The sequence below is a fragment of the Ambystoma mexicanum genome, chromosome 13, assembly GCF_040938575.1.
Source record: "Ambystoma mexicanum isolate Mex_15411 chromosome 13, UKY_AmexF1_1, whole genome shotgun sequence".
NCBI lineage: Eukaryota > Metazoa > Chordata > Amphibia > Caudata > Ambystomatidae > Ambystoma > Ambystoma mexicanum.
In genome coordinates this window covers 76,650,516-76,794,694 of record NC_090938.1, presented here as the reverse complement: position 1 = coordinate 76,794,694, position 144,179 = coordinate 76,650,516, and the positions used below count along the sequence as shown (strand labels likewise).

Below are 144,179 nucleotides of genomic sequence, written 5' to 3'. Positions count from 1 at the left end.
ATCCCCAGAGACGAGCGGCTGAGACACCATCTGGTTTCTCATATACCGTTTCCATATTCGATGTAGCCACATCTGTTTCACAGGGAAACTGAGGAAGGAATTCGACATTCCCCTGGTCTTTACCTTTTTGGCATTCCACAGTGAAACAGCAGGGTTGTAGGTCCAAGAATCATCGCATGACTTGCGGTTTAGAGTCCTTTCTTGACTTATCCATACTAAAGGAGAATGGTTGGTGACAAGTGTCAACTTCTTTCCTAGAAGATAGTATCTTAGAGGGGTGATTACCCACTTGATGGCAAGAGCCTCTAATTCCAACACAGAGTAGTTATTTTCATGTGGGAAGTGTTTTTGACTAGGGAATAGGATAGGGTGTTCTAATCCATCACTAATCTGCGATAAAACTGCTCCTAACCATGTGAGAAAGGCATCAGTTTGCAACACAAATTCTTTTGCAAAGTCTACTACTTTTAGGATTGTAATTCAAGGTTTGTTTTAAATTGTAACACACGTCGTCCTCCTCAGTCCAATTCATCTTCTGGCGTTCAGTGTTCTTTAATTTGCCTGTCAACCTAGCTGTCCTATCTGAGAAATTTGGAATAAACCTATGGTAATAACCAATCAATCCTAGGGATGCCCTACGATCTCTCTTGGTCTATTGCATGGGGGTATCTAGGAGAGCTTTCACTTTAACATTTTGGGGCTGGACACAACCATTTCCTACAAAGAAGCCAAGGTATTCCTTGGCCGACTGAGCCATCTTACATTTAGATGGATTGCCAGTCAAGCCGGCTTCTCTGAGGGTTCTTAGAATAGTATAAAGTTGAAAAAGAAAGTCTCCTGTGGTCTGAAAACAAATGACTATATTATCAATATAGGCCCCACAGAAATCGGAATAGGGTTGTAATATCCTGTCCATAAGCCGTTGGAAAGTGGCTGGGGCCCCATGTAGGCCCAAAAGGAGGACTTCGAACTGGAATAGTCCTAGGGGTGTCGAGAAAGCTGTCTTTTCCTTATCCGGTCCGTGAACTGGGATCTGGCAATATCCCTTTGTAAAATCTAGGGTTCATAGGAATGTGGCAGTTCTGAGTTTATCTATTAACTCATCGATGCATGGCATAGGATAAGCAGCGAAGGCAGAAATGAATTGACATGTCTGAAATACATGCAAAACCTCCAAGAATGATCAGGTTTAGTTACTAACACAAGAGGAGAAGACCATGGGATTGGATAGGGCTCGATAATGTTTGCCTTCAGCCTTTTTTACACTTCCTCAATCACTATTTGTTTCCAGGCTTCAGGGAGTCTAGAAGGTTTTAAAAGGACCACTTTTCCCTTTGGATCTCTGATATAATGATAAGTGCCATCTACTCTCCCTGGTTTCTTGCAGAATACATTGGGGAATGCCATAACTAGGTTGTTTAAATCTTCTTGCTGCCGTCTAGATAGTTCTTGGGGAATAAGCTCACAATGGTCTATCTCCTCCGATACCAGACAAGACAATATTGAGGCAGAGGCAGCAGAAGGATTTTCTTTCCACTCCTTTAAGAGATTTATGTGATGAAGGTGGGTCTTTTGCTTCCTGTCAGGTTGGACTATTTTATAAGTACAGGTCCCTGATTGCTCTAGTACCTCGTATGGCCCATGCCACTTGAGACAAGTTTATTTTCAGAGGTAGGTAAGACGACTAATACCTATTGTCCTACTTAAAAGAATCTTCCATTTACCTTTTTGTCATAGGGGGACTTCTGATGGGCCTGGGTTTTTTCCATATGAGTGTAGATCAGATTTCAAACAAGTTTCATATGATCTGGTAATCGGGTAGCTGTTTGTGACAGGGGAATAGGTGCCTCCTCCTTCTCTTCCCAGGTCTTCCAGAGCATGTCTAAGACATCACTTGGTCCCATACTGTAAAGAAGTTCGAAAGGAGAGAAGCCAGTGGATGCCAGAGGGGTCTTTCCCACTGCAAATAGCGCCCAGGGGATGAAGCCATCCCAATCCTTTGCATCCTCATCCACCAGTTTCCTCAGAATCATCTTAAGGGTTTTGTGAAATCTCTCTACCAATCCGTCCATTTGGGGGTGGTAAACTGAGGTCTTAAGGTGGACATATTTTGTAATTCTTGACTTCTGCCCTGAGTATGCTCATAAAATTGGATACCTGATCCGTTAGAAATTCCTTGGGGAAAACAACCCTAGAAAAGAATGATATTAGGTGTTTTAAGATTTGCTGGGTTGTACTGTTCTGCATGGGGAACGCCTCCGGGTATCGGGTAGCGTAATCAACGATCATGAGAATATATTTATTACCCAGTCTAAAGATTTCTAACGGTCCAACGATATCCATCACTATTCGGGGCAGAGGATTTCTATCATCAGTAAGGGGTTTAGAGGGGCAGGTAAGGAAATATGTGCGCTTGTTTTCTGGCATATTACACATGTCTGAATGAAGTTCTTTATGTCAGCATGGATACCTGGCCAGTAGAACTTCCCACTGATGTGAACTTGGGTTTTAGACTGTCCTAAATATCCTTCTGTCAAATGAGAATGTGCAATCTCTAGTAAGATCTTACAATGGGTTTTGGGAATTACTAATTGAGTTTTACTTAGGCCTTCTCTGGTGGTTTCCTTTCTATATCGCAATCCCTGTTTCAGAAAGAAAAAGGGTCTACTCTTTTCTACTTCTTCTCCGTCATGAATCACTTGCAAGAAAGCCTTTTCGAGTGCTGGATCATTTCGCTGGACGAAAGCTAGATCGGGAATGATGGTAGGTTGTTCTTCCCTCTTTGCCTCAGTGATAGGTGGTTCATCAGCCTCTCCAAATCCTAAGCTACCTCTCTCAGTTCTTCTGGTTCAGTCTCTTCCTTACAATGGGGAAATACAGCCCTCTCAAGAATTTCCTTTGCAATTTTGTCCCCATTTTGTATTTCAAATGGAGTTTTGCAATGGTTCTGTAGGAGAACCTTCACGTCTCCCCGAAAGTCGGGATCTATGAAGCCTGCTAGGACATCCAGACCAAACTTCCAGGCTAGCGCAGATTTTGGGGCCAGTGTTATATAACAACCTTCAGTGGGGGTATTAAGACCAGGTCCGTGGTCATCATCTCTTTTGTCCCTGGAGGGATAGTAGCTTCCCCACTCCTACAAATATCAAACCCTTTGAATTCATTCATGGCAGTCGAGGGATTTGAGGCTCTGTGACTACGCTTCTGGAATGTTAGGGTCCACAATTTGTCTCAATTGAGCCACATCTGTCATGATCACCTCCAGAGTTGCAGGGTTGGGATCAGGTAATCAGGCCAGAAAGGGTTCTTGGTGCAGATCTGTGGGGGCTAGATGAGTATTAGCATGGCAAACCCGGCATTCTCACATTCCTCAGTACCAAAATAACAGTGAGCTTCCATAGAAATCCATCCTTAAAATGGCACCCCTGCAGGTCACAGACTAAGTAGCAATTGAGAACTAGTAGTTGGGCATGGAAGACTATAAAAGCCCCGCCCCTGCAGTAGCACATGCTTCGCGTTAGTTCATCTGAGAGAGGTGTAACGGTACCGGTGCTCAGCTCACAGACCTGTAAAACTGTAAAGACAACAGAAAAGTCATGTTATGAACTTGTTGAATTAACAGAAAATCCACAGACCTAAGTTGTTCAACGTACCTGACAAGAATTTCTGTAGAAGCAGTCCTCCAACAGATGACTTCTTTCTCTGTAGGTCTGCGGTTCAGTCAGCAATCTTCTTCCTCAGCCGCAGCTTCATCGTAGAATCCTCCGACTTCCGAAAACCTGCAAAGACAAGGTACCATAGTTAAAGAAAGAACATTAAATACATTGTAGCGAGTAAAAATAAAACTGTGTGCTTACGTACCTGAAGCTCTGATGGACTCTTCCAAGCATTCCAAAGCCTAGCCTCACAGAGAAAGTACCATAGCTTGGTAATAAAGGCAGTTGCGCTGCATGCAATTCCCAATTATGCACGCATTCTTACCTCAAGAGAAGACTTCATGTTTTTTCTTCGACGACACCCGTGCACCTCAAGTGAAACCTCTCTCTTCAACAAACCTGAAAAAGAAAGAGAGAGTTGTTAGATTTACATCAAGAGAGAGCTCTCTCCTCAAAACCTTTTTTCTCTCAGAGACTTGAACACCCAACTGACTAAAAACAAAAGATCCCGCCAAGAATCAAGACACTTACCTTCAGAGACCGTTTTAATGTTTTCCATCCTGAGTTCTTCTTGAGCCTCACCACCAACGCACCCCTGCATGAAAGCAGGATGGAGAGCTCCCTAATATCAAAATACAGGTGAGGAGGAGAACGGGGCACATAGAAACTATTGGGCAGTCACCAGGGTGGGAAAATGGGTGAGCCATAGTATAGAGACCACATAATATTAATTCCTATACCCCTCCTATTTTTTCTCTCCTTTATGACAGGGGAAATTCCTGTTTAACCAGTATTGGCAGATCTCAAGGTACCCAGACCATTTACGCTCCTGTAGGGACAAGGTAAGCGTTACAGCATCACACCTCTGACACCACATGTAAGGAAGGAATGATATCAAACAGTGAAGACAGACACAATTGCACACAGTTCAAGGGTGTTTATTGACATTCAATGGGTTGGATAAATGCCTATCTAAACCTAAATCTAAGGATGGGAGCAAGCTTCGACCATCAACTGATAATAACACAGTCCTAATCAAGTCTGTCAAAATAAAAGGGCCTATACCAATAAACCTATTGCCAATCCTTTCTTCTAAATACAAAATGGTGTGGGATAATAGTGTACGAAAAAAGAAAAGTGTTCAAGAAACAATATTTCAGGATAGTACAACAGTTGGCTTCCCTTCCCCACGTTTTCTGCACGGGGCAAGGGGGCACGTTCGGGCTTTACACACACTCTGGCTTCTCTGCCACGAAGATACAATTCAAAGCATAGGTATCAGGGCCTTTTTCCAAAGCCTTCTTTCCAATAACAGTCTCTTTCTGCAGAGGGCCTGTCATAACAAAAAAGCACCAAAGTTCCTTTCTTATCAGGGTTTTTACATGTACAAGTTCTCGGTTCTAATATTCATCATGGGTCTCCCTCTTTCAGGCTTGGACACCTTTTTACCACAATATTCAGATTTTGGTCTTCCTCGTTTGGGCTCAGACCTTTGAATGTGCGATGGGTTTTGCTTAACCATGGCAGGACCCCTTTGATTCCCTTCACACAATGTTCTTACTTTCGTTTTTGCCACCTCTTGGCTCGATACCTTTACAGAGACCTTCAATTGAGCACACACTCGCACTGGACCTCCGTGTCACTGGTATCATATATTTCCTTCTCAAAGTTCAAACATTCATCAGCAATTTAGCCTTGCTCGCATCTTTCATCACACAAGTTTAACAATGTTTTTTTCCAGCACTCGTTATATAATGTTGCTGCTTGCAACCTTGACTTCAACACACACTGGTCTTGTGTCAGCCTCCCCAACTCACTGGCTGTGTTGACCTCTCTCTGGTGCTACTTTGTTCTTGGAGCCAAGGATGATACCATGGTGGTTGCTGCTCCTCCATGACTTTGTCAGCTTTGTGGGAGGGCCTCCGGTATCTCCAACACACAATTCAAGATTCTTTAGCCTGATTTCCTGGCCTCACGCTTTCTGATCTGCATGGTTCTTAAAAGGAATGGTTTCCTGCCAGAAAGGTCAAGGGTTTTTCCCTCCTTGCAAACCCTTCTTGGTTTGCCGTCTTTTTCCCCTCATTCAGCTGCCTTCCCAAAACTGCTGTTCCTTCCTGTGTTTTGCCTCACTCAGTGTGATCTTGTGCCCTGCCTTTCATTTGTGCTGGATGTTTAATGGAAGTCAGCTGTGAATGATTACCATTAATTGCCTGACCTTGCCTGACAAAGTAATGGAACATGTCAGGTACAATACTCGGGTGTGAGTCTGTTTTCACCCAGAGCGGGCTGTTTGTGAGAAAGTATTTGTGAAGGGAAAGGAGAGGGGGTTGAGTTTGTAAATTTCCTATCGTGCTGGATGGGTTAAAGGTTTTACGGGTCGTGGGATACCGCGTCTCGCCATCAGGTGTCTAACTCCCACTCCCCGAAGACCCCTTGCCCAGATGATCCTCCCACACTGGTCCACCCCCATGGTCTGAATCCAAAGGCGATGGCTGTACCGGGCACAGTGACTCACCTAGGCCACCTGGTCGGCATAGGTAAGAAACTACCTCTCAAAGTGAAGATACAAGCTCTGAAAGATTGTGTCGTCCTCATGATACAGACATAGGTAAGAGCCTTTCTAGGTCTCATCGAGTACTACCGGTCATTCATCAACGGTATGGGGCCATTGCCATGCCCCTGAATGATGTAACTTTCAAGAAAATGCTGAAGAAGGTAACTTGGACCCCATCCTGTTAAACCTCCTTTCAGGAGTTGATGGATGGATTGTTCAGGGCACCAGTTCTGAAAGTGCCAGACTATGGTGAGGAGTTCATTATCCAGACTGTCATTTTGGGATTGGAGCAGTATTAACGCAGCTGAACTCTCACGGGGTAGAGCAACCTGTCGCCTACATTAGCAGGGGAGTGAAAAAAGGGAAAGGAACTGGTCTGTCATTGAAAAAGAGGCTTATGCGGTCATGTTAGCAGTACGCCTCTTCAAAGGTTAATGGACATGCAAGGGGAGAACCCTAAGCTTTTGCATTGGGCCATATCCCTAAAGCAAGGTTGTCCAACGTACGGCCCGCGGGCCACAATGCGGCCCGCCAAGCCATTTTATGTGGCCCGCCAGGCCGTATGTTGGATAATGCTTGAGTGTAAAAAAAAAAAAATCTTTTTTTTTTTTTTTTTTTAAATGTGCCTGTGCGCAAAACTACTCTGTGCTCTATTCGGGACACATAAAAGAGCAAGACAAATGAGAATTCTGAGCTACTAGACTGCTATCAGCATCATCAGTCACAATATTTTTGGGGGGAGACTTGGAAACATTGGCACAAAAGGAGCCGCTCTGTGCTGGATCACCATCCTTTCACCAGTAAACCCGATTCAATCACCATAGCCCCCTTACAAATCCCAGCCATGCTGTGATTGACCTGTGGACACATAAATAATCGTATCAATAAACTTTCTCTGCCTTTTTTATGGCGAATGCCAATTTCGCCACATTCTTTTGGGTCAATTTTATTGCTTTTTTTACCACAAAAACCGGTGGCAGAACTCCTGCACCCTCACTTTCTATATACCTTACCCAAAATTACCATCTATATTTTTTTGGTAAAAAAGCGTAAAAAAATGCGGCAAAAAAATGTTTTGTCGAAATTGTCATTCGCCAAAAGTGGGCAATAGCAAATAATCTACACACTCAAGAACAACCTTTCAAAAAATGCTCTCCAGAAATGTATAGAAAGGAAACAAAATCCAAATCCAAATCAATGGGAACCAAAGTTTTCGTTTGTTAGTGGATTGAGTTTGTTCACAAAATGGATCGGAGTACACTTCGAATAGTTGCTGCAGCTCTGGAGAAAATACGAGTGGTATGATAGGTTATTTATAAGGCGCTTAATACCCATGCAGCAGTGATCCCAATCATAAAAGTGAAACAGGCAAGCCCGACAGGTATAACTTATTTTCACTCTTTTGGTAGCGCAGTCTGAGGGCAGCCTATACTTGCCTTTGGCGCTGTGCAGGCTCGGCTGACACAACACGGCATATGGTTACGGCAAAGATGTCAAAACTTCAGCATTGTCATTGAGCAGAACTCTGAGACTCAGGGGTGGTGGAGCGTCGAGGTCCAGGATGATTATGATGGTGTGAATGGGGCCAGCGCTGAGCAGCTACGCTCATGAGGGCCATGGGCCCGTGTGGGGCTGACAGGCCAGTGGGCAGACTGCAACAGGCCTGCTCAAGCCATCCTGCTATTTATACAAATCTCGGGCCGAGCAGCACCTGATGGGAGAAAGGAACTGTGCTACAATCTGCTCTTCTGCTGGGCTCTGCCTGCTGGAGCTTCCCCCTACACGCGGGACAGGCAGCTCTGCAGACGCTCAGAGCTTCCGGGGATTGGGGGGTTGGGGCTGGGTCAGGGCCTGCCTTCTCACCCTCGCTTAGCGGGGCTTCCCAGAACTGACCCAACCCCTGCCCTCTTGCATGCAACTCATACTTAGCTTGCAGAATGTGATCTCAAGGGCAGATCTCCCAGGGTGAGGCTTACCCATTGCACATCGGATTTGCTGACCCCTGCTATGTTCCCAAATGCGGGATACACAACTGCATTATTTCTGGTAGTGGGGGACTGCGTTCGCGCTCTCCCCCCCAATTTATTGGTGAAAGAAAAGGTAAAGTGTGCACTAGGCCTGCTAGGTTGCATACTTTTAGATTGTGCTCACATTGCGTTTCTTCAATTAGGTTCACCTTTGGGTGATCGCTTTTCCACATTTTATCTGTTGAATTGAATTATGCTTTTTTCATCACCACAGAAGTAATGTGTATTACAGAGATAAGCTGCCATATGTATTGGGCACACTGCACATGCTCAGGCAGCATCAATCATGCTTTGTACAGGACAATGCTGGCCTACATTGGGAACAGCCAGCATAGACATGTTGCTACAGAGGCATATTTTGGGTACAACCAGCATGACAATGTGTTACATCAGTGACAGTGCTGTCTTACACTGTGGACACATTGATCATTAAAATGTGTTGTGTTGTAAAATGTTCTTTTCTGCTGTTGGTGACATGGAATTTTCATGTTCCCCTTTAGAACTGATTGTACACTTATGGCTTTTTGGTCACCTTTTCTGCTGTAAAATGCACCATTTCAACCCCATATTTGAAAAAAAATTCTTGGGGGGGAACCCCCCCAAACCCTCCCTAGAACCTTGTAGCTCCCTCGCTACGCTCGGTCGCCCCCACTATTTCAGAACAATATGAACACATAGACACTGAAAGAAATCACAAGCAAATAACCTTTGATCACTGCCCATGACACCAAAAGCTATCCTTGGGACTGCATGGCTATCACTGCCTGTGATGCTATTGTGCCAAAGGTCACACAATATCGCTTTTTAATATACTGCTTTGGGTGAGGTTGTTGACTTTTGGCTCGCCGGCCCTCTGGGTGACAAAAAGTTAATGCTTCGGCCCCACATTCAAAAAGGTTGGACAAGCCTGCCCTAAAGGCTTAGATATGGACATCCAGCACAAGGCAGGCTCCCAGCATGGAAATGCAGATGGCCTCAACCGGTACTTTCACCTTGATGATGAACCAGACCCTGAGAAGTGTGGTCATTCACATGTTGAGGCTGGTGGTGCATGTGAGGAATTTCGACCATCTGCAAGATGGGTGTGCGCTCGCATGTTCTTTTTTGAAATTATAAATGAATTTGAATGATGTTAGATCAACCTCCGGAAAATGTGTAGTGGCTAATCCACACACATTTTCCTATGCTCACAGCACAACAAACTCATAGACCCGTGTACTCTGCGTGGACACAGCCTACAGGCGCAGTCAACTCTGTCATATTTAGTTGGGATATGACAGGAAGAGTACACAATGCATCCCTGTATGAAGGAGAGCCAAGACTTGCCCCTTCCAGGACCAGCCCAATTAACTAACAAAGGCTATATGGGCCGGCCATGCTCTTTTGTTGGAGCCTGCAGCTGGTGGCAGAGATTTGCATACCAATTTTAATTTGGACATGTGTATGGCGCCTATACACAGGTGTTTCCAGGTGCCACAAGACAAGATGGGGGGGCATGGTGGATAATCATAAGACTACAACAAAGTTGTGTTGTGTTGGCCTTGTGACAATCATACTGTGCAAGTGCATGACCAGGTGATAAGTGCAGGGGGTGGGGGGAGAGGGAGAAGTGCAGGAGCGGGCTAGCCCCATGGGTGGGTGGCAGGCAAGTGCTTGTCAGGCCAAGGCTGCAAGTGCCAGGGGAAAGAGAAGTTGCTGGGGGTAGTCTGATTCCTGTATGACTGAAGGAACCAGGCCCCAGTCGCAGTGGCAGGTGGAGGGTATAGCACGGGAGGGGGAGAGGGAAGGAAGAGGAGAAAGGGAAGGTCTTGAGAAGTTTCTGGAACTTAAGAAGATCCAGCTCCAGTCTGAGGATGGGAGGGATGCTGTTCCACAGGGAGGCACCAGCCGAGGAAAGGGATCTACCTCCCACTCTCTGCTTGGCGAAATGTTTGACCTGCAGAGAGTTTGGAGCAAGATAACTGAAGGATTCTGGCTGGGAGGTATTTCAGGAGAGAAAGCTGTATGTAGAGAGGTCCTAGGCCCCATACAGCCATGCACATGATGCACAGGGATTTGAATTTGATCCTTGCATTCACCGGGAGCCAGTGGAGAGATTTTAGGGCTTGAAAGATGCAGTCCCTGGGCTTGAGGCCAAGGATAAGTCTTGCAGTACAATTCTGGATTTGCTCAAGTGGGCGAAGAGAGGAAAGTGGCAGATTGAGGAGGAGGAATTACAGTAGTTCAGCCTGGAGAGAACCCGAGCTCTGGAGACATTGAGCTTCTGCGGCAAGGCTAGTAATGGTAGAATGCCCCTGGGGAGATAGAGCCGAACATTGGACTTCTTCGCGAGGTCTTTGATGTGTTGAGAAAAGGAGAGAGAGGAGTCAAAGATGATCCCAAGGATTTTTGCTTCACAAGTGGGTGAGGGGAGGGGGTCCAAGAAGTCTGGCCAGAGAGAGAAGGGAAACTAGCAGCAAGCGTCCCAATGAGAAAGATCTCAGTCTTGCTGGTGTTCAGACAGATATCATTGGCAGAGCACCATGCCTTAATAGAAGTCACGCAGTGAGGCATAAGGGAGGGAGAGGAGGAGGGGTAGGGAAGGCAGCCAGAAAGAGAGCATTGTGTCATCTGAGTAACACTGGCAATGAGGGGAGTAGGAGCAGATCAGGTGGGCCATATGGGCCAGGTTGATGTTGAAGAGCGTAATTAATCAGATGATAATTCAAAAAGGCACACTTGGGGTCTGGGTGCAGAGGTTAACAAGGGAGACAGGAAACTCCAACAACCTTTCATATGCAACTGTGTCAACCTGAAGCCAGCTCCCGCTCTCAGTATCAATTAATCATGAACTGTCATGTATGGGACTGTGTGTTTACAGTGGTTCACGTAGCAGGGGGACCCCATTCATAAGGTATGAGAATGTGGTTTGCTGGAGTCAAAGAGTCTGGTCTCATTGTAGCTTCAAGGGAGACCTGCTGCTTTAATCAGGAACCACAGAGAGCTCCATTGACAAGAGAGGCCCTTTGATCCACAACAGACAGGACGATGGGTAGGACTTAGAATTACATGTTTTCAACCCTTTACCTTTTCTGTTTCAAAGCACTCTGATTATGACCTCAGGCATATGGGAAATTGTTGGCGGAGACCCAGGATTGGTTTATTAAGGTAGGTTTAGCCTACCCCAATCCCTGTGGTCGATGTGGCTTTAAAAGAGGGCTAAGCTGCTCTTTTGACAGATCATCTGAAGGCTTCCTCAGAAACAGGAGAAAGAACTCATCCTTGGACCATGGCTGAAGTACAGTCTGCCTTACATCTTCCACCAGTGAAGGAAGGCCAGGATTTCCAATGAGGGAAGCAAGATATCACCCCTAAACATCTCCCAGGAAACAGAGGGCGATTCAGAAATGATAGAACCCTCTAGCAGCTCCTGAACCAGTACTCAGCCACCACACAGCATGCCCTGCTAGGCTGTGCAGCAAGTGTCCTGGATAGGGAGTGCCAGAAGGTCTCTGAACCAATAACCAAGGGCAAGGCAGCTGCCTGCAACACATTTCTCAGCTTTGGGCCAACCGCCTTAAAGGACGACACAAGCCCTTTGAAGAAGATGGGAGAAGTGCAGCAATGAGCACCTACCAATGTCTGCCTTAAAGGACATTTTCCAGCCAGTCGAGTTCCTCGAGCTGCAACCATCTACAACACTGACCGATATCAAGCCGCAGTCACTTAAAGAAATCCAAGATATCTCAACCAGTGCTTCAGAACCACCAGCCAGCACTGAGACAACGATTCCTGAGCCACCATATAGGCCATTCTGCAGCTATACATCCAGCTACGCTCACCGAAGTTGTTGCTGCCTGATACCCGCAGTTGTCTCCCATCTTGCACTCTGTCATAGAAGGTGCAAAGCGCCCTGAAGCCAACTCGCCCCTTTCGAGCACCAAGAACATCTACAACACAAGGTACATTTTGGTTCTGTCCCTCTGGTCCTTCCCAGAAGGTCCCTAGAGACATTTTAAGACCCATTGCTCCCTTTGTGCTAAAGCCAAGACACCATAAGATAATGCTGTGGTTCTTAACCATATCTACTCCCCTCCTGTCAGTATCCAGAGTGCATCCATTTTCCTTCTTGGAAACTGTCTGCATTCCTATACAGGGTGGGTTGTATTTAGTAGTGTTGTTAGGCTGTCTGTTGTGGAAATAATACATTAGATATTGTTATACAACCTTGACTGAACAGACCTTTTATCCCTGGGTAATAATTGTATTTTTGCTGTGTTGCAAGTAACTAACGATTGACAACCTTTCAGAGATAAACCTGCCGTGCTATTCACTTTACCGAAATTGGACAAGGAGGTTTGTAATTTGCATGTTATTCCAATCTGTTCAGATCCCTTTTGGTGTGCTAGAGGTGTTCAGCTGGTTGATGGTTGATCCAGATATGTTTTTTTAATCTCTGATTAAAGCACTTATTTAGCTTTTCCACTCAGTTCAATAAGTGCTCAGAAGTCACATGGGTGGGAAGTGCTACATCTAAGAGGTGGCAATCATGTCCCTGCCACACATCAGAAAGGTAGAGATGTGTCATGCACACTACTGTAAATCATGTTGCTCCTATTCGAGGAGGACTTCGTCCATATCTGGAGCTACTGTAGTGAGGGCTAATCCTGTCTCTCCACCTGAAGTCCGGAATTCAGTGCAGGTGAAGCACATGCCTGGCCCTTGATTGTTATAGCAGAACAATGTGAAAGGTATAGTTCATGCAACATCTACATATATAATTAATCTGTGGATGTCTGGGCCCACAGACATCATTGCTGGGAGCTTCCTCAGCCCCTTGAACTGGATAGCCCAGCCCCTTTGATGAGTAACAATTACCCTTGAGATGGATGGGGATGCAGATTTTAATCATACATCAATAATCGAAACGACTCAGGTAGTTTGTCAAAAGGAAATCTGTTTTAATGTCAATTATGTAAAACAGGGAGTACAATGAACATCAGCACTTGTTCGATCCTCTTACTCAACGAATCGTACAAGAAATTGAGGTTATATTAAGCAAAATCGTCATCAGTGGCATGTTGACCTGCGTGATTACCAACGTCATCCACTGTGGCAAACTAAAAAAACCTATTGAGGGAAGTGATTGGCTGTAAGTGAATATCTAAGTATAAGTTCCATATGAGTGTAGAACAGTGTAGGAAAGTGATGGTGTACTTATATCAGGTAGGGCAACTAAGCCCACACCTTAAAATGGCCACTATAAACGTCACTAAATACACAACGCCCCATTGGCTACACAAACTATAGGACCCTTAATTATGCTGTCCTCTACAACTAGTTGGCTTCTAACCCCCGTCACTACTTTTCCACCTACGTCTAGCAGCATGGAGACTGAACATCCAGGTGCTGGTGAGCTCATCTTAACATTAGCTTCCCACCAATTAGCAAATCAATCCATCATCACTTCAATGCTCCAGTGTCAATTAGGGCTTTGAAGCCTGTCCTTGAGTTTGTACTGTGCTCTGAGAAATTGTAAAGAGTGTGGGCACACACTGCCCTCATGCGTAGGTGTGACCACCTCGTTCTTTCAACTTCATTTTTCCACGTGACTGGAGACCATGGAATCAAGCCTTTTAGTGTATTAAAATACTATTTTCTAATAGTCTTCTGACATCTTTTGTTTTGTTCAAACCTTCTGAACAGGAGTTTCTGTTATTTCACATGAATTGTATCCAATGTCAGTTCACTCCAGTTTGATAAGACCTTGGCTTCTTTGGCTCATCCAACTCCTTCTGCTGAGATTCATTGTTTAATTCAATTTGCTTTTTAACTGCGACACACTGAAATGAGGCCTTCTTGCTAATGTCCAGCACTGCTTATAATGCGTAGTGGAAACCTCCATCCGTTACTCGTCCACATGCATATATATATTGGCGCTTGCCGCAATCTATTTACTATAAAGCTAGCCTCAAGAGTACTTCGTCTGCTTGCATTTCTTTTGCATATGTACACATATAAAATAGCTTTAATATCATCATCTGGTTTTATGGCATAAGCTTTTTCACCTTGATCCCAAGATGTCACTTATACTTGATACTTTCTTGATGCCTTATAGAATATCTGCATTCTCTGGTCTCTGCATCTCTTCTACAGACGTCAGTTCGATTCTGTGTGACGTCACCTTTTATCTTTGCAATTTATCTGCTCTGCTTCTTCAGGAATCTCATTCAAATGGCCATCATATTTTCTTGTATGCACGTCCGGTTTTCTCAATGGGTACATAGCCTCCCAGATCTTCTTAGGTATTGGTACTTTCACTGGTACTGCACAGAGTCGATACTCTGCTCTTTGTCTGTTCAACTGTTCCGTGTATGTCTCATACTCTGGTTTCCAACAGACAGGTAATATGAGCGGGGTGGTTGGAGTAGGGGTACTTGGCTCCTCCTCTACACTCCCCCCTCTGGGAGATTCATTGACCACTGTCTCATCATCCTTTACATCCAGGCACCCTCCTCTGAAAAAGAGCTTTTTAGGGACTCATATCTTTATGACTCCTTTCAGGCATCCTGCTGATTTCACATAATCCATGTCGTGAGCATGCATTGTCCACTTGGACTGCAATAGATCCATCTTCCCACATACTTTTAATGGTTTTTTGGATAGAGGAACTTCGTTTCCTCAAGTGCATGAATACTGGCCTTCACAAAGTCTCTGATTTCTTCATCTGTCAGGTCTCTGACTTTCCATCCTGGCTCAACATCGATCATGATCTTCATCCCTATGACTTTCTTTGCTGTCTTCTTGCACTATGAGATTATTATCTTGATCACACAGAATCCAAGCAACACCAACACTATCAGGGCTACAGGAAACTTGAACATGTCTGCCATCCATTGTGGAACCCAAGAAAATAGCGATCCAAACCAGCTATCATCAGCAATGTCTTCCACTTCGCCTATCATCTGGCCATGGAGTTTCATCACCATGTCTATGGACTCTGTCAAGGTTCCATTCTCGTCATCATGAGAAGGTAAAAATGTGCAACATGATTCTCCAATTTTTGCACAAACATCTCCATCCACAGCTGTGATCATGTCCAAGACGTACCTATTCTGGAGAGTCATCAGTCTTATGGCTCTCATCTCTTCTCTGATTGGATGGAATCCCTCTATTGTAGTGTTAATTGTCTGCAGCAATTCACGGATGACAACAAGTCAAGAGTTGCTCCATTATTTTAACAACCAAGAATCAAGAAATCTATGGCTATTTTATTTTAAAATGTTTTCATTTGAATTTATAACATACAATGACCACAACCATAACATAACGTTAACAATAAAACAAAAGAAAGAAAGAAAGGTCTTCAATATACAGTCTTCTCTACGAATCATCTTCTTCTGTGAATCCTTGGGTTTCAGTATGCAAAGCATATTGGGTGACATGGGGGTCTGGAGGTCCCAGCATAACTTCCTCATTGTTGCAAACCTGTTGTTTCCTCTTTGGCTCCGCCTTACACAGACTTGTCTCCCTCATGGGGGTTTGTCGTTTGATGGGTGGAAAATTTCCCAAACCAATGACTTCCAGGCCTTGTACGCAGGGCTATCTTCTTCCCCTGTTTTTGCCACACCTTCACCCCACACCCTTGTCTCGGCCCCCGACCAATGCTCCATTTCATCGTACCATCTAGTGTATTGCGGGCCTCCAGGATTTCCCCATGTCATTGCCATGGCCCTTTTGGCCAGCACACATATCATGTCCATGAATTTAATGAGGAGCCTAAATTTGCTAATTCTCAGATACACACCCAATAAACATACCTTCGGTGTCCACTCATGTCTGGTCTGCCCAGCCCTCCTACATGTTTGCTCAATCTTACCCCAAAAACCTTGTATTGTAAGACATTCCCAAAACATGTGCATCATATTTGTGCCTTCCGATCTACACCAAGGGCACAATGGGTCAGTAGCATTACGGAACTTAGCAATCCTATCTGGTGTCAAATATGTCTTGTAGAGGACATTCAGCTGGATTAGTCGGAACCTAGCGTTTCTGGACACTTTCCGAGGGTATTCTAATGCTCTCTCCCATTCTTTCTCCATCAGAGCCACACCCAGGTCTGCCTCCCATCCTTGTTTTAGCACTTCGCTTCTTGGGTTTGGTCTGTCTGCTAGTTGGCTATAGATTCTAGACACCGGCTTCCACCCATCTCCCACGTTTTGTAGCAATGTTAGTATTGGGGCCACTAGCTTCTGGTTCCTCCGGTCAATTCTTCCAAATGCTCCTAGCTACGCTCCTGAGTCTTTGATACCAAAGAAACTGACCAGTGGGCAGCCCTTCCTTTTCAACCATGGAGTCAAATTCCCTAAAGGACCCCTCCTCATGTAGATTCCCCCCAGGTGTATATGCCATGTCTTTTCCATTGTCTGGCTCTCGCCAGGTTGTTCTTGATACACATGCATCAGCCACTATCATGGTGTCAGGCGACTAAAGATGGTTCCACCCTATCAGCTTCGAGGCCCTGCTCCAGACCTTCCTGCCTAGTTGCACAATCATCGGTGTTGCCCCTAGACACTTTAGCGGGACCCATAGCAATTCTTTTAGGCGTACTGGAGCTACTAGTCGTTTAAGGATTCTCGTTTCCGAGGTAGCTTCATCCGCCAACCACTTGGCCACAAAACTAAGTTGCGCAAACAGGAAATACCTTTCAAAATCTGTTAGCTGAACCCTGCCTACTCTGTACAGCAGCATGTGCATCTACAGTGACAATCTGTGTCTGGTAGCGCCCACAGTAGCTCTCGCAGCAATATGTCTAGTAGGGGAAAAAAAGGAGGCTGGTATGTAATAGTGGACATTGTGAAAATAGTACAAGAACCTTGGTAGTAATATCATTTTGACCACCGCCACCCTTCCCATGACCGATAGTGGCAGCTTGGCCCAGAACTTCGTAGAGTTCCTGAGCCCTTGTATCACTAGCATTGTGTTGCTCCCATGCATCTGTTCAGGCGTGTGCCATATGTTCACACCTAAATATCTAAACATGTGTCATTGCCACCGGATCCCAACCTATGGGAGGTCCTCCTCCGCCCCCCCTTGCCAGCCTTGCCAGTGGGAATATGCACGACTTTTCAGTGCTGAAGTGGATCCCGGATATTCGTGCAAAGTTCTGCAGCACCTCCAAGATCGCTGGTACATTAAGGTGCAGATCTTTTAGGTAGAGCAGCACATTGTCCACATATAGAGACACAACGTGATACCCCCACCCACTCTTATTTCCACGTCAAAAAATTGCTTTCTGATGTATATGGCCAGTGGTCCTAGACGCAGGATATAAAGCATTGGTGACAGCGGACAGCCCTGCCTGGTGCCTCTTTGAATATCCCATAACGCCGACACCACCCTCCCTGTTTTAACTCCGGCCACCGGTGCTGTGTAGAGCAGCCTAATCCATCTTATAAAGTGTTCACCCAGCCTAAAATGTCCCAGAGCGGCAAACAGCCATTCCCAATATATGGTGTCAAACGCCTTAACGGCGTCCAGCGAGATCACCGCACATTGCTCCTGCGTATCTGACCTCTGTGCAATTATGTGCTGTAACCTTCGTAGGTTCCCCGCTGTGCTCCTGCCTGGCACAAACCCATTCTGGTCCTCATGCACTATAGTCCCTATGACCCTCAACAGCCTGTTGGCCAGTATCACCGTATGTATTTTGATGTCGTACTTTAACATGGCCAGCGGCCTGTACAAGCCACATTCGTCTACAGGCTTCTCTGGCTTGGGAATCGGGACCACCAGCGTCTCCCTCATGCTCCTCGGTAGTGTCCCTGTGTCTTACACTTCTTTAAACACTTCATGCAGGACCGGGGCTAGTTCCAGACTATAGGCTTTGTAAAACTCAGGGGGTAACCCATCACTCTCAGGGGTCTTGCAAATGGCCAGCGATTTAATCGCGTCGCTCACATCGTCGACCGTTAGGTCCACACCCAATGCTTCTCGCTGTGTGGCATCCAATGAGGGCAACCCTATCTCCTCTAAAGTGTCTTGTATAGTCCCTGAGGGAACCTTCTCCTCGTGGCAGTATAGCCGGGAATAAAATTCTTTAAACGCATCATTTATCGCCATTTGCGTGGTGCATGTCACCCCTGCATCCTCTTTGATTAACATGATCGGTGCTTTGGATTTTCCTTCTTGCACAGCCACGACAACAGCCTACTAGGCTTATCCCCTTACGCATTGGCCTTGATGGTCTTGGCCACGTAGTCAAATGTTGATAACCTGTCCTAGGCCTTTTGGCATTCTTCTCTGACCTCAGCTAGTTCCAGTTCGGTTTTCCTAGTTCTTTGGGAATGGGCCTCCAGTTGCTGTATCCTATCCTCACCTGTCTCCAATTCGCCCCTAAGCAGCTTCCTAATACCACCCGAACTAGCAATGATTTTACCCCTGACTACCACCTTGATGGCCTCTCAAACTGTATCCCAGCCCTTCACACTCCCAACATTTACACTCATATAATCCTCTATCTTGCCTTTGAGATCTTCCTGGAAAGCCCTGTCTGGGAGAGCGTCCCTTCATTCTCCACTCCATGAGCAGAGGCGAGTGGTCAGAAATCGTTCTGCCTAGGTATATTGAAGACGCTATTTGGGGCAGGTGTATCTTGTCGATTAATAGGTAGTCAATTCTGGTGTATAGCCCGTGGGAGATGAATAGTAGGAAAATAGTAGGAAAACTCCCTGTCATCGGGGTGCAATTCTCTCCATGCCTCAGCGAAGTCTAAATTCTTTATGACTACATTCAGTTTCGATGGGGTCAATATGGGCTTTTGTGGTGGCGGGCTAGACCTGTCTAGTATGGGATCTCGGACACAGTTGAAGTCCCCCCAGCATATGAAAAAGCATCCTCGATGCGGGGCCATGTCCGCACTCATCTTAGTCAGATACGCTGCAGTTCCATAATTAGGGAGGTAACAATTAACTATACACATTTCAGTTTGTTCTATGCTTCCCCTAATAATCAAATACCTCACCTCCGGAACCACCTCTTTTGTTAGGAAGGCACTGTGCCGCCTATCCACCTATATACCCCATGAGCATATTTGGAGTAGGTAGCACCAAACCCTTGCACTCCCCATTGGCCTAACAGTTTACTGTTGCCCTCCGCAGTGAGGTGTGTTTCCTGTAGCAGCGCTATAGAGATCTTCTTTCTCCTCAGGTTGGACTTAACTCTATTTCTGCGCATATAATTTCCCAGCCCCCCAACATTCCACGTCATTACTTTAATGTCAGCCGCCATCTTTTTTTCTGCATTATTCGCCATCCCCTGCCCCTCTCCTCTCTTCCCCAGCCCCTTCCTCCCACAGATTCCCAGTCCCTGCGTCCCAAAGCCCAACCTTCTGAATTTAATGAAGACCTTGTAAGAGTTTAAGAAACAATTCAAACATAACAGTCTGCATCCAACAGCTGCAGCAAACTGGGGACTTTTAACCCAAAACAAGTAACTGCTCTTAGCAGCTGCTACCAATCGCCAGCGCTCAAGCACCCTAGCACCCCCTTGGCCCATCCGGGTCGTCGTGTGCAAGCTGTATGGTGTCAGCAACAGGCCGGCACCTAACTGTTCACAGGGTGGGTCCTTGCCCTTGCCAAGTGACCTGGACCCTCTCCCGTCAAATGTGCTAACTATAGACTTGCTGGTTGACGCATGTTCGACCCTTACCGCAACTGAGAAATCTATGGCTATAACCAACGGTTAAAAACAACCACCAGCGCCTATACTCAACAAGGTTTGCCAACCAACCCTCTCTAAACTCATTTATTGGGAACCTTGGAGTTTGGTTCCCAGACAAACCATGTGTTAGGCTGCAGGTCTTGTTATAGCAACACATTTATCATCGACAAGTTAGCGCAGGGGTCCACTTGTCCTCCAAACTCCATGAAACCATTGTACTACAGAAATAATGGAAAAGTATTAACATCTGTGGTCATTCTTATGTTCCCAACATTCTTGTTGTATTCAGAGCATGGCCCTATCTTAAAAGGAAAATATAGGTTGAAAGATAAAATATTGTTCATTATTGGCAAAACAAATGACAATACCATGTTAGCTAGCTCACAAAAGTAAATGGACCACTTTAGGCCTGGCCTTCCTGGTGCAGGTCAGGCCCCAGATAAATTGCAGGGAACACAGGGGTCTCATCATATGCCTGCCCATACTGGAGTACCCACATTTGAAATGTTTGTGCACGGCATGAGCATTTCTATTCGCTTTTACATCTGCCCCACTGAATTGGGGTGGCAAAGTACAACATGCAAGCAGAATGGCAGGCCTATGAAGGCCACAAAGCACATCCTACACACATATATGCATAGAGGGCTGACCCTTACCTCCCACCCAGCTAGGTGAATGGCAATTCCTTTTCAGTGCACGTGGCACGTAGATATGTAACACAAGGTGTGTGAGCTAATTGCAAACACAACCCGTGTCAGAAAACTGGTTGATTCCTGAGTGCTTTCTATTGCCTGAGATTAGACTTCCCACACCTCTGGAATTAGTGGTATACACATGTGGAGATGCTTCCTAGCAATGCTGTGTTCCTCGTGCCGGATTCCGCCTGCTTCTGATCGTGCTAATAATGGGTGATTTTATTATTCGATTTAATGACCATCATTGTATTGGTCTCCAAAGGAAGAGGAGCTGAGTCGGGCGTGCTGCACTATTCGAATTTGTGAAGCACAGCTTGGCGCATTTTCTGGGGTAATCACAAGCTCCCCACCCCCAGAAAATGTTTAAACAATCATTCTGGTATCTTGGAGCAATTCATTATCTCTTTTGAGGAAACTTTGGGAATATTCTCGACCCATTTCTGAATATGTGTAGGCTAATAATTGACAACCTTTGTGGGACATGTACCATATTAAAGCTAATTATTTTGACTTATTAAATACTTTGATTTTTCTTCCCTTCAGATGTTACATGCATGGACAATTACTGAATTTTGATCCAAAAAACGCTACTTCAGAGGATGAAATGGTCAGCTTTAATATATTTAATTATTTATTAGAATGAAAGCGTTTGATCAAGTGCATAGAAAACTTCTATCAATTAATGCAAGCAATCTCAAGCACAATGCAAAGAATGCATCAAACATAATGCAGATCAACCCATCAATAATGCTTTATTCAACTGTATTGGCCTCTGAGATATGTATGATAGGTTATTTATAATGCGCTTAATACCCAGAGGTATCTAAGCGCGGACCCGGGAACGAACCTGTGTTGCTCTGTGTCGTCTTGCTTCCAAGGCGAGCGCGTTGCCGATGTGCTATCCTCCCGAGAAGGTGATATCAAGGGGCAGCTGGAAAGAAAGAAGCAAGTATACACAAGACAAAATAGCAAAAATAAGGAGGCAGGCTAAAAAGGTAAACCAAGATGGTGAATAGTTAGGATTAGGAACCATGTACAGTAAATTGTACTTATTATACTGCTCTCCAGATGTTTTGGACTTTAGCTTCCATAAGCTTAGCTTCCCTGAAAGCCATCTCCGGTTCCGGAAGCACCTCAAAACCTTTCTCTTTGCTTCTGCTTTTTCTCCTCCTCTCACCTGCTGATTTCCTGGCTGATACTGAAACTTTACTGGTTTACCTGGCCACCCTCTGACCTCGGCCCAGGTCCCCTCTGCTGCCAGTTGCACACCTGCACTGCCCTCTTGACTACCCTCGCACTTGGGACTGTTCTCTGTATCCCTACAGTCCCACTACAAGCACTTGAAACCTGATGCCTGCACTTACCCTCTACCCTTACACTTGCCACCCGCTGGCCATACTTTACCATTGCACTTTGTTATTTTGCTTCCCATGTACTGCACTATCCCCTTCCCCTTTCTCCCTGCACTTTCCCCTTTCCCCCTTCCCATGCACTTGCACGATCTGAATGACACCTGGCCTAGTATGATCGTTGTCCGTCTTCCCTCTGTTCCCCCTCCCTTGCCTCGTCGCACCTTGAAACACTTGTATATACGTGTATAGGCACATTATAAATGCCACATCATGTCATATCATAATCCCTAGCTGTCATCGTCAGTGGTGAAGGAACTTGGGCGTTGTAGTGCAAAACATCTGGAGGGCCATATAATGAGCAACCATGTTCAGATGAGTGGTCTACAACCTGCGGCTCGCCAGATTTGTTGAACTTCGACTGCCATCATCCTGCACCATTGACTATGCTGGCTAGGGCTGATGGGAGTTGTAGTCTAAATCATCTGGAGATCCAAACGTTGCAGACCCATGTACAATCTGGAATCCAAACAAGGGGGTCCATAGGTTAGACTTGAGAGTAACCATGGAAAAAAGCGGAAGCAGAAGACAGGTCTCCTGCAAACATTTGGAAGCAGGGCTCTAAAACTAGTTTCTGTATGTGCCTTAAGGGTCAATTAAGAGCACATATATATATATATATATATATATATATATATATATATATATATATATATATATATATATATATATACATATACATGGGTGAGACCTATGGGTTACTTGTAAGAGGATTCAATTCAACACTACAGCTAAATCAACGCCTAGTCTAGAATACTGAATGAAAACCCTTATTGATATATCTTTATGTCCAGTTCTTGCGTTCTGGATGACTACCCCTATATAACACCCCTCTCTTGGAATCCCCCTGACCCCACTGAGCCAAGAAGCAGTTCTGTTTTGTAAGTTTAAAAGGTTTATTTGATAATTTAAACAATATATATATATATATATCACGCTTTATAATAAATTAATAATTGAATATCACACTGAATCTGAGCAGTAATCAATAATGGATAGTCTGGCACTAGCACACTTGTGAATAGGAACAGAAGAATAAGGTGGTAGAGAATGCTTTATATAAGTTCAGATGGATGTAATGTTGAATGAAAATGCAATACAGAAAAGACTCAATATGATTTCAACAAAACAATGTAATCACTTTTCTCTGGCAATCCCCTCCCCCCTTTATGCAATGCAAGGAAATGGAAGGAAAGCACACAGTTCTCAGAAATGCAATCAAATGTAATTCAGTTCACCCCAGCAAGCTTAGACTACAGAAGTTTGAAACACAGGCCCAAAATGCTTTTATATGTGCTGGCAATGAAGTGAGGAATATGCTGAAAATGGTTTTAATTCCCTTTAGGAGGTTCAGGGTGAGTGAAATATACTTGGGATGAGTTCAGGCTCACTTTAGCAAGGATCTAGGATGGTTCTTAAGAGGCAAACGAATTTTTAGCAAGGAAAGCAAAGAAGCTGCTGTTTTTACACGTGGAGAAATTTGCAAATCGCGGTAAAATTTGCGAATGCGGCAAAAGAATAGGGGGTACGAATGCGGTTCTAGGTTCGTTTAAAAGCCAAGATTCCCAGCTTTCAGAGGAAAGTTACTGCAAGTCTCTAAGACAAACGGTCACGGAGATATGAGCGATATGGTAAAGGTTGTTTTTCAGATTTGAAATTTTAAAAGTTCAAAGTGACAAGTACAGCTTGCAACTAGAAAATGACAGGTGACAGTTAGGAAACAGTTCTGGTTAGATTAAAATAGATTGAATTATATTATTTTAACTAAGAGATTGGTTCTGCACAGTTCTGCTAGGTACTCACAATATATTTTTGAAATAAATGGGCCTCGCCACGGATCTGGTCAGGTTTTCTTCACTCGCCACGGACGGTCTCTGCGCACAGCGTCTGGGTCAGCTCTACTCTGCGGGTCTGGTCTGGGTCTCTGGTTCTGATCAGGTCTGTGGGTCCGGATACAGCGGTCTCCGGTTCAGCTGGTCTCTCTCTGGATACAACACTGCTCTCTGGCAAATGGCAAGGGTTCTTGCAAAGAATTCAAACAACTCGCCTGGCTGTGAATAGTGGCAATGATTTGAGGCCTGCTAAAGAGGGATTTAGCTTGTAGTTGACCTCTCTGCTACAAATTCTGAAGTAAAGTCTTGGTCTTTGAAGGTGGATAGATTGAAGTCTCTATGTTGGCTCTCTGGAGGTTGATGGAGGTAAAGTATGGATTTTCCCGGCAGAGCGTCCCGCAGCAGATGGAATTGAATGTCCCTATCTGTCCTGACTGTCTGCTTTTATGTGTTTTGAAAATGGGTGGAGAGGCCAGCTTTCTAGACCCTACCCCTCTCCACTTGTCATTGGCCACTTCCTCCTCTTCCCCTTGATTGGGGGAATGAAATGAAGTGTCATCATGATGAGGTCTGTTTATGATACAGAGAACCCACCCCTGTCAACTTTACACACAATCTATATTTGATCAAAAAGACATATTTGCACAGGTACACATTTGTTTAAAATTTCATGCACCCATCGCATATCACAGGAGGTATACCCTGTCCAAATCTGCTCTTCCTGGGAGCTTGCATTCAGAAATGGCAACATTTGCACTTTTTAACTGGTTTCGTAATATCGGACATTACCCCAAATTTATACACATGTGCGCAGGGAGTATGGACATTAATTGATGAAGTGTCAGATTTTTAACATGCATATATTTTAAGTAATACCCTCTTAACTGCTAGTTTGCCCCCAGATCATACCACCGGTTCTAAAAACCTCTTAAAATGTGGGCAGAAAAATCACAAGAATTATGGTATCATTTAAATAATTATGACAAGTCCGTACTATGAGTTATTCATCTTTTTCTAAAACCATATTCTGGCTACAGGGGTGTGGTTTCCCCCCAGCACAAGGTTGAATTTCTGGTTTTTCCAGTTCTGCCAAGCCAGCTTGCTCTCACAGGCAGTGCTCCTCCCCTTTCCTTCCAGGAGGAAGCCACTTTTACGGCCCCCATAATAAAACATTTGCCTGAGTCAGGACAGGGCTTTGTTCAATTTCCTGCAGAGCCCAGGTAATTCAATCAGAGAAGTGTCATATCCCTTTTGGTGGGAGCAGCAAAAGGCAGCTCTGCCTGGGAACACAGCTGTTGTGCAAGTCTCATCTCCTGTCGGGGGTAGCTGGTGGGCAGAATTCAGTTCCTTAAGCCAGGCCCCAGCTAATGTCACTTTTAGTTACTTTTTAACTGGTTTCGTAATATCGGACATTACCCCAAATTTATACACATGTGCGCAAGGAGTATGGACATTAATTGATGAAGTGTCAGATTTTTAACATGCATACATTTTAAGTAATACCCTCTTAACTGCTAGTTTGCCCCCAGATCATACCACCGGTTCTAAAAACCTCTTAAAATGTGGGCAGAAAAATCGCAAGAATTATGGTATCATTTAAATAATTATGACAAGTCCGTACTATGAGTTATTCATCTTTTTCTAAAACCATATTCTGGCTACAGGGGTGTGGTTTCCCCCCAGCACAAGGTTGAATTTCTGGTTTTTCCAGTTCTGCCAAGCCAGCTTGCTCTCACAGGCAGTGCTCCTCCCCTTTCCTTCCAGGAGGAAGCCACTTTTACGGCCCCCATAATAAAACATTTGCCTGAGTCAGGACAGGGCTTTGTTCAATTTCCTGCAGAGCCCAGGTAATTCAATCAGAGAAGTGTCATATCCCTTTTGGTGGGAGCAGCAAAAGGCAGCTCTGCCTGGGAACACAGCTGTTGTGCAAGTCTCATCTCCTGTCGGGGGTAGCTGGTGGGCAGAATTCAGTTCCTTAAGCCAGGCCCCAGCTAATGTCACTTTTAGTTACCCAGTTTTCTGCATTCAAATAAAATTAACCATTTTTACATATGCAGCTAGAATGCTGATTCTAAGTTTAAAACTATGACATTTAAACAATTGCAACCTATGTGACACTCAAAAGTAGGTCACTCATTTCTTTTAAACATTTAGATTTTTAGTGTCTTTCAGTCCAAATTTACTTAAACTGCTGAAATCCACAGCTCAGCCAGTCTTGTTATAAACCTTCAAGTAACTTCAGAATATAACTTTACATTGTATCCACCTCTCAGTAAGTCTTTCTTTGGCCTGCTTTGGGTTCATTTATTCAGTTTTACACAAAAAAAAAAATCTGGTGTTGTTTTAAAACGCCAGCTTTCTGATAGTGGTGAGTACTGGTAATGCACCCATTTTGGGGATTTAAGAAAATGAATTCCCCACAATTCTAGGTTGCTTTTGGCAATCAGAATTGCCATTCCCAATGGTTTCAGGCTACTGTGTGGCTAGTCCAATGGTGGTTTTAGGCAGTGCCCTTCTGTGCCCATAACATCGGCAAAATGGGTGGCAGCCTATTCTTCATGCACTTCCCTGGGCATTTTCTGGGAATCTCTGGCCATCATGATGTTTTCAATGCCAGTACTGCACAGTTTTTGAGGTAGGGCTCGGATGCATGGGTAAAAACATCCCACATACTGGTGCGTTATAGAAATTAACATAAATAAATATAAAATAAGAGGGTCCATGCAAAAATGTAAGGTATGGAGTCCAATCCCTGTAAAGGAATACACAAAGGCCCAGACAGAGAGGGTGTGATAGGACACTTGTCAAGCACATTGGGGTGAAGTTCAATGATTTGGAAGCAAAAGAGAGCAGAACGTTCATGGCAACCAGAATGAAGAACAGACATACACACGCTTCAGAGCAGGGTAAACTTGTAGCAAGGATCTAGAAGTAAGCAGCTTCAGGAAGGAGCTGGAAAATAGATAACTTTAGCAACTGTAGTAGCAACTGTAACAAGGGGCATGGTGTAGATAAAAGGAGCAAGCTTCAGAAATGGCCTGGAAAAGAGCGGACTATAGAGCTAGTGTAAAGCAGGGACGCAGGGCCCCAGCTGACCTCGACTGAATGACAAAAGCAGCGAACAGAGGAAAGGAGAAACAGAGGCAGAATTGAGAGGTTAATGATGGAGGCTATAGAAAACCGACAATGCAAAACGAAACAGAGCAGCGAGCAAGGATGGACCCTCTAGGACAAGGACCCGGAACCTGAATATGCAGTGATACAGTTTCAGGAGGTAGAGCAGGAGTCCACAGAGACATAGCATAAGGGGCAGAGGTAAGAGGATGGTCTAGGGGCAGATAGGGAGATAATGTGAGTTGCCGCCAGAGCTGGCAATACATAGAGCAAAATAGACCAAGGGGGAGGAGATAAGCACTGGCCAAGCTCATGGCAGAAGGATTAGCCGCACCCAGATGAAGTATTCAAGAGTTCTGAGGAGTGAGAGGTACAAAACTAATGCAGAAGAATCTGCATATATCAGCATTTCTTGGAGGCAGCCTAGTTAGGTGGCAGTCATAGGAAAGGCCTGTATGTAAACAGACACAGGTTTGGTAAATTGCAATCTTGGGCCCATCTTTGTAGGGAGTAGCCAGTCTTAAGGAGCGCCATGTGTTGAAGAATAGAAATCAAAACGTAGAAGTTGCCAGGGTTTCAGGATTTCTTGCCAGAGAGGGGTTAGGCCAGTGCTCTATAAAATTATAGTCCCTTGATGTATGAATACATTCTTTCATTCTTCTGGAAATATGGTTATGAGCAGGCAAGGATCGGATGCCAGGCATGAATTGGGGAACTCAGTTGCAACAGTCATAGTAGTTTATCATGGTTGAGTCAGTGAGATACTATGGCTTCACCCCCGCTGTGCGGGGTGGACTTGGTTGATAACAGCTGCCTCTCCGAGCCTAGGTTGGGCCGAGTGAAGCCAGGGCCTCAGCACGGGGCGGTGGTCCATTAGTGGCATGTCCGTCCCCCAAAACGGGGGTGAAAGCCATTGGCACCCCAGGGTTTACCCGGGTGCGAATGGTTGAATTTTCTTCCTCAAGTGATTGGTGTTGCTTCCGCAGCCAAATGAAAAAAGATGCCCGCCGCCAAAGGTCCCTTTTCCATCTCGATGGCGGTGGACAGGAGACAGGAGAAAAGCCAGGACCGCAGCACAAAGCTCTGGTCCAGCAGATAAGTGGGGAGGAAGGCAGAGGGTGGAGAAGGGGAATGGAATGTTTTGGGGGTGGGCAGGCAACCGAGAAAGGCTCCCTGTGCATTAAAAAAAAAGATGGTTCCACCCAGGAAAAGCTGTCAAGTGGCTGGAAACAGCAGGTGGAGAATGTGTATTCTCTCCCCCACTGTTTCAGCCTCCTGATTGGCTCAGCGCCCTTCCCCAGGTGCAAATAAGTGTAGCACAACCTTTGTTCTAAGCGTCGCCTTGGCCATCTGAAAGAAATCTTGAGGTTTAGGAAATAGGTAGGAAAACATGTTATTACTATTTACGCCTTCCCCGTCCGTCCACAAAGCATGACAATCAGTGTTTGTGAATTCTGTTAGGAGTTTCAGAAAGGAACCTGCAGGTTACCTTTGGAAAGTGTGAAGCTGATCTAAGGGCCAGGCAAGCTGTATGCACCAGGAGAGAGCAAACAAGAAGGACAAGATGGCAAGGTAAATAAGAAGGACAAGTGGAAAAAACAATAAGATACAGTTTAATGGTGAACACGTAGGCATGGGAATGTGTGCAAGTTAAACAAGCTGGAATCCCACCATGTGTGTACACAGGTTATATTCAAGATCACGCACAAAAATAAACTGAATTCCTCTGTGCAAGTTACTCTACAAAATACTCGGACTGTACGCCCATGGAAGAAAGGCAACAAACAAGAGCAGCTTCCAAGTCTGGACCATGAGAAACTTACACAGAAAAAAGAGATCTCAGTTTTGGATGAGACAAGCCTACATGAGAAGGCAAAACAGGTCTACTGGAACTAGTTGCAAGTGGTTGCAAAGTAGTTAACATTAGCAAAATGTAATACAGTATTTTGTTTTAGGTTATTAAGGCAAGCTATAGAACTGGACTTGAACCATGCTAACCTTCAAACTATTTGATAGAAAGGGAACTAGGCTTGTAAGAACTAGAATGAAGGACAAAATGAACAAAATGAATAAACCTGAGCACTAATCTCTGAGTAATGCTTGAGATTACAGAAACTTGAGAAAGTGGGAAAAGTGCACAACTGGGAGCAGGAGACAGACTTCAGGAACACTGTATAAGGAGCGGGAACTAAGAACTGCAGGAACATAGTCAATAAAACAGGATGTGGCTAGTGAAGATGCTCAGAACTAGCTACAAGGACTCAAGAATCCAGGGTCTTAGCGCAAGGAGCTAAAACGAAAGACTGCAGGAACACAGCATAAGAAAAAGTATGTTGATAGTGAAGGCACAAGGCAATAGGAGCAGGGGCTGGAGAATTGAAGGATACAGCACAAAAAAAACGGGTAAGGAGACTTGCTGTCAGTCGAGTGAGGATGACTCTGAACTGCCAATGCAGAACTGGAGAACAATGCAGAAAGGGAGTGAAGGAACAGGACCCAAGCAGTGGTACATCATAAGGCAGATGTTTCTGTAAGACAGAGAGGAGTTTGACACAAGTACAAGCTGCAAGATTTAAAAAAATGAATGCACAAACAATGGGCTTTAGGGAGTGGCAGCTTATAAAAAAAAAGTCTGGCAGGCAGTACAACCATGTTTTAATTGTGAACCACAAAACAAGTTGTATTTTTGGTCAATTTAAATCTCTGACATGGTCCTTGATAGAGGAGACAGAAATACAGCACTAAGGAACTCAAAATATTGAAAAAGAGTTATGCTATTGAAATTGAAGCAAAATCCTGTTTAATCTGATTTCTGCCCCCAGAAATAATGTTCCCTTTTATGGGTATATCCAAAAATCTTTAAAAGTGTCCTCTAGATGGCAGCACTGACCTTGCTATACTTTTCATACCTGAAGGTTATAGGACATATGATATGTTCCCCTTTATAATAATTTGTTTATGCACCATACATTTTAAAAAGCAGCAATTTGGATGTCAATCACTAGTCTGGTCAGAAATGCACTGAAGAAAGGTCCCATCTATCCCAATAGTGCAAAATGGTCAGCCAAATGTAGTAGTACAGGTCAGATAAAAAGCATTAGAGTTATGTCTGTGAGTTTTAATCCCTAATCAGGAATATGTTTAACTACCCACTTAGAAAATATACAAACTTATTTTTACCACAGACTTCATTATAATATGTGCAATGAGATGCTTAATTCCCCACAAGCGGTTTTTCGAAAAAGCTAGCTCAGTTATTTGGCCTTCACGCACCTTTGAAAATGAAAGCACAAATAATCTGTCTCTGTCTCCTTTGCTTCTTCCTCTTCCCCTCCTGTACCCCATGGTGTATTTTAACTTTGAATAGTGTGTGTCTTAGGGTTTACTGCAAAATTAACTCCTTTCACTGATATTGCCCCATGTGAGGCCACTGGAACTGGTCAGTTCCTTATTTGCATCTTTGAATTATTGTATGTGTCATTTTCTATTTCCATGCAGAGAGTTAACATTGGCTGCATCTAATCTCTGATGTTTTTTCTTCTAAAGAATTATGCACAATGTGCATACAGCAATGAAATATACTCGTTTGCAGAAAAAAGAACACAGTTATCTGTGTTGTTTTGAGGGAGCAGTTGATAAACACTGATAAACAGATTCTGAATAAATTTGATAACCTTGGAAAAATACCATCAAAATTGGAAAAAAATAAAAACTGAATACAGGAAACCCTAGGTATAGTCATAAAAGCATAGACATTTTGGGGGATTTATGATTTATTTCCTATTTTTTTTGGGTCTTTTTTAACAGTGTTACCGATTACCGTGTTTTTATCACTGCAATTTTCACCAAGGCTATTTTAACCACGGCCATTTCACCACAGTCCTTTTGGGGGATTATTTTTCTTTTTTTTTAAATATGTCTTGTCGATTTGGAGGTGGTGGGTTCACAGGGTAAGGTGTTGGGGTGGATTAAATGGGTAGTTGGGGGGGGGGGGTGCCCAAAAAAGCAGAGAAAGGTAGGCACAACTCCAAAAATTCACATAATACTCTATTTCATGAATGTGATTTTCACCTTTCCTTCATGGAGCGACCAGGCTGTGTGATGGTCCTTTTGACACCAGGACCCAAACGTAGCAAACTAGTACAAAGAGAAAAGCTGGAAAAGAAACCCAGCTAAGCCCAGTGCTCTCACTGTGGCTCAAACCTGAGCTTCTAGTTTCTCCAATTTAATTTTGTTCCAATAAATATTCTTCCAACTTTTTGTTAATTGTTACTTCACAATTTATTTTAATATTTGGTTTATTTTGTGTGTTTATTTGTGTTCTGTGCGAATAAACCTGTGCAATTTTAGCACCATCTATTGAGACTAAACATGGTAGTGGTTATTTTGTCTACGCATTTCGGAGTCTAGCTCCTTCCTCAGGGCCTAACCCACATCTGTCTGTGTAACAAAATTACAGAAAATCAACAGTTATATGCATTTCCAAAGGGGTTATAAAACATACAGGATGATCAATTCATAAAAATGAAAGGTACATACCATGTATATCCATTTGAGATTGAAAAAGGAAAGATGAAAAGATGGGGACAAAGAAACAGACATAGCGTCATATTTTATGACCAAACTTTGCTGAACATTTACTGCATTGTATAAGTTCCTTTATAATTGTACAGGTACATTATTGTTCACAGTCTCCCCTCTGTGAAGAAGGGAAGAAACTCAAAAAACATGTTTAATCCGGTTGAAAAACGTGCGCCAGAAGTCACAAGTTTGTCTAAACATGTTAAACGGCGTTTTACCTTAAGTGCAGTACCCCCCATTAAAAAAAAAATAACCAAAAACAACCTGTGTGAAAGCTGCATGGTTAAATTAGCCACAGTAAATGAATACCCCTGATTAAAACACGTGAATCCCTTGTTACAGACTTCCAGGAAACCTGTTGCATTAAATTAGAGGTCAGAGAGAGGTGTTTGATTAGGTTGCCATATTTAGATATGTTTTTCCAGTATGTTATGGGAAATGGCGGTCAATGCTTGAATTGTGCCATTCTTCTGGGAATAAGGCTTTCAGCTAGCAGAGGTCGATTTAGGATTCTGGATCATATCTGGAGACAGCACCTCACATGGTAAGAGATGCAAAGCTGTGGCACTTCGCACCACATTGAACATGCAATTGAGGATAACAATCCAGACATATTAAAATCTGCCAGACATGAGAAAACGAGTCTACTCCAGCACCCGTCCCCTAGGCTAATGCAGGTAGTTAGACAAGTCAGGAGTCTTACTCATTAACCCTATCAAAGGCCACTAGAGGAGCAAGCATGAATTACCTAGAGGGTAGCCATGTCACTGATAACCTCGGCATAAAACACCCACAAGGGTGTGAATATGTAAGGTCCCACTAGTCGTTCCAACCTCCGTTCCCAGGAAGGGTAAAACTGGTGATCGCATGGCAGTTCCTAAGCATTGTGCGGTTCAAGGTGGTCTTTTCCAGTGAGGGATTCAAGCCCCTTTTTAAATGATTGAGGAAGACCTATAAGAGAAAGGGAACCCTCAGGTCTTGGCATGGAAACAGCAGCACCTCTGTTAGCTCCATCAATGTACAAGCCTTGAGTATAGAAACAAAGTCATATAATGAGAATTGAGCTAAATGAATCCACACACGACTATCCGTGGCCTTAATAAAAGGGTCATTCACAGGTGGAGTTTGAATAGAAGATCTCTGTTGATTAAAATTATGTTTTTTCGATATAGATAATTTTAAGGGCCTAATTCATGGAACTTTTAGCGCGGTGCAAAGGGACTTTGAATGGTGCTCACTTTGCACTGTCAACAAACACACCCGATTGACAGAGCGGTGCAAAGTGTATTTTTGCAGGGAAAAGGCACTTTGCACTGCAAACGTACTCTTTGCACTGGGCTAAATGGACAGTGCAAAGAGTACTTTTGCAGTGAAAAGTGACTTTGCTCTGTAAAAATACACGTTGCACCGATCTTTGAACCAGGTTTTTTTTGGAACCAGTGTAAAGTCACTTTGCACCATGCCGAAAGTTCCATTAATTTTTCCCTGAGAGTATTGCACTTCTCGAAACCATTACCAACATGTTGGCACAGACTGGTTTTGAACCTGAAATAAATCCATAGTTTGAATATGAAATGTGACTGTCATAATAACTGTTTCACTGCAACACAGGTTTTTATGATGTACCAAGAAATCCTCTGACGGCATTATATGTGCTTTTATGCGCCTAAATAGTTTTCCAGTTACAATAATGTCCCTTTCAACGAGGCACACATTTAACTCTTACAAATGCAAATACTCACTTTTAATTCATCCATTTAATTAATTATTTTCCAAGTAATAACTATCCTGGCAGGCAATTGCACACATTATTCTGGATCAATGTATGACCCACGTTTTGTAGGATAGAACGTAGACCATGTATGCGATTTCTTGGACCAATTAATTTTATTCCATGTCATATTGTAATTGTAATTGCTTATTTGTAAAGCACTTATAAACAAGTGAAGTGCTTCAAAGCGCTATGAACGATTATTCTATGTGACAGCTTTTGCTGTTAATGGATTCAATGAGCATCTTCTTGGTTAATCGAATATCTTTTACTTCACCAGTAGTTGAATTGTCCATTACAATTGCTGATCTTGGTCTTGTGCAATATCTGTGACTTAAATGTGCAACTTCTATTGCAATCACGTATAGAATTTAAGGACAAGCATTGTTTGCTTCTGTCAAATATATGATACTTTTATCAAATAATCTCCTGGTACTATTCCTGGATCTAGAAGAGAATTGTAATACCTTTTTAGCTCCATTTAATATCCAAACAACTAATTCTTTACGCCTTCTCGGGTGATGACTACCTGTTACATGTAATAACTTTTTTTTTTTTTTTGTGGGCTGTGCATCTAATGCAAAATTCGGTTGGGTAGATTCCATTGGAGAAAATACAAATGCCTTGTCCTTGAATAGCTTAATCCGTCCCTCCCTCACATTCCACGCTACCAAACTCCTAATTTCCTCTCTCATCTTTTCCCGCCTCTTCTACTGCTCTTCACTACTCTTTGGTCTTCCCGCATCTCATCTTGCCCCTCTTAAACCCATCTACCACTCTGCTGTTCGTACCCTTTCTCTCCCTACCTCCCGTGACTCCATCTCTTCCTCACTCTCTTACCTTGGCTGGCTACCATTTCACTTACAGCTAAAATTTTACTTTCTCTGACTTGTCTTCAAATCCCTCCATGGTCTTGCTCCTCCTTATCTCTCTTCCCTTCTCTCCTTCTACTCCCCCTCCCGTTCCCTTCGTTCCGCTGATCATTTCCTTCTCACTGTACCTCCGTCCACCTGCGCTTCCTCCCGTTTCCGCTCCTTCCAACTCCTTGCACCTCTGCACTGGAACTCACTCCCTCTCACAATCCGCTCTACCACAACCTTCACCTCATTTCGCACTTTCCTTAAATCCCTCCTCCTCCACTCTCCTCCTTGAAAACTCCCCCCTCTGCCCTCGTTACTTCCGCTCCCCCCTCTCCATTCCCTCTGGTTTTCTCTCTCACCTCTCCTCCTCCTCCTCCTCTCTCTCCCTTCCATTACCCTCGTCCAACTCATCTCCACCCCCCCACACCTAACCCCACTCCCCTTCCCCCCACCTTCAGTTAATTGCTCTTTGCACTGTTTTGTCGAATGATTCATGATGTAATTGCTCCCACTGTTATTTTGTTGTTGTTATCTTGTATTATGTTGTTCCACTGTACAGCGCCTTGGTGTAAGGCGCTCTATAAATAAATAAATAAATAAATAAATAAATCAATAGTCATCATGCACAACTACAGTGTAAAAGCTGTGTAATAGCATGGTGTGAACAAGAAAAAACATCCAGAAATATGTAAACATTGGCTCATATTAAATTAATTAAAACACTTAACACTTTTTCCATTCATGCGCCAGAGAAGCAAAGAAAAACTCCACTCAATGGGAATCTGGTTCTTAAAGCTGTGTATTTATATAAACGGGTGCCCTATAATTTAGCCCTGATTCGAAAAAGACGGCCAAGCCGTCGAAACACGTGTTATCACAAAGGGCACCCGTTTATATAAATACACAGCTTTAAGAACTAGATTCACATTGAGTGGAGTTTTTCTTTGCTTATCTGGTGCATTAATGGAAAAAGTGTAACTATTCTTTTACTATTAATCTACAAAACTGAGTGGAGGAACCACGTTTTCTCCGTAGTTACTTAATTCATGCGACAAACACTATTGTTTCAACAAACAGAAGGGCGCTGAGGTCCACCCTGATAAGTGTCCTTTGTTAAAAGGTTCCTCAACTTAATTTGTTTTTTAATTAAAACACTTATCAACATAGTATTTTTGGAAGAGTTGCACATTATTTGGTACTCACCAGAAATCTTCACTGGATAGGTTCCCCTTGCACCCTTAGTCCAGTCTTTACAGAGAGCAACTTCCTGTCCGGGAAACAGGAAACTGCGCGTGAATGGGACGGTGGAAGGACACAATGCAGCGATGAGTATTTAAGAATACTTGCAAGAACGAGCAAAGAAATGAAGAATTCGTTCTCTCTATTTTGCAATCATTTTATCTTAGTTATTTAGATCTGATCAGATTCCGTAATCCAATCGAAGCTCACCAAAACCTTATGTCAACGAACTAGAGTGACAACTAGCACCCAAAGTAGAAGGTGGCGTTCATCTGGCTAATCAGGAAAGATAGTTTACGGGCAACAATGGCTGGCCTGACAATGTTATTGTTGGCACAAAGGAATCAATCCCCAATCTGCCGCCCTGCCATAAAATTACTGTCACCCAAAGTGTAACTCGCCTGGCACTTCCCCAGACTACTTGCCTCCACTCCATCACCTGGTCAACTGTTACTTATCTGTCTTCTCCCCTGCTTCTCCACTGGATGCTGTGGGCAGGAAGTGAGGAAAGCACATGCACGTCTTCTGAAAATCGGTTGCTCGGCGGCCATTTCTAAATGACCCTTTGTTTATTATTAAGCTTCATTTTTGGGCACATGCCCATTCCTCTGAATAACACCAGCCCGGAGAATGGATGATTATAGTTAAGTTGCACGTGGCTTTGTATATGGGATACCATGAAGCCCGGACCGTCCTAAAATGCCTTCGCTTCACTTAGTCAGATATATTGGGCTCACAGTATCCATATTGTCCACGTCGCTGGGCAATAATATATAACTAAAGCCGTTCGAATGCATAACTGATGTAGTTCAGGAACATAAATATTGCACAAAGGAAACAGTGGTTGGGGGGACTGTCCTGACCCCTCAGAGTATCCTTGAGTACTGATGTCATGGTGCACCATCTATTCTGAGCTATATGCAGGATGTCTACCCAGGCATGGTTGAATATTAAATGGGAACCCATCTCCTTATCCTATCATTATTTTATCTAAACGCGTGCAGTCAGTTGTCCACTCATATGTTAGCCACAGGCAATCCATCACTGAACCATATCTCGCGTCTAGGTAGATTGTGTTAGTCAGCCATATCTTGCATTTAGGTAGATTGTACTAGTCAGCCATATCTTGCATCTAGGTAGATTGTGTTAGTCATATCTTACATTCAGGTAGATAGTGTTAGTCAGCCATAGCTCGCCTCCAAGTAGAGTGTGTTAGTCAGCCATATCTTGCATTTAGGTTGATTGAGCTAGTCAGCCATATCTCACATACGGACAGATACGGTCAGGCAACATCTCTCACTAGGCAAATCATCCGCTGTTGTACTTGCAGCAAAAGGCATTTACCCTCCGCCCTAGCATCCCAAACCTTATAGCTACTACCTGCATTGCTATACCCCCATCAAGGCGTTTCACCGTCTTTCCAGATCTCCCCATTCTGGCGCTACTGCATTTTACTATCTACTGTTGAATGCCCATTTATACCTCTCTCCCTGTATCCAGGTGTCACACGTCTAGGTGCTACTGTATTTTTATTGTCTACTGTTGCAACCCCATTTGGCTTTTCTCCCACTATCCAGGTGTCACAAATTTAGGTGCTACTGCATTTTACTGCCCACTGTTGTATCCCATTTAAGCCTCTCTGACTCCTTCCAGGTGTCACAAATCTAGGCACTACTACATTTTACTGCCTACTGTTGTATCCCATTTAGGCCTTTCTCCCTCTATCCAGGTGTCACAAATCTAGACGCTATTGCATTTTACTGCCTACTGTTCTATCCCATTTAGACCTCTCTCCCTCTAACCAGGTGTCACAAGTCTAGGTACAACTGTATTTTATTGTCTACTGTTGCAAGCACATTTTGCGTTTCTCCCACTATCCAAGTGTCATAAATCTAGGTGCTACCGCATTTTACTGTCTATTTTACAGATCCATTTTAGGTGCTATCCAGGTGTTACAAATCAAGGCGCTACTGTATTTCACTGTCTACTGTTGCAACCCCATTTAGGCATTCCCCCTGCACCATTCAGGTGTCCAAAATGTAGGTGCTACTGCATTTTACTGTCTACTGTTGTATGTCCATTTATGCCTTTCTCTCCCTATCCAGGTCTACAAAAACTAGGTGCTACTGTATTTTACTGTCTACTTTTGCAACCCCATTTGGCATCTCCCTATCTATCCAGGTATCCCAAAACTAGACGCTACTGCTCCTTCTGGCTACTGAGGTACCCCTTGTGTAGCCAAACCACCTCCCTCTATCCAGTTGCAGCACAACCCGCTCCTAATACCCTGACCAGTTGCCCAAGACCAGGTAAGTAAACAACTAGTCTGAAACCCTAACCAGATGAGCCCCTTTGCTCAGTCACACAAGTAAGACATCATGCCACACACTGGCCCAATCAGAGCTGCACCTTGGCACACCAACAGGCCTGACGAGACTCACCACACCCTAACTCAGTCATCCTGAATGCACATCCCATCATTCCAGTCTCCCACCTCCCACCTGCAACACCCTCCACGTAGATCTCGCTCTGCTCAAATAAGAGCAGCACGTTGGAGAGCGGGAGCAGAAAACAATGAACGCTGGAATATTCCAGACCACCAAGTGACCCAGGTAAACCAACCTTCACACCCCACCACCCATGCAAACTACTCGACTACACCCTCTGCTCGCACCTCGCCCGATCGACGTAGCACCCCCCCAACCAACACTTCCCTTCTTTTAGCGCAGAAAGAGCAGCCCTGGCCAAAACCCCAACCTTCACAGCTCCCCACACACTCTCACCCACACCGCATGGGCTGCGCTAATGTCAAGGAAAGGCCCATGCCAAGACCACACCAGGCCCCTCCTAGCTTCTCCCGTTCTTCAACCCAGATCCCAAACCCTACCACCTTACTATAGGGCCCATACTTCCTGCCGGCACCCTATCCGTTCCTAGCCCCATTCCCCTATTCGCCCATCCCCCTGGTACAGCTCCAATACTTCATGCCTCCATCCCCCCTCCACCGCCCCCCCCGGTCACACCCTCCCCAAACCCCCGACCACCACCCCCTCCTCCACTCGTGCTCCTCCTACCATTGCCAACCGACCCGCCCAGCGCATGCAAACACACCCCACCAACTCTCTTGGGCCCTCATCAACACCCGGTCAGTTTCCAAAAACAAATTCCCCATCTTTGACCTTATCACAGAGGAAAATGTAGGCGTCCTTAACATCACAGAGACCTGGTTTGCTGACGATTATGAGCCCATTGTGCATGAGGCCTTCCCACCCAGGTACAACTTTATTGTTCAGAACAGATTGCGAAGGGGTGGAGGACTTGCGATACTACTCAAACACCAATTCCCACTAATAATTAAGAACACCTCAACCAACACCACAGAGTATGAATCATTTCTGATAAAACTCCAACTCTCACCCTCCAACTACCACAGATTCCTACTTATCTACAGACCACATGGCATCAACAAAAACTTTGCAGACACGCTCTGCGATGCCCTGGCCACCACTCTCAATCTCCATCCAACACTTACCATCATAGGAGATTTCAACATCTAGTTTGACTCACCCTCAAACCCCATTACCCGATCTCTCACAGACAACCTAGAAGCATTCAACCTGACACAACACATCTCCATGCCCACTCACACTGGAGGACACACACTTGATGCAAACATCACCACTGCAAACATATCCACACTGCCCCCACGCCCCTATCATAGACTGATCACTCTGCAGTCTTCTTCTCTGTACCACTGACCACCGGAGCTTGTGCTCAAGGTCACGACCGCCTTCCACCAAACCACACACCGATCATTGCACTATGAAATAAAGTTGTTATCACCCCAGATCTAGCCAACTCCCTCCTCTCCTCTCTCCCAACACTATCCCTCCACGAAGGGCTACCCCAACAAACTCTTCAACCTCTGGCTCCCAAACATCCTTACACCCCTCACCCCAACAAAATGGTCCTCTCAGAGATCAGGTCCCCCAGGTGGTACACCACCAACCTCAAATCATTAAAAACCCTCAATTACTGGATGCAACGGACCTGTAGAACCATTCACATGGCTGAGAACAAAACCGCCCTAGCAAGACTAGCCAGTGCATACAGACTAGAAATAAGAAAAACCAAGAAAGCATTTTATGGAAACAGAATTTTAAACTCTCGGAACCCGAGCAAGGAACTGCATAGAATCATTTCCTAATTCAACTCCCTGACCTGCTCGAGCACACCCATACATCTCCCAATCCCTATGTGACGCCTTATTGGAACATGTGAGAGCTACATGAGTGGGGAGGAGGGAGCATGTCTGATTAACCCAGCTGATGAAATTATGGATAACGCCGCGGGTGAGTGGCGACGTCGCAATTGTGACCATGTGGGTCCTTTCACCTCGTACAACAAGGGTGTGAGCCGACCTCGCCAGCATGAATGGTTGGCCAGCTGACCAACGGATGGAGTATGGGAAGTAGCTGAAGACGGAGAATGGTGGGGCCGCAGCACGCACCGGACCGACGTCCAACATGCAGGCTCAGTACCGCCTACAAACAACATAAGCAGCATGGACGGGTCGCAAGCAGCCAAAGAAACAATGCCACAACAAATGACTGTTGCACCACAAGAAGTACATGGAACGTGGAGTCGCCAGTAATTGCGGCTCCACTGGTTCAAATATCCTCATGTCAGGAGTACCCTTTTACAAGGAAGGACTTACCTGCTGTATCCTTGGATGCCGAACCGAACAGCAAAGACAAGCAACAGCAGGGCAATGAGGCATTATGGTTGTCTTCATTGTGGGAGGAAGGGGATGGGGTGTGGGGGGGTTTATCTGCACTTCCAAGGATGTGTGGGATGTATTGACCCACTCTGCTATACTATGTGGCCTCACCCTGCTATCTATGGTGCGAGAAACAGCAAAATGGTGGCAAAAACCTTGTGTGCGCAAAAACCTCCAAAACCGTGTTTTCAACACACAAAAAGATGGCCGCACAACCTGCCACCCATGGTGCATGTGCGGTGGAACAGAGCACACACTGCAGGAAAAGGGCCAGTGGGCTCCATGACAAGTAAACATGGGGTACTGATGGAGCAGCAGCGCTTTGCAAGTGAAACTCCAAAATTCTCCTGCAAAAGACATTTATTTTCCTGCTGAAACTGCAAAATACCAGTACAAAACACTGCCTGAAACCAGAATCTTGCTTGACGATAAAAATGCATTTAATCTAATGAAGCACTGTGAATTTATAAGGTCCTGAAATGTCAAGAGTAAAACATGTTCTCAGCAAAACTGGACTGCCCGTGAATGACAGTTCCTGTCAAAAATCTGTGTGCAGCCTCACTGTGCTACCTGTGAGTGACAGCCCCTGTCAAATGGGCTCTCCTGATTATAAACTTTAAAGTTGTCTAAAACTAAATATCTGCCGGATTAGCAAATATAAAAGGACTGTTGCTGAAAGGAACACGGATCTCAGTTGTTTTGATCCCACCGGTTTAAATCTAAGAATCTAATTTATCTATGTCATCTGATGCAACAAGTTTGTTTTGTGCTGATTTTTCAGTCAAGAAATTAAGAATTTAACTTAGGCTGGCTGGGCCTGCAAGAAGTTGAAAAATAGGTTTCCACCCAAGCAGAGAGCATTCCTCTCAGCAGATGCTCACTGACACATGAAAATTGTGGGGTAGGACAGACTTTTGTCTGCAGCCAGGGACTGAACAATGGCAGATTCGCAAGGCCAGGAAACAGACGTGTGAAAAGGTCATAAACTAGGCTTGCAGAGGGGAATCCCAAAGGTGGGCTTGCCACCAGAGAATGACACAAGGCGGACCATTTGCTTCTAAGAATATGTAATGAACAATTTTTAGAGACGTATAACTCGCTATCCGAAATGGTGAAAAATATAAAAAGGGCAAAGATGTTACTCTAATTTTTGGCCCTACATTTCAAAACGTGGCGGCACTATGTAGCATGCTCTGAACAGGAATGGCAATATATGTGGTTTTATGGGAACTGTATTTATGCTAGAATTGTTCAACTTTGCACACACATTCCTATGGTAAACACGCATATTTGTGTACATTTGGAGAAAGTTTGGAAAATGTTTTCATGGAGAAATGGGCAAAATGCTGCAGAAAGACGAAACAAGATCTCACAGCTGTGGGATTTTGACGAACAGATACTCCATAAAATATGTGATCCTTGTATGTGATTTTCATAGAGGTTACAAATGTATAATATGTATTTAGGACAAAATTTCGTTTTGATACTAGTTGCTAGGGGAGGTTTCTAAGGATTGTAAAAACCAAACCGTAAAACTTGACATCATCTGACCTTGAGCCAATCACTCAGATGCAAGGTGGAGATGAGGCTCTGATTCAATCCCAGTTCCCAGGGGAAAGCTTAGTTAAGCCAACCCATACACCCATTTTTGTGATGTCATTGGAAAGGATAAATAGAGACAGTTGACAACACACATGGACTCTCTCTTCCGATTCCAGCGAAGCACTCTGATCCAGCATTCAATATCCAGCTTTAACATCCTTCCAGATGCCAATGACCAGGCCAAGCAGTAGCTGAACCATTGTCAGCTAGGCCACAATCCTCAATTAATCCTTGCCACCCAGTGAAGCCCTCTTGGGTGGGGAAGCATCCTGAAACTAGCATCCTGAAACTATCTGGCTTGTTACCATAATGCTTGCCTGATGAACTCGCCATCCCGCTGATCTGAAATATCCAGAAACAAGAAGGGCAGATCCTGTGCAGTTCCGGTGACCGGCCTAGCTGATCCAGTCCCGTGCCTGATGAGCTGTCTTTCCCTGTTAGACCCGATCCATTGACCAGAATCTTGACGGGCCTAAAATCTTAAATCCCAGTGGATTGTGAGTATTAATAGGACGCTAGAGAACTATTGCATACCTTGCCTTATCTTGTTCCACCCATATCTCTGAACTACCCTTACTTCATAACCATAACAGTGTCCAAATCTTAGTGCTATCTTATTCTGTTTATTTGCTAAAGGTTAATTCCATAGTCATTTCTATTTGTGTAACTCTAATCCAAAATCCCACTTCGAGTGTTTGAACTGGTTCCGCCGGGGAAGGTGCTGGGGATCTGTTACTAAGTCATGAATCAGTATCAGAGCTTACTGCGGCCCAACCTGGTTGTCTAGTCTGCATGCTCTAGTCTTGAGTAAAAGCATAAGCCATATTTTCTGATTTTAAACTGAAGTGCTTGTCCAAATTCATGTCTTTATTTTCGAAAAACACCTCTCACTAAAACCTAAATAACTCCCTCGGTTTTAAAGATAGAAACAAAATTTCAACTCCCACTTGCACCTAACATCCTTAGCTATCTCCACTAGCCATTGCAGAACAGTGCGGTTGACCCATTTATATAAAAAATCGCACAGTAAAGGTTTGCCGTGAATTTACATTAGCAAACATTTTACACGTGTGAGTTGCCTTTAAATTATTTCCCACTTTGCCTTTGAGATTCCAAATGATTTCTTTTGAGTAAATCATAGCTTTTGATTGTTTGCATCTGTTCAAAGCGGCTCCCGTAGAAATTTATAATAATTTAAGCAATTTTGACCACATTTAGTGTTTTTGCTCAGCTAGTTTCAAAGCCAATCTGACAGTTGAAAAGTCAAATCCGTTTTTCTCTTTTGGTTAAGGGGGGAAGGTGGGAGTGATATTCTGTTGGTTTTGTATTATTCCTGAGTGCCTGCTCTCTTCTCACATCTAATTAAATTGCCTATTGGTGGGTTGAGCAGTGTTGCAGGGGGAACCTCTAACCATTGTGCTATCTGTTCCAAACCAACCCAAAAGTATCCTTTTCTGTGCAGCATTCTTTTTGTGTTCATTACCCGATTCCCAGTGCATTAAAGCTATTATTCATTGTTCTTGTCACCCCATTGGTGATTGTTGTTACCTATTAAAAATATATTGTGATTAAATTATAATACATAAATAAATATTTACAGTTGCAAACTAGCCTGATTCCTGGTTCAGTGTGACTGGGGGGGGTGGTATTTTGAGAAGGGTGTGATATGAGTGGCATATCATTCAGAATATTGAATTTATAGATAAAAATGAATAAGGGTTTCATTTGCGCACTACATGCTGGGCGAGACTTGGGTGTGTGCCTGATTGAAATCCCTTATAGATGGAAGTTCCGGATTGGTCAATGACATTCCAGACCCTATATAAGTCCGACACTGAAGAGGGACTAATGGGAAATTCTCCGCTCTGTTTCAGAACAGGTCGTAATGTAAGGAGAGAGCAGCTGAACATCGCTGGACGTACGAGGAGTAGGACCAGAGTTCACCCCTATTCCTTGAAAAGCAGCAGATCCTTACAGTACCAGTCTGTTTATCCTACAAGGAGAATCAAGGAACTTTGATTCTGACTGCAGCCTATTTTCTTTTTCTTCCTTCATTTTTCTTCAAAGTCAATAAAGACTACATTTTCATTCAGGCACCAGAGCTGTCCAGTGCATCATTACATATTTTGATGGCAGTGGTGGGATCCAGGAACACGTCATGGAGGCTAGCATTAAGGTCTTGTCGGACAGGCAACAACTGATGCAAGTACAAAGCCATCCAGCCCAGGCAGACAGGCAGACACTGGAACAGGCTATTCATCTGCTGGTGGCTAAGCAGAAAGCCCTAAAACAGGTCACCGAAGCCATGGCGTCCACCAGAGGGTCAAGTCGCACCCCAACCAAAGTGTTACAGAAGTTCCAACCGGGGAAGACCCAGGTTATTTCTTCACCAATTTTGAGAGGGTGGTTCAGAACTCTCAATGGCCTGTGGAGAAATGGGGCCATTTCATCGCCCCGTTGCTGACCGGACCCATGCAAGGGGCCTACCAGGTGGCAAATCTGATGGGTTATAATCCATGCGCCGAAATTAAGAAAACCATTTTGGAAAGGATGGGTGTCGACGAAGAAGTCTACAGAGCAAGACTAAGAGACACCAGGTTGCGTATTGGGTAAACGCCACGGCAACTCTATTACAGAATACATGATTTAACAGAGAAGTGGCTAAAAATAGCTAGTAGCTCTGAGCTGGAAGTGATGGACAAGGTCAAGCTGGAGCAATTTATAGAGGCTCTTCTGGCCGCCAGGCAGCATTGGGTCCGCCAAACACCACAGGCCGTCATTGGCCAGAGACATTGATATAGCTTGAGCATTCCAAAAGGCAGGCAATACACGCACAGGTACTGTGGAGACCAATAAACCAGTGCCACCCGAGCCCAACTGACAGATCCCAAGCCTGTTTGTCCCGAACCTAAGGGAGTCATGTGGCCAACCATCAGCCGACAGCCATAATGTTACGATTGAGGAGAGTGGAGGCACATTGCCAGATTCTGCATGAGAAAGCCAAACCTGAGCCTATGGAGATAGGATATGTCCAAGCCTGAGAATTCCAAAGGAGAAGAGAGCCATATATTGTAGAGTTCCGAGTCAATGGGGCACCAAAGCAAGGAATTCTGGACAGCAGAAGAGAACAGACTGCCATCAGACCGGAAGTAAGTGGGGCTGGGTTGGTTGGGGAACCTCTTATACCTGTTAAGTATGTACATGTGGACACAAAAACATACCCATCAAAGCAGGTTACCCTAGAAGTAAATGGGGTGAGTTCCAATATGAAGGTTGCCATAATGCCTCACTTGCCTGCACCTTTCTTGACAGGAACAGACCTACCCACGTTCCAAGAATGTGTTGCAGAGGCTGATTGGCTCAGAACTGCCCCATTTGCTCATTCATATGTTACCACAAAAAGTGATAAGCTGGTAAAGAAGAGCAGAAGACAGGTGAGAGATATAAAAAGAAGGTGGACCGAGACTCAGAAATTCAGTGGGTTTATAGATTGGTTGCCGGAAAACCAGAGGTTAACGTTCCGGAATGATCTTTTAACAGATCCTACCCTAAAGAGTGCAAGAGAGCAAGTTCTCCCATGTACAAGCCATAGTACATGATATCCCTGGTTCAAGCTACATCGGGAACTTATCTACTGTGTTACAACAAATCGTCAAAAAAGGAAGTCGAGAAATTGCTGGTACCTTTAAACTTCCGATCTACTGTGCTCAAACTGGCCCCCGATGAAGCAGCGGGTGGGTACCTTGGCCGAGAAAAAACTCAAGAAAAACTGCTGAAAAGGTTTTATTGGCCAGGAGTGTATCGTGAAGTGGCTAAGTATTGCGAAGAGTGCCCTACATGCCAGAAGACCAGCCCCAATAAACCCCAATGTGCACCTCTACAACCCATGCCCCTCATTAAGGAACCATTCTATCGAAATTGGAATGGACATTGTTGGTCCCTTAGAACCAAACAGCCATAGTCACCAATATCTACTCTTTCTACTGGATTACGCCACCAGGTACCCTGAGGCTTTTCCAATGAGGGGTATCAGCTCCATGCAAATGTGAAACCAGTTAGTACCTTTTTTTGCTAGTGTAGGATTACCAGCCATAATAGTGACTGACCAAGGAAGGAACTTTGTATCCGATGTAATGCGTACAGTCTGTCAACAACTATGCATAAATCAAATACGCACTTCCATCTATCATTCCCAGACGGACGAACTGATTGAGTGTTACAACAATAAAATTAAACTAATGCTAAAAAAGGTCACAGCCCTTTCTGGCAAGGACTGGGACAGAGTGGTGCCATGGGCACTCATGGTATTGAGGGACACCCCCCATTCCCCCACCAGATTTTCACCATTCAAACTACTGTTCAACTATAAACCCCAAACCATCTTGGACCTAGCAAAAAGCGAATGGGAGGATCAAGAGGAAGAAACCCACCTCACAGACTATGTATTAGAACTGAGTTCACACCTGTCCAAGTTGAGAGAATTGGCCCGTGATAACTTGGAAAGGTCACAAATTGCCCAAGAGAAGTATTACAGCAGAAAGACCCAGGCCTGCAGCTTCCAAGTGGGAGACAAGGTGCTTGTATTGCTGCCCACCACACAAAACAAAATGCTGGCTCAATGGAGGAGACCATATAAAATAGTAGCCATGCTAGGCCCCGTGAATTATCTGGTAAAGCAACCAGATCGGAAAAGAGAAAAAAACAGAATTACCACATAAACCTTCTAAAGGAGTGGCAAGAACCAATCCAAACCCCACAAGGTGTGAACATTGTCAGTGTCAGGGTTTCCGAAGCAGCTTTCAATGGGATACAATGGGGAACCCAACTCTGCCAGGAAGAGAGAAAAGAACTCAAAAACCATCTCAGCCCTTGGAGACTCGTATTAACCTTTTATCCTGGGAGAACATCCCTGGTAGAACATACGATAGACACTGATCCTGCACAAACCGTTAGAGTGTGACCTTATCGACTTCCAGAGTCTAAAAGATCTGCCATACAAACCGACGTAGAGGAGATGCTACGACTAGGCATCATAGAGGCCTCCACCGGCCACTGGTCTTCCCCGATTATCTTAGTCCCTAAACCCAACGGGTCCACCCGTTTTTGTATGGACTATAGGAAGTTGAATGCCATATCAACCTATCAGGCATACTCAATGCCACGCATTGACAAAATTCTAGAATTACTAGGTTCGACCCAATCTCTCAACACAATTGATCTTACTAAAGGTTATTGGGAGATACCCCTTCAACACGAAGACAAAGTAAAAACCGCCTTTGCAACACCATCAGGTCTTTACTAATTTACAGTCCTACCCTTCGGCCTACACGGGGCGCCAGCAACTTTCCAGTCATTGATGAACAAAATCCTAACACCTCACATGGAATATAGTTCAGCCTATCTGGACGATTTCATTGTCTTCAGCCAAACCTGGAAGGACCACCTGGAACATCTAAAAAAGTGATGTCGGCTCTCGAGAAGGCGGGTCTTAACATCAACCCTAAAAAAATAATTTGGCAGCAAAACAAACACGTTATTTGGGATATTTGGTTGGTGGTGGTGTTATAAGACCTCAACTAGACAAAGTGGAAGCAATTCTGCGACTACCCATGCCAAGCAACAAGAAGCAAGTATGTTCTTTTTGGGGATTCGTGGGTTACTACCAGCGATTTATACAATTATTTTCGGCCATCGCTACTCCATTAACAGACGCCCTCAAGTCCTCTTACAAGGGGGATATACTGCAGGATGAAAGCGCTTTGGCTGCTTTTAATAGACTTAAAGACATCATCTCTGCACTACCGGTCCTACAATGTCTGGACTCCGAGAAGCCGTTCTTTGTAAAAACAGACGCATCCGGTACTGGAGTGGGTGCAGTGTTATAGCAGGGTCAAGAGGAGGAGTTGTATCCAGTGGCATTCATAATCCGGAAACTGTTGGGACATGAGTTGGCATACTTGATCATGGAAAAAGAATGTCTTCCCATTAAGTGGGCCATTGAAACCCTATGTAATAACCTGTTGGGACGTCCATTCACGGTTTTTACTGATCACGCTCCCTTACAATGTCTCGCGTAAACAAGGATTCCATCCAGAGGGTTTTAATGTGGTTCCTCACCTTTCAGGCTTTCTGTTTCCGAACTGTTCACAAGCCGGCTGCATTTCAAATGGTCCCTGAATACCTCTCCAGGAGTGTGGATCAGCCCAACCGGCTCGATTCCTCGGGGGGGTGTATGTCAGAGCTACAGGAGTTGGTAGGAGGACGCGTGTCTGATTAACCTGGCTGACGAAGTTATGGACAACACCGCAGGTGAGTGGCGACCTCACCATTGTGACCATGTGGGTCCTTTCACCTCGGACAATGAGGGTGTGAGCCGACCTTGTCAGCATGACTGGTTGGCCAGCGGACCAACGGATGGAGTATGGGAAGGAGCTGAAAACAGAGAATGATAGGGTCGCAGCACCCACCGGACCAACGTCCACCATGCAGGCTCAGTACCGCCTACAAACAACATAAGCGGCGTGGACGCCGTCGCAAGCAGTGAATGAAACAACGCCACAACAGATGACTGTTGCACCGCAAGAAGTGCATGGAACGGGGTGCCGCCAATAATCGCGGCTCCACTGATTCAAATATCCTCATGTCAGGAGTACCCTTTTACAAGGAAGGAATTACCCGTAGTATCCCTGGATGCTGAACCGAACGGCAAAGACAGGCAACAGCAGGGCAATGAGGCATTATGGTTGTCTTTGTTGCAGGAGAAAGGGGGCGGGGCTTGGGGGGTTTATCTGGACTTTCAAGCATGGAAATTCCAGATTGGTCGATGTCACTCCAGCCCCCATATAAGACTGACACTGAAGAGGGAATAATGGGAAATTCTCTGCTCTCTTTCAGAACAGGTCGGAATGCGTGGAGAGAGCAGCTGAACATCACTGGGCGTACGAGGACTAGGACCAGAGTTCACCCCTATTCCTTGAAAAACAGCAGACCTTGACTGCACCAGACTGTTTATCCTAGAGGGACTTTGATTCTGACTGCAGCCTATTTTTTTTTCTTCCTTCATTTTTCTTCAAAGTCAATAAAGACTACATTTTCGTTCAGGCACCAGAGCTGTCCAGTGCATCATTACAGAACACTTCCACATTATCGCCATTGACAGACACTCTGCCATCATCTCTAAATAGGAGCACATGCCCACACCCCCTACCTACCCTCAGACCAAGTCCCTTCCACTTTCCCCCTTTCCCTCTCCCATGCACTTGCGCATTATCAAAGTCACTGGGCCTAGTAAGATCGTTGTTTTTGTTCTCCCCTGTTCCCCTCCCTTTGCCTTGTCGCGCTCGGAAACACTTGTGTACGAGTGCGATATAAATAAAATATCAATATCAATATCCCTAGTGTCCATCTGAGACGGCCTAAAAAGAACAGCTGATGCAGAAGACTGTGCTCTACTCATCCTTCTTGACCTCTCTGCTGCCTTCGATACCATTGATCACACCATCCTCCTAGACAGGCTACACTCATTAAGAATCAAAGACACTGCCCTCTCTTGGAACTCCTCTTTCATCTCTAATCATTCACAAATCATGCTCCTCACCCCGTTCACCTCCACCTCATGACCAGTAACAAAAGGGGTCCACAAGGAGCATTCCTATTTCCCCTGCTCTTCAACATCTATCTGAACCCTCTGCCCACACTCATCCGATCCCACAATCTCCCCTGCTACAACTATGCAGGCGACACGCAGATCATCCTAAACATCCCCAAATCACCACGCTCCATCCGTCCCGATCTGTCATCATTCCTCTCGGATTTTGACTACTGGATGACGACCAACCACCTCATTCTCAATCCTGGCAAAACTGAAATCCTAGTCTGCGGGAAAATATTGCTCTTCCCCGACCTTTTCCCTGCCCGCAAACCCTTGGTCCCCCCTTCCACCGGCAACCTCCACCTCAGTAAAAAAACCTTGGATGCACACTGGACCAAGATGTTTCCCTCTCCCAAATAGTCACCTCTGTTTTCAAAACCTGTTTCGTCCACCTACACATCATAAGGTGTACCGTCCCTTAACTCACCTATCCTCACCATTTCTCTGCCATCATGTCAATCATCCTTTCCTGCTTAGACTACGCAAACTGCCTTTACCTAGTTGCACCAGCGTTTCATCTAAGGAAACTGCAAAGAATCCAAAACGCTGCAGCCCGCCTGCTCATTAACTTGCCTCCAAGAGAAGACATCAGCCCTACACTGAGAGTCCTGCATTGGCTCCCCTTTGGTCGACGTACTACCTTTAAAGCCATGTGCGTCACCCACTCAGCCATCCACAACACAGGGACAGAATTCCTTCAAGACCAAGGGCCTCATCACGAGTTGGGCGATAACGCCGGTGCTATTAGCGCCGGCGCTAATAGCCATACCACCAAACTCCCGGCGCTATTAGCGCCGGATCACGGGTTTGGCGGAAGGGTTACTGCCCATTCCCCATTGGGCCCATTCGGGAATTCCTCATTCCCCATTGGGCCCAATGGGGAAAATGTGCGCTATTACCGCCGGCGGATTTCCCGCCGGCGATAATAGCTCCTTAAATCGGCAATTTTGCCGCAGATTTCCCTCCAGCTTAAAGCTGGAGAAAATCTGCCATGGCCATGATCTGGTGGACCCTTAAATGCAGCGGTAATAGCCCTACCGCCGCATTTAAGGGTTACTGCCAGACTCGTGATGAGGCCCCAAGTGTCCCACTACCACCCTTCGGTATCCCTACAAAATATCCCCACCAAAAATATTGCCGTACATACGGCCGTTTGTCTCGCCATAAGCAATATTTTTGGGGGGTTATTTTGTGGGAGTGGGGGTGGCGGGGGTGTCCCCTGCACATTTTAAAATAATGCAGGGGTTGAAGGGGTGTCCTCCGCAGGGTCCATGGGTCAATATCTTTGCAAAAATATGGCGACATTTTTATATCGCAATATGTTTGTGGGGATATTAACACATGGAACCCACCCTTCAAGGACTCTCAGATCTGGCACAGCATCTCTTCTAGTAGTCCCACATTACAACTCCTCCAGACTTGGTAGATCCTCTTTCTCCGTCAGTGCACCCACCATCTGGAACTCCCTACTCCTGCACATTCGCAAGATTGACAATCACCTGGCATTCAGAAAGGCCCTTAAAGCCTGGCTCTTCCCTCCCTCCTCTTAAAAATCCTCCCTGACCTATACTCTCGATAGGCGCACAGAAACGCTGATCAAAGCACAATAGCACTCCCATCCGCCAATACACCACGGATGCCGGCAACGTTTGAAGCAGCACACTGTAACAAACTCTTCCTTCCCAAACAAATTAACACTCCTACCCACCAATACCCCAAAGATGCCGTCAGCGTACGCGAAGGCACACTGTAACATGCCATCGTCCTTCCATCAGTCCCCTGCCCACACCCCCCTGGGTCCTGTCCCACTTCTTAGACTTTAATTCCAGCGATAACACGAAAAGCGAGACCAGCAAATCACTCCAGACCAAGGAAAAGAACACTGCAGTTGAACTCCAACCACGCCTATAGTATGTATACCTTACACCACATCTGTGGACACGACCACATGTACGGCCATCCAACCATGCACACTAGAGTACAGCAATGCCAACACTATTCTGGTCTAGCCCCACACATAGCCATCGATACTGAAACCCCTGACATAACTCAACACCTCTGCCATTAGTTTAAAGCGACAACCAACAGAAAATATATCACTCTAGCTGGGCACACATCGAATCTTCAGTACTATAACTCTATCCTAAACCCCCAACAGCAGTCACCCACATGCCTGGCATCCGGGCTGCTCACTGGAGGCTAGCCAGCCCATCTAAGTCCTAATCTGGCGAAAATGCACAAAAGCATCTTTATTTTAAAGTCTGAGAACTTAATGCAATTGGACTACGGTCACCGACGGCATTCCAACCTCAAAGCGCATTGAGGCCATACAAATGGGGAAGGGTGCTATATAAGTGACAAATACAATACAATGCAATACATAAAATGTAAAGCAAAACCTTAATAAATATCTATAACAACTAAATCTAGAAAGATGTCTTCAGTTGCTTAAATTGTCCAAATGCTGGTTTCACCATTCAGTGTGATCCTGGGCAAATCATTGAATTGAGCTTTGTCTTATCTGCACCTCTGTTAGTGATTCACTTCATAGCTTATGGTAATATATCATGCTAACATTAAAAAAAAGCCTAATGACTGAAGAGTTGCACCATGAGTAATAACTAGCAAAAAGACCCGTTCCCTGAACGGGTTCTGTAGACAGACATGATAACACTCTCATTAATTGTTGAAAATGAATGATCCTGTAAGTTACTGTTCCACTTTACTCTGGCATGGTGCAGTGTGCTGTGGTACCTGGCAGGCACCATCTCGCAAAAATCCTCAGGAAAAGTAATTTCACCCGATGCAGTAAAAAGGTGGAAACTGCTGGAATGCTACCTTGCCTTCACCTTCGGCTCTCACTTCCATTCGCCTCTCATACATTTTTTGTTTCCCTTCCTGAGGAACATGGTTTACGGCTTCGTTGGCAGGCCACAAACCCCCAAACAAATGTTGACTTTTGCTGAAATCCGTGGAAAGGGGTGGGGCGTCCAAATGTCCTCTAGCCAGTAATGTCCGGAGGGTCCTAACAGGTATCTATGCAAGATTTGGTGCATATTGGTGAAACGGTGTGGGTTGTATGGGGAACAATGCTTCGCTAAGCAACACACCCACAAATTTTGACACACATATATATATATATATATATATATATATATAAATTATATATAAATTATATATAAATGTATATATAGTGCAATTTAGGTATTTGGCACCACAAAGTTATTTGCCACTTGGCTTACTTACGGCAGCTTATTCCAAAGTCACTTCCATGGTGCCTCCAAATGTCAAAGCTCTTGCAATGTCCTGTTGTGGGAAGTCACTTTTGTTGCTGCAAGCCATATGCAAATGAGTAGGTTTGCATATATTTTGCCCCACAGAGCCTGGACAGAGCTGCATCTGTAATGGTCCTACAGTTGTATCTTTATTCTCATATGCATGTGTTAAAATGCCATCTGCCGCTAACATTGAAAAGTTGAATGGGGCAGAGGCGCGTATGAGACCATTTGGAATCGTGCACACTGCATTTGGGGAGAAAAGTAGCTCGCCCCCACCCCCCCACTCTTGCAATGCTTGATACTCCACTGAAAGGGAATGCTAACGGTAGGGGGGACAAAACACAAGAAGCAGAGGGGGGATCCAACCAGGGTGCGAAGGGAAGGGGCGTAGAGTTAGCAGCACCTCAGGGAGCAGCAGAGGGGCGGTGGTGCCAGATAAGACTTACAGAATGACGGTAACAAATTACAGCAGCAGCTGGACCACAACACAATGTTCTGGGTATTTTAGGGCAAGCGCTGGAGAGTAGCTGTGACTAAGAAGTGCCCTCACTGTGTTTGTGAGAGTGTAGGAGCCTTGTTGAGAGGTGCGTGACTGCTCAATTCAACGCAAATTAGTACTGGTGGACATACGCCTTGCTAAAAATTGCTATTCTGTTTTTTTTCTAAGTATTGGTACTGTAGCATCACGCGTGTTCGCCTGATCCCAGGGACACGCGGCGCTGCATCAATGTGGTCACATGACCGATGTTAGTGTAAGCGTGAGAAGCGCGCCAATACAGCCGTTGATGCCTGCACCTTGTACTGTGTGGCTGTGTCCTCATTCCTGCTGCGCGCAGGTGCGTGTGCCCCATCCCCAGTCGGGATCCGTCACTGGCAACAAAGGTGGGATCAAGGCCATGGTACCTCGTTGGTTCGGGGGTGTGAAGACTCCAGGGTGGGCACCGCTTCAACAAAGGGACATCGGCTCGCTCACCCTGCAGCCCAAGAAGCCGCAGAAGCAGGTACTGCAGTTAGAAAATAAAGAAAATAAATGAAAAAATACCCTAGAATCAAGGAATGCAAGAATGGCCAAGGGGAGGCCCAGTCACTAAAAGTGCCCGGTAGGCTGAATCCAAGGCCAAACTCCAGATTTTCTGCACCGCCAAGGGAGATACCCAGAGAAAAGAGACAGGTTATCGTGACACTGCAAGTGGTTAGAAGAAGGTGAAGTGCCCCAGCCTGCCGCCCGCAGCATGTCTCACCCAGCCCAAGGACAAGACTTTGCGCTTGCACCCACACCTATGCCTCAAGGGAGGGATACATTCCTGCTACCATTCCTCCTTCTCTTTGACACCTCTGACTCCACCAGCCTATGGCCGAGATGGAACATTGGTCCGCAGGATGACAAGCGCATCATAGGACTTGTCACTGTCACGGCTGTTCCAGAAGTGCTGGACATCATCTTTGAATTACCTGAGGGAGTCAGATACAAATCCAGGACCTCAAACAAATACTGAACGAACACTTCGCAATACATAGAATTGTGGACTACGAAAGACATGTGTTCCATACCACAATGCAACTTCCAGGTGAGAGCATGGACAAGTTCGTCATGCGCCTCAAATCCAGAGTAAAGCATTGTGAGTTTCATCTATACAACAATAAAGAGGCCGTCAAATCGCAAATTATCGCAGGATGTGAGTCATTACCGTTAACAAGGAAGCTACTTCAAGTACCACACTCGCTAGCAGAAATCCTCGTGCTAGCAAGGGCAACATCGGTGTTATACATACAAATATCCATCCTGAGCAAAACCCACATCTTGTCTGAACCCAGCATCAACGAAGAAGACGTAAATAAGCTTGTGGGACATCAGTAACCATCCCAAGATATGAGATTGCGAAGAGACAATGTTTCCGTTGCGACTACGATCTACCACATGATGGGTCATGTACACCCATCAGACAAGCATGCTCAGCCTCTGGGGGTGAAGACCACTTTTCAACTGATGTGCAGGAACCCCAAGGACTCCATACCGAGTCCCTCAGATCAAAAATATCACCGGTACACGTCCCCTCCCCGCCAGCAAAGGGAGGCGAGGCCCAGATAATCTAAGAGAAGAGACTCTCCTCCACAAGATGGCCATCGTAAAGGAAGGAGGCATATCCACCCCTTACACACAAACACGTCATCCACCAGTGAGTCAGAATCCCAGTCTAGCACTGAACGGAGAATGAGAGGGTATCTGTATGCCCTCGGCAACCCTACTGCCTCAAAAAACAGCCCCACACTAGTGCTGACAAACCAGGGAAAAGATTTTGACTTCCTTGTCGATTCAGGGGCCACGATCAACGGGATTCCCGAGAGTGAATACCACAAACTCCCTCAGAGTCCCAAACTCAAGAAAGCATGATTGGCAATCTATGCATATGGAGCAAAGGAACCTCTTCCTTGCCTTGAGGCATTCATAACTCTGTGTAGACACAAAGACAAGCAGGACCGCATGCTCATACACATCCTTGCCACAGAAGTCACCAGCAGATGCATATTAAGTTTTAAATCAGGTGAACAGATGGGACTCATTCACCTGTTGTATCAAGTGATGGAGGACAAGTACATATCACCGACTGCCAGTGTAGTGGCAAAATTCCCCAGACTCTTCAAAGGGGTCAGAAAACTAAAGGGACGAAAGATACAACTACACATAGACAAGACGGTGAAACCTATAGCACAGCACTTCTGAGGCATCCCTTTCAACATTCAACATCTGGTGGAAAAAGAACTTCTCACTCTCATGGAAGCCGACATAATAGAACTAATGTCGGGCCCAACCCAATGGGTCTCCCCGGTGCTGCCTGTGCCAAAAGAAGGGCCACAAGCACAAATAAGGCTGTGCGTAGACATGTGTGCACCCAATCAAGCCACATTCAGAAAACATCACCAGTCCCCATGCATCACTGACATGATGCACCGGTATTACCCAAATTGGTTGTTTCAAATTGACCGTATGGTACAACTGGCTGAATTCGGCCAGGACCATTTGGTCATTTTGAAACAACCAATTTGGGTAAACACTACCAAACATGGGGAGCGGGGGTTGCTGGGGTGTCACCTGATTCCAGAGGTCTGGAGGCAGGGGACCAAAAAAGAATATATGAAAAGTGGATCCTGCGGCATTGGATACTACCTGCGTAGGTGGGACAGATCTGACGCTGCAGGGTAAAAACATGCACAGACGGCAAAAAGGTAAGTTGGGGGTGGGTGGGGACTGTGTGGTGGTAGGTGGGGGGTTCTAATTAGGGCCCTTTTGGCCATGGCAAAATTTACTTTGCGGACGAATTGACCACGGTCAATTCAGCCGCAAACAATTGTGCCATAGCCAAAACATATACATCAGAAGCACCTACTCAATGGAGCTAGAATCTTCTCCCGTTGGGATCTGAAGAAAGGTTGTCACCAAATAGAACTCTGTGAAGAATCGCAGTATATCACAACCTTCAATACCCACTTGGGACTATTCCGCTATAAACACCTACGTTTTGAAATGTCTTCGGCTGCAGATATATTCCAAGAAGAAATTCACAAAATCATTTACCACACACCGCACTGTATCAACTACCGTAATGAAATCCTGACCTTTGGCCAATCCCAGGAGTCCCAAGACACGGCACTGATGAAAGTTTGCTCCGTCCTCAACGGCACAAACCTAACTCTCAATAAGGACAAGTGCATTTTCAACAAGACCACACTCACATTCTTTGGGCACATCTTTTCAGAAAAAGGCATCGAGCCTGACCCAGCCAAGATCTGACCACTGACGGAAGCCCTTCACCCGACAAACATTGCAAAGGTGAGGTCTTTCCTAGGACTGGCAAATTACTGCACCCATTATCTACCTGACTTTGCCTCTGCAACGGCCCTGTTGCGTGCTTTAACCAAACAAGACCACTCCTTTGAATGGGGTCCAACACAGCAGAATTCCTTTGAGAAAATCTGGAGAGATATTACTGCAGCTGTCTGCATGTCCTATTTCGACCCAAACATGCACACTGAAGTAACGGTGGATGCAAGCTCTGTGGGTCTCAGAGCGATTCTCGCCCAACATTCAGGCAAGGAACATGCACAGAGACGATAGTATCCTATGCCAGCAAAAGTCTCACTGAAGTGGAGCAATACTACTCCCAGGCCAAAAAGGAGGCTGTGGTGGTTGTCTGGGCTTCTGAACATTTTCACTTGCTTGTGTAAACCAACATTACTGACCACTAGGCCCTTGTCACCATCTACGGAAAGTGGACCGCTCAAATTCCTCCCAGGATAGCAAGGGGGGCTCCGTCTGCAAAAGTACAAATTTGTCATCACTCGCAAGCCTGGAAAAGAAAAGAACCCTGCAGATTTCCTTCCCCGCCATGGGCTCGCAGGACCCCACCTGTCAAACAACCGGGTGGATGGATACATCAACTATGTCATCCATCAGCCAGTGCCCCAGGCCATCAAAATGAAAGAACTTACAAGGAGCACTGCAGAAGACGCAACACTGAACCTTGCAACCACGTGCATCCTGAACGGAGGTGTCGATAAGGAACAACTAGTCACTCTGTGGGGCACTCTTCAAAGCCCTTGCAAGATCGAAAAATGAGCTGTCATTGTCTCCCTCCTCATTAATACTCAAAAGGGACCAAATCATACTACTGAGATCCGTCCACCAAACGGTGATCGACATTGCACATGAGAGCCACAGGGCTATTTTGTCTACAAAACAAATGCTCCGGAGGAAAGTGTGGTTCCCCGGCATGGACAAAATTATCGAATCAACACTGAAGTCATGTCATATATGTCATATATGCCTGAGTCTACAGCCCTCATCCTTCCCGGAACTTTGCACATGACACTGCTCCTGGAGGGATTGTGGGAAGAGGTCACAATTGACTTTAATGGTCCATTGAGATCAGATGAATATGTGCTAGCAGCACTTGATGAGCATTCAAGGTACCCGAAAACAGAAATAGTGCCCTCCACAGCTGCTGCAGCAGTGTTCCCCATCCTGGACAGGATATTCTCCGCATACGGGTCCCCAAGTTGGTCAAGTTAGACAATTAACCTCCGTTCACCTGGAAGAACTTCCTTAATTTCACCAACAACATGGGATTTCATCACAGGAAGGTCATGCCGCTATTGCCACAGGCGAAAGGGGTGGTGTAACGATTCATGGCCAATGTCAAGAGGGCCAGCAGAATAGCAAACATTACCCACATGCCCAACAAGCAATCACTGTATCAGCTCCTGTGAGATTAACGGAACACACCCCATGACTCAATGGGAGAATGCCCAGCAGAGCTAATGTTTGGCCAACCCAATGCGCTCACAGAGACCCCTGGGGATGCAGCAGGAAGAGAGGAGCCCACAGGAGCAGGAAGTGAGGAGCAGAGATGACAAAGCGAAAAACAAGATTAAAGAATATGATGACCACAAAAACCAAGGTAGACAAGCCAATTTAAGAGTTGGCAAACATGTCCTGGTGCGACATACCCAGACCCCTAAGGACATGCCGCCATTTGACCCTCTGCCACTGACCAACACAGAGATTAAGGGGTCTATGGTCACGGCAGAAAGAGACGGTTGGACAGTGATGAGAAACAGCTAATTTTTCAGGAGGACAGATTACGGCACACCCCAGTTCGACGAGTTCGTAAGTGAAGACGAAAAGCGCCTGAGAGATGTATATGGTTACTCAAGTGATGGTGAGGAATCGGACACAGAGGAACAAGCATCTCCTGCAGGAGGACAAGGAGAACAAGAGACACAACCCGGAAGTGCGAACAGATCTTGCTGCATCATCCGAAATCCGAGAAGAAATGGCATAGGACAATGTTATTTTGGGGGCAGGTGTAGCGTTGCCCATGGTCACCTGATCCCAGGGACATGCAGTGCTGCATCAATGTGGTCACATGACCGATTTTAGTGTAAGCGTGCGAAGCGCGCCAATAAAGCAGTTGATGCCTGCATCCCACACTGTGTGGCCATTTCCTCATTACTGTTGCCCGCTGGTGCACACAACCCGATCCCTAGTTTGGATCTAACAGGAAACCCTGCTGAAAACTTGTGGCAATGTATTGTTTGAACAGTTTGACTTCTGTTGAGAAGTGCTAGTGTTGTGCTATTTAAAGCTTATCAGTCCTCCTGAGCAGTACTGGTAATGTGTCATTATAAGCTTTCAGTCCTGCTGAGAAGTGCTAGTAGTGTGTTACTGAAAGTGTATCGGTCCTGCTGAGAAGTGCTAGTACTGTGTTACTGAAAGTGTATCGGTCCTGCTGAGAAGTGCTAGTAGTGTGTTACTGAAAGTGTATTGGTCCTGCTGAGAAGTGCTAGTGGTGTGTTACTGAAAGCGATCGGTCCTGCTGAGAAGTGCTAGCGGTGTGCTACTGAAAGTGTATTGGTCCTGCTGAGAAGTGCTATTGGTGTGTTACTGAAAGCGTATCGGTCCTGCTGAGAAGTGCTAGTGGTGTGCTATTTAAGGTTTACCTGTCCTGCTGGGAAGTGGTAGTGGCGTGCTACTGGGATCTTACAGTCCTGCTGGGAAGTGCTAGTCGTCCGCTACTGAGCGCTTATCAGTCCTGGTGAGAAGTGCTAGTGGTGTGCTATTGAGAGCTTATCAGTCCTGCTGGGAAGCGCTTGTGGTTTGCTATTGAGAGCTTGTCGGTCCTGCTGGGAAGTGCAAGTGGTGTGCTATTTAAGGCTTATCATCCTGCTGAGTAGTGCTAGTGCAATTGAAAGCTTATCGGTCCTGCCTGGTAGTGCTAATGTGCTACTGAGAGCTTATCAGGCCTGCCTGGTAGTGCTAATGTGCTATTGAGAGCTTATCAGGTCTGCTGGGAAGTGCTACCGGTGTGCTACTGAAAGGTTATCAGTCCGGCTGGGAAATGCTAGTGGTGTACTACTGAAGTTTACCAGACCTGCTGGGAAATGCTAGCGGTGTCATATTGAAAGCTTATCAGTCTTGCTGGGAACTGCTAGTGGTGTGCTATTGAGAGCTTATCAGTCCTGCGCTGAAGTGCTAGTGTGCTATTGAAAGCTTATCGGTCTTGCTGGGAAGTGCTAGTGGTGTGCTATTGAGAGCGTATCAGTCTTGCTGGGAAGTGCAAGTGGTGTGCTATTGAAAGCTTATCATTCCTGCTGAGAAGGGCTGATGTGCTATTTAAAGCTTACCAGTCCTGCTGAGAAGTGCTAGTGTGCTATTGAAAGCTTATCATTCCTGCTGAGAAGTGCTAATGTGCTATTGAAATCTTACCAGTCCTGCTGAGAAGTGTTAGTGTGCTATTGAAAGCTTATCATTCCTGCTGAGAAGTGCTAATGTGCTATTTAAAGCTTACCAGTCCTGCTAGGAAGTGCTAGTGTGCTTTTGAAAGCTTATCATGCCTCCTGAGAAGTGCTAGTGTGTTATTGAAAGCTCATCATTCCTGCTGAGAAGTGCTAATGAGCTATTTAAAGCTTACCAGTCCTGCTGGGAAGTGCTAGTGGGGTGCTATTGAGAGCTTATAGGTCCTGCTGGGAAGTTCTAGTGGCGTGTTATTGAGAGCTTATCATTCCTGCTGGGAAGTGCTAGTGTTGTGCTATTTAAAGCTTGCCAGTCCTGCTGGGAAGTGCTAGTGGTGTGCTATTGAAAGCTTGCCAGTCCTGCTGAGAAGTGCTAGTGTCCTATTGAAAGCTTATCAGTCCTGCTGGGAAGTGCTAGTGTGCTATTGAGCGCTTATCAGTCCTGCTCGGAAGTGCTAGTGTGCTATTGAAAGCTTATCAGTCCTGCTGGGAAGTGCTAGTGGTGTGCTATTGAGAGATGATCAGTCCTGCTGGGAAGTGCTAGTGTGCTACTGAAAGCTTATCATTCCTGCTGAGAAGTGCTAGTGTGCTATTGAAAGCTTATCATTCCTGCTGAGAAGTGCTTATGTGCTATTGAAAGTTTACCAATCCTGCTGAGAAGTGCTAGTGTGTTATTGAAAGATTATCATTCCTACTGAGAAGTGCTAATGTGCTATTTAAAGTTTACCAGTCCTGCTGGGAAGTGCTAGTGTGCTATTGAAAGCTTATCATTCCTGCTGAGAAGTGCTAATGTGCTATTGAAATCTTACCAGTCCTGCTGAGAAGTGTTGGTGTGCTATTGAAAGCTTATCATTCCTGCTGAGAAGTGCTAATGTGCTATTGAAAGTTTACCAATCCTGCTGGGAAGTGTTAGTGTGCTATTGAAAGCTTATCATTCCTGCTGAGAAGTGCTAATGTGCTATTGAAAGCTTATCAGTCCTGCTGGGAAGTGCTAGTGGTGTGCTATTGAGAGATGATCAGTCCTGCTGGGAATTGCTAGTGTGCTATTGAAAGCTTATCATTCCTGCTGAGAAGTGCTAGTGTGCTATTGAAAACTTATCATTCCTGCTGAGAAGTGCTTATGTGCTATTGAAAGTTTACCAATCCTGCTGAGAAGTGCTAGTGTGTTATTGAAAGATTATCATTCCTACTGAGAAGTGCTAATGTGCTATTTAAAGTTTACCAGTCCTGCTGGGAAGTGCTAGTGTGCTATTGAAAGCTTATCATTCCTGCTGAGAAGTGCTAATGTGCTATTGAAATCTTACCAGTCCTGCTGAGAAGTGTTGGTGTGCTATTGAAAGCTTATCATTCCTGCTGAGAAGTGCTAATGTGCTATTGAAAGTTTACCAATCCTGCTGGGAAGTGTTAGTGTGCTATTGAAAGCTTATCATTCCTGCTGAGAAGTGCTAATGTGCTATTTAAAGCTTATCATTCCTGCTGAGAAGTGCTAATGTGCTATTGAAATCTTACCAGTCCTGCTGAGAAGTGTTGGTGTGCTATTGAAAGCTTATCATTCCTGCTGAGAAGTGCTAATGTGCTATTTAAAGCTTAGCAGTCCTGCTGGGAAGTGCTAGTGGTGTGCTATTGAAAGCTTGCCAGTCCTGCTGAGAATTGCTAGTGTGCTATTGAAAGCTTATCAGTCCTGCTGGGAAGTGCTAGTGGTGTGCTATTGAGAGCTTATCAGTCCTGCTCGGAAGTGCTAGTGTGCTATTGAAAGCTTATCAGTCCTGCTGGGAAGTGCTAGTGGTGTGCTATTGACAGCTTATCAATCCTGCTGGGAAGTGCAAGTGGTGTGCTATTGAAGGCTTATCATTCCTGCTGAGTAGAGCCAGTGTGCTATTGAAAGCTTATCATTCCTACTGAGAAGTGCTAATGTGCTATTTAAAGTTTACCAGTCCTGCTGGGAAGTGCTAGTGTGCTATTGAAAGCTTATCATTCCTGCTGAGAAGTGCTAATGTGCTATTGAAATCTTACCAGTCCTGCTGAGAAGTGTTGGTGTGCTATTGAAAGCTTATCGTTCCTGCTGAGAAGTGCTAATGTGCTATTGAAAGTTTACCAATCCTGCTGGGAAGTGTTAGTGTGCTATTGAAAGCTTATCATTCCTGCTGAGAAGTGCTAATGTGCTATTTAAAGCTTATCATTCCTGCTGAGAAGTGCTAATGTGCTATTGAAATCTTACCAGTCCTGCTGAGAAGTGTTGGTGTGCTATTGAAAGCTTATCATTCCTGCTGAGAAGTGCTAATGTGCTATTTAAAGCTTAGCAGTCCTGCTGGGAAGTGCTAGTGGTGTGCTATTGGAAGCTTGCCAGTCCTGCTGAGAATTGCTAGTGTGCTATTGAAAGCTTATCAGTCCTGCTGGGAAGTGCTAGTGGTGTGCTATTGAGAGCTTATCAGTCCTGCTCGGAAGTGCTAGTGTGCTATTGAAAGCTTATCAGTCCTGCTGGGAAGTGCTAGTGGTGTGCTATTGACAGCTTATCAATCCTGCTGGGAAGTGCAAGTGGTGTGCTATTGAAGGCTTATCATTCCTGCTGAGTAGAGCCAGTGTGCTATTGAAAGCTTATCATTCCTGCTGAGAAGTGCTAGTGTGCTATCGAAAGTTTACCAATCCTGCTGAGAAGTGCTAGTGTGCTTTTGAAAGCTTATCATGCCTCCTGAGAAGTGCTAGTGTGTTATTGAAAGCTCATCATTCCTGCTGGGAAGTGCTAATGAGCTATTGAAATTTTACCAGTCCTCATGAGAAGTGTTAGTGTGCTATTGAAAGCTTATCATTCCTGCTGAGAAGTGCTAATGTGCTATTTAAAGCTTACGAGTCCTGCTGGGAAGTGCTAGTGTGCTTTTGAAAGCTTATCATGCCTCCTGAGAAGTGCTAGTGTGTTATTGAAAGCTCATCATTCCTGCTGGGAAGTGCTAATGAGCTATTTAAAGCTTACCAGTCCTGCTGGGAAGTGCTAGTGGGATGCTTATGAGAGCTTATAGGTCCTGCTGGGAAGTTCTAGTGCGTGTTATTGAGAGCTTATCATTCCTGTTGGGAAGTGCTAGTGTTGTGCTATTTAAAGCTTGCCAGTCCTGCTGGGAAGTGCTAGTGGTGTGCTATTGAAAGCTTGCCAGTCCTGCTGAGAAGTGCTAGTGTCCTATTGAAAGCTTATCAGTCTTTCTAGGAAGTGCTAGTGGTGTGCTATTGAGCGCTTATCAGTCCTGCTCGGAAGTGCTAGTGTGCTATTGAAAGCTTATCAGTCCTGCTGGGAAGTGCTAGTGGTGTGCTATTGAGAGATTATCAGTCCTGCTGGGAAGTGCAAGTGGTGTGCTATTGAAGGCTTATCATTCCTGCTGAGTAGTGCTAGTGTGCTATTGAAAGCTTATCATTCCTGCTGAGAAGTGCTAGTGTGCTATTGAAAGCTTATCATTCCTGCTGAGAAGTGCTTATGTGCTATTGAAAGTTTAGCAATCCTGCTGAGAAGTGCTAGTGTGTTATTGAAAGATTATCATTCCTACTGAGAAGTGCTAATGTGCTATTTAAAGTTTACCAGTCCTGCTGGGAAGTGCTAGTGTGCTATTGAAAGCTTATCATTCCTGGTGACAAGAGCTATTGTCCTATTGAAAGCTTATCATTCCTGCTGAGAAGTGCTAATGTGCTATTGAAAGCTTACCAGTCCTGCTGGGAAGTGTTAGTGTGCTATTGAAAGCTTACAATTCCTGCTGAGAAGTGCTAATGTGCTAATTAAAGCTTACCAGTCCTGCTGAGAAGTGCTAGTGTGCTATTGAAAGTTTATCATTCCTGCTGAAAAGTGCTAATGTGCTATTGAAATCTTACCAGTCCTGCTGAGAAGTGTTGGTGTGCTATTGAAAGCTTATCATTCCTGCTGAGAAGTGCTAATGTGCTATTTAAAGCTTAGCAGTCCTGCTGGGAAGTGCTAGTGTGCTTTTGAAAGCTTATCATGCCTCCTGAGAAGTGCTAGTGTGCTATTGAAAGCTCATCCTTCCTGCTGAGAAGTGCTAATGTGCTATTTAAAGCTTACCAGTCCTGCTGGGAAGTGCTAGTGGGGTGCTATTGAGAGCGTATAGGTCCTGCTGGGAAGTTCTAGTGACGTGTTATTGAGAGTTTATCATTCCTGCTGGGAAGTGTTAGTGTTGTGCTATTTAAAGCTTGCCAGTCCTGCTGGGAAGTGCTAGTGGTGTGCTATTGAAAGCTTGCCAGTCCTGCTGAGAAGTGCTAGTGTGCTATTGAAAGCTTATCAGTCCTGCTGGGAAGTGCTAGTGGTGTGCTTTTGAGAGTTTATCAGTCCTGCTCGGAAGTGCTAGAGTGCTATTGAAAGCTTATCAGTCCTGCTGGGAAGTGCTAGTGGTGTGCTATTGACAGCTTATCATTCCTGCTGAGAAGTGCTAGTGTGCTATTGAAAGCTTATCATTCCTGCTGAGAAGTGCTATTGTGCTATTGAAAGTTTACCAATCCTGCTGAGAAGTGCTAGTGTGATATTGAAAGATTATCATTCCTACTGAGAACTGCTAGTGTGCTATTGAATGCTTATCAGTCCTGCTGGGAAGTGCTAGTGGTGTGCTATTGAGAGCGTATCATTCCTGCTCGGAAGTGTTACTGTGCTATTGAAAGCTTATCAGTCCTGCTGGGAAGTGCTAGCGGTGTGCTATTGAGAGGTTATCAGTCCTGCTGGGAAGTGCAAGTGGTGTGCTATTGAAGGCTTATCATTCCTGCTAAGTAATGCTAGTGTGCTATTGAAAGCTTATCTTTCCTGCTGAGAAATGCTAGGGTGCTATTGAAATCTTATCATTCCTGCTGAGAAGTGTTAGTGTGCTATTGAAAGCTTGTCATTCCTGCTGACAAGTGCTAATGTGCTATTTAAAGCTTACCAGTCCTGCTGGGAAGTGCTAGTGGGTGCTATTTAGAGCGTATCAGTCCTGCTGGGAAGTGCTAGCGGCGTGTTATTGAAAGATTATCAGACCTGCTGGGAAGAGCTAGTGGTGTGCTATTGAGAGCTTATCAGTCCGGCTGGGAAGTGCTAGTGTGCTATTTAAAGCTTACCAGTCCTGCTGGGAAGTGCTAGTGGTGCGCAATTGAGAGATTATCAGTCCTGCTGGGAAGTGCCAGTGGTGTACTATTGAAGGTTTATCATTCCTGCTGAGAAGTGCTAGTGTGCTATTGAAAGCTTATCATTCTAGCTGAAAAGTGCTAATGTGCTATTGAAAGCTTTTCATTCCTGCTGAGAAGTACTAGTGTGCTATTGAAAGCTTATCATTCCTGCTGAGATGTGCTAATGTGCTGTTTAAAGCTTACCGGTCCTGCTGGGAAGTGCTAGTGTGCTATTGAAAGATTATCATTCCTGCTGAGAAGTGCTAGTGTGCTAGTTAAATCTTACCAGTCCTGCTGGGAAGTGCTAGTGGGGTGCTATTGAGAGCTTATCAATCCTGCTGGGAGGTGCTAGCTGCCGGATATTGAAAGTTTATCAGACCTACTGGGAAGTGCTAGTAGTTTGCTATTGAGAGCTTATCAGTCCTGCTGGGAAGTGCTAGTGTTGTGCTAGTCAAAGCTTGCCAGTCCTGCTGAGAAGTGCTAGCGTGTGCTATTGAAAGCTTGCCAGTCCTGTTGAGAAGTGCAAGTGGTGTGCTATTGAAGGCTTATCATTCCTGCTGAGAAGTGCTAGTGTGTTATTGAAAGCTCATCATTCCTGCTGGGAAGTGCTAATGAGCTATTTAAAGCTTACCAGTCCTGCTGGGAAGTGCTAGTGGGATGCTTATGAGAGCTTATAGGTCCTGCTGGGAAGTTCTAGTGCGTGTTATTGAGAGCTTATCATTCCTGTTGGGAAGTGCTAGTGTTGTGCTATTTAAAGCTTGCCAGTCCTGCTGGGAAGTGCTAGTGGTGTGCTATTGAAAGCTTGCCAGTCCTGCTGAGAAGTGCTAGTGTCCTATTGAAAGCTTATCAGTCTTTCTAGGAAGTGCTAGTGGTGTGCTATTGAGCGCTTATCAGTCCTGCTCGGAAGTGCTAGTGTGCTATTGAAAGCTTATCAGTCCTGCTGGGAAGTGCTAGTGGTGTGCTATTGAGAGATTATCAGTCCTGCTGGGAAGTGCAAGTGGTGTGCTATTGAAGGCTTATCATTCCTGCTGAGTAGTGCTAGTGTGCTATTGAAAGCTTATCATTCCTGCTGAGAAGTGCTAGTGTGCTATTGAAAGCTTATCATTCCTGCTGAGAAGTGCTTATGTGCTATTGAAAGTTTAGCAATCCTGCTGAGAAGTGCTAGTGTGTTATTGAAAGATTATCATTCCTACTGAGAAGTGCTAATGTGCTATTTAAAGTTTACCAGTCCTGCTGGGAAGTGCTAGTGTGCTATTGAAAGCTTATCATTCCTGGTGACAAGAGCTATTGTCCTATTGAAAGCTTATCATTCCTGCTGAGAAGTGCTAATGTGCTATTGAAAGCTTACCAGTCCTGCTGGGAAGTGTTAGTGTGCTATTGAAAGCTTATAATTCCTGCTGAGAAGTGCTAATGTGCTAATTAAAGCTTACCAGTCCTGCTGAGAAGTGCTAGTGTGCTATTGAAAGTTTATCATTCCTGCTGAAAAGTGCTAATGTGCTATTGAAATCTTACCAGTCCTGCTGAGAAGTGTTGGTGTGCTATTGAAAGCTTATCATTCCTGCTGAGAAGTGCTAATGTGCTATTTAAAGCTTAGCAGTCCTGCTGGGAAGTGCTAGTGTGCTTTTGAAAGCTTATCATGCCTCCTGAGAAGTGCTAGTGTGCTATTGAAAGCTCATCCTTCCTGCTGAGAAGTGCTAATGTGCTATTTAAAGCTTACCAGTCCTGCTGGGAAGTGCTAGTGGGGTGCTATTGAGAGCGTATAGGTCCTGCTGGGAAGTTCTAGTGACGTGTTATTGAGAGTTTATCATTCCTGCTGGGAAGTGTTAGTGTTGTGCTATTTAAAGCTTGCCAGTCCTGCTGGGAAGTGCTAGTGGTGTGCTATTGAAAGCTTGCCAGTCCTGCTGAGAAGTGCTAGTGTGCTATTGAAAGCTTATCAGTCCTGCTGGGAAGTGCTAGTGGTGTGCTTTTGAGAGTTTATCAGTCCTGCTCGGAAGTGCTAGAGTGCTATTGAAAGCTTATCAGTCCTGCTGGGAAGTGCTAGTGGTGTGCTATTGACAGCTTATCATTCCTGCTGAGAAGTGCTAGTGTGCTATTGAAAGCTTATCATTCCTGCTGAGAAGTGCTATTGTGCTATTGAAAGTTTACCAATCCTGCTGAGAAGTGCTAGTGTGATATTGAAAGATTATCATTCCTACTGAGAACTGCTAGTGTGCTATTGAATGCTTATCAGTCCTGCTGGGAAGTGCTAGTGGTGTGCTATTGAGAGCGTATCATTCCTGCTCGGAAGTGTTACTGTGCTATTGAAAGCTTATCAGTCCTGCTGGGAAGTGCTAGCGGTGTGCTATTGAGAGGTTATCAGTCCTGCTGGGAAGTGCAAGTGGTGTGCTATTGAAGGCTTATCATTCCTGCTAAGTAATGCTAGTGTGCTATTGAAAGCTTATCTTTCCTGCTGAGAAATGCTAGGGTGCTATTGAAATCTTATCATTCCTGCTGTGAAGTGTTAGTGTGCTATTGAAAGCTTGTCATTCCTGCTGACAAGTGCTAATGTGCTATTTAAAGCTTACCAGTCCTGCTGGGAAGTGCTAGTGGGTGCTATTTAGAGCGTATCAGTCCTGCTGGGAAGTGCTAGCGGCGTGTTATTGAAAGATTATCAGACCTGCTGGGAAGAGCTAGTGGTGTGCTATTGAGAGCTTATCAGTCCGGCTGGGAAGTGCTAGTGTGCTATTTAAAGCTTACCAGTCCTGCTGGGAAGTGCTAGTGGTGCGCAATTGAGAGATTATCAGTCCTGCTGGGAAGTGCCAGTGGTGTACTATTGAAGGTTTATCATTCCTGCTGAGAAGTGCTAGTGTGCTATTGAAAGCTTATCATTCTAGCTGAAAAGTGCTAATGTGCTATTGAAAGCTTTTCATTCCTGCTGAGAAGTACTAGTGTGCTATTGAAAGCTTATCATTCCTGCTGAGATGTGCTAATGTGCTGTTTAAAGCTTACCGGTCCTGCTGGGAAGTGCTAGTGTGCTATTGAAAGATTATCATTCCTGCTGAGAAGTGCTAGTGTGCTAGTTAAATCTTACCAGTCCTGCTGGGAAGTGCTAGTGGGGTGCTATTGAGAGCTTATCAATCCTGCTGGGAGGTGCTAGCTGCCGGATATTGAAAGTTTATCAGACCTACTGGGAAGTGCTAGTAGTTTGCTATTGAGAGCTTATCAGTCCTGCTGGGAAGTGCTAGTGTTGTGCTAGTCAAAGCTTGCCAGTCCTGCTGAGAAGTGCTAGCGTGTGCTATTGAAAGCTTGCCAGTCCTGTTGAGAAGTGCAAGTGGTGTGCTATTGAAGGCTTATCATTCCTGCTGAGAAGTGCTAGTGTGCTATTGAACACTTATCATTCCTGCTGAGAAGATCTAATGTGCTATTGAAAGCTTACCAGTCCTGCTGGGAAGTGTTAGTGTGCTATTGAAAGCTTATCATTCCTGCTGAGAAGTGCTAATGTGCTATTTAAAGCTTACCAGTCCTGCTGAGAAGTGCTAGTGTGCTATTGAAAGCTTACCATTCCTGCTGAGAAGTGCTAATGTGCTATTGAAATCTTACCAGTCCTGCTGAGAAGTGTTGGTGTGCTATTGAAAGCTTATCATTCCTGCTGAGAAGTGCTAATGTGCTTTTGAAAGTGTATCATGCCTCCTGAGAAGTGCTAGTGTGTGTCATGCTGAGAACCTGGTGTCTGCAGAAGCTGCTGAACCCCCGACAATCCACCCAAAATGTGGCACTCTGAGCTGACATATATATAACTGCTCAGTTTACCTCACTTTCAGGGGAAAGGGGGAAGGGACAAAGAAACAAAAACCAGGCTGGAAGCTATCAGCTCGCTGGTTCTTCACCTGTAGTTAAAACATAAACATGCAATACACCTCATTACTCATGGGTTACTATACTAACCTTAAACTCTAAATCCTTTACCAAAATAGTTAAAAAACCATACCTGGTACTTCTCTTCAGAATGCCCAGAGAAGTAATAAGCAGACAAGACTTCCTTACTTGTGGACCAGAATCTTATAGATCATTCAGCCTTCTCAGTAGGTCCATGAATGTAATTTTTAACTGTGTAGTTCGTCTGCTCAACCCTAAGATTCGTGAACAAGGTCTTCAAATAAGTTTAAGGAAGTTCTTTTAAGTTCTTGTATTTGTTTATATATTTTCTTTGTATAGAGTCTTTTACTCAGGAACGAATTTTTAACTTGCGATGGAATCTTCACGTGGAAAGCCAGCACACGCGCTAAAGACCAAACCGCGGGTAAAACGCAAACACGCTGAAAATCCAAACCGCGGGAAAAAATCACACGCTCTTTTCTCCAAGTCGCGGGAAATACGCACACGCGCTGACAATCCAAATCGCTGGAAAAAACACATGCGCTTTTCTCCAAGTCGCGGGAAATACGCACACGCGCTGACAACCCAATTCGCGGGTAAAACGCACTCGCGCTAAAGTCCAAGACGCGATAAAAAATGACACGTGTGTCATGATGCCTACCTCCAAGGAGCCAGGTCCGACCCAGCAACCCAAGAGGCAGGCATCATTCCCACCAGGGAAGTGCCAGCGGGCCCAAGCTGGGGCCCTTTGGACACAGTCCTGGTGCCTTAGGCGCCAGGCTCATGTTGGACCACTGTCCTGGCGCCTTAGGCGCCAGGCTCATAAAGCAAGACATGTGTTCAAGTGTTTTAATGTGCACTTACCTGATGCAGACCATGCTGCTACATCCAGGCCCTCTTGAGGCCTGAATGGAACTACTTTACCTGTGGGACTACTTTCCGCCTGGGTGTGGTCGGGGAAGGATACATACCTGATTGGTGGAAGGATACATACCTGGAACTTCTTCCAAAGCTATTTAAACCACGCCCAATCAGCAACTCACGCTTCGCGTTGTTCTGCTCCTCGCAGCTGGACGCTCACCGTGTCAGCTCCTGCTTCTGGACTTCAGCCACTCCTGTCAGCATCCTGGGTCACCTGCAAAGGGAGATAAGAGAGAATTGGAGAGAAAGAAGACCTTACCTGCTAAAGCTGCATCACGGAGACATCACACCGACGATCCTGAAAGGGAAGACATAATTTTAAAAGCATTTTGCTTCGATCGCTGCAGCGCTGCATTTCACTCACCTTTCCTGGGCGCCTCCATCTTCAGCAGCGATCATCCGGATCCGCAGCCACTTCCCAGAGCCTAGAGAGAAAAAGACAAGAAAACAAGGCGAGAGAAGGAAGGGAATAGGAAACGCTCAGTTTCCTTCTAAGACTTACCTGCTGGGTCATTCCCATTTCATTTTGGGTCCTGCCGCTTCCTGGCATTCCGGACCCCGGCCCCTATGGGGAAAAAAGACAAAGATATTGAATGAGCGAATGCAAAGACATTACCCGAACGCTCATCCAGAACTTACCTGTCATTACTGGAACTGCACGTTTCACTTCGGGTCGGCGCCATATCTCTGGCATTCCGGACCCCGGCCCCTATGGGGAAAAAAGACAAAGACATTGAATGAGCGAATGCAAAGACATTACCTGAACGCTCATCCAGAACTTACCTGTCATTACTGGAACTGCACGTTTCACTTCGGGTCGGCGCCATATCTCTGGCATTCCGAACCCCGGCCCCTAAGGGGAAAAAGACATAAGCATTAGCGCTTGCTGCAAAAAGACAATGAACATTATTATTAAGCTTGAACTTTTGAACTTGCTACAGAACTCTTACAGCGCCTTACCTGAATAGTCAAGCTTATTTTGAACTCCCATCAAACCTCAATCCAGTGAAGTAACTGGGTTTCAACGCGCCCCTGCATCAGAAGCAGGATGGAGAACTCATCCTTCCAGACCCTAAGGTGAGACTTCACGGGAATCGTGGAGGGTTGGAAGGGAGTGGGAGGCTTGAGCATTATTCCGTCAGTAGGTAATACTCCCTTTTCTCGCACAGGGGAATATTCCTGCGAGCCAGAGAAGCCAGAGTAGAGGGGCCCCTTCCTGTCCATCTTCAGAGTCCTGCGCTTCACCATTGAAGAAGCATCAGCACTCGAAGCCAGACCTGCGCCTCCGTGGGAATCAGGTGAGCGTGACAACGCGCTAAAGTCCAACCCACGAATAAATATGCATACGCGCAAAAAAAACAAATCGCGGGAAAAAACACACGCGCTTCATTTTATCACGTAGAAAAAACCCTCAAGTAATTGAACAGTAACCGCGAGTCCAAAGTTCACGCTCCCGCTTCACTCTCACGCGCAGAGACACACGCGCGGGCTCAAAGCAACGGGAAAAAACTCACGCGCTAGTTTGAATTGACACGTAGCGATAAAAACAAACGTACGCGCTTCAATCTTTTTAGCTACAGATTTGCGATTTCAATCCCTTAAAATAAATATAACCTTTTTTCAAAGTTCAACAAAAATGGAAAGTCACTTATCTTATGATTGAGACTTGAAAACTTCTTTTCTCAGAAAATTGGAAGTTTCTGACTCCTGTCCTGTGTCTCCACCAAACTCCATACAAGACTCCTGTTATACTTTCAGATTTTCCGCTCAACTGCTAGAAACTTGTCACCCTTGACCAAGTTAAGCAGGAGCTGCAAGGCACACAACCTCTCAGCTGGGCAAGGACGATGAAAGGCAGTTTAGAATGTTCATTGTCCTCCCTATAAACAATCTCCAGCCAATTAGAATTTAGACTGAGAACCTCCATCTTGGCTTGGGGCAATTTCCATAGACTGCAATGAAGGTTAAGGGCAAAATTGGCTGTTTAAAAATATAACCCATAATAACTTCCTAAAACCTTTCTATACTAAATATGTGTCTCCCCTGACTCAATGTAAATGAGTATATGATACTGTATGTAAAGAATATGTCACTCCAACCTGACAGTACCTGACAGTGTGCTATTGAAAGCTCATCATGCATGCTGAGAAGTGCTAATGTGCTATTTAAAGCTTACCAGTCCTGTTGGGAAGTGCTAGTGGGGTGCTTTTGAGAGCTTATAGGTCCTGCTGGAAAGTTCTAGTGGCGTGTTATTGAGAGTTTATCATTCCTGCTGGGAAGTGCTAGTGTTGTGCTATTTAAAGCTTGCCAGTCCTGCTGGAAAGTGCTAGTGGTGTGCTATTGAAAGCTTGCCAGTCCTGCTGAGAAGGGCTAGTGTGCTATTGAAAGCTTATCAGCCCTGCTGGGAAGTGCTATTGGGGTGCTATTGAGAGCTTATCAGTCCTACTTGCAAGTGCTAGTGTGCTATTGAAAGCTTATCAGTCCTGCTGGGAAGTGCTAGTGGTGTGCTATTGACAGCTTATCAGTCCCGTTGGGAAGTGCAAGTGGTGTGCTATTGAAGACTTATCATTCCTGCTGAGTAGTGCTAGTGTGCTATTGAAAGCTTATCATTCCTGCTGAGAAGTGCTAGTGGTGTGCTACTGAAAGTGTATTGGTCCTGCTGAGAAGTGCTATTGGTGTGTTACTGAAAGCGTATCGGTCCTGCTGAGAAGTGCTAGTGGTGTGCTATTTAAGGTTTACCTGTCCTGCTGGGAAGTGCTAGTGGCGTGCTACTGAGAGCTTACAGTCCTGCTGGGAAGTGCTAGTCGTCCGCTACTGAGCGCTTATCAGTCCTGGTGAGAAGTGCTAGTGGTGTGCTATTGAGAGCTTATCAGTCCTGCTGGGAAGCGCTTGTGGTTTGCTATTGAGAGCTTGTCGGTCCTGCTGGGAAGTGCAAGTAGTGTGCTATTTAAGGCTTATCATCCTGCTGAGTAGTGCTAGTGCAATTGAAAGCTTATCGGTCCTGCCTGGTAGTGCTAATGTGCTACTGAGAGCTTATCAGGCCTGCCTGGTAGTGCTAATGTGCTATTGAGAGCTTATCAGGTCTGCTGGGAAGTGCTACCGGTGTGCTACTGAAAGGTTATCAGTCCGGCTGGGAAATGCTAGTGGTGTACTACTGAAGTTTACCAGACCTGCTGGCAAATGCTAGCGGTGTCATATTGAAAGCTTATCAGTCTTGCTGGGAACTGCTAGTGGTGTGCTATTGAGAGCTTATCAGTCCTGCGCTGAAGTGCTAGTGTGCTATTGAAAGCTTATCGGTCTTGCTGGGAAGTGCTAGTGGTGTGCTATTGAGAGCGTATCAGTCTTGCTGGGAAGTGCAAGTGGTGTGCTATTGAAAGCTTATCATTCCTGCTGAGAAGGGCTGATGTGCTATTTAAAGCTTACCAGTCCTGCTGAGAAGTGCTAGTGTGCTATTGAAAGCTTATCAGTCCTGCTGAGTAGTGCTAGTGTGCATTGAAAGCTCATCATTCCTGCTGAGAAGTGCTAGTGTGCTATTGAAAGCTTATCATTCCTGCTGAGAAGTGCTAATGTGCTATTTAAAGCTTACCAGTCCTGCTGGGAAGTGCAAGTGGAGTGCTATTGAGAGCTTATCAGTCCTGCTGGGAAGCGCTTGTGGTTTGCTATTGAGAGCTTGTCGGTCCTGCTGGGAAGTGCAAGTGGTGTGCTATTGAAGGTTTATCATCCTGCTGAGTAGTGCTAGTGCTATTGAGAGCTTATCAGGTCTGCTGGGAAGTGCTAGCGGTGTGCTACTAAAAGGTTATCAGTCCGGCTGGGAAGTGCTAGTAGTGTACTACTGAAGTTTACCAGACCTGCTGGGAAATGCTAGCGGTGTGATATTGAAAGCTTATCAGTCTTGCTGGGAACTGCTAGTGGTGTTCTATTGAGAGCTTATCAGTCCTGCGTAGAACTGCTAGTGTGCTATTGAAAGCTTATCAGTCTTGCTGGGAAGTGCTAGTGGTGTGCTATTGAGAGCGTATCAGTCCTGCTGGGAAGTGCATGTGGTGTGCTATTGAAGGCTTATCATTCCTGCTGAGAAGTGCTAGTGTGCTATTGAAAGCTTATCATTCCTGCTGAGAAGTGCTATTGTGCTATTGAAAGCTTATCATTCCTGCTGAGAAGTGCTAATGTGCTATTGAAAGCTTACCAGTCCTGCTGAGAAGTGTTAGTGTGCGATTGAAAGCTTATCATTCCTGCTGAGAAGGGCTGATGTGCTATTTAAAGCTTACCAGTCCTGCTGGGAAGTGCTAGTGGTGTGCTATTGTGCGCTTATCAGTCCTGCTCGGAAGTGCTAGTGTGCTATTGAAAGCTTATCAGTCCTGCTGGGAAGTGCTAGTGGTGTGCTATTGAGAGATTATCAGTCCTGCTGGGAAGTGCAAGTGGTGTGCTATTGAAGGCTTATCATTCCTGCTGAGTAGTGCTAGTGTGCTATTGAAAGCTTATCATTCCTGCTGAGAAGTGCTAGTGTGCTATTGAAAGCTTACCAATCCCGCTGAGAAGTGCTAGTGTGTTATTGAAAGATTATCATTCCTACTGAGAAGTGCTATTGTGCTATTGAAAGCTTATCATTCCTGCTGAGAAGTGCTAATGTGCTATTGAAAGCTTACCCGTTCTGCTGGGAAGTGTTAGTGTGCTATTGAAAGCTTATCATTCCTGCTGAGAAGAGCTATTGTGCTATTGAAAGCTTATCATTCCTGCTGAGAAGTGCTAATGTGCTATTGAAAGCTTACCAGTTCTGCTGGGAAGTGTTAGTGTGCTATTGAAAGCTTATCATTCCTGCTGAGAAGTGCTAATGTGCTATTTAAAGCTTACCAGTCCTGCTGAGAAGTGCTAGTGTGCTATTGAAAGCTTATCATTCCTGCTGAGAAGTGCTAATGTGCTATTGAAATCTTACCAGTCCTGCTGAGAAGTGTTGGTGTGCTATTGAAAGTTTATCATTCCTGCTGAGAAGCGCTCATGTGCTATTTAAAGCTTAGCAGTCCTGCTGGGAAGTGCTAGTGTGCTTTTGAAAGCTTATCATGCCTCCTGAGAAGTGCTAGTGTGTTATTGAAAGCTCATCATTCCTGTTGAGAAGTGCTAATGTGCTATTTAAAGCTTACCAGTCCTGCTGGGAAGTGCTAGTGGGGTGCTATTGAGAGCTTATAGGTCCTGCTGGGAAGTTCTAGTGGCGTGTTATTGAGAGTTTATCATTACTGCTGGGAAGTGCTATTGTTGTGCTATTTAAAGCTTGCCAGTCCTGCTGGGAAGTGCTAGTGGTGTGCTATTGAAAGCTTGCCAGTCCTGCTGAGAAGTGCTAGTGTGCTATTGAAAGCTTATCAGTCCTGCTGGGAAGTGCTAGTGGTGTGCTATTGACAGCTTATCAGTCCTGCTGGGAAGTTCAAGTGGTGTGCTATTGAAGGCTTATCATTCCTGCTGAGTAGTGCTAGTGTGCTATTGAAAGCTTATCATTCCTGCTGAGAAGTGCTAGTGTGCTATTGAAAGCTTATAATTCCTGCTGAGAAGTGCTATTGTGCTATTGAAAGTTTAGCAATCCTGCTGAGAAGTGCTAGTGTGCTATTGAAAGATTATCATTCCTACTGAGAAGTGCTAATGTGCTATTTAAAGTTTACCAGTCCTGCTGGGAAGTGCTAGTGTGCTATTGAAAGCTTATCATTCCCGCTGAGAAGTGCTAGTGTGCTATTGAATGCTTATCAGTCCTGCTGGGAAGTGCTAGTGGTGTGCTATTGAGAGCTTATCATTCCTGCTGGGAAGTGTTACTGAGCTATTGAAAGCTTATCAGTCCTGCTGGGAAGTGCTAGCGGTGTGCTATTGAGAGGTTATCAGTCCTGCTGGGAAGTGCAAGTGGTGTGCTATTGAAGGCTTATCATTCCTGCTGAGTAGTGCTAGTGTGCTATTGAAAGCTTATCTTTCCTGCTGAGAAATGCTGGTGTGCTACTGAAAGCTTATCATTCCTGCTGAGAAGTGCTAATGTGCTATTGAAAGTTTACCAATCCTGCTGAGAAGTGCTAGTGTGCTATTGAAAGATTATCATTCCTACTGAGAAGTGCTAATGTGCTATTTAAAGTTTCCAGTCCTGCTGGGAAGTGCTAGTGTGCTATTGAAATCTTATCATTCCTGCTGAGAAGTGTTAGTGTGCTATTGAAAGCTTGTCATTCCTGCTGACAAGTGCTAATGTGCTATTTAAATCTTACCAGTCTTGCTGGGAAGTGCTAGTGGGTGCTATTTAGAGCGTATCAGTCCTGCTGGGACGTGCTAGCGGCGTGTTATTGAAACATTATCAGACCTGCTGGGAAGTGCTAGTGGTGTGCTATTGAAAGCTTATCAGTCCGGCTGGGAAGTGCTAGTGTGCTATTTAAAGCTTACCAGTCCTGCTGGGAAGTGCTAGTGGTGCGCAATTGAGAGATTATCAGTCCTGCTGGGAAGTGCAAGTGGTGTACTATTGAAGGTTTATCATTCCTGCTGAGAAGTGCTGGTGTGCTATTGAAAGCTTATCATTCTAGTTGAAAAGTGCTAATGTGCTATTGAAAGCTTATCATTCCTGCGGAGAAGTGCTAGTGTGCTATTTAAAGCTTACCAGTCCTGCTGGGATGTGCTAGTGGGGTGCTATTGAGAGCTTATCAATCCTGCTGGGAAGTGCTAGCTGTGTGATATTGAAAGATTATCAGACCTACTGGGAAGTGCTAGTAGTTTGCTATTGAGAGCTTGGGAAGTGCTAGTGTTGTGCTAGTTAAAGCTTGCCAGTCCTGCTGGGAAGTGCTAGCGTGTGCTATTGAAAGCTTGCCAGTCCTGCTGAGAAGTGCAAGTGGTGTGCTATTGAAGGTTTATCATTTCTGCTGAGAAGTGCAAGTGTGCTATTGAAAACGTATCATTCCTGCTGAGAAGTGCTATTGTGCTATTAAAAGCTTATCATTCCTGCTGCAAAGTGCTAATGTGCTATTGAAATCTTACCAGTCCTGCTGAGAATTGTTAGTGTGCTATTGAAAGCTTATCATTCCTGCTGAGAAGTGCTAATGTGCTATTTAAAGCTTACCAGTCCTGCTGGGAAGTGCTAGTGTGCTTTTGAAAGCTTATCATGCCTCCTGAGAAGTGCTAGTGTGCTATTGAATGCTCATCATTCCCGCTGAGAAGTGCTAATGTGCTATTTAAAGCTTACCAGTCGTGCTGGGAAGTGCTAGTGGGTTGCTATTGAGAACTTATCAGTCCTGCTGGGAAGTTCTAGTGGGGTGTTATTGAGAGCTTATCATTCCTGCTGGTAAATGCTAGTGTTGTGCTATTTAAAGCTTGCCAGTCCTGCTGGGAAGTGCTAGTGGTGTGTTATTGAAAGCTTTCCAGTCCTGCTGAGAAGTGCTAGTGTGCTATTGAAAGCTTATCAGTCCTGCTGGGAAGTGCTAGTGATGTGCTATTGAGAGCTTATCAGTCCTGCTTGGAAGTGCTAGTGTGCTATTGAAAACTTATCAGTCCTGCTGGGAAGTGCTAGTGGTGTGCTATTGAGAGCTTATCAGTCCTGCTGGGAAGTGCAAGTGCTGTGCTATTGAAGGCGTATCATTCCTGCTGAGTAGTGCTAGTGTGCTATTGAAAGCTTATCATTCCTGCTGAGAAGAGCTAGTGTGCTATTGAAAGCGTATCATTCCTGCTGAGAAGTGCTAATGTGCTATTGAAAGTGTACCAATCCTGCTGAGAAGTGCTAGTGTGCTATTGAAAGAATATCATTCCTACTGAGAAGTGCTAATGTGCTATTTAAAGTTTACCAGTCATGCTGGGAAGTGCTAGTGTGCTATTGAAAGCTTATCATTCCTTCTGAGAAGTGCTAGTGTGCTATTGAAAGTTTATCAGTCCTGCTGGGAAGTGCTAGTGGTGTGCTATTGAGAATGTATCAGTCCTGCTGGGAAGTGCAAGTGGTGTGCGATTGAAGGCTTATCATTCCTGCTGAGTAGTGCTAGTGTGCTATTGAATGCTTATCTTTCCTGCTGAGAAATGCTAGTGTGCTATTGAAAGCTTATCATTCCTGCTGAGAAGTGCTAATGTGCTATTGAAAGCTTACCAATCCTGCTGAGAAGTGCTAGTGTGCTATTGAAAGATTATCATTCCTACTGAAAAGTGCTAATGTGCTATTTAAAGTTTACCAGTCCTGCTGGGAAGTGCTAATGTGCTATTGAAATCTTATCATTCCTGCTGTGAAGTGCTAGTGTCTTATTGAAAGCTTGTCATTCCTGCTAAGAATTGCGAATGTGCTATTTAAAGCTTACCAGTCCTGCTGGGAAGTGCTAGTGGGGTGCTATTTAGAGCGTATCAGTCCTGCTGGGAAGTGCTAGCGGCGTGTTATTGAAAGATTATCAAACCTGCTGGGAGGTGCTAGTGGTGTGCTATTGAGAGCTTATCAGTCCTGCTGGGAAGTGCTAGTGTTGTGCTATGTAAAGCTTGCCAGTCCTGCTGGGAAGTGCTAGTGGTGCGCTATTGAGAGATTATCAGTCCTGCTGGGAAGTGCAAGTGGTGTACTATTAAAGGTTTATCATTCCTGCTGAGAAGTGCTAGTGTGCTATTGAAATCTTATCCTTCTAGCTGAAAAGTGCTACTGTGCTATTGAAAGCTTATCATTCCTGCTGAGAAGTGCTAATGTGCTATTGAAAGCTTACCAGTCCTGCTGAGAAGTACTAGTGTGCTATTGAAAGTTTATCATTCCTGCTGAGATGTGCTAATATGTTGTTTAAAGCTTACCAGTCCTGTTGGGAAGTGCTAGTGTGCTATTGAAAGCTTATCATTCCTGCTGAGAAGTATTAGTGTGCTATTTAAAGCTTACCAGTCCTGCTGGGAAGTGCTAGTGGGGTGCTATTGAGAGCTTATCAATCCTGCTGGGAGGTGCTAGCTGTGTGATATTGAAAGATTATCAGACCCACTGGGAAGTGCTAGTAGTTTGCTATTGAGAGCTTATCAGTCCTGCTGGGAAGTGCTACTGTTGTGCTAGTTAAAGCTTGCCAGTCCTGCTGGGAAGTGCTAGCGTGTGCTATTGAAAGCTTGCCAGTCCTGCTGAGAAGTGCTAGTGGCGTGCTATTGAGAGCTTATCAGTCCTGCTGGGAAGTGCTAGTGTGCTATTGAAAGCTTGCCAGTCCTGCTTAGACGTGCTAGTGTGCTATTGAAAGTTTATCAGTCCTGCTGGGAAGTGCTAGTGGTGTGCTATGGAGAGCTTATCAGTCCTGCTGGGAAGTGCTTGCAGCGTGCTATTGAAAGCTTGCCAGTCCTGTTGGGAAGTGCTAGCGGCGTGCTATTGAAAGCTTGCCAGTCCTGCTGGGAAGTGCTAGCAGTGTGCTACTGAAAGCTTGCCAGTCCTGCTGGGAAGTGCCAGTGGCGTTCTATTGAAAGCTTGCCAGTCCTGCTGGGAAGTTCTAGCCGCGTGCTATTTAAAGCTTGCCAGTCCTGCTGGGAAGTGCTAGCGGCGTGCTATTGAAAGCTTGCCAGTCCTGCTGGGAAGTGCTAGCAGTGTGCTACTGAAAGCTTACCAGTCCTGCTGGGAAGTTCTAGTGGTGTGCTATTGAAAGCTTGCCAGTCCCTCTGGGAAGTGCTAGCGGCGTGCTATTGAAAGCTTGTCAGTCCTGCTGGGAAGCGCTAGCAGCGTGCTATTGAAAGCTTGCCAGTCCTTCTGGGAAGTGCTAGCAGCGTGCTATTGAAAGCTTGCCGGTCCTTCTGGGAAGTGCTAGCAGTCTGCTATTGAAAGCTTGCCAGTCCTTCTGGGAAGTGCTAGCGGTGTGCTACTGAAAGCTTGCCAGTCCTGCTGGGAAGTGCTAGTGGCGTGCTATTGAAAGCTTGCCAGTCCCTCTGGGAAGTGCTAGCGGCGTGCTATTGAAAGCTTGCCAGTCCTGCTGGGAAGTGCTAGCAGTGTGCTATTGAAAGCTTGCCAGTCCTGCTGGGAAGTTCTAGCAGCGTGCTATTGAAAGCTTGCCAGTCCTTCTGGGAAGTGCTAGCAGTGTGCTATTGAAAGCTTGCCAGTCCCTCTGGGAAGTGCTGGTAATGTGTCAATAATAGCCAAAACAGTGAACATAAACACATTTGTGTTCTTCGATATGTACAGATGGCCTTCTAAAAGTCACATTCATATGACCCCACCTTTCATCCGTTTTGTTTATTTCAGTTTCAGCGCCATGCCACGCGCCATGCTGTTCTATGATATGAAAAGTGTTATGTTTCATGCTGGTATCTTACTGCATCTCAGCTCTTGCCATGTGCACTGCTTCAAGGCACGTATGTGCAACACCTCATGGTCAAGGTGCCCCTGCTGTGACACAATACCGCCTGTGCTGTGCTCCTTGAACCTGTGGTCCCTGATGTATCAAAATCCGAACAATGTCAGTGTTCAGATTATTAATGAAAGGTTCCCTCACTGCCAAAGACCTGCAGTCTGAAGGACGCATCTTATAAACAGACCAGCACTGCCCTCTAGTGATGAACAGATAAACTGCAGAAAGAATACCGTGTGCCAAATTTTAGATTAACACTACTGCATTACAGGACGCCACTCTGTGGGCCTCTCGTTGGCTTATAAATAACCACAACATAATGCAACATGTTGAAGGTACTTTTTAGCTGCATCTATGTTTCACATCCTACCTGCTGGAATGTCAGCATCACATCAGAGGAAGAGACTTGGCAGAGCTAATACATTTAGAGGCTGATTTATAGACTGTTTTGCACGTTGCATAGTGACTTTGCGCACTATTTAGCGCGCAAAACACCTTCCGTCGATTCATGGAACTGACTTTGCGTGCCTTTCCGGGACTCTGCGCAGGTCCGTCATGGCTTTGCATGCAGTCGAGCGCCTTGCACGACACTTCACGTAAAGTGTAGGACGGGCCTACACAGAAAGATTAATAGGGGGCGGTACATGCATATACCCCATTTCCGTAGCATAATGAGGAGGAACGTGGGCCTGTTGAGGAATGGGCAATGCAGTGTAATCGCACGCCCATTCAAGTACAAACATAACCAAATTCTTGGATTTCATTGCGAAACGTCACATCGGGACCTTATCGCCACCGGATACTAAACACAAAGTACAACGTGCATACAACGTAGAAAGGAAACAACGCGTATAAAGCATGCAATGCACACCATGAATGCCGGAATAGTGGAAGTCATCATACATGGACATCGAGGGAGGAGGACGATGCGGAGAGCCAAGATTTCACACCACGCGCCATGCTGTTTTGGATGCCAGAGGACCAGGTATCGGTTGTCACCCCGTGTCATACTAGTCCTGCTCAGAGAGTGGGAGGAAGACCTTACATCCCCCACCATCTGCTCCCATGCACTCACACCCCCCCCTGAAAAGGTACAGACAGCACTGCATTTCATTGCCACAGTGTCTTTCAGCGCACCACTAGCATAGTTGGTGGCATATGCCAGGCCACACAATCCTGCTGTCTCCACCAGAGAGTGTGGCAGGAGTTCTATGCAGTTGAACACTTCCCACCTGTACTTGGAAAAATTGATTGTACCCATGTTGCGCTATGCCCCCCCAACCCCTCGATTGACGGAGCACATTTACTGCAACCAGAAGCACTGGAATTCCATCAATGTGCAGGTCATCTGTGATGCTAACAAAGACATCATTCAAGTCAATGTCAATTTTCCTGGCAGCACACATGACATACTTTGCATTAAAATCCTCCCCTCTGGAACCCACAGATTGAAGCCATATTCTGTGTACCATTCAATGAAGGATGACTTGGGCCAATCTTATGTACCCATAACAATACCCAGAGAATGTGTGTCTGGGAGAGGCAAACTGTGTGCCCTAACCATAACATCAACTGCAACACACTTTGAAGCCGTCATATTAACTGATAACAATATTTTCTATTTAGCACACACAAGCAACAAAATCCCCAACCACTGTCTCAGGGCCACCATCAACAATAGTGTGCGCAGACCCACAACAACACACAGAAAGGGAAGGCACAGCAGAAAATGAAAACCACAACTAACACTAGTGTTGATTGCTCTGGCCACCATATACGTGACTCACAATACACAGCTCGAGTGGCCACCCCATTCCCTCAAAACAATTACGGCCACAATAAACATATACATAGAAAATCATACAGAATGAGACAATTACAAGTTCAATACAAGAGAGATGCACATCTCACCTCACACCTTTCCCCTTGGCAGCCTGCTGCATATTCACACCGAAATTGATCCATCTTCCCCTCCGCAGGCTCACAAACAAGCCTATTTTACTGACATGTTGCACTGTATGCATCCAACAGCACTCTTCTCCACAATACCAGCATACACCATCCCTCATAGAATGCCTCAGTATACAAAAACAGCACACAATCAGATCAGGTAACACATCCATGCTCCCAATCACAGTGCAACATGTCCCCCTCTGAGTGCCATGCAACTAATTCAAGCAGGAACTCTCCAGCCACCCATCACCATGTGTCCCTGTAATCATGCAGCCAGGTTTGCCCACCTCAGGACAATGCAATTAAAACAAGCCACGCAGTGATACCTTCCACACCCACAAAACCCAACAAGGCTGAAACATGTCTGGGGTTACTTGTGTTTCCATGCAGAGGAGACATGGCCTAGCATTTCGGGCTGGGCTTCTACCCTTGGTGGTAGTACCTGAGTGATTTGCATATGGCTGGACCCCTTTTGCAATGGCACGGATAGAGTAAAAAACGGTGGTGTGAAAGGTTGCCCAGAGCACTGCCAGTGGTTTAGATTCATTCAAAACCTTCCACCCATCACTTTTGTGACTTCCAAACCTTAGACAGTGAGGAAAATGCAACAGTTTTTAGGCCTATGTAATTATTGTAGGGCCTGTTTTTATTCTCGATTATAGCATCTATATTCAACCACTTTTAAAAGGTCTCAAGGAAGCACAGGTAGACAAAAGTAAGATGCATGCACAGATGAAATGACTGAATGATTTGAGGAATTAAAAAAGGCAATTAGTACAGCCCCTGTGCTAGTAATTCAAAACTATCATGAAGAATTGTACTTATTTTCTCATTCATATGGAGAAGTTATGACAGCAGTTCTCACTCAAAAAACTACATTAGGAAAAGGACATAAAACATTGACTTATTACAGTGGGATTTTAGATCCAGTTATGAAAGGGCATGTCCTTGCGAACAAGATTAAGCTGCTGCTGCATTTGCAATTGAAAAAAGCTTCAAGTATAATTCTATAATGTTCAGTAATATTATTTGTTCAGCATGCATTGTTCACCATTCTAGAAATTCCCAAAATGACATTGACCACACAAAGAGCAGCAGGGCACGAAGTAATTATCTTGAACGCTGCCATCAAAATTGTTAGATGCAGAGTAGTGAATCCTGCAACATTCATAGCCGAACCAATAGGGAAGGATGATTATGTACATGATTGCACAATGAATACTGAATTTTATGATGACATTACTCATGTTAAAGAAAATGCTCTCGGAAGTGGGGGTGGGGGTCATTTTGCAGTTCTTCATATAAAAGTGGGAGTTACAGAAGATAACACAATTACATGATGAATTAAATAAAATGGGAAATTCCAGAATAGGGGAGACTACTTTTGAGAAAGTCGAAATGTTTTTCGGGAATGGTAATTGTGATTTAATGTGTCTTATGGTTTGTCTTTTCTTCCTTATTATTATGGCATTCAGGCACATAATGATTGAAAATGCACTACTGTAGGGGACAATGAAACATCCTTTATAATCTATAGCAAAAGCACATGCATCATTTTCCCTAATTGTACTGAAATTAATTTTACTGAAAATTGCTTGACCTAAAAAGAGATGTTGGAGAAGATGATGAGGGCATAAATACATATCTTTACACTTCAGATAACTTAAAGAATAACCTATTCTACCAGCACATATAGGAAGTGAGAGAGAGAACGTCAGATGAAAGCTGCTACATGTGTTATCTCATCCCCTACACCATGAACACAGCCAGGACATTTATTGTAAAAGAAATGCCTGCACATGATGTGAAGTGCCTCAGTCATCGAGCAGAGTGCACAACCAGAGTACAATTTGATGGAAAATGAGCAACCCTATGATGGCGAACCAGGATAACATTTCGATATGAAGATACTTATGTGAAAGCACAAAGGATGGAGAAAGGGATGGGTTGGACAAGCAAAAAACACATGTATCCATCCAAGATCGGAGACCCAATGCAGGTTGTCGAAATGAAGAGCATGGAATGTTCAGAAATAGTGGAAAGATCAGGTGTACCAGGATGCTGGGAGAGACCTCAGCTTTTGGTGTATGGACGAGTGGCTGTTAGCACAGGATGGGAAAAAGGAATGTTATCTTGCCCCACACTCTAACTGAAGAAGAAATCAGTAAGAATAGTGCAAAATATTAATGAATGACATGTTTAGATTCATGGGCCAAGTACTCTAAGCTACTAACATGAGTTGACGATGAAGCAGGGTCTGTATCTATTATACCAGTAACAAACGTGACAAGTTTCAGGAATGAAGGACTGGTCCTGGTTGGAGAAAATAAGGGATGCAAACAGGTGCTCGAGGTGCTAGGAATTAATGGAGGAACTGCCGTGCTGATGAATCGATATTGGGCCTGTGGATCCAGAGCTTATATGCAGTTGCCTGAAAATTCGGGAGGTGTATACTCCCTTGTGGTCGTACACATTCCTGCAATAGTGATTCCTCAAAGTGACCTCCACACTGGTGCATTTCTGAAAATGAATGAACACCAGAGATGGAAGAGGTCGCTCAACCTTTGCCGATTGAAGCGGGAGAACTATTTTTCATCAAAGTCAATTGAAGCCTATGACGATATTCCAGATGGGCATACATTATTCAGCAAGTCGGCAATGATAATAACATCTATATTTATGTCAGGACTTCAAACTGCAGTCAATGCAAAGTGGCTGCAGATTACCAGATGGGAACTGCTGCAAATGATCAATGCAACAATAAAAGGATTTAATACAATCCAAGAAGAACTGAGGACCATTAGGTTTATGACCTTCCAGAACAGGTATGTCATAGACTTAATTACAGCAATGGAAGGAAGGGTGTGCACCAAGGTTGGGCATTCTTACTGTACATTCACACATTCCTATGATGATCAAATGGAACCCTGACAGAAGCAATAACTATGCTGATGACCCTGCATTTGAAGATGGAGGATGACGTTGATGAGACAGCAGGAGATGACTGGTTTTCGTCTCTCTTTTCATTACTTGAAGCAATACTATTGTTTCAACTATCCCAACTATTGTTGGGATTCTGTCTCATAAGGATCATTTTGGGACAACAACAGAAAACTGCCAAGAAAGCTGTTGAGATGAAGAGAATGACTGTTGTGAATGGAGATCATAATATGATGTGATATGATGAGTCATTTATAAAGCACCTGAACACAAGTGTTTCTAGGCGCGACATGACAACGTAGGGAGACATAGGGAGGACGAACCATGCAATCTTACTAGACCTTGTGTGATTCAGATTGTGCAAGTGCAGGGGGATAGTGAGAGGAAAAGGGCCAGGGGGAGGGAAGGGGGAAGTGCAAACAGGGCTGGAGTGTGCTGAGTAATTGCAGCCGGGGGAGCCAGCTCTGGGTAGTTCAAGGAGGCAGGGGATTGCAGGGTTACAGATACAACCCCTAAGTGCGTGGGGCCCGGAGGCAGCGCAGATTCTTACAGGTTGTGGAGGAGCCTGGTGCCCATTGGGTTCTGAAGGTAGCAATGTGACCAGTCAGCACAGCAGACAGGGAGGTCAGCAAAGGAGAGAAAGGGAGGAAGCAGAAGCAAAAAGGAAGGTCTTGAGCTGCTTCTGGAACCTGAGGTGGTCCTGCTCAAGTGGAACCTGAGGTGGTCCTGCTCAAGTGTGAGAAGGGCAGGGAGGCCATTCCAGAGGGAGTCCCCTGTAGAGGAAAGAGATCGACCTCCAACTCTCTGCCTGGAGAAGCGACTGACAATCATAGAGTAGGGGGTAGATGAGCAAAGGGCTCGAGAAAGAAGATGTTTAGGAAGAGAGAGTTGGATGCAGTGCGGGTCCTGGCCCCAGAAAGCCTTGTGGACAATGCAGAGGGTCTCGAACTAGATCCTTGCAGCCACCACGAGCCAGTGGAGAGATTTTAGAGCTGGAGAGATATGATCCCTCAGACGGAAGCCAAGGCCACAGCTTGTAGTCCTGTTCTGGATCAGTTGCAGAGGGTGGAGAGTAGAGGATGGCAGGTTGAGAAAGAGGCGGTTGCAATAGTCAAGCTTAGAGAGAACCAGGGATCTGAAGACGTTGAGCTTCTGGGGGAAAGTGAGAAAAGGAAGAATACCTCTGAAGAGCTTAGCTGGAAGTGGGACTTCTAAGAAAGGTCTGTGATGTGAGGAGAGAAGGAGGGAGTGGAGTCGAAGATGACCCCAAGGTTTTTTGCTGCACAGGAAGGCACAGGGAGAGGGCCCAAGGAGGGCGTCCAGAGTGAAAGAGGGAAAGCGGGAGCAAAGGTCCCAATGAGGAGGATCTCGGACTTGCTGATATTAAGGCAGAGATCATTGAAGGCACACCATTACTGAAGCATAGAGAGATAGTCAGAAAAGAGTGAGCGAGGAGAGGAGGCCGAGGGGAGCCTGAAGGAGAGCTGAGTGTCATCTGAATAACACTGCAAGTTAGAGGAGAAGGTAGAGATGAAGTGCGCCAAAGTGGCTATGTAGATGCTGACATGCTAGGGTGAGAGGTTGGAGCCCTGGGAAACACCAGATGTGGAGAGAGAGGTGGTGGAAAGAAAGGAACCCAGTTGGACCTGAGAGTGACGGTCCTGGAGGAAGGAGGTCAACCATGCTAGGGCCTGATACATGATACCCAGGTTCTCACAGAGACGATTGATCAGGATGGCATGGTTGACCATGTTGAAAGCAGAGGAAAAATCAAGGAGGATGGGGGCAGAATGAAGGCTAGAGTCGAGGTTAGTGAGCAGATCTTCACGGGGGTTCAGGAAAGCAGTTTCCATGGCTCCGTCTGCTCTGAAGCCAGACTGACGGTCACGGAGACAACCAACAGATTTAGTGTGAAGAGTAAGCTGGGAGATGGCCAACTTTCCCAAGAATTTGCTCAGGAAAGGAGTGATAGAGATCAGGCGGTATTTTGCCGGACAGGAAGGATCGGCTTAAGGTTTCTTTAGGAGGGGTGCACAAGGGAGTGCTTATGGGGGAGGGGAAAGTTCAGTGGCGAAGGAGTGATAGCAGAAATCGGCCAAGGCTTGAGCAAGGGTGTCGATGTGGTCCTTGATGATTCTGGAGGAGCAGAAGAACACCTGCTTGGATGATAGGTTCATAGATTGGACATCAGGAGTGATCACAGAAAAAGAGAGCAAATGAGGGGGAGACGGAGAGTCAGCAAAAAGGGGGACAGGAGGAAGAGGAAGGAGAAATAGAGCAGGAGAGAGAGGACAGCATGTCCTGAGTTTTAGCAGTGAACTGAGAAGCCAGAGCTGTGCAAAGGGCCTGGGAGGGAACAGGACAGGTGGAATCTGCAACAGGATTGGCAAGCTCCTTGCAGATTCTGAATTGATCGGCCGTGTTGTTAGAAGCCGCAGAGATGCGGGATTGGAAGTGGGCTATCTTCTTAGACAGGACAGAGAGACTGTATTGCCTTTGGGGCAGGCAGCAGGTCATTTTGTCAGAGGATGTGCCCAAAGCGCTCTACTTCCTCTAAGCCACCCTACCTAGTGTTTTAGAGTGGTGAGATCAGAGTCATACCAAGAGTTGCACTTGGAGGTTAGGCTGCAGGCAGATTCTCATTACAGGGGCAAGGATATTAAGAGTATTAGTGATGGAAAGATAGGGCTTTGTCAGAATGTGAGTCAGCTGCAGGAGTAGGAGGAGGAGAGAAAGGAGAGGTAAAGACCTCCACTGATACACACCTCATGGGCCGGATGAACGAGAAGGTTGGTTGCAGTGCTGGGGTAGGCTTCACCTGGGGCACAGAGAGCTTCAGTTGGGAGAAGAGCAGAAAGTGGTCAGTCCAAGAGAGAGGAGTTGTGAGGGGGTTAGAGAGGGGATGGCAAATGAGATGCGAACCTCCAGGGTGTGCGCGGCTGAGTGTGTCGGGCCTGAGGGTAAAATAGAAAGAGAGAAAGTATTGCAGATATTGCAGAGGAGCCCAAGGGAGGGGTTGGAAGCATCCAGATGGATCTTGAGGTCTCTGAGTAGAAGTTGAGAGGTAGAGACAAGGAGAGCAGAGGAGAGGTCAGCCCATTCGGAGAGGAAGAGGGTGACCTGCCAGGTGGCCTGTAGATAGTGGCCACAGTTAGAGAGAGGCCAGAATAGATAGAAAGCCTGCTGACCAGGCATTCAATGGAGGAATAGGCCTGCGAAGGGATGACATTAGCAGGGACCCATTAGGGAAAGATTAGGGCTACTCCACCTACAGGATGGTTGGTTCTGGGTTCGGATAGGATCTTGTAGCCCTCGTGGAGGAGAGTGTCAAAACTTGTTACAGAACTGCCGTGAACCATGTATCGGAGAGAGTAAGGACATCCAGGTCGAATTGTTCAAGGATGTGACAGATGTCAGATGAGTGTTTGGCAGCGGAACGAGAGTTGAGAGTAGCGATGTGGAGCAGGATACAACATTTGAAAGACTTCTGTGGAGGTGCACAGACTTGAACTACGCCCTGTGGAGGTGGTAGAGGGGCCTGAGGGAAGGCAGAGGAGGAAGAAGAAGAGGAGAGTGCCATAGAGAAGGCAGAATGAGTAGCAGGACAAGGGAGGAAGTTGATAAGACGTGGGAAGCGTCTATCTAAAAGGAGGAGATTGGGCTGAAGACCCTGGACCAAGACGGCGCCTTTCAGATAGACATTGATGATGGTCTTGGAGGAGTGGAAGGAGGCCAAGAGGACCTCCCACCTAATTCAACCATTAATGGGAGAGGAGGAAAAAGGAGAGAGAACAGAGACCATATGAGGGGTCCATAGGTCTGAAGAGGGAGCGACAAAGAGGATGTCAGTGAGAGTCTGTCTGGAGGAAGCCCTGGCGTAGATATCAGTGATAGGGAGGCTTGGGTTGAAGACCAGGATGTCCCTCTTGAACCCCTTCTTTCCAGACTTAGTGAGAGGTATAGGGAAGGAGATAGAGTAGTAGTTAGATAAGATAGGTGAGACATAGATCACCATCGGGGGTGTTATGAGGGGACGGAGCGTGAGTGGGCAGGTGCAGGATGTGTAGGAACAAGCAGGGGGGTACAGGTAGCTAACCAGTAACGGGTACCCCCAACAGGAGGGCAGGGGTGTCCTAGAGAATTCCTAGAGGGAGAGCCAAAGGACAAGAACTCACAGCAAATGGTTACACAGTTTCACATTTAAGAGTGGGGAGAGCCTAAGGGCACATATCACAACAAACAGTTACACAGTTATACAGATCGGGGGGCCTAGACGAAGGAGAGGGGCTAAGGGCTACAGATCAAGAAAAACAGTGACACAAAGTGAGGGGGTGCTAGGGAGTGGTTGAGAGCCCGCGGGCACAGTAACCACAAAGATGGGACCTGGAAAGACAGGAAAGTCAAGAAACACAAAGTGTGGCTAACCGCTGAAGAGGAGAGCCTAAGATTGTGCAAGGAACAGCATACATTAAGACAGATGGTAGGTGGAAGTACGCGCAATGGGAGGGAGGTTTGATAGAGAGCAAAAGTGTCTGCTCTCCCTATCCGCACCTTTCGTACCTTATGCAGATGGTCAACAACTGTGTTGCGAAATCACACTGTGTGCCGCTTCCCCTTCACCACCAAATACCTATGTCATACAACACAGCAGCTTTGTCCTGCAAGGGCTTTGCCGCAGAGGGTCCGATCCTTGTTTTTTAAAGGTTTAGATGCGTGGATGTAGGCACAACGTGTTACGCGTTGACGGGCAGTGTCAACTGCACACCTGCTTCGCACAACATCACTGTCTTGTCCTGCGAGGGCTTTGCCGCAGAGGGTCTGATTCTCAGTTTTTAAAGGTTTGGATGCGTGAACATAGGCGCAACGTATTACATGTCAATAGGCAGCGTCTCCTGCGCACATGCATCACACAACACTGTGGCCTTGTCCTCCGAGGGTTTTGCGGCAGAGTGTCTGATGTTCGGTTTTTAAAGGTTTGGATGCTTGTATGTAGGCGCTACACATTACATGTCGACAGGCAGCATCTCCTGCACACCTCCATCGCACAAAACTGCAGCCTTATCCTGCGAGGGCTTTGCTGCAGAGGCTCCAATCCTCGGTTTTTAAAGGTTTGGATGTATGGACACAGGCGCAGGTATTATGTGTCGACTGGGAGCTTCTCCTGAACACCTGGATTGCACAACACTGCGGCCTTGTCCTGCGAGGGCTTTGCACCACAGACTGAAGACATCACCCGTCAGAACATAAAGAAGAGTTTGCTGGCACAACCAGAGATGAAGATCTACTACCCTAAGGATCACAAGAAATATTCAGGACATTTAGCATTCTTTTGACCAACTGGAGATTGCTGTCAAATGACCTGGAGTGTGGATGAACATATAAAGAATGCATGTGTCCTAAGGGGGGGGTGACAAAAATATGGATCCCAAAGAAACCTAGATGTGAAGAGAGGATGAAGAAGATTGAATGAGAGGAGGTGGTCGAAGACTCGACCAGAGGGGGGAATGTAGAGAAGCAGGTGGACATGTTATCCCTAGCTCCTACTACTCACCTCCATCATACTGTGACAGTAGGAGGCAATACCTATATGGAATACCAGGTATCATCCCAATACCCCATTGAGTGTATGAGGGACGATATGAACTCAGACAACCTTATCAAATGTACCCTCGCACTGAGAGGGTTGAAGGATGTCTGCACACACCATTTTACATCATAGAGCCATAAGTGAAATCTGACAAGAGTAGAGTGACATCATAGAAGGGAGATACTGAGACTCACTGAAACGATATGCAAATAATCAAAGAGTAAGGATGTAGCAAGGGAAACATGTAATCGAAAAAAAAAAAGAAATAGGATATGCAAAGAAGATAAAGTAACCTGCTGCTTAATAAATGTATATAAGCAGAAATGCAAGGCATATGAGACACATAGAAGCTTGCTGCGGACGAAAGCATAACAGGGCTAGAACAGCCATGATTGAAAGATGGGCGCCAGACTCATATTAAAACCATATAGCTACCTCAGAGACAGCCCAGCGGTACAGAGTCAGGAGATGCTGGAAAAACAGCTTTGTGTGAGAAATAAAAATGAGTCTATTAACTTGGGATCAAGGATGATATTTGAAGGAATAATTGCAAGGTACAGGGGGAGTCAAAAGGATAAGGCATGTATGTTCGTTTCACTTCGATTAAGCAAAGGATAAAACATCTGCAAGATCCTAGTATTAAACAATTAAAGATGCGGAAAACCGATTTAAAATGGAGTGAGCAAGTCTCCAAGTCTCCAGAGGCCAAGAAGGGTAATGACACCCAGCACAATTGAATCAAATCAAATAGCAGTACATAAAAACAAGGGCTATTCATTAGGCCTAAAATGGAGATAATAGTGTGCTTACACTCCCTTGAATGTCCCAGAACAGACAGCAGGCTTTGAGGTCAACTACAGAGGATATGCCTTGGCTTGGGGCCTGACCGATGAGAGATGATGGGCTCATTGGGAAAGTGGGGAGTAGTCTGACGTTGCTCTCGGCACTTGAGTTTTGTTCTGCTTACATGCTACTAACCAGCCAAAAGTCCAAGGTTGGAAAGCATGCCAACCAATCAGAGGGTCTATGTAGCAACATGCTACCATTGCAGAGAACAACCCACTGCCATTTCTTCCGCTATAATCAGTATTACACATATTCAGAGGTAGTTTTAGGTGTGCCACCAGATAAGGTGCATCCAATGAAGTTATTAGCACTTATGTATACCATGGGTATATATGTTCCCCTAACCGGTTTTTAGTTTGCCAGGTAGGATGATATCATAAATGACGCACATCGAGATATAAAACCTTAGTATAAAAACAATTGGTTGTGAGTGTGTGAATTACTGCCTGTTATTCGCCAGATTGCACTACTTTATTTTTTGCTAATAATAAAGTAGTAATTTGCCATATACGTTGTGTCTGTCCGGTTATTTGAGTCCAACATCATTATTGGTAATTCCATCTGAAACATAAAGCGTTTCAAGGTGCTAGAGCACAGTGCCTCCTCACAGTGCTCTCAGCACTCTTCTGCACTCTTCAGCACTGTATCTTGCTTTCTCAATCATGAATTGGGCCTATGACTATTGTTGAATCCATTTGCTAATTAATGGGCCTCATTATGAGATCAGGGAAAGTGGCTGTGATTCTGTTATCGTTCGCTTTTTTGGGGGCAATATGGGAGTTCAGAGCTAAGTGGGGATTACCCTGCAGGAGGTAAATCTTCCACTTTATCTTCAGAAATTGGCTATTTTTCTGTGCAGTATTACCTCTCACATTAAATATGCCAAAATCCCCATGTAGTCCTATGGACTTGAACAATGGGGCTTGACACCACCTTATCACCATTCTTGACCCAATCATCATTTCGCTGTACCTATAAATCTATGTGTTTGCTGGCTCTGTGTTTCTCAGATCCGTATCTTTGAGAGGAAGCAATGGTGATGCAGTAAACCTTTCCGGAATTTCTGGTTCTTCACGGTAAATCCCCACCCAACGTCAACAAATGCGAAAACTCTCATTGTGCTGTTAAGTGTCCAGATTACAAGTCACATTCTGCTTAACACCATTGGAACCCAATATCTCTGGTACCTCAAGCATTTCAATTTTGTTCCTTCCTTTTCTTGGCTCGAAGTCATATAGGAAGTCCAATACATCTTGCACATTTGTTTTGAGTTGTATCAGGCCTTCTTCTTGGGCCTCCAATGTAACCTCCTTTTTATGCAATCTGTTCTCCGCCTCTTCTATCCTGCCTGAAAAGCCAGGCCGAACTATCTTTGTGTATTTCATTTTGTGTTTGATCACGGGACAGGAGGATAGCTCTGTGGCAACGCGATCTTGGAAGCAAGGCCATGCTGAGCAAATACAGGTTCGAATCCGAGACCGTGCTTGTAAAAAAATAAATAAGTGTGTTACAGATAACCTACCCTTACACAATTAAACTAGCACCTAGATACCTGTGGGTTATGTGTGCTGTAAAGAAATGCTTAAATAAATAAATAAAATCCATGATCAGCATCAGGTCTCCTATATTATAGCCAGTGACAGATCAAGCCCCTCAAACCTCCTGACTTGTCTGGAGGTTCATCGTCGTAGTTTGTCGAGGATGGTTGTTTGTACATTTGATTTTGATTACTATTCATTGGGTGACTCAGGGGTCAGTCACCCCTTCTCTAAATGGCATACCCCACTAATAGTCCATGCTAATATATAGTTACTCCATATGCACCTTTTCACTAGTGAGGTGTCCACACCAACGAGCCCAACAGATTGCAATGGTCTTCCCCAATTGAGGGGCTTCCATTCCTTTGCCTATTTGTTGCCCAATATGTTTGTCAAATTGAGGTCATCATTACTCAGGGTGTAAGGTTAGTATAAACCCCGCTTTTGATCTTTGATTTACTTTCCCAATGAGTTTTTCTTCCTATCTTGGAAGTTTGTCCCACTTGGTATTGATGGCGCTTCTGCGTGGAAGTCTTTCAGAATGGCTGGTCTGTCCTGCACAATTCATTTTCAGTCAACACTCAATTTGTTGCCTATTTCAGGTAGTGGTTGTCACCAGCTCCCTTGATCTGAGGGACTAGACCCCAGATCTGCCTCTTTTGCAGGCGATGCTTGTGTCAGGCCTTGTTGTGCTTGCTTTAGGCGCTCTGCTCACGCTCCCAGGAACTCTCTTCATTCCTGGCTTCATACTGCAAGTCCCCTCTTGCAGCTCACAAGGCGCAAGACTCAGTGTGTGGCAGGCGTGTTCTCCTTCTTGTCCATTCCTGTCTCAGCTCAGGGCACTGAGCGTGCTTCCAGTGAGCAACTTTCTCTGCCTTGCAAGATGCCACACACCAGCGGCCACTCTGCCCTCTACTGCACAAGTCATGCCTGATGACCTCCTCGAGGGCCGTGTTTCCTCACTGGGACTGTGGTGGCCCCAGTGCTGATCTTCTGCCGAAAAGACTCATTTGTTTTTACCTCATGTTGTGGTGTACGGACATCTCCTAAAGCTGTCAGATGAGTCCAAATTGCTAGAGCTCTCAACTCAAGCCACCATCTTCAGTTGCAGGTCAACACTGAGAGCAATCGGATAGTGTCTATAAGACTTTGAATACTGAGGCACACCATGGTTGGCCAAACTCTGCAGACCAAGTTAAGAAATTGATTTCACCATTCATAGGATCGGCATGGAGAAAGATATAGGTCGGCTGTAAGTGGAGTTTATCTGATGTTATTGCACACAATGATGACATGATTCGAAGACAAATTGCACTGGTAGCCATTACCTCCGTTTTGGAGACAATGTTGCCCCATGTGCCAGGAATGCAGAATGATCAAGTTGAGGTTAGACTATGGGTAGGGGCACCCACACCTAATTCCCACAAGAAACCAAATTCATAAAGGAGGAGATGTCATTAGTCCAGAGATCTAAAGCCTTCGGCTTTCCAGATGTTTGGAACTACTACTCCCAACAGCCCTAGCAAGCATAGTCAATGGTGAAGGATATTTATTTCGCCTATACAAGTCGAAGGTTCGCTGCATCTTCAAAAATCACTTTCAACCAATATATACATATTAAACCCATGTTTTCCTGAACATGCATTTTCTAGAAAACATCCTAGAAGCATTTGAATAAACTACCCACAAAAGTTGCATTGTGGGTAGAAAAAAAGTCTTTTTTCTTTTTTCTTTTTTTTTTAATGCAAGCTCCTGGGCTTTGGTCAGCGCCATGTGGCAATTTGCTTCCAAAGTGGCGGGCTTTCTTGTTCAGGCCTCTTAAAAATTTAAGAAAAATAAAGAACAGGGGTTCCACAAGTCTAACACTACTTTCAACAGTGATCCTAAATAAGAAAGAATAGGAATACCAAATAATGTGTCTTTCTGGAATTCTATACAATAATTACTAGACACCTTAAAGGTTTATTTCAGGCACACTTGAGGGGGGTGAGTCACTGATTTAGTCTGTTCTTCAACACCTCATCTCAGCCTTTCATCCTCCTGAGGTCGATAAATCAGTACCAACACAGGTTGGGTGATATTGTATGTGTATTTTTTTCCATATAAAGCACTTAAGTGTAAGTGCTATATAATAACACATCATTATCATTTGGTCATGGACATCTGCTTGCATTCACAGTAATTTGGTAACATGGGCCATTAAACACTGATCTTAATGATACATATGGCAATCCATTCTTGGATGAAATGTATATCACATTATAGAGATATCATAGCCATATTTTTCATTGTGTACTTAGGAACAATGCTGTGTGAGGCCACTTCCTGTTTCGTCAAGGGGTGAAAGGTCGTGTTCCATAGCTTCTCGTGATATCACTTCAGGGTGGGTTCCTGTGATGTTACCAGAGGTCAAGGGTCGTGTGATGCCACTTCCGCTACCACTGGCATTTTGGTGAAATAACGTCCCTGGGGACCACCCCTTCTCGATTTGCTCCTGTGGAATGTGAATCAGGTACTAGTTCGGGGCAGTCCTAAGCAGGGGAGTATCCAGCAATGCAAGAGTGGGGGGAGGCACAATAAAAGTCCTGCTTCCTCCCCAAATGCAGTGCACGTGATCCCATACGGTATCATTCACACCCACCCAATCAACTTTTTGGGAAATATTAGTGGCAGATGGCATTTTAACACATACACATGAGCAACACAAAAATAACGACAGGGCTATTACAGAGGCAGGAGGCTCATCTATTAGAGCTCTGTGGGGAAAAATATATGCAAACCCCCTAATGCTGCAGACTATAACAAATAATGACTATGGACCCCATTACAAGTGCGCCGGACTGGAAATAAAGGTGCCGGTAAAAAGTTACTGCCACCTTTTCCAGACGGCTCACTTTGAGTCTGCCGGTGAGCGCCACGGATCTCCCGGAATGCCTGACCTGCCGGGATCTCAGGCACCTGCCGGCAGGCTTTTCACTGAAGCACCCTGTTAAGACGGATTTCTGAACTCTGTCCTGATGGCGCAGAAGTTCAGAAGACCAACCTAATTACTTGGAACAGGGTAACCTCTGGACGAGCCAGACCAATCAAGGTAGCGATCGCGGCGGTCAAGACTAGGTCTCAAGAGGGGTGAGGGTGACTGAAAGCCCGCAATGAGCACACAAAGCAAGAGCGCTTACAAACTACTCCAAACAGTTGTTATATCAAAAATATATACACATTTATTTTAAGGCCTTTAAAATAATGACCGTAGCGAGAAAATCACAATATCACAATATTAAGCCAACACATACCATATCAACACAATATATATACAAATACGACAGTCGCAAGCGTTATATGCACGAAATGTGTAGTCCACCTGAAAGGGAAAGAAAACAGGCAGTGCGATAATGCTTTAGACTCAGTTCGCCTTCAGAGGCACCTAACTAGATGGAAGTCCGAGCCCTGCGAAGAGTGGAGCCTTGTGCTCAAAGTACCTGCACACGCTGGTGCCAACGGGCAAAAGGAGAAGCTCTTCTAAGGAAATCAGGCAGTTCAGTTCAGTGCACAAATGAAGGAGAACAAGTTCCGCGACTCAAGCGCAGCCTCCACAGTGAGCAGAAGCAGAGCGCGAGTACGGACAAAAGGGTGCTGTTTTTACACAGCGGGGAAAAGCAATGGGCTACTGCAGGAGGGCGACCAGATCCTAGCTATACTACTCACCGGTCCCCGATGCAAGCAGACCCAGGCTTCTCCACGTTAGTTTCAGCAGCTGGCAGGTTCAGAAGAGCCGGGAATGCCTCGTCGTCGTGTAGAGAAAAAAGACGTCCCAATCGAAGAAACCTGCACAGTTTTGTCACCACAGCAGGGCAACGGAGCGGCCGTGTGTATCTGAGCCAAATGTACACTACTCACTTCAGACTTGGGAACGCCAAGTGTACTAAGCGTGTGAGAGTGAAAAGGACTCGAAATACAGCACAACCTGGCGGCGGTTACAGAGCAGGACTCCCGTGTAAGCTGGTCAGTCAACTGGATGGCCCAGAGACGCTTCCGAAGGCTTTCTGGCAGGAGATGATGAAGTCGCCGAGAATAGCTGTTCCTGCTATTCCAAAGGTCGAAGCACCAGTACAGGCCTTCTGGTTCGATCAAAGGAGGAAAGGGTTTCACAGGACGACAGCAGTGCAAAGGAGGAGTCCTTCAGCGGGTCACCAGCGATTCCTCGGTCCAGCCTCTTGGTTGCAGGATACTTGGCTCCTGTATTCCTTCGTTCGTGAGAACTCAGGAGATCGACATGGTAGTGGTGTTTCCAGCCCCCTCTTATCCACGGTTCCCTTCGCGCCAAAACGGAGGGGACCCAATGGGATATCCGCTCATCAACACTCACACCATACGTGGACCAATCACGGACCACGGTGGTCCCCGGCATTCACACCACCCTAGACTCTCTGGCACCCAGGATGTGTATTGGGACCAGACATCCCAGCCCACACCCTGGAGGCACACAAAAGACATGTAGAAGCCCGCGAAAGCAACCAGGTTTCGCGGGAAAGTACATGCCCAAATAAGGAAGGCCCCGGGTCGGCTCGACCTGGGGAAGGTGAAGGGAGCAAGACGGTCAGCGGACAGGACAAAGGAGCCTCGTGGTCTGGCCATTTTGGGAGCCAGGCCACCATTTTGGGTTAAGCAAAGAAAACGTGCTTAGAACGCCAAAAGGAGCTCAAAATACAAGAAAACGATCGCTGCCACCATTCCCGTCCCTGAATTACTTGCACCGATCAAATACAATCCTAAACGAGTATCTAGGGCCTGTAGAAGGCTAGAGACCCAAGAGAGCTGTAACTTAGCTTACAGTGCCCTCTTGTGTCATGTTGCACTAAAGCCGCAACATGATAAAAGAAACTACGGGAAACAGCATTCCCCGGTACTGACTGTCTTAAGGGCATGTCAGTTTCCCCATAAGAAAAGGAGCGAAAGCCCAGAGGAGTGCGGCAGAAGGCTGCACTTCTCTGGCAAAGTCAAGAACAAGGTGAAAAACAACAGCAAAAAGTTTAGGGGTTGCCACATGGAAGGAAAATTACCTACAATTACAAAATCTTTCCTAACACTCGCCCCTCCCAGACTATGGACAGGGGGAACTAATCCACCCCTGGATGAGTCTCTTGTTCAGGTCGGTTAAACATTCTGGACAACCCATCAGCATTGCTATGTTGGACACCTGGCCTATGCTCAATAGTGAAGTCGAAGCCTTGTAGACTTATGGACCACCTAAGCAACTTTGGATTCTCCCCCTTCATGTTCATTAGCCACTTTAACGGCTTATGGTCAGTTTGCACAGTGAAGTGGGTCCCATAGAGGTAGGGCCTCAGCTTCCTTAGGGCCCACACAACAGAGAAACATTCTTTCTCTACCGTGGACCATCTGAGCTCTCTGTCCTTAAGCTGGCGACTAATAAAACCGATAGGGTGTTCCTTACCCTTCTCATCTACTTGTGATAGTACAGCTCCTATCCCAGTGTCAGAGGCGTCCGTCTGCACGATAAAAGGTCTTTGATAATCAGGGGCCCTGAGGACAGGGGCCTGGCACAAGGAGTCTTTTAAGCCATTGAAGGCCTTCTCACACTCGTCGGTCCAAGTTACCTTCTTGGGTTTCTTCGGAGTTGTGAGGGCAGTCAGAGGAGCAGCTATGGTGCCATAGTCTGCCACAAAATTGCGGTAATACCCCGTGAGTCCTAAGAAGGCTCTCACTTGGGTTTGCGTAGTGGGGATAGGCCAGTCTTGTACTGCTTGTACTTTACTGGGTAGAGGCTGTATCCTCCCTCCACCTACTTCATGTCCAAGGTAAACCACCGAGCCTTGTCCAATCTGGCATTTACTAGCCTTTATGGTCAAGTGGGCTTTCTGAAGAGCCTGGAGCACAATCCCGAGGTGTTTCATATGGTCTTCCCAGGTGGCACTGAAAACTGCTATATCGTCCAGATATGCAAGACAGAATTCGTCCAACCCATTCAACACATGATTCACAAGCCTCTGGAAAGTGGCAGGTGCATTCTTCAACCCGAACGGCATTACCCGGAATTGGTAAAGGCCGCCTGGAGTAGAAAATGCTGTCTTCTCCTTGGCATGTTCTGCTAAAGCTATTTGCCAATAGCCAGCAGTGAGGTCAAACGTGCTGAGGTACTTGGAGGCACCCAAAGTATCCACCAGCTCATCTGTTCGAGGCAAGGGGTGTGCATCTGTCTTGGTGACAGCATTCAGAGCCCTGTAATCCACGCAGAACCTCAATTCAGAAGTGCCTGCCTTTGGAACCAAAACCACAGGGCTGGACCAAGGACTACTAGAGGGTTCAATGACCCCAAGGTCTAACATCTTGTTGACCTCGGTCTTAATATAAGACCGTACTTTGTCTGACATCCTGTATCCCCTACATTTGGTAGGTACACTGTCTCCTGTGTCAATGTCATGTTTGCACCAAGGTGTCAAACCAGGCGACTGTGAAAACAGGGGGGAAAACTGCCTAAGCAAACTTTTCACCTCAGCCTGCTGATCAGAAGTCAGGTGAGGGGCCACTCGGACAAAGGAGCTATCTGAAGGACCGCTCTGGAACAGGTCGGGGAGAGGTTCAGACTCCTCTTCCTCAACGTCTGAAGCCAGTAGCAGTGCTGCGATTTCGACTCTTGGGACGAAAGCCTTCAGCCTATTCACGTGAAACACTTTTGGAGCGTGTCCAGGCCTTCCAAGGTCCACTAAATAGTTAACCTCACCCAGGGGCTCCACCACTGTGTAAGGGCCTGACCATTTGTCCTGTAAAGCTCGAGGCCTTATGGGATTCATGATCAGGACTTGCTGACCAGGTGTAAAGTTGATGAGGGAAGCTTTCTGGTCGTACCAATGTTTCACCAGGGCTTGTCCTGCCTTCAATTTATCACTAGCCAAGCCCATCAGAAGTACCATCCGTTTTCTGAGCCCTAGCACATAATCAACTACGTTGGTAGTAACAGGGGGAGTGGGCATCTCCCATCCCTCTTTGACGATGGCTAAGGGTCCCCGTACGGGATGACCGAACAGAAGTTCGAAGGGGCTGAAGCCAACACCCTCCTGTGGTACCTCTCGGTAGGCAAACAGTAAGCATGGTAACAGAAGATCCCATTTTCTTCTCTGAGGCTCCTCCAGAGCCCCAATCATGCTCTTTAACGTTCTGTTGAAACGTTCCACCAGACCATTGGTCTGGGGGTGGTATGCAGAAGAGAACTTGTAGGTGACCCCACATTCTTTCCACATAGCCTGCATATACTTCGACATAAAGTTGCTGCCACGATCCGACACAACTTCTTTAGGGAAGCCAACCCTAGTAAATATGCCGAGTAAAGCTTTTGCAACTGACTTGGCAGTTACAGTTTTCAATGGGATGGCCTCAGGATACCTAGTTGCATGGTCGACCAGCACCAGGATAAACCTATTGCCTGAGGATGTTTGCGGGTCAAGGGGACCAACGATGTCGATCCCTACCCTTTCAAATGGTACCCCCACAACTGGGAGCGGTACCAACGGAGCTTGGATTGTCGCGCCAACCTTACCAGACAACTGGCAGGAGGTACAACTCCTGCAGTGACTTTCTACTTGCACCCCCATCTTGGGCCAGTAGAAGTGCATGGATAACCTTTGCTTGGTCCTCTTCATACCAAGGTGACCAGCAAGGGGAACTTCATGCGCCAACTGCAGGAGGAAGGGCCTAACAGCAAGGGGAACCACCAACCTCCTATGGTCTCCTTCTGTAGACTCTGTGGGCTCACTATACAGGAGTCCACCTTCCCAATAAATCCTATGCGTCCCAGGAGGTTCACCCTCAAGCTGGGCGCAGGCCTGTCTCCTTAGGCCTTCCAGAGATGGGCACTCACGTTGGCCTTTACTGAATTCGTCCCTATCAGGACCTCCTTCAACTAACAAGTCTTTTAGTTCAGGATGATCGTTGGGGTCAAATACTTCAGGCATCGCCACCTCCTCGTCAGGCCCGGGCGATTGACCAACTTCCTCCACCGCAGTGGTAGGCGAGCTCGGGGGAATATTCTCTTTCCCTCGTCGTGACTTGTCGACTCCTTTCGCCTTGGGTTTCCCCTTCGGCTGGGGCGGCGTATTGGACTTGGCCAATGCTGCCCGTGCTTGAGACCGTGTGTAGGGTCTTTCGGCAGTGTCTCCTACGAGCCCTAAAGCTCTGAGATCATTACCTAACAAGACCTTTCCCGGGACGTTTCTCTGAAATCTCACTGGAATCCTGACTGCTGTACCATTTAAAGTAAGATTTACAGGTATTACTGGGAACATACGGAGTGGGCCGTCAGCCAACTTAGTGGGCATCAGAGTAGCTCTGGCAACTTCCTCTGAGTCTACCAAGGTAGAATCCACTACAGTGCGACTGCACCCACTATCCCTAAGAGCTGGAGTATCCACTCCATTGATCAGCACACTGTCTTTAAAGTAGTGCTTGGTATTATCCGGAATCCTAGCATAAGCCTCTGCGACTTTAGGCTCCCAGGAACCCAGGGACACTAAAACTACCTCAGCCTCTATCCCGCTGGGAAATGAGTCTGAGGAGAAGGATGGTCCTGTAATCTCTTCTTCCTCGTAGGAGGAGAAGGCCAGATTAGCGGAGTGGACCCCCAAAGGTCTAACCTTACAACGGGGATCCCCCTTCACGTGGTCAGTTGCTCCACAAGCAAAACAAGATCCATTGGGTCTGTTTACATAGGGAGGCTTATTGTAACCAGAGTTTTGTTTCGGAGGCTGACCTCTACTACCCTGTGAGTTCTCTTGTGTCCTACCCTTATTTTTCTTTTTGTGGCCCTTATGGGAAGAAGATTTAGTAGATTCTCCACCCTCCATATCTTTGGACTTTTTCCCTTCCTCCTGCTTACCAGGATGAGTTTTGTCCTTATGGGACACTCGATGTGACACCCATAAGTCTGCTGCAATGGCCAGCTTCTTAGGATCTATCTCCTTCGAATCGGCCAAATGCTGCTTAAGCTCCGGGGAAGAAGAAGCAAAAATGTGTTCCAGCATGACAAGATTTATCATGCCTTCGAAGGTAGAAACCTTATAACCTTCGACCCAGCCAGTTAAGTTTTTCAAGGATTCAGTGACATAAGATACCCAAGTACCACCTTCCTTTTTCTTATACTCTCTGAAACGTTTCAAATATTGGGCCGGAGTCTTCCCAAACTTTAAAATGAGAGTTTGCTTTAACATTGCGAAATCAGCTCGCTCAGCCTTCGACATTTCCATAATGGCACTACAGCCAGAATGGGGCAGTCTGCTCAGTAACCAGGCAATCTTATCAGCATTGTCAACTTGTTGAACTTCGCATGCATACTCAAACGCATTCAGCCAGTCCATAATGTCATTCCTTTCCTCATACACACTGAGCAGATCTTTCGGAAACCGTGGATGAGAGGAAGCCCCAGACCCATGTCCAGGACCCTTGGACCCATTTGCAAACTGAAGCTTGGCCAGTTCCAACTGGTGATCCCTGTCTTTTTGTTTTTCTGCCTGTTCGATTTTTAGTTTGGCTATGCTGAATTCAAGCTCCTGCTGCCTAAACCGCAGCTCTTGCTTCTTGAATTCAAGCATAGCCTCCCCATCAGCACTGGCAGAGGAAACATTAGACATCACATCCTCCCTGTCCTCGTGGTCGCGATGGATCAGTGCAGCGGCAGAACCTTCGGTTCTACCAGTGAGAGCAGCCCCACCACCTTCTGCACTGTCCTCAGAAGTTATAGCGTCAAGCTGCGCTTCTTGCCACGCCACGATTCTTTGGATCATTTCCAATTTCGTGCCTTGAGAGGAAACACCTCTCTCCGCACACATCTTCTTCAATGTTTCTGATTTGGAAGCATTTAAAGTTAACAAGGTATTTGTTTCCATACTGTTAGATAGGACTATGGCCTTTTTAAAGTTATACTACAACAATTCACTACGTGTCCTGGTTGGAATAACCTGAAATGCCTTAGTTCGTGTGCAACACTGGATACCTTCAGTCGTATCCCACAGCTGTACACCAATTTGTTAAGACGGATTTCTGAACTCTGTCCTGGTGGCGCAGAAGTTCAGAAGGCCAACCTAATTACTTGGAACAGGGTAACCTCTGGACGAGCCAGACCAATCAAGGTAGCGATCGCGGCGGTCAAGACTAGGTCTCAAGAGGGGTGAGGGTGACTGAAAGCCCGCAATGAGCACACAAAGCAAGAGCGCTTACAAACTACTCCAAACAGTTGTTATATCAAAAATATATACACATTTATTTTAAGGCCTTTAAAATAATGACCGTAGCGAGAAAATCACAATATCACAATATTAAGCCAACACATACCATATCAACACAATATATATACAAATACGACAGTCGCAAGCGTTATATGCACGAAATGTGTAGTCCACCTGAAAGGGAAAGAAAACAGGCAGTGCGATAATGCTTTAGACTCAGTTCGCCTTCAGAGGCACCTAACTAGATGGAAGTCCGAGCCCTGCGAAGAGTGGAGCCTTGTGCTCAAAGTACCTGCACACGCTGGTGCCAACGGGCAAAAGGAGAAGCTCTTCTAAGGAAATCAGGCAGTTCAGTTCAGTGCACAAATGAAGGAGAACAAGTTCCGCGACTCAAGCGCAGCCTCCACAGTGAGCAGAAGCAGAGCGCGAGTACGGACAAAAGGGTGCTGTTTTTACACAGCGGGGAAAAGCAATGGGCTACTGCAGGAGGGCGACCAGATCCTAGCTATACTACTCACCGGTCCCCGATGCAAGCAGACCCAGGCTTCTCCACGTTAGTTTCAGCAGCTGGCAGGTTCAGAAGAGCCGGGAATGCCTCGTCGTCGTGTAGAGAAAAAAGACGTCCCAATCGAAGAAACCTGCACAGTTTTGTCACCACAGCAGGGCAACGGAGCGGCCGTGTGTATCTGACCCAAATGTACACTACTCACTTCAGACTTGGGAACGCCAAGTGTACTAAGCGTGTGAGAGTGACAAGGACTCGAAATACAGCACAACCTGGCGGCGGTTACAGAGCAGGACTCCCGTGTAAGCTGGTCAGTCAACTGGATGGCCCAGAGACGCTTCCGAAGGCTTACTGGCAGGAGATGATGAAGTCGCCGAGAATAGTTGTTCCTGCTATTCCAAAGGTCGAAGCACCAGTACAGGCCTTCTGGTTCGATCAAAGGAGGAAAGGGTTTCACAGGACGACAGCAGTGCAAAGGAGGAGTCCTTCAGCGGGTCACCAGCGATTCCTCGGTCCAGCCTCTTGGTTGCAGGATACTTGGCTCCTGTATTCCTTCGTTCGTGAGAACTCAGGAGATCGACATGGTAGTGGTGTTTCCAGCCCCCTCTTATCCACGGTTCCCTTCGCGCCAAAACGGAGGGTACCCAATGGGAGATCCGCTCATCAACACTCACACCATACGTGGACCAATCACGGACCACGGTGGTCCCCGGCATTCACACCACCCTTGACTCTCTGGCACCCAGGATGTGTATTGGGACCAGACATCCCAGCCCACACCCTGGAGGCACAAAAGACATGTAGAAGCCCGCGAAAGCAACCAGGTTTCGCGGGAAAGTACATGCCCAAATAAGGAAGGCCCTGGGTCGGCTCGACCTGGGGAAGGTGAAGGGAGCAAGACGGTCAGCGGACAGGACAAAGGAGCCTCGTGGTCTGGCCATTTTGGGAGCCAGGCCACCATTTTGGGTTAAGCAAAGAAAATGTGCTTAGAACGCCAAAAGGAGCTCAAAATACAAGAAAACGATCGCTGCCACCATTCCCGTCCCTGAATTACTTGCACCGATCAAATACAATCCTAAACGAGTATCTAGGGCCTGTAGAAGGCTAGAGACCCAAGAGAGCTGTAATTTAGCTTACAGTGCCCTCTTGTGTCATGTTGCACTAAAGCCGCAACATGATAAAAGAAACTACGGGAAACAGCGTTCCCCGGTACTGACTGTCTTAAGGGCATGTCAGTTTCCCCATAAGAAAAGGAGCGAAAGCCCAGAGGAGTGCGGCAGAAGGCTGCACTTCTCTGGCAAAGTCAAGAACAAGGTGAAAAACAACAGCAAAAAGTTTAGGGGTTGCCACATGGAAGGAAAATTACCTACAATTACGAAATCTTTCCTAACACACCCGCACCGTCAATAATGGTGCTGGTGTTTCAGGTTTCCCATTCCCATGAAGTCCTATGCGACTGCATGGGAACGGGAATTTACTGTTCCGCCGCCGCCTGGTAGAACCGGGATGTCAGGTGGCGGTAGAAGTGTAACGGGGTTGCCGGTAACCCGCCAGCTATCAACGAGTTTTCCCGGCAACCTCCTACTGAGGCCCTATGGCTTTAAAATCCAAGGTGAATTTGTTAGGCTCACATTTAATCCTATAACGTGAGCACCCATGTCGCTTTGTGACGAGGAAGAGTAGGACTAAGAGTAATGAAGATTACCGGTAAGTAATCCGAGCATTACCTCCACATACCTCTTCCTCATCCCAGTACTTAATTCGGAGGCCTACCCAAGCCAGTGTGAAGTGGAAGGGCTGCCGAATGAAACACACCAAACCAAGTGACGAATACAGCGACACCACCAATGTATTGTGCAAAGGAACCAACAGACAGTCACATTTGGACCCTGAAGGTAGGGAGAGAACCACAGGAGCGCCCAGTATATCGCGGCTAATTCCTTCCAATTCGAACACTGATAGACCCCTTCCAGGTCCCACCATTTTTTTGCACCTTCAGAGACCCCAGAGAAGCCCCCCTGCTGAGGCTGATATCATCAGTGGTAAAAATGATCAGTGAGGGACGATCAAACCCCTTGCCCCACCGAAGGGCAGACATATGCAACCACCAGTCTGGGGCCTACGGCAACTACTGAGAAATTGTGACCCGGCACTTGAGAGACTGGGAGGAGGGGGACCAGTGCTGCAAGAGATGGACCACCAAGGGCCGTAAATGGAGTCGAGCCCATGGGACTAGGAAAACACAGGAAGCCCAGGCATCCGAGATCTGGGTAGGCCCAATTTATGGGCATGTTTATACTGCTGGATCTTGGGATCAGAGGAGCTGTCCCATCAAGAGGATCCGAGAAACCCATGGCGTTCCACACTTAAGAGAGGACTTCTTCTACCTCATCTCTGGCCAGGTGCTTCCCCTCAGCTTCATTGTCAAAGTCAGACTCCATGGGCGAAGGGACAGACTCAGAGGAGGTGGAGGAGGAAGAAGATGCAGAAGAGGAAGGACTGGACCGATCCTGCCGCTTCTTCCTGACACCTTTATGTTCTTCGATGGCCTTCCTCATGAGGCACTTAATCCCCTTCTGAGAAAGGGAACATTTCAACTCCATCTTGTTTTGCCTTCTTTCCATGCAGTGGTGACGTTCAGGGCTAGGAGAATCTCCTTCTGTGCCAACATGCTCCCTTTTTTCAGTATACTTCCCCATTTAGAATTAGGGAGAAGGCAGCAAACAGTACCAGGCACAGGAACACCGGATCCCCAACACCAGCAGGTCCCAGGAGTAGAGAGGCAAGAACGGTTGCCCACCGACCGATGAGGTCCTAGGAAGGTCCCCCAGCAAATCCCAAGAGTAGGAGGAGCCAGGGGAGGCGGGAACTAATACGTGCCATCTGGAGGAGAGAGCAACCCGATGGAGGCCCCGCCCCCTGTCAGGCACGCATCACCGCAGGGCACACAGGTGGTACAAGAGAGGTGTGGAGGGCCTCACGACCCTCCCCCTATGCCCAATCCGGAACACATGCAGCAGGCCACAGAGAACCAGGGAGGGCCTACCCCATTCCTCCCTGCTCCATCAGACAGCAGGAGTGGGAGGCCCATCATTGGCCCTGCCCCTTACCAGGTCAGCCACTATCACTGGGACATGCAGCCAACACGGAGAGGCAGGGAGGGCTTATCAACCCCCTCCACGGACCATCCAGAGCCAGTGTTATGCAAAGTAGGCCACAGGGAAGCGGGGGGACTTACTCCACCCCCTCCCTGCTTCACTAAACGTCCGTGAGTGCCGTCCCATAGAAGGTGTCATGGTCCAGCCAGAACCGCAGGAGAAGCCATCCTAAAGAAAGCCAGCCAGCCGGCCAAAGTACCCGCAAGCCCCGCAGGAAGTGCTGCAGGTTTCCAAGCTCAACCGGACCCCGAGCCCCGCAGGGAGACCAGGTGCCACCACCTCACAAGGCGACTGCCACATCCCTTTTGGAGACATCGCCCAGGAGGGCACCGAACGTTGCTCCGCAGAACCACTCTGCAAAGAGATCCAGTCTCTGTCGGAGACAGGAAAAAAATAACTGAGGATTATTGATAAGTAGGAGATATATACCTCCAATAAGAATAAAAGAAGTTCCTGTACGAGAGGCAGAGCCTCATAGGTAAGTACTGGGATGAGAAAGAGGGACGTGGAGTTAATGCTCTAGTACTAATACAGCTCTGGGGGTTCTACGAAGAAACCAAGAGTGCTGGGGTAGCACCATTGCAGGTTGCAGCACCCAATGAACCACCCTTTGACCCTGAGGAAGGGCGTGCAAGGGCACGCCAGACTCCCATGCTCTCAGCTGTGCTCCTGTAAGAATGAAGGCCTCAGTTAAGCTTGAGCAGAAAGAATATCAGTTCATCATTGCACACCGGCCTGAGGTGGTGGTTACTGATTCATGAGATGTTCAGTTAGGCAATATGACCCGAGGAGCAGGGTCCATTACCGGTCCGGTAATGGCCCCCCTCCGAGGGTCACATTGCCATTATTTCCCCAGCACGTCATACCGATGTACTATTTGCAGTTTTTCTCAAGTCGAGAAACAGCGCTGCAACAATAAAATGGCTGCTGAGGATCAGGAGAAGGGACTACACATAGTCCCTTCTTCCTTTCCATGGCACTCATAGAAATCAATGTAAAAAAAGTAAACAAACAAAATGGCTGCCATGTAACAGAGAGAAGGGACTACATGTAGTCCCTTCTCCCTTTCCATAGGGGCTAGTCATGCAAGGGACCCAGAGCCATGGTGGTGAGGGAGACTTGCCGGACGGGTAATACCCTGGCAAGGGCCAATGAGCTTGCTTGTAGCAAGTTCATTGACCCTCGCCAGGTACTAATAATAGTTAATGACTGGGCAGCACTAAGCCATTTTGTGTCATTTATGGGCACAAGAGGCATCAGGAGTTTACCCTTCCGGTCATGGACAGGTGGGAATGTTTGGGGGCTTTCCCGTTAGTGAAATTCTTCGCCCACCCTGGTAACTGGTCTAGGTGGCTTCTCATATCACTAATGAATACCACTGTGCAAGTGAGCTGAGAAGGGTTGAGGTAGCAGCACTCAAGTATTATCAGCTCGGGTAGCTCTTTAGAGTGGGTGCAAAGCTCTTCCCAATCCTGGTCATGGCAAAGGCAAAAGGGCTCTGCAGAATTGAACTGTTCTTTCTCCGTAGTGTGTGGGAAAAGGTACTTTACAGTAAAATGGGAGGCCCTTTCTGGTCAAGCTAATGAAGTTAATCAGTCACGGGAGGATAGCTCAGGGGCAACGTGCTCGCCTTGGAAGCAAGACCACACGGAGCAACACAGGTTCGATCCCCGGGTCCTGGCTTAGCAAGCGCGTTATAAATAACCTATCATATCAAGCCCCATGTTTTAAAGTCAGAGCGTCAGTTATTGGGCCCGGTGGACATCATAAGGGAAGAAGAATAGAAAGAGGACTTAGCTGTGCCAGATACGTGACTCCTGTCAGGTGGTGCAGGTGATGCCCCCTGGTTGGGGGAAGCTGCTTTCATTTGTCCGCTCGCTCTGAATTGGTCAGAGTTATTTTGCACCTTCACTTCCATGCTTGTCACTTAGTATTCAGGTGACATGGATGGGTTATTCCTGAAAGGAAGAACGTGGAAGGAAGCAGGGAGGAGAGAGAGTGAAGGCTGCTGGATGTTTCTGCAGCTCTATAAACCGCAGAGTTGAAGGCACATGTCTGCATGAGTCTCCGTGAAGGTTCTTCAGGCACTCCCAGGGATAGAGCTGGAAAGCCAACCCATCACTACTTCCTACATGAAATCTGTGATGCTAGCACACGTTGCTCACATTCAGAAAGGTTGTGCAGGCTGCAGTCACTGCAGGCCCTGTAGCAGGTCCTGTTGGGAAAGTACTCTGCCATACACAATTCATGTTCTGCCTCAATAGTGGGACGTGGACCAAGGTGACAGGCCATCCACTCTGAAACCAAGATACTTGTGCACTTCCTTCTTCCATCTTCTCCCGTTCCTAATTGCAGCTCCTCAAAGCCATGCAGCGTTGCTGTGCATTCCAGCATGATTAGTTCCATGCAGCAGATGCTGGTCCAATCCTGGTTTAAACTTTGCATACTGTGACTTGTAGAATTCGATTGACCAATATTCATCCAGGACTACAAGATCCAGAATACAAAGCTAAAACCAGCATCTAGATCTGGCCGGGGCTCTCTAGCGATCACCACACTTATCAGCAGAGAACACCTGGGCTCATCAAAGACTCACTGCCACAAGAACGGAAGACTCAGCCAATGGGGAAATTACTGTCTTTTATTAGCAAAGAAAATGACAGGGATCACACTAGAAAAACAAGTATCCCCCTGGAGCTCTCAACTTCTAAGCATGTGTCATTCGGCTGTATCCTGGTGTGACGTCACAATTCCAGGTTCCATCTCAGAAACCTTTCAGATATTCACATTGGTCAGTTTGGGTGTATTATATATAGGAGCTATAGGGGTTAGTTCTACCATTCGATAGACATATCTGGTGGCTCCCACTGAGACCACCTCTACTGGTGTCAATCTAGAATGTTGCAGAGTTGCAGAGAGGCCATTGGCCCTTGCAACAAATGATATCCCTAAATGAAAGGTGACTCTGAATTGGGCAGAATGTGTCCCCGCAGCTCTGGGACCCTGGACAGTTACCAGACTGCGTGCACATTTTCAAGACAATGAGAATGAACATGGAGGTGCGATGTGTTCTATAATGTTGCCATCTCTGATCACCTGAGCCTGGGAAGCAGGCAGTGGCAGGTGGCAGTTTGTGGGCAACACTTGTACACTTGTACCTTTTCCCCTTTTGGTTTGATGGGAACAGTCTTCTTCGTCTACCTTGGTTGAATGGGCATTGTGCTGTTCGGCTGGGTCACGGTTGTTGAGACCATGAAATGAAGCTGCCTTGCTTGTAATTATGAGGATTTTAGCCTGATTCCTGCAGGTGGCTTATTGTCTTGGTAATGGGATTTTCCCTGTCTCCACTTGTCCTTGGCTGGGTGCCTTATTTCTGCTTGCCTCTGGCTACTGCGATCATGTTAGCCATTCCATGTACCCAAAGCTTGTCTCGCCTTCTCTGTTCGCTTCATAGGCCCATAGCTTCCATATTTTTCCCTACAGCTTCCCCATGTTAGTGTCTGTCAAGAATGTACTTTGCATCTTGCGGTTTCAGCTTTGGCGAAAGATATGAATATATAGAAATATGTATGTGTTCGTCATCTACCTCTATGGGTCATAAGCATGTGCTTCACGCCTATCCGCAATAAACAAGTGCATGTAACTTCATAAATGGATGAATATATACTTCATGTATAAGTGAGGCTATGTGATGATGGCATTGATTTCTGGTTTTGTAGTTAGTCAACTTGCTCGATTGATGTCATTTCCATATCGTCCAAATCATCAATTGGGTACGGTCTGAATGGCTGTCTGAGAGGGTAACGCATACTTGCTCGATCAATGTCATTTCCATATCGTCCAAATCATCAATTGGGTACGGTCTGAATGGCTGTCTGAGAGGGTAACGCATACTTGCTCGATCAATGTCATTTCCATATCGTCCAAATCATCAATTGGGTACAGTCTGAATGGCTGTCTGAGAGGGTAACGCTTCTCACTGAAAGCAATATATTGAGGATTTGCTGTGCTGGACCTAAGAGTGTGGCACATCTGTCGTTTCTCTGCCTCTGTGTTAAGAGTCGTGTGGAGGGCATGAGGCTCATATATGGCCCCCTGTCTACACCAGGACTGGACTAGCGTCGCCCGAATGGAATGGATCATGTAGGCTCTGTTGGCCCACAGCACTGCTTGGTATCCTTACCAGGCACGTGGCTCTCCAGAACGGTACATTCTCGCCTTCCTGCTACCTCCTGTTTGTGGGCAGAACCCTCCACTGTGCTGCCAGGCCATCAATGGTGAATGAGAGATCTATTCAGCCACTGCATCTAAGCTGGACACACTAGGCATCCACAAGACTGGAAGCCACCGTGCACTGGCTGCTGGAAGCGGATGGGATCATCAGTCCTAGTCTTCCCAGGATTTGCTCAGCATGTGGCCAATGGAGACCAGCAGTGCAGCACATGTGACCACCACAAGCCCATTACTAAGAGACGGTCCACACCGTGGCAGCTGTGGTCATCTAAATTGTGCACCGCCAGCCACACTGAGATGGAATGTGGTAGAGTTTACTGATGGATTGAAATCACAGTGGGGCGTGCCTTTGCCTCCTTTATGAAGACCCGGTTGACTAAACCTTTGTGATTGTTTTTGATAATGTTTAAATCAACTTTGAACAAAGCCTGCACCGGCCTTTGTAACAACCCCTACCCCTTGTACCTTCCACCATGCTCCCCAGACACTCCACACACACGCAGACACTTTCAAAATCCCGCTTAAAATTCTGCATTTGAATACATTTGCGGAAAATATTAGCGAAGAAGGTGAGTTCACCAGGTCCATGCGGTCGCTGCACCTTAGTGTTTCCACCGCTGATATATTGCAAAGTGGTGCGTGTCCACATTTTCTTGATCGATGCCTCCTGCCTCCATGGTCCCGGGTGATGAGCAGGTGACTTTGGGTGAGCCCGTCCAATAAGAAGGTGAATAGCAGTAGGTAAATACAGGGCCTTTTATTGAACTGTAAGTTATAACACTTTATTTACGGTGTGTGTGTACTTTAGAAATGGTCAGCACCATAATACATCCTAATTGATTGCAATACATTTCAATAATTTACATCATATGCATGCCTCAGAGGTCCGTCAATGCACTTCTAGCGGTTAAAGTCATTACAAAAATACGCATTTCTTGCTATCCAATGTGTCCTCTTCTGGCTATGAAACCTTTAATTTGTTGCCACATCGCCCTGCGAGTCCAATTGCCACATTTGAAAACAGGAACAGATGAACTTCGCCCTGAAAGTAAAAATCCTAACACTAGATGTCAGCAAAGCACCATGAAATAAACCTCTGGTAATTTAACATTGCAGTTATTCTGAACTGAATAGCCTTTTTCGATTTTGAAGCGTTTCTTGTGCGTTGGAAAATATGCTTAACTCCTGGACAACAATCAGTAGGTGTCGTACTTTCTTGACCTGAGAGGAAAAGCATGAAGCTTCTTCTCCACCTGGGAGAAAGAGGAGCAGGGAATACTGATGGCAGACGGTGCAGGACTCACGCTCCTGTGATTTTTGAGAGAGGGAGCAGCGGAGATTTATGGAGGCGAGTGATAACTGGTCAGTGTCCATCTCTCTTAAGTGAGAGGAATAGTCACGTGACAACTCATAGGAGAATCAGAGAACACGGTGGGAGTATCAGTGCAAGAGTCACACAAGATGTTTAAGAGGTGAAGCGGCAGAGATTCGAGGTGGTGCGTGATGACACATCAGTCAATGGCCCTCATTACGACCCTGGCGGAAATCGAAAAACGATGGCGGAAATGCAATACCGCCATCGAATAGCGCTCGGTGCGACTATGACCCGCCACCGCAAAGTACGAAGCCATTAGCGACACCGTAGTGAACGCCAACGCTAACTGCACCAAGCACGCGCGCGCGCGCCATGCCAAACCGCAAACACCACCATGGTGCAACGGTACGCCAATTCCGACCCTAGCGGACATGTACCTAACACCATCAGGCATGGCGGAATGTACCATTCCGCCATGGCGAGAAGTACGGCATCGCGAATCAACCGTAAACGGCCCCACTGAGTGCCTGTACACCTCTCCCTGCCCACAAAGTACAACTCCCGGTAGGTGCAATGAAGTCACAATGCAACCATTGAAATGTACAAAGCACCCATGCATGCCAACGAACAAAAGCAACACAAGAGGGGCCAATGGGAGCTGCAGGTCACAGATGGCACGAATACAGAAGCCATCCCAATGGACATGACCACAGTCCCCCACCAAGAAACGCACGCAAACACAGGCACCTGTGCCCAACAACATTCCGAAAATCACATCATTCCACCAGTCCACCTGGCTGACCGGCATCTGTTACACAAAACCCAATCCCCCGCCCCTGAGCATGACAACATCCAAACAGTCATATAGGCAGCCCCCATCCCTGACCTCACGGGCTTAGTAGGCAAACGTGCCCAGTACAGTACCACGCAACTAAACCCCGAAGCTGGAACCCAATGCAGATCCCCTCACAATACATCGCCCCCCAAATAGGCATATGCCACATCACTTGCAAAGAAAAACGCTACACGGGCCAAATCAGAATAGCAATTTATGCACATCAAAGACACCAAGCCCATACAGCCATCAGGCCATGAACTCCAAAACACTAATCACCATTGTGGGCTGCATCCGCAAGAAATGACCAGCCACTACTTGTGTGTCGCCCTGTACCCCCATGGTACACAGAGCCACATTCACGTACGAAAAGGCAACATGGAAGCGCACAGAACCGCAGGGCTGTCCCAATGGGGAGGCACTAGTCCAGCTGAAAGGCCGAAATGTTGCTCCGAGACACCAGTACTGCGTAAGGGCATGTGGGCCATTGGCGATCGTCCCATAAGATCGTAATGCTGCACCACCGATTAACACGAAGCAGCAGGTGTCGGGAGTAAAATCCATCTGCAGGAGTGGCATACAGATGGCAGTGGCAAAAGGGGAGGAGATACCTGTCAACCAAAAGAAAAGAAAAAGAACAGAATGGCCATCAGAACTACATTCCAACAACTCACTTCAATGATCACACGAAATCCACAGCCATATGCATGCTAGCCCACTCAAAAGGATCATCACCACCCCAAAACCACTTGCGACTCATAACCATCTATATCGAGGTGCAAACACCATCACAAACGAGTGTACCTGTGCATGCGTCTGTCAAAACAGAATCCATCAGATGGGAATGTCAACGTGCATGGACACAAGTGTCTGAGGGCGCCTCGAGACAGGGAGGGCTCAACAAGGCCAGATAGACGATGGTCCCACTATGGCAGCCCTGCATCACATAGCGTAGGGGAGGCGGATAGATCCCAAGAAGCCCTGTACATGGCAAACTCTGTATCAAATCACCTGCCCATGCATCCATTCATCATTCCCTCATCCCGGGATCAAAACGCCTGAATATTTACTCACATGACATTAGAAACATCCATTGAGTCTGTGCGTTATGCAGCCTGCAAAATCCACAGTGCCCCAGCCCGTAATTCAAGTGTTGTGAAGTAACATGTATTTGGGAACGGCCGGCCTCATCGGCCACGTAGCTAATGCGCATCCCAAACTATTCATATCAGTCATTGCTCCCTCGCCATGGGCCCTGTCTCAAGGACATTGAACAATAGAACGTTATATTTGCAGTCAGACCTGTGGGCATCTCCTCGCCGCCAGCTGATAACCGAAAGCGCCGCCCTTCGAATTCCTCATTTGCAACATCACGTCGAAAAGGCATCTGTGGCCGTTTGAAATCACTAATTATTCCATCGAGTGCGGCTGTGTGTGAAAATGGCAACTGCCTTCACCCACGAATGGGACGCCCCGCCCGTCGTTGCAACTCGGTACAGTGATGCATGAGGGCCCACCGTTACTCGAGTACTACGTTCCACTGACCCTTCACAAGTCTGTTCGCGACTGCACAGATAGAATGGGAAACAATGGGACCATAGCCGAATGAACATAACAACCAATCCAACACGCCCATCGGGTACAAATACATGATAGCAATAGCAAGATACCATTCCCTGAATTGCAGCGTTGTGCGCGTGACGTGCTCGGCCAAAGGGGAGAGCAGTTTGCACAGGTGGAATGAATCACCACAGGTGGAGGCCATACAGCCTGAAAACACATGAATTGCACAGCCAGTCTCCTCCCACAACCACACCGAAATGCTACCGGCAGGACTCGCGATGTTGGCCCTGGGGGACCTGATAGCACTGCAAGTGCTCCGACTCCAAGAGGAAGACGAACACCAACTACAACCGGCCGCACGGAGGAGACGCAGGAGGAGGAGGAGGGCAAGGCAGGGCCAGCAAGGCCCACCAGCACAGCCACTACCACCACGCAGGCAGCCCGCAATCCCACGCCTCCGAGCACATCCGTTCAACCTCACTGATGAGCAGATCCACACCCTCTACCGTTTGGACCGGGACACCATAGCCGCCATTGTGGACATGACACAGGCTGACCTTGTCAGCATGATAGATAGCCCAACCGCCATCCCACCCCTACTGAAGGTGGTGTCTGTACTCCACTTCCTGGCCACAGGCACCTACCAGCACACAGTCGGACAGTTGCATGGCATTTCTCAGCCACTGTTCTCACGGACACTATTGCAAGTGCTCGATGCCCTCCTGCAGGACGCAGACGACTACATCTCCCTACCACGCTCGGAGCAGGAAATTACAAACACGAAAGTGGGATTCCATGCACTTGGCGGCATACCGGGTTGCATTGGTGCCATCGACTGCACCCATGTGGAATTGGTCGTCCCACATGCCATGGAGGCCCAGTACCGCAACCGAAAACAATTTCATTCCCTGAATGTACAAATGGTGTGTGACTCCAACAGGATCATTACACATTGTTGTGCCCGATTCCCTGGATCAACCCATGATTCTATGGTCTTGAGGAACTCTACAATACCACGCTACATGGAGCGACACGCAGGGAACAGATCCTGGCTACTCGGTGAGTCTCATTACATGCATGATGATGTGGGGTATGTGAATTGGCAATGACCTGGCAGGAAGGGGGGGGGGGTGTGCGTACGTATCAATGGCATTCCACATCATACGTTTCTCGTCCACATACAGGTGATGCTGGATATCCACTGAAGAGATGGCTCCTCACACCAGTCCGGAACCCACGGGACCAGCATGAGGAGGACTACAACCATGCCCACTCACGTACCCGTGTAGTCATTGAACAGGCATTCGGCCTACTGAAGGGCCGTTTCCGCTGCCTCAGCAGGTCTGGCGGGGCACTCCTGTACCGCCATGAGAAGGTTGCAAAGATGGTGATGGCATGTGTCATGCTCCACAACATGTGCGTACGTAGAAATGTGCCCATGCCCCCTGACGCAGAACTGCAAGCACCTGATGATGGTCATGATGAGGGTGGGGATGTGGCAGCACCTCATGGAGTCTGCGAGGCACCGGAGGCCCGTGACATTCGTCAGCATCTCATTGATGTATGCTTCTAGCACTCACGCCTGGTGGCTGATACATGGACACGGGACTCGTGGCACTGCGTGTGTCTGGGACATGCACAATATGGACTGTACGCCTATGATGGCCTAGTACACAAAGATCAATGTCCACACATCTCATTGGTTGATCGTGCACTTTTTATGGCATATGTGATGTCATGTTGAACACCCTATCGACCCGCCACCCAAGTGAGCCCAACACACCCCCTCCACCCCCCTACCTCCCCCCCGAACACCAGTGTCCAAAGATGCTCATTGTCAGTGGGCTGTCGCTATTGCAAGCCCCCTCTGCGGGTATCAGGGGCACCCCTGCCTGTGGAGCGCAGGTTCCTTCCAGATCTACGTTGGGGGCTGCCCTGGACGGAGCTTGCAACGGATGATGTGTCTGCCTGCTCACGTCCATGCATGTCCCTAAGGGTTTGCGAGAGCTCAGTGAGCACACGGCGCACTGCGGCAAGTTCGGCACATACGTCCTTGGCCGTCGCATGCAGTTCCCCCCTGAGGCTCTCGGTGCTTCTCTCCATTTGGACTCTCAGGCTCTCGGTGCTACTCTCGATTTGTGCCCTAAGTGTCTCAGTTGATGTTTCTATGTCTGCCTTAGTGCCCCCACATTCATCAGCATGGTCCTTGAGGAGCGTGGCCAGTTGCTGCTGTTGTTCGATCAACTGGTCGAGGGACTGTTGCCTCTGCTGGGCCAAGGCCATTTGCGGGGGTGTCACAGAGGGGATGTTGTCCTCATGTTGCATTGCCACAGGGCTTGTGGGGGATGGCCAGTCGTCGTCTTGTGGGTGCCCCTGCGTGGTATCCTCATGTTGTACGGGATGGGACAGACAGGGGGATTGGGACAGGTCATGGATGGATCTGACTTCGGCATCCCCGTTTTCTGTGTCGGAGCATGCTGCCATCAATGGGGTGTCACCTATGGTGCTGCTGCCACCGGAGGCAGTGCCTTCTGTGGCATCCATTGGGGGGACCTGTGGTGGTGGTGTTGTGGGCATGCTGGCTGCTGGGGTGCCTGTTGATGTTCCCTCCTCTGTGCTGCCACCTGATTTGTGCTGCTGGCGTGTCTTGATGCGTGCAGCTGAGGTGGAGGGTCTCTGGCCGTTGGTCTTGGCCCTCTTTGCAGGTGTGCTGGTAGGGGTGTCCTGTAGCTCGTCGTTTGGATCGGACCCTGTGGTGGAGTAGAGGAGGGCGAGGGTTATTGGTGGGTCTGTGGGAATTGGAATGGCATTGTATCACATGCATTGGGGTGGTACCTGAGGGTGATTTGGGCCGGGCCCTTGGAGGTGCTTTGATTTGTGTGTGGAGTGAGGGTGCAGTTGTTTGGCAGCCTGCAGTTAGGGTGTGCCTGCTGCACGTGTAGTGCGTGTATTGGGGGTTTTTAATTATTTATGTATTTATTGTGGGTTTTAACGTGCGCTATCAGGCCGATGTGTGTGGACGTTCTCCTGGACATGTGTTTCTGTTGCACTATGTGGACGCATGGTACTTCACATGGATGGACTGTGTGGATTTGGCATTGTTTTTCCTGGCCCACCTACCTGTATCTTCGGATGTCTGCACTCCTTTCTCCATCCCTCCGACTCCCTCTATGCTCTCCATTCCGATGGTGGAGGCACAGATTTCTTCCCAGGGGGTCAACTTGATGGGTGATTCAGGACCTCCCCCGGTGGCTGTGGCAATGTTGCGGTTGGCAGAGAGTATGCTGCGGACGCGTATCCGCAGGTCGTCCCATCGCTTGCGGCATTGCTGTGGGGTGCGGGGTGCGGTCCCCACCGCACTTACCCGCTGTGCCACCAGAGCCCATATGGCCTTCTTGTTTACAAGTGCCGTCCTGGTCATTTGCGTGCAGAAGACGACGGCAGCATTCTCCTGGAGGGTCTCTGTTGGCACGGTGAGTTCCTCACGGGAGAAGTGGACCTGCCGCTTGCGGTCGCACGCTTTCTTCGCTGCTTTTCCCATTATTCGTGGTTTCGCTAGGGTGGTTGACGGGTTGGGGTGTGTTTCAGGGTAGTGATTTTAGTGGTTGTGTGGTTTTAGTGTATTTATAGGTGTACGCCGGGTTGTTTCCCGTTCCGGGCCCATGTTTTAACTTCCGTTTCCGTATATTTCCGGCCACCGTACTTTCCGGTAGGCGCACACTGCGGTGACCGCTAAGAGGGGTGGCGGTATTGTACCTGGGGCGACGTACGGCGGCGGTGTGGGCCGTTTTGGGGTCATTTCCGCCATCGCGGACTTTGCACTTCCGCCATGCCCTGGTGCTCGTGCCCGATGGGTCGGAATGGGCCGCACTTTGCTCCTTCGTGCAATGGCGGAAACGCTATTTACGCTGTGGCGCTCCGGTCAGTCGCTTTCCGCCAGGGTCGTAATGAGGGCCAATGTGCTTCACTTGAATGACACCTGGGGAGAGGAGAAGAGTGTGCCAGCGACAGCCTGCAAGACGCAGGCTCGCCTGTTTAATAAATTAGGAAACACCAGAGATTCGGGGAGGAGGTGCTAGGCCAGCCAGTGTACGTCCTGTGAGGTAAGTGAGCCGACGAGGCACGTGCAGTAGAGCAGGGGTCTGCAACCTTTGGCTCTCCAGATGTGTTGGACTACAAATCCCAGGAGCCCTGCTGGCCAACCTAGTCAATGGTATGGGATCATGGGAGTTGTAGTACAAAACACCTGGGCATTGCAGCAGACACGTGTAAAGTGAAGCAGAGTATCCCTGATGTACAAGTCAGCACCGTCCTCTTGAATTGAGTGAATGAGACACGTGCCATTGGGTGACACTTGGTAAGAGAAGCAGTGAACGCCCGAGGTAGGCTGTTGCAAGACTCAGGCTTGCCTGATTTAATAGGGAGGAAGCAGCAGCGATTCAGAGGGTTGGATACCACGCTAGTCAGGGTACGGCTCTTGCAGTATGTGAGTGGATGAGGTATGTGGGGGAAGGCGCCCTCAGTGGCAGCTAGAGTGAAACTCACGCTTGTGTGATTTTTGAGGGGAGAAGCAGCAGAGACTCAGGAAGGCGTGTGATACGCAATCCAGTGAGTAAATGACACATCTGTTTTTTAATTTTATTTAAGTGCATACAGTTGAAAACAACTTTTTACACTACCAATTTTAAAAAGAAATGAATTATTACAATACAGTTTAAGTGAAGAAAAAAAACAGGAAAGAAAAGACACAATTTATGCAGAAACCAGTTGGCATTGTGATCAATAACATGTAAAAGTAAATACAATTGTAAAAAGAACCTTACTGGTCGCACATACATATTTCATCAACACAGACAGAGTTATTAGGGGGTCATTCCGAGGTTGGAGGTAAGGGAAAAATGATGCAGGTAAAGGATTACCGGCATTGCTTACCCCTGAGGGCTATTCCGACCTGTCAACCCGCTATTAGCGGCACTGTAAATAATGGTGCCTCTAATAGCGGTATGGGCGCGGGCACGCGGCCCACCATACCGGCAATACCGGCATGGCGCAATTGGGAGGAAAGTCAGGCGGACAAGCAAATACCGGCATCATGAAGGCGCAAATAGAGCATTCCGGCATAGCGGTAATACAGGCATCTCGAACCAACCGTAAAATGCTATGTGCAGTGTTCCCAACTGCCACAGATGCACACAATCAGCACAGGTGGAGGCAATGGAGTCTGGGCCAGTACAAAAGGAGCACACCCACACACCACACCCCTTTCCACACCGAAATGAATGCAATAGTAGCAGCAATACTGGGGCTGGAGGGCATGCTTGCATTGCAGCAACAACATCAGCAACAGCAGGCACCACAGAGGAGACGCAGGAGGAGAAGGAGGGTGAGACAAGCCCAGCATGCCCCACCAGTGCAGCCAGCAGCACCACGCAGGCAGCCCCCGATCCCTCGCATCAGAGCCAGTCCATTCAACCTAACGCCTAAGCAGATCCGCACCCTGTACCGTCTGGACCGGAACACCATCACCACCATCGTGGACATGATACACGACAACATTGTCAGCCTCATTGAAATACGCACCGCCATGCCCCCTCTACTGAAGGTGGTGTTGGTGCGCCACTTCCCTGCCACAGGCACCTAACAGCACACAGAGGGGTACATGCATGGCATATCACAACCCTTATTGTCTCGCATTCTGAACCAAATGCTGGATGCCCTCCTCAAGCACACAAGGGACTACATATCCCTACCATGGACTCCCCAGGAGATTCTTGATACCAAAGTTGGCTTCCATGTACTGGCAGGAATGCCCAATTGTATAGGGGCCCTCGAATGCACCTGCGTAGAGTTCTTGGTCCCGCATGCCATGGAGGTGGTGTACTGCAACCGCAAGCAATGCCACTCCATCAGTGTGCAGATGGTATGTGACGCCAGCAAAATCATAACACATCGTTGTGCCCGATATCTCGGATAAAATCATGACTCTATGGTCCTGCGAAACTGCACGCTACCATGCTACATGGAGCTACATGCTGGACGAAATGCTTGGCTGCTTGGTAAGTTGCATGACAGGCATATGGCACTGAATCGGGGGGAGAGATGCACACACCACCATGGTGTCAACGTTGATGTCACAGCATGATGTGCACATCACTAAACACTGTGCCCCAAAGCATCCCAAACAGAACATGACATCCAAATCCCATAGGACAGAAGTAAGGTCGACACCTATCACAACATGACAAACAGTAACCCCCCCCCCAATCGCACTAAACTTGCACCACTCATCAGCGGACCTCACCGACCGTAACACCATCTAGCAACATGCAGTGGATATGCACTATGTTGCTGTCTCCAGCAAATCACCACACAGGACAAGCATCCATGGAAGTGCATTGAACCAACCCACCAAGGGAATCCACTGTCTGTCACAGGGCCGCCACAACCACCGGAATGCAGCATGTCACCATGGCAAAAATCAGCGCTGAATGCCTAACATTGCAGAGTCTACTGCCAACCCTCCAAGTCAGCAATTCCTACAGGAGACAAATTAGACACGAACACAGCTGTATGCGAAGACGATGCATATGCAACAAGATGGCAGTGCACACCGTGCATCATCTTGAAGATGCAACCCACACCATTAGTCCATGGCACAGGACACAATGAGGGCCTGAAAATAGCGAACATACAAGCATGTGACCAACGATAACCTGCAGGCATGTCTGACTAGTACAGCTGTCCATCATGATTCCACTGACATGTACCTTTTTTTGCCTCCCATGCTTGTGACAGTGGCTATCCCTTGAAGCCGTGGCTCCTCAGCCATGTCTGAAACCCACAGAACAGGCACGAGGGGGACTACAATCGTTCCCACACCCGTACGGTCATTGAACAGACCTTTGGCCTGTTGAAGGCATGATTTCGCTGCCTCAGCCGGTCGAGTGGGGCACTCCTCTACAGGCATGAAAAGGTGGCCAAGATCATCATGGCATGTGTAATGCCGCACAATATGTATATCCAACGGAACGTGCCCCTGCCCCCTGACATTGAACTGCTACCACCTGGTGATGATGAAGGGGATGAAGAAGATGTGGCTGCACATAATCGTGGTGCCGATGCACAGGAGGGACGTGATGTGCGTCAGTCAGTGATAGCACAATATTTCTGACACACGTGGCTGCAGAGGGTGACATGATAGTTTGACAGAAGGCACAGAGTGCGGGAGTACATGTACACTATGCACTGTATATGAATAAATGACACATGCGCAATGATCAATGTCCACTCAAGATGTTTTTTTTCACACACCAGGTGTATTGAAACGTACAATGAAGAAGAAAGTGCACTAACCCCCCACCACCCTTACCCTACTCCCCCTCGCCCTCCCCCCAAAACTCCCCAACACACCCTCACCCCCTCCACTCCACCCAAAACTCCCCAACACACCCTCATCCACTTCCCCCTCACCCAAAAACTCGGCCACACACATTCACCCCACTCCACCTCCCTACAAAACTCCCCCACACATCCAAACAAGTATCCATTGCCATCATCAGGTTTTCCAGTCTAATTCCTACCACTCCCTGCACCTGGTGGTGGCATGTTCGGGTGACGCAGGGTGCGCGCCGACCTGCGCAGTGGGCTGGTCTGGGTTGAGCTGGAGGAGGATGGTGTGGCCGCCTGCTCCATCTGGGGTGCTGGACGTTCAGCCTCCATAGCATCTGCGATGCAGCCGAGGACCTACCGCAGGGCGGATACCTCCTTGCAGAGTCTATTAGTATTGTCAGCAAAGATCATGCCCAGGGAGGCGGTGTTGTCGGCAATTATCTTGCCCACTCAAGCCTTGATTGGGCATTGTCATCCACAAACTGACGCACAACGGCAATCAGCTCCTCGTGCCGCTGTGGCCTTGCCTGTGCACCTGTGGAGGTGGACGGTGCTTGGGTGTCATGTTCGGATTCAATGCGCTCCACTATTGGACTCATGGCCCCTTGATTATACTCCGCCCCAGACTGCTCCGGGGTGGTGGCATGGTCACACTCCAGAGATGTGATCTGGGGGGATGGTAGTGGACTTGGTGTGCAGGGCAGTTCGGAGGATTCATCCTCCACGGGCACCCACACCTCTTCCTGTGCCTCCTCCTCAGCCAGGGGTGCTGTGGCTGCCGCCTCCCCGACCAAACTGGACTCTGCTGAGTCTGGAGCCTCAGCTGTGTCCTGTGGCAGTGTGACAGGTGTTGGGGCTTCCATCTCGACGGCCCTTGGCAACACTGGTGCCGTGGCATCTTGAGGTGGTTTCCTTGGTGGTGCATGGCGGGCATTGGGTTGTCCCTTTGAGGTGGAAGGCCTGTTGGCCTCATCCCGGGCTCTCTTCCGGGATGTGGTTGGCTGTGGGGGTGAGTCCTGCGCCTCGCTGTCATGGTCTCAGCCTATGGGGGGGTCGAAGAGAGTGACGGCATGAGTGATGGTTTGATAGGCATCATGCATACATTTGTATAAGTGATCATCTACACAATAGAGGGTAATAGGCATTTGAGTTTGGATGATCACGTTGCTTGTTATATGGGTGGGTAATGCAGGCATACATCGGGGTCACTCATGTTGGGGCAGGCGTATGGTATGTGACATGCATATTTGTTGGGGCCTGCATACAGTGTGACTTATGCCATTTACATCTTTGTGTGGTTTGTGTCAGGTACGGCATTGCCTTGCCGCAGGCAACTGCATGTGTCTGTGCTGCGTCCAACTACTTTGCTGGGAATGTGCGTATATTGGCCCATGGCTTGCCTCTTTAAACAGACATATTGGTGGACTTTCATCAGACTCTGCATTACAGTGTTTTCTTAGGACACTCACCTCCATCCGCCAATGTCGTGGCACCACACTCCTTGTCTCCGACCCCTTCTATGGACTCCATGCCGATCAGGCTAGCACAGATGTCCTCCCACCGGGACAGCTTAATGGGAGAGCTTGCTCCCCCGCCAGTTGACATGGCCTGGCTCCTGTTGGCCCAGAGGATATTGCGGACCCACAAGCGCAAGTCGTCCCACCTCTTCCTGCAGTCCTTTATTGTGCGGGGGTGTTACCGACCGGGCTTACTTTTTGCGCCACCAGTGCCCAGATCTCCTTCTTGAGGCTCTGGGCAAAAACAACATCTGCATGTTCTTGCAGGGTCTCCGCTAGCATGGTCAGCTCATCTTCATTGAAGCGCTCCTTGCGCTGGCAGGAGCACCCTTCTTCACAGCCTTGGGCATTATGGTATGGTAGTGAATGAGATTTCACAGACAGCAGTATCATACAGGTCCTGGCTGCTGAGGATGGCAATGGATTGTGTTTTTAAAGATGTCCGCCATGCTCCTTCCCGTTCCTGTGCGATGACGCTATTTCCGATTCCGCTTATTTACGATGACCGTTATTAGGGGTCACCGCTAATAGCGGTGGCCGCTAATGCCGCATTGGTTCATGCCGGTAGTGCAATCTGCGCTTTACATGATGCAGCGAAGGGCCTTTTTCGGGCCTTTTACGGCATGGCGGTGATGCCCTTACTGGCATGGCGCAAAGCTCGTGCCCGCGAAGTCGTAATAGCTCTCTATTAGCGGGCTCTTGACTACACGGGCACAGTATTTGCTCCATGCTGGTAAGGACAGTTATTTACCTCCAAACTCGGAATGACCCCCCATTGTATTCTCAACCAAGTCCCCTTTAATTTAACAGGCATGAGACAACAAACATCTTTTCCCTCCAATATGGGGTTTACCCTAAGACATAGATGGTAAGCAGCAGGTGATATTTTGACACCGTTTTTTGAAAATATTATAGTTTGTATGAACAAGTGTGAAAGAGTATGAGGACCATGGTGCTATTAGCACCATGGTCCATGCTGCTAAGGTTACGATTCCGCCATGGTGGATGGCGGAATTACCGCCCCATTCCAAGGTGAGTGGGGCGGTAATTCCCCATTTGCCCTTCCCCATTCCCATTTTTACCCCCATAGGGCATAATGGGAATGGGGAAGGCGCTAATTACGGTGCCGTAATTAGCTCCAAAGTCCCTTTGCGGGTTGGATTTTTAACACCTGCTAAAAGCAGGCATTAAACACCAACCCGCAAAGGGACACTTGTAATCAGGCGTTAAGGGTTAACGGCACCGACGGCGCCGTTAAACCCTTAACGCCTGAGTTGTAATGAGGGCCTATGAATTATGGGTTAAAGGATATCAGCTTCTTTATTAGATATGAATTTTGAAATGTATTAATATATGATCAATTAAAATCATTGTCTGTGAATTATTGAAACAGAATTCGTAGTACTCCGTCATCTTTCTATTGGTCCATTTTTTGTTATATTGGTATACTCACCTGCAGGACCATAGATTTCTACCAGGTACCCTATATTTTTAATACTGTAAGCAGCAGAGACTGCCACGTACGACTCGGCCGCAAAAAGTAGACTCCAGAATTGATCGCTCTCATAGAGTTTATAAGTAGCGTACGCTTTGTTGTAAATGACAGCACAAAACCTCAGCACCAAAAAAGAGCCAGAGGCAAGGAATCCAATGCTACGTGTGGTCTTTTCACCTTTGTCCTTTGCACTGGGGGGATACTGAATTGCACAGGGCCAACTGAAGATATCCGCCCAGTCATGTTCCACATACGCCCTTGAACGTCGCACCACTACAAATACAGGTATGATAATGCATAAGACTGAAGAGTTGGCGCGTTCTGTTCCTTCTAACAGCTCGGGTGTAAGTCGGCGGGGTACAGATACTTCCCAAAGACCAGGGAAGAACAGCGTATTCTTCAGTTAAGCAGTGGGTGCAGACTGGAAGGCCGTGGTCCGGCTCCCACCATACATCTGACTGTGATGATGATCAAAACCCAGCGTACAATGCATCAGTTCAGGCGGGAATATGCATTGCGGAGCTGAGGAGTCGCCATATTGGGGAGGAGGGGGATGGTATGAGAGATACAGAGGTGAGAGAGGGACAGAGAGCAAGTAGACACGCCACTGTGGTATAGGAATATCACACATGAACATTTTTCCTTGCCAAGTGTGCACATTGGTGTTGCTTCTCGAGACGTCTTTGTGGTGTACTGCTGTGTCTTGGGTGGGATGTCTCCTCCGCTGGGTGTCTGCAGAGTTGCGGGAAGGGTGGCAAGCGGTGTCCTGATCTGCACATGCTGTGGTCCTATGATACCTCCCACGCAGGCCGAACTTCATCTGAGCTGCTGGTAACATGTTGCACTGTCTTCGGCTAAGCTGCTGCCCTTCGCTGCATTCCGGCATGAACTGCGGCCCTGGATTGACTGTTGCAGCTGTGCAGGGTCACATTGTGTTTCTTCATTCGCAGGAGTTTCTGGATTCGGTCCTCACTACTTGTAGGCGGGGCTGCTGCAGTTCTGGAAAAGATCCGGGGCTAGGCTAATGTTGGGGCTGTCAGGACTCGGGGCTAGCTAGCCTTTTGGTTGTATCCCCTCTGCTTCTTTCCGTGGCTACAACTAAAAGACCTGGGGCTATAGCCCCCTCCACTCCCCCTAGCGACGCCTCTGCTTGTAGATGTGGTTGGCACTGGTGCAATGCACCAGGTAATTATGGATGTGGCAGGGGTTGGCAGGCGGCCCTCAACAGTGGTCAACTGTAAGGCTCTAAAGGATGTTCTATCCTGTGTGGGCACCTCTACATGTTGGCAGGCAATGGTGCAGTGATTGAGTTGCTGGCTATTAGCTAATGATGGTTTCAATGGTAACTTGACAGGATGTCACGGCTGATGCACTGTATGCCAATGGGTCTGTGACCTCTGATGGTCCATCAAGCTGGCAATATTTGCAGGTGTTACACGTGGCATGGCCTCTAGACATGAGCAGTGAGGGTGGATGGCATGGGTGTTTTGTGAATGGACGCCGCCTGTGTTGGTACTCCCTCGCTCTGGTACCACGAGGCCAGCAGCTTGCGCGATAACGTACATTTGGGTCACTAACTAACGTGTGAGCAGGAGGCATGCATTTTCTGTGATTGTAAGTTTCTGGCATGACTCCAGTGTACAGAGAAGGTGCAGTTGGTATATAGCCTTCTCGCCCGGGTGCGACTTGCTGCATACTGTTGATGTCCGTGTTCCTTCAGTGCCAGCTGGCATTGTATGTGTCTGGGAAGAGGAATTAGCAAGCACTTATTTTTGTGTTGTTTACATGTGTGTGGGGCATGCCCTTGTGCAAGCACAGCATCTTGGTAGTTCATTGTGTCGTAATGGCCTTTTGTTGGTCATTTCAGGGACTGGTGACCTGGCCTGCCTGTGTGAATGCCACATTGTATGTGGGTGCATGGCCTTCCCTGTGTAATGGTTTATTGAGAAGCTACCCTCAACACGGGGAATTCCTTCCCTCCCCACTCAAGTGGTTATTCAACAAACTCTTTAACAGATTCTTTTTTTTAGCCCTATCTCAGACACATACCATGCCCCATGGATCCCTCTCCCCTGAGCTAACAATGAGCCAGGAACCAGGCTAGTGTACGGGAAATATATTGGTATATATTTAAATTAAAAGTAATAGAAATGAGCATGAAAATATTGAAAACACCACTTTATCCGTGGCACAACACAATCAACTTCTCTCAGCATAAATAAATCACAAAAATGAGTTTAAAAGAACACAATCACAATCGTACACTTTCTGCCAATTTCACTTCACAAAATAATGACACTGATCACTAATATCATTTCACCCAAACCTTTGCTTTAAAACAATCACTCAGTGATTTATCGCTTTGTTTTTCAGATCCCCTCCTCCTGCCCCCCTTGCTTTGGTCTAGGTTGGGAAGTCAGACAGAACAATGTGAATGCTTTGGGGAATTTTGGATTTCAGAACCCCCTTACCGAAAGGCCTGTGTTGGGGAAGCTGGATAAAAAGGTTGGACTGATTTAAGAACAAAGACACCGCTCTTCCTTGAAGAAGTCGGGGTCAGCTGGACAATAAGGATTACCCAATTAAATTATAGGCTATAGTTTTCAGCGTACACACACTGGGAAGTGCGCTTTGATAATTTCGAATTTTAACAAAATTCACCCCATAATGTTGTGCCGAATGGGGAATTAATGAATTCATATTTTTGATCTACACAGTTTTGCCCCCTACCCACCATAAAGGGAAAGAATTCAAGGCAAGCAGACTCCCACCACCTTTTGGGTTGCCAGGGCTCAGTTCTACTTACATAGCAAGTTCAAGGTTCTAGAAAGCCAGCTGCATTTCAGGACACTCTGGAAAGATAGGGCTAGGGTCTGGTCACTCCACTCTCATAGATGGCCTCCCGCTCTCCACCACAGGACCCAGTCCTTCCCATTTGTCAACCAATTTAAATATGGTTGCAAATATAACGTTTGGAAACGGGTACGATCCTCAAAGTTGGAAGGCGCTAAAGTGCCACAAAGCTGTTACATTAATTTTATGTAGTTGGGGGCAGCGGACTGGACTCCATTTGGGGATATGAATCTGAGCTGTGACGTATAGGGGATCTTAAACATACACGGCACACGCAGCAGGGGCTTGCATGTTCTCTCTTTGATGTTTTTGTTGCTATGATGCCGCTGGTTGCTAAGAGAAATTTAGCATTTCCGATCAGGTGATGTGAAACGGGGCATGAACGGCACGCACGTGCATGCAAGTCACGGGCCAGCCTCACTTCCGGATATTATCAGACTGCTTTAACTTCGGGAGCTTGTACACAAACGGGTGACTGGATAAATTTTGCAGCATTTAATTTGTTTTACCAGGTAATTCTATACATCGGAGGGTGCTAATGTTTTGTACGCATCTATATCTTTTGCCGTATCTGGAGATCCTTTTGGGACGAGGGTTTCTTAGCAGTTTGTTTCATTTACTTTTCAGGGATTCATCCCGTTTTCTGCAGGATAAGGGGTACTATACCTACCGTATTATGTTCTTGTGAATGGCAAATCATTGTTTTTATTTTGGTAAGACTCGGATTACCCATTACATATTATGCAATGACATATATTGTACACATGATTAGGTCACATGCTGCTTTGGGCAGGTTTTGAATGTTTGCATACTGTCACTTTAGATTATGATTGACGCCTGAGGCACTTTTGAAGAATTGAGTTCTCCGATTGGCAGAGTCATTGACTACGATTCAGACATGATTGGGTATGTCAACCATTTAATGAGTGCATACAAATACTTGTTTTTTTATAACATTAGACGTATGCATTAATGCCGAGTCCCCGTTCTCTCTTTTTCTTTATGACTTAACAGAACGAATTACACGCTGCAGTTGTAAGACCCAAACTGGTTTTAGGCATGCAGGTCTTTTTCGCGCACTGTTTTGAGTGGTGCTTTTCTCTTTTTCTTTGTTGCCTAATAGGGTATTTCTTTACTGTGGCATGGTATTTTCAATGATTACTTTCTCTGATCCACGTATTATATTTTAATTAGGTCACCTCATTTTGGGAGTGTTTGGTAGCACCTGGATTGCTGGCTTCGTGGCACAACTTCTCAGCCTTTCTGATTAGTAATGAGTACTGGAGTGCAATTTAGCAGTATCATGTTTTGTTCTTGTCTCCCCCGCATTGTTTCCGCTCCTTCCAACTCCTAGCACCTTTGCACTGGAACTCACTCCCTCTCACAATCCACTCTACCACGACCTTTTCCTCATTCCGCATTTCCCTTAAATCCCTCCTCCTCCATTCTCCTCCTTGAAACCTTCCCCTCTGCCCTCTCTCCTTCCCCTCCCCCTTCATTCTTCCCCTGATTTTCTCTCTCCCCTCTCCTACCCCTCCTCTCTCTCCCTTCCATTTCCCTCTTCCAACTCTTCACCACCCCTCCCCCTACCTAATCCCACTCCCCTCTTCCCCCTCCCCTTCAGTTAATTGCTTTTTTCACTGTTTGTCAAATGATTCATGATGTAATTTTGCTTCCACTGTTATTTTGTTGATGTTGTTATGTATTATGTTGTTCCACTGTTCAGCGCTTTGTTGTAAAGTGCTCTATAAATCAATAAATCAAATCAAATCAAAATCAAATTGTGTTTGACAACCTCCTCATTCTTCCACCATGGGGTATGTAATTCTTCAATTATTTACTGGATGTACACAACCATTTAATCTTGTTAAACTGTTTTTGTGATGTCACTTTTCATTTTATGACTTTGTAAACTTATGTTTATATTTTACGACATTGAGTAATGTTATTTATATTCGGTTGAATATTGTTTGAAATTTTAAACAGCCTTGAGGACGACCGGGTGTTGGTCGAAACACGTGTTGGCTGTCTTGCACACTTATTACACTGAACTTGTATTTAACAAATGGACTACTGATTGGATTAACAAATGTTTCACTCATCTAACAATAGGGAGAGCGCTGGCATAACCGGACCTTGCTTCATTTTAGACAATTTAAATATGCGAATGGTCTGATTGTTTGTGAGTTTCCTGAATAATTCTTCGCTGATGAAGCTCTTTCCATTATTCAGGCACACTCTGGCGAGCACTGGTTCCTCCCCATCATTTAACTGAATGGGGAAAAACAACTGCTCAAACTTTTTCTGAATGTCCGTCTGACTTTGAGCAGACTCTACCTTGTCTGGTTTCACAGGACTCAACATTTCCTCTGATTTTGGACTGGTGTAAAATGTTATGGTTTTCCCAACCAGTGTCGATTTCCACCTAAAACTGGGAGCAAGGTTGATTTTCAAGAATGGAGAAGGGATCCCATCCCCAGTTGGTTCTCCTACAGAGATGACTGTGGTGTCTGGGGCCTGGTTATTTTTTAAATGGAAAACTACATTCTCAGAGCGTTGATCAATTAGGTGACAAGTTCAGGCTTACATATTTGTACTCATTTTTAATTTGATGGGGCGGTTAGTCTGTGTCCAGAGGACCTTGTTTACACAGTCGATTAGAGGTCATAACCTCCTCAGGAAATCGTTCCCCAGTAAACAACGTGTGCCGTCTGAATTAACAATGATCACTGGATGTTTCAGCCCTTGTCGTCCAATTTTTATGTCCAGATCTGCAGTCCCTTTGATGAAAATATCATTCCTGTCTACATTTTGGAGTTGTCTGGGAAGTGGCATCAATGGAATTTGCTGCCCCCCAACCTCCTGCCCTGAGATTAGTTGGTCAAAGGCCCGTTTTAACAGGAGGGTGGCCTGAAATCCAGTATCCACCAGAGCTCATAATTGACACTGACCTTGCACCTTAACCGGTGCATAAAATCAGCTGTCTTTCTCTTCCAAGGTGCAAAGAAAGTGTGAGTTATTTGACAGCCCGGTGGTCCTTTTCTTCATATTGTACTCTGACACAGTGTGATCTTGGGCAGTTTTCTGTGTCAGAGTTCAGGAATCTGTAAAATAAAATGTGCAACTCCCAATGGGTGTTGTTGGGGAATCCTCTTTTCCCCGGCTCCTTGGCTGTCCCCCGTTACCTGGCAACAGTTCTCAGAGCTTTTTGGAGAAAGGACACCCACTCTGTTTCACTTCTGTGTGGCTCACATGTTTAGGGTTGAATAGTTGCTGGTTCTGGGTCAGTCTCCATACTTACCCTGTCCCACTCAGAGACTTTTAGAACCCATTTTTCTTTGGGTGGGATCCCCCTGTTTTTGAAAGAGAAGGTATGCTTACCTGAATCCTCCGGGGATTCTTCTCTTTCAAAAGGGTTAATCTGGAGTTCCTCCACAAATTCGGATCTTCTTTGGTCTCTCCTACTTACCCTTTGCTCTTTGGGTTATAACATTTTGGGTGTAGAAGAGACTCTTTCAGGCAGAGAGGTTTTTAGGAGCTCTATTTAGGTGAGAAAGGAAGCTTCCTCAAGGGCTTGGCATCTCCCCTCCACCAGGGGCCCCTCTTCCAGAACCTGTAGTTTGTTGTAGGTTGCCTTTCATGATTACCCCCAGGGGCCATCAAACCTGGGTGTTGGGGAATTCTGGGAAGCAGGGTTAGGCTGAGAGTTGGACTGAGCCCTCAGCATGTGCCCCAGATCATTGGTCAATTGCTGGTCCTGTTGCTCCAGTTGCAAGACCTTGTCTGGGTGGTAGGGAGGTCTGAAGTTATACCTCTGCTGTTCCTGAAAGGGGTAACTGTCCCTTCTCCCGGAAAAGCTTGGGTACTGGAAATTCCCCCCATAATTGTCCATCCTGATCCCGGGTTCAGGGATCTATTGTGCTGGAACCAGAGAGAGGAGGATTGTTTTGAAAGTTCTGGTTTGGGGGATATCTGAGAAAAAAGTTCAGATTGGGAGGTGGAGTGATGCTTCTTTCCTGAGTGAAGTTTAGAGGGAAGTTTCCTTGGGTAGTACTTACCTGATTAGTTCCCCCCTTGGACTGGGGGAGAGTATACATGCCCCAGGATTCGTTAAGTACCCTTGTTCTTAGGACTTATAGAGGTGGCAGGGTCCGAGGGATCATTGTTCTGGGTCCCCGACTGAATACCATTCGATTGGGCCGGCATTTCCATTTATCTTGTTGGAAGAGTTACTTTACCCCACCCATCTCCAGATCCAAAGGAGGGGTAGTTTCTACCTCTGCCACCTTTGCAGCAGAAGGGGTGTTAGGTGGTTTGGGGTTTTGAAAGTATTTTTACTTTCAGAAGGCTTTTGGACCGAATAAATCCTGGTGTCCTGTTCAATCACCCAATCCAGAGTCGTATGCTTGTGAAAGTCATGCACCAACTGAGGCATTATATATGTGGGGAGAGCATAGAAATATTTTGTTTTAAACTCCCTACTATTTTTGTTCATCCGTCAGGTAGACTGAGCAAATGCTCACTTTAACTCCTGTACAAACTCCCTAGGCATCTGATCTTCCCCAAACTGCAAGTTATATGTAGACTTACGGGGCCTCTTGTGGGTTCCTTTGGGTGGAAAAATGTTTCAATATGGCCGCCTTATAAGTGAACCACTTACGCTGATCCTGGTCCTCGAGTCCTGCAAAGAAACTGGAGTAGTCAGGTGAAAATGTCCATTTAGCAAATGCTATACATTTCACATCATTCCTGATCTGGAATGATGCCATCATCTGCTCATAAAGTTCCAGGTGCTCCATAACAAATACTTGCCATTCTTGTGGTATGGGATCAGGATGTTCTTTATGGCCTTGATTCGTCTTTTTGGGTCTTTCCCAAAACCCTTTCTCTGCTTCACTGTCTTTGTCTTCGTATACACGTGAGTCCATTCACCTTCTGACTCAGATCTGCTAGTGGTACTCCCTTCCCTGTCTTCTAGGTGTTCCCTATCTCTACGAGACTGAGAATATCTCCCAGAACCACAGAGTCACTCCTCTCCCCTGGACCAAAGTGAACTCTCAGGGTCACTCTCCCTGGAGTTCCTTTCAGGCCCAGGATAGAACCCAGTTTCCTCTTCCCTCCTACCAGGGAGTCTGGGGAATTCCCCCTCTTCCCCTGAATATGAAGAGGTTTTTAGAATGCCCTACCTAGGCTATGGGTCTGGCTTTTCTCCTTCAGTGAAGCGGGAAAGGGGTTATTTTTGTAGTCGCATCTTCAGCCAATCTAACTCCCTGACTTTCTCCTCATAATAGTTTTCATGGTCTGAAGTACTTACCATACTCTTCCTTACTTCCCAGGACACACTGGGTTGGCCACTTTCCATTCTGTGTGGTAGAGATGAATACTCACCAATACCAGACAGGGACTGGCCTTCTTGATCAGTCGGGCTAAGCCTGGGTAAGTCTAACTGCCTCCTGTCACCCTGTTCCTGATAGGTGGCATGCATGTGTTTGGGTCCCATGTGTACACAAGTGGTCGTAAATAACTGGCATGAGGACCTGATGGAAAGGTCACCTCAGCTTGATCAGTGGGCCTTGTCCTATACCCCGAGTGGTCAGCGTGCCTCAGGTCCTGTTTATAATTTTCGATTTCCTTGGTGAGCTCTCACACCTGTGCCTCTATTTATTTATTTGCCATTGGTGGTGAGAGAGCTGGCTTTTTAATTCTGACACTAATTCCTGGTTAATCTCATGCACCCTGCTCTGAGCTACCAACCAATCCTTTGTTTGCTGCACCTCCTGCTGAAGTGATTAATTCTCCCTCTATGAGCCTTGTATGATGTGTGCATATTCAAGGCGCTTTTCCTTCAGGAGACTAATCTCTTTCTCCCGTTCATCCCTACATGTTGCTTTCTCTAATAGTTCAGCTTTTATTTGTCTCACTCCCTCTATCAGCTCATTTATTTCTTCTGTAATTCTGGTCAGTTCCTGAGACCCTGACTGTTCATTTTCTACCTCCATTTCCAACTGATTTATCCACTGTAACAGGGCACTGTTATCCTGATTCAAGAGGTCTTTTCCTGAGCCAACTGTGTCCTCTGTTGTACTTACCTGCTGATGTATCTGATCAAAGTCACTTTAGGAATCAACCCCTTTGATAATTAATTGACTATTTTCGATTTTCAATTGTTTTATTTCTGATTGGAATGCGAAAATATCCCCCAAAAAGACTCTCTTATGAGCAGACTGGTCATTTAGCTTGTGTTGCAGGTTGCTCAGATTTTCTACACACTCTTTATGTGCATTCCTCAGTACATTCCCCGGTGCAATAACCCGTGTTTCACACTCTGCACTCTCTTGCTGCCGTGTTTTTAACTTAGCTTTGAGTTGTTGAACAAAATCCTGGGCCTGTGATCGGTCTAAAGCCTGGTTCATCTTACTAGCCTTACTATCTTGCCAGTGCTCTTCTACTAAAAGCAAATAAACATATAACTGAGCAGTTAGCTGAGCCATTTGTATTTGTTCATCACAAGCAGTTGTGGTCATATAAAATGCCTCAAGTGCTTTGTGCAATATCCCAGCTTCAAGCCAAATATCATTGCTTGCTGAGGTAACCTCCTGCACAATTCTTGTTTGCCAGTTTCCTGCATTGTCCTCAGTCCACTCTCCTTTGAGAAATAATTTAGTTAGGAGAGGCTCCCTGTCTTCCCCAATTTGTACAGTAGTCATTTTCACAATTGGTTGTTTGCTCTTTAATAACCCTTTCTTTATCCAGGGGCAAACCCACTCTGTTCCTGCTTGATTTCCTCACTTACTTTTCTTCCTACTTGATTTCTTACACACTCTTCATGTTGTACCTATACACCCCCCTGGAACTCAGGAGTCAAGTCCTAGCCACACTTTAACAAAACAAAGATGACTTTCCCTTCACCTTAATGCAATTGCATCATAATGAATAGTCTGCCACAATGTACTTGTCATGGGTCAGGAATAGGAAGCTAAATCCCAGATGAGCCCCCACTTTGTAAAGGTTTATTGAGAAGTCACCCTCAACACGGGGAGTTCCTCTGCTCCCCAATAAAGTGGTTATTCAACAAACTGTTTAACAGTTTTTTTAAAGCCCTATCTCAGACACATATCATGCCTCTTGGATCTCTATGCCCTGAGCTAACAATGAGCCAAGAACCAGACCGGTGTACAGGAAATATATTGGTATTTATTTAAATTGACAGTAATAGAAATGTGCATGAAAATATTGAAAATGCCACTTTATCACACCACAACAAAATCAACTTTTCTCGGGATAAATGAATCACAACAATGAGTTAAAAAGAACACAATCACAATTGTACATGTTCTGGCAATTTCACTTCACAAAATCGTTACACAAATAAATAATATCATTTCACCCAAACCTTTGGTTTAAATCAAAAACAGTGTGATGTATTGCTTTGTTTTTCAGATCCCCTTGCTTTGATCTATGTTGGCAAGTCAGACAGAAAAATTGGAATGCTTTGGGGAATTTAGGGTTTCAGACCGCCCTCCATTGAAAGGCCTGTGTTGAGGAAGCTGGATAAAAAGGTTGGACTGATTTAAGAACAAAGACAACCTTCTTCCTTAAAGAAGTCAGGGTCAGCTGGACAACACGGATTACCCAATTAAATGATAGGCTTTAGTTTTCAGCACACACCGGGAAGTGAGCTTTGTTAATTTTGAATTTTAACAAAATTCACCCTGTAGTGTTCTGCTAAATGGGGAATTAATTAATAATAATATTTTTGGTTTCATAGGCTAAGCATATACACAGCCCCCACCCCCAAACTATAAAGGGAAATGATTCAAGGAACGCGGGCTCCCTCCACCTTTTGTTTTTCCAGGGCTTAGTTCTACTTACATAGCGAGGCTCTGTTTAAGGTTCAGGAAAGCCAGCTACATCTCAGGCCATTCTGGAAGATAGGGCGGGGGTCCGAACACTACAGTCTCAAAGATGGCCTCCCACTCTCCACCACAGGAACCAATCACCTTTGATGCCTTCCTAGAAATAGACAGCTCCACCCAGATGCCCTCTCAGCAATCTCCTCTGGTGTCTCCTTACAGCTGTCAGATGGTAAGTTTCAGCATCCTTCCTGATGGTCTGTCTCTTCTATCTGTCCTCCTGTCTTTCTCCTTTTTCTGTCTCCCCCGGTTTTTGTGTGTCCTCTGTCCTAGTGCAGTCCCACTTATATAGCAGCAATGACATCACCAATTTTACAATCTTGGGGAAGTACCCTGCAATAATCCCTGCCACTAGGATTGGACAGTTACCTAGTCTCTTCGCCCCACCCCAGCCTCCATGTCAGGGTTGGTTTAGAGGTCTGTAGCAACATATGTCTATTCCCATTTGTCATCACCCTTTGTTCCCCTTTCAACTTTTTGGCAAAACTAGTTATGTATCACAACTTCATAAGTTTACTAGCAACTGCCATTCTAAACATATTTTCTGATTTAGCTAATCATGGAGAATTAGATAAGCCGACCACCAAATCTGTACGATATAGCATGACCATATGGCACATATCTGCCATTTCCATGAAAAGCATAACTGTTATGAATATGTAAATTATTGAGCAAATCCCTATATCAGTTTTCCGCCTGCTGATGTTCAGATAAGCCAGAATCCTAGTTTCACTGCCCATTACAGTTCCCAGGCTCACAGGTAGATGATTTTTATATCCGCAAAATAGCCTAGAAATTACACACAAAAAATGGTACAAAAATGAAATAAATCCACATTATGGTTGCTGAAAAAAGGCCTAAATGATAATAGTCCTTTTAACTAATTGTGAATCTTTATGTCCAGCACAGCCATCTGTCTCCCTGAGCCAGCCTGTGACCAAGATTTTTTATGAGTCTCTCTGAGGTTGGTAGTTTGCGCTTTGAAGTTGCAGCCCCCATTTCCACACATATTAGCATGCTCCAGCCAAGGGCGCATTTCCTTGAATTCCTGCTTTCATAGCCAGCAGGTCTGGAGAACATTGGATTTTGACACCTTTAACAGCATATTTTTATTGCGGGTGGTCATTGGATGGGACATGTGACATCTAGATTGGAAGTGGGAGTTTTCCTTTGGGACGTTTTACCCACAGCCAGAAACAGGGTCTGCCTTGGGCTGCCATTTTCCATGAAGACAAAGTGCCTCTTCAAATGTCACTGGAGTTTTGTAGGTGAAACATAATATTAATTGCTTTTGTCAACAAACACATGATGTTTTGTTTTCCTGACATTTTTATGTGAGCAGTGATATTTTATGTCACCTTTGCTTTTTAAAGCAGTTTTTATTTGCACACATGTGCAGGCCGTTTTGTGTTTTCAATGTTTCAAATCCTGTTTGCCATGTGACATGGATCTTTGATTCCTCCTTCTTTTCTAAATGAAAATGCTGCTTGTCCATTGGTAATGACAGGCAGGCCCCTTTCCACATGGCTCTTGAAATGTACATGAAAAACACAAACAAAGGCCATGCCATTTTTGTTTCAGTGTTTAAAATCCTGCTATTCATGTGAAAGGGACTTCTGTTTGGGGCCTTTAAATGCATCCCACACTGTGTATCTTGAGACAGCATAGAATGTGTGGCTGTATTCGCTTGAAATCTTGGCATGACAGGTACTCCCTGCATGGGAACGAGTATATCAGAATAGTTCCCCAAAAAGTGCATTCCCTGCATTGCACTTGTTTTGTAGTTCGGTCTGCATTGGAGTCGTAGAAATGGCCCAAGTCATCACGTTGCAACACCTTGGACAATATATGTGGGTTTTGTAAAGGGTTATTGCAATTCTATATGTATTCCCTGGGATGTTGCAATTCCTGATGCACCTCTTGGGGCATTGCAATTCCTGATGCATTCCTTGGGGCATTGCCATTCCTATACATTCCCTATGCCATACAATTTCCGGATGCATTCTCTGTGGCCTTGCAATTTCTGATGCACTCCTTGGGGGATTTCAATTCCTGATGCATTCTTTGGGGCATTTCAATTACCAATGCATTCCATGGGGCATTACAATTCATGGTACATGCCTTAGAGCATTTCAATTCCTGGTGCATTCTTTGGGGCATTGCAATTCCTGCTGCATTCCTTGGAGCATTTAAATATCTGATGCATTCCTTGGAGCATTGCAATTCCTGATGCACTCCTTGGGGGATTGTAAGTCCTGATGTATTCCTTGCTTGGGATATTTCAATTACTGATCCATTCCATGGGCGATTGCAATTCATGGTGTATTCCTTTGAGCATTTCAATTTATGATGCATTCCTTGGGGCATTTCAATTCCTGATGCATTCCTTGGAGCATTTCAATCCCTGATGTATTCCTTGGGATTTTGCAATTCCTGGTGCATTCCTTGGGGTATTTAAATTTCCACAGCTGGATACCTTCCCTCTACCCCCCTTACCTGTAACAACAATATGTAATGTAATGTGATGTACTGTAGTAATGTAGAGAATGTGTACAGCACAACATTCGCCCGAAGGCAACTTGGCACTCCTCCCAGGGTAATAATAAAGACAGAAATTTAGAAAAGATTGGTTTTTAAGGCCAGGTGGCCGACCATGGCTCTAAGAGGGCGTGGCAGAGAATTTCAGAGGCCAGCAGCCACTACTGAAAAGGAGCAATCACCAATCTGACAGTATTCCACTGCAGGGACTGGGACTAAGCAAGCATCGGCAGCTCACAGCGCCCCGACTGGAACATACGTCTGAAGATATTCGGCTCCTTAACCCTGGAAGGACCGATGGACAAGACAGAGGGCCTTGAAATGGATGCCGTGGATAACCGGGAGCCAATGAAGAGTCCTTCGAATCAGAGTAATGTGGGCCCGGTAGAGGGTAGACGTGGCCAAGAGTGCAGCAGAATTCTGAAGAACCTGAAGCCATTGGATGCTGTAGGCAGGCTGGGCAAGAAATAGGGAATTGCAGTAGTCAATCAACAAAGTGACAAGGGAAGAGACTACCACGCTGCGAAGATGAATAGGGATGAAAGGGAGGATATGACGAAGAAGTTTACGTTGAAAATAGCCCTGCTGACAAACTGAGCTGCCCTAAGGCTCCATGGACAGGGAGGAAGAGAGTTTCACTCGCAGATTTATAACAATGGAGACAGGGGCAGGAAAAGGTCCTAAAGAAGAAGGAAAAAAATCAGGAGTGTAGAAAGAGCATGCGGGGCAGGGCGCACCACCAACACCTCAGTCTTTTCACCACTGAACTAGAGGCAATTATTACGCATCCACTCTCGCACGGCCTCCAGACAGACATGAAACCTGGCTGATGATTCAGGTATAGACATAACAAGACGGACCAGCATCTGAATTTCGTCAGCATATGAATAGCAAAGGAAGCCGTGGGAGAATATCAGTTTGGTCAGAGGTTGAACGTAAGTGTTAGATAGGACCAGGAGATGGCGGACCCCTGAGGGACACCACACATGAGGGCGGTTGCCTGAGAAAGAAAAGGAGGATAGAAACTGAGGCAGAATGTCCATCGTTATACCGAGAGGAATAGGATCCCAGGGGGAGTTGGATTTAAGCTTAAGACAAGAAAACATAGGAACCCTAGACCATGAAGTTGGAGAAGCGGACGTAGCAGGAAGCTGTGGAGACAAAGAGAGCTGAGGGGAAGAAGGGTTAATGTTGGACCTAATTTAGTTAATTTGGTCCACAAAAAAGGGACAAAGAGTCACATAGGTCCTACCTGGAAGGAACTGTATCAGATGCAGCTGAAGAAAGGCACCACACAATTTTAAAAACTCCTTAGAGTGATTAATGGAGGACTCGATGAAGGAGGCATAAAAAGTCTGCTTGGCACTAGCAATGGCTCAGCGGCGGGAGCATAAGTATGTCTCCGTTTGCGCTCAAATTGTCTGCGCTTCAGCCAAAGAGCCCAGAGTTCATTCGTGAACCATTGCTGAGAAGTACGAGGCGACGATCTGGACATCTTGAGAGGGGCGAGGAAGTCAGCTACCAAAACCAAGGTGTCAGACAAAGAGCCACGGTACATTCGGTCTGTTTCAGAATGCTGAGCGCAGATTTGTGCAATATAAGCCTGTGACACAGGGCGCCATCGGCGCCGAAGAGTAGTGGGTTGACAAGACGGGTGCTTCACAGAAATAATGCCCCAAACGAATCGGACAATAAAATGATCAGACCACATGACTGCGAAGGTAGGAAAAACCATGACCTCTGAGCACAATGAGAATATGAGGTCCAGATGTATTGCCCAACCCATGAGTGGGGACAGTGACGTTTGGAACAAGTGAAGCTTCCCACATAGCAGAGATGACACTTTGAATCTTAGAGTCGCTACCATCATTTATTTGAGGTTAAAATCCCCAAGGATAACGAGATGTGCAATGCCTAAACTGGAGATCGGCGGCGAAATCAAGGAAAGGGTCATAAAGAGAGGGGACAGGACCAGGGGAACGATAACCGACTAAGAAGTGGATACAAAAAGTAGGGGAGATAGAGAAACGAGCCAACATAGCCTCCATTTTGATTTGATGTCTAATGGGACGTATAGAGCCAGAATAAAGGGACTTAAAAATTATTTCAATGCCACGCCCAACCCGAGGAGGTGGGCGGTTCCAGTGAAAAAATGTTCAAATTAGGTGGAAGCATTTGGACCTGGACATGGTCAGATGCCTCACCAAGCCAAGTTTCGGTAACACCGGCAAAATCAGGTATAACATCAGCGATCGGATCATGACAGTAAGCTGCATGGGTGGGTAGTGACCGAGCATTCAAAAGCATGCACTGCAAAGATGCACGAGGGGAAGACACAGAAAAACTTGCCTTGTCCTGCCCCCTACAGGCAGCCGGTAAAGCTGTAGCAGCAGGAGCAAATGAAAGCAGCTGATTGGAGGAAAAAACTATATGGTGAGGAGTAGACTGGGAGATCCAAGGGAAGGAGCCCCCTGTGCCGATCGTAGCACGGAGGGGCTCAACTTTGGCGCATGAGGCTATCATCCGCTGCGCTCGTCCCCTGCTCTGACGGGGTGGCCCTCCCTTATAAATACACATATTATCGTGCGAGCTGGACCCCTCCCACTCCCACGAAAGAAAGCAAGGAAAGACTGCACAGCGTGTCTTGCAGAGATAGCCAGGCACCTACCAGCCGTGTGCACGGCAGTACAAGGAAACCAATAAACAAAAGGAAGTTCAATAAATAAAATAAAAAGGAACCGAAAATAAAGTGATTGAGGCGTCCAGTCACCCGCCCTGCTCAGAACGAGCTAAAAGGAAAACAACTAATTAGAAGTCAAACAAATAACAACAGCCAACCCACCTAAACCTTCTTAGCTTTTACCCTGCTTAACATTTGCATAAAAACCCTATTCCCTACTTAACATTTATGTGATTTAACTTATATTAATTAACTATATTAACTGAACATACAGAGACATACTACGTATAAACACATAAGTAACACATATGTTACTCTATTTATTTTATTTATTTACTTACATTTATAAAGCGCACAGTGGCCCTGAGGCATCGCAGTGCTGTTACAGGATATTGACTTAGATACAGATTACAAGAAACAGATTAGTCAGTGGGCGTTAGAGTCTATAGGCCTCATTACGAGATGGTTGGTAGCTATGGGGCTATTAGCTCCAGGGCTGCCTCCCATACCGTGCCCGTGTCCGGTCTCGTTCAATGGGGACTTACCGGTGTAGTCCGACCCTGGCGGGACCGGTAAGTCCCCATTGAACAAACCATTCCCCATTCCCATTTGAGCCCCCATAGGGCTCAATATGAATGGGGAGGGCGCTAATAATAATAATATTAGCGCCCTGGTCCCTTAGCGGGACCCGTAAGGGACGTGTGGTCGGACAACACGTTCCTTACAGTCCCTACCAAGGGACCTTAGAATAGGGCGGTAAGAGATAACCGGCACCGGTCTACTTACCGGTGCCCGGTATCCCTTACCGCCCACCTTGTAATGACCCCCACTTCTGCAGACAGTCGCCCTTTTTACAGTACCTTTTAGGGTAGCCTCGAGTGGCTAAGGCACGCCGAAGGGCAGGCTGAAAAGCTGGCTGAATCGGGTCTAGGCCTATGATGAAAAAGGGGCCTGGCACTCGTGTGCTTTGTTCAAGGTCTCCCCACACACCATGTGGGGCCACCCTCGAGCATTGCTTTGCTCTCACTCTTTGCTGTTTCTGGGTGGTCCCCTGAGCGAGTGCTGGTCACCCACAGTCACCGCCACTCCAAGCTGACTTTATTCATCTTCAGGTTGGGCCCCATACATTATGGGGCTGACTCACAGTCACTGCCACACCTGTGGCTCATCTGAAATCTGGGGGGGTGGCCCCATTGGTGTGGGGGTTGAACTTCATCATTACTGTGCACCGCGACTGCCATCTTGACTTCAGGTGGCGTCCCCTGTGCCTTGTGGATGCCATCACAGCCACTCCCAGTGCTATCTTTTATTCAAGCAGTATCGCCATGGTAATAGGGGCACCACCACCCTCACCACTGCACCTGCAGTCTATCAGTCTTTTTTGCCTGCTCATCTGCAATGTGTCATTAAACACATGCTGCAGCCCACTGGACTTCAAACAGGCTGCATCACGAGGCAGTCCTGGGTTTTCCTTCACCCGGGCTGTCCTGTAGGGCAGCACAGGACTTCCTGCATCCTCCTCTTCGCCTGCGCTGCCCAGCAGAGCAGCACAGGACTTCCTGCATCCTCCTCTTCACCCGCGCTGCTCAGCAGAGCAGCACAGGACTTCCCCCATCCTCCTCTTCACCCGTGCTGGCCAGCAGAGCAGCACAGGACTTCCCCCATCCTCCTCTTCACCCGTGCTGCCCAGCAGAGCAGCTCAGGACTTCCCCCATCCTCCTCTTCACCCGGGCTGCCTAGCAGAGCAGCACAGGACTTCCTCCATCCTCCTCTTCACCCGGGCTGCCCAGCAGAGCAGCACAGGACTTCCTCCATCCTCCTCTTCACCCGGGCTGCCCAGCAGAGCAGCACAGGGCTTCCTCCATCCTCCTCTGCACCTGCTCTGCCCAGCAGAGCAGCACAGGGCTTCCTCCATCCTCCTCTTCACCTGCACTGCCCAGCAGAGCAGCACAGGACTTCCTGCATCCTCCTCTTCATCCGGGCTGCCCAGCAGAGCAGCACAGGACTTCCTCCATCCTCCTCTTCACCCGTGCTGCCCAGCAGAGCAGCACAGGACTTCCTTCACCCTCCTCTTCACCTGCTCTGGCCAGCACAGGAGCACAGGACTTCCTCCATCCTCCTCTTCACACGCGCTGGCCAGCAGAGCAGCACAGGACTTCCTGCATCCTCCTCTTCACCCGTGTTGAACAGCAGAGCAGCACAGGACTTCTTGCATCCTCCTCTTCACCCGCGCTGCCCAGCAGAGCAGCACAGGACTTCCTGCATCCTCCTCTTCACCCGCGTTGCCCAGCAGAGCAGGACAGGACTTCCTGCATCCTTCTCTTCACCCGCGTTGCCCAGCAGAGCAGCACAGGACTTCCTGCATCCTCCTCTTTACCTGGGCTGCCCAGCAGAGCAGCACAGGACTTCCTCCATCCTCCTCTTCACCTGCGCTGGCCAGCAGAGCAGCACATGGATTCCAGCATCCTCCTCTTCACCTGGGATGCCCAGAAGAACAGCACAGGATTTTCTGCATCCTCCTCTTCACCCGGGCTGCCCAGCAGAGCTTCACAGGATATCCTCCATCCTACTCTTCACCTGTGCTAACCAGCATAGCAGCACAGGAATTCCCCCATCCTCCTCTTCACCCGTGCTGGCCAGCAGAGCAGCACAGGACTTCCCCCATCCTCCTCTTCATCCGGGCTGCCCAGCAGAGCAGCACAGGACTTCCTACATCCTCCTCTTCACCCGCGCTGCCCAGCAGAGCAACACAGGACTTCCTCTATCCTCCTCTTCACCCGTGCTGCCCAGCAGAGCAGCACAGGACTTCCTGCATCCTCCTCTTTACCCGGGCTAGCCAGCAGAGCAGCACAGGACTTCCTCCATCCCCCTCTTCACCCGCGCTG

General features: G+C 46.5%; 1 non-coding gene across 1 annotated transcript; it reads left to right on the top strand.

Annotated features, from left to right (window-relative positions):
• Positions 1-8,131: 8,131 nt before the first annotated feature.
• Positions 8,132-8,288, top strand: LOC138522140 (U1 spliceosomal RNA). The gene has a single exon (XR_011283252.1). It is a non-coding gene; the product is annotated as a U1 spliceosomal RNA (small nuclear RNA).
• The last annotated feature ends 135,891 nt before the right edge of the window (positions 8,289-144,179 follow it).